The sequence below is a fragment of the Oryx dammah genome, unplaced genomic scaffold (genome assembly GCF_014754425.2).
Source record: "Oryx dammah isolate SB20612 unplaced genomic scaffold, SCBI_Odam_1.1 HiC_scaffold_18, whole genome shotgun sequence".
NCBI lineage: Eukaryota > Metazoa > Chordata > Mammalia > Artiodactyla > Bovidae > Oryx > Oryx dammah.
The window spans coordinates 37,259,168-37,403,346 of NW_024070202.1; positions in this window are offsets into that span (position 1 = coordinate 37,259,168).

Sequence of the window (144,179 nt, forward strand, 5' to 3'; positions counted from 1 at the left end):
CAGACCATTTGAACTTAAATCGAGGCTCCACCATGCAAAGGGTCTTGTCCCATGTTCTCTTCTTTCTGCTCATTAGCACATGGATGACATTTAAAATTATCAGACTATATTAGATTATCTAAAAGGCGGAAAAGATACAAAGGGAAAAGAGCCAAAGACTGAGTCCAAGTACAAGAATGTTAAAGAATCAGTGAACTGGCCAAGGAATGACCAACAAAAAGAGAATAAACTATCAGTGGGGTGGTAGGAAGACCAACAAAATGTTGCTGTCTTGGAAGCAATGTGAGGATATTATAATTAAAAAAAGGTAACAACACTGTGTTAAGGAATTCACAGCCACAGAGGTCATGACAACCCACTCCAGTATTCTTGCCCGGAGAATCCCATGGACAGAGTTCTGCAGTCCATGTGATTGCAAAGGAGTTGGACAGGACTGAGCGAATGAGCACACCAACTATCTGCAGAAGGCAGAAGAATCACTGGCAGGGTACAGTCCATGGGGTCGTAAAGAGTCAGACATGACTGAGTGACTAACATTTTCTCTTTCAAAGAGACTCAATGTTAATTATGGCTGCCAGACAGATAATATGAAGACTGAGAATTGACAGTTGGATTAATAACATGAAGATCACTGGTTTCCTTTATAAGAGAAGTTTCAGTGTCATGATGATGATGAAAACTTGATTAGAGTAGGTTTAAAACAGAATAGGAAAGCAAGATGTTATACATAGGTTCCCTCCTGACCTAGGGTGATAAACTTGAGCGATTCTAATAGCAATATTGCAACTTAAATCACTCTGAATACTTTCCTAATGCAAGAAAGTTAAGTCTTTTAGATTAATAACTACTGATCTGCAGCACCTCCCCCCAATAATTACCTTTAGGTATTTTTTTTTAATTCTTTTTTACCTGCCTTGTTGAAGTGGCAATGTTGAAACTATGGTAATAAGAAATTTTCTCATAAGTTAACCATAGACTTTGTGTGGTTTTTCACATTCTCAGCATCCTCTACCTAAAATCAGACTTTAGGGAGTAAAAATGTAAAAATCTAAACCATCCTTTTCTAGTCTAAAGTAAAACACAGATATTTGATATTTTGTTTTATTACTATTTATCTTAATTTTGTCATTTTAAAATATAGGTTTTTATAATTAACAGTTTTGGAATAAGTTCATTTTCTGAAGAAATTTAGGAAAAAATAGGAACTGGGAAAGACTAGCAGTGAGTAGTGAGTAATGAGTAAGCCGTTTTGTAAAAGTCAAAAAAGTTTGTATGATCTGAAGAGAAATGTGATTATTAATTAAACGTCTTGGAATAAAAACACATGATTTCACAACCATGGTGTTTTAAATCTAAGATTCCTTTTGAGTATTTTTGAGTATTTCAATTTGTTTAAACATTGTTGTTCAATCAAATACTTCAGTAAGAAACAAATGTGTCATATATTGTTCATCTAATATTGTTTCAACTTTTGTACAATAAATGTTTAATACTAGTATGAATATTTAATAAGTTAAATTTCCAATGACAACATTGCAAGTATAATAGATTTTAGTTGAAAAGACATTTTAGTTGTTTGGGTTATTTCTTATAAATATTTAAACATATAAACTAATTTTGATACAGTGTAAAATCTGAATGATACATGATAACTAAATAAGGTGTTTCCAAGGGCCAAAGAAATATGTTCCATAAATTTCAGGTACTGTAGTTAATTTAGATGATGAAGAATGGAAAGATACTGTTAATTGTAGGTACACACACATTTTCCTTGATTAGTATTTTCTTTAGCTCTTTATTTATGTTACTTTTATTTAAATTATTATGTCTTTAAATGATCACCACATGAGTTGGTGCTGCTGCACAATTCAGTTATTACTAAGTAGTGAAATATCATAAGAGAGTCCAAAAAAACCATATACTTGCTTTAAAAATAATTTTATAAATGCATGTTTTATAATTAAAGATTTTTATAGAAATATGTGTGCTTAAAAAATTATCTGAGAGCTACACAAAGCTGGTAAAGAAGCACAAATAACTTCCATTAACCTATATGAGGTTAATTATCCTCATTCAGTTCAGTTCAGTTCAGTCGCTCAGTCGTGTCCAACTCTTTGTGACCCCATGAATCGCAGCACGCCAGGCCTCCCTGTCCATCACCAACTCCCAGAGTTCACTCAGAGTCGCGTCCACTGAGTCAGTGATGCCATCCAGCCATCTCATCCTCGGTCGTCCCCTTCTGCTCCTGCCCCCAATCCCTCCCAGCATCAAAGTCTTCTCCAATGTGTCAACTCTTTGCATGAGGTGGCCAAAGTACAGGAGTTTCAGCTTTAGCATCATTCCTTCCAAAGAAATCCCAGGGCTGATCTCCTTCAGAATGGACTGGTTGGATCTCCTTGCAGTCCAAGGGACTCTCAAGAGTCTTCTCCAACACCACAGTTCAAACGCAACAATTCTTAGGCGCTCAGCCTTCTTCACAGTCCAACTCTCACATCCATACATGACCAGAGGAAAAACCATAGCCTTGACTAGACGGACCTTAGTCGGCAAAGTAATGTCTCTGCTTTTGAATATGCTATCTAGGTTGGTCATAACTTTTCTTCCAAGGAGTAAGCGTCTTTTAATTTCATGGCTGCAGTCACCATCCGCAGTGATTTTGGAGCCCCCAAAAATAGAGTCTGACACTGTTTCCACTGTTTCCCTATCTATTTGCCATGGAGTGATGGGACGAGATGCCATGATCTTCATTTTCTGAATGTTGAGCTTTAAGCCAACTTTTCACTCTCCTATTTCCCTTTCATCAAGAGGCTTTTTAGCTCCTCTTCACTTTCTGCCATAAGGGTGGTGTCATCTGCATATCTGAGGTTATTGATATTTCTCCCAGCAATCTTGATTCCAGCTTGTGTTTCTTCCAGTCCAGCATTTCTCATGATGTACTCTGCATATAAGTTAAATAAGCAGGCTGACAATATACAGCCTTGACATACTCCTTTTCCTATTAGAATAACATAGAATTCATGTTCAAAAGATTTATGAATTGTTATTAATATTTACTTTCGGACTGACATTGACAAAAATGTTGAAACAAATTAAATTATTCATGTCTTCTTTAGCTATTCCTCTTGTCATCTTTACTCTCTATCAACCTTTTTCCTACTACCAACACTTATAGCTACTGCAAAATACTTTTGCCTTCTACACTCGTTTCAGTTCATCTGTTCTTAATATTTCCCTAAATCTGTAGAACCTTCCTTCATGTAAAACGTCTAATAGTCTGTTTGATTTTTCACATGTCCTCCTTTTAGATGGTAATAATTGAAAAGGGATAGGTAATCTTATTTACACCAAAATGTTAGTTGCTTGGTGAATATTTATAGCTTAATAGCTACCATCAGTATTAACAACTATATATTGTAGCTTGAAAATGATGATGCTGTACAACATGAGAAGCAAATATTTGTTTCTTTTGTTTTGTGTATACCTTATTATTCGGAGAAGGCAATGGCACCCCACTCCAGTACTCTTGCCTGGAAAATCCCATGGTCGGAGGAGCCTGGAAGGCTGCAGTCCATGGGGTCGCTGAGGGTCGGACACAACTGAGCGACTTCACTTTCACTTTTCACTTTCACGCATTGGAGAAGGAAATGGCAACCCACTCCAGTGTTCTTGCCTGGAGAATCCCAGGGACGGGGGAGCCTGGTGGGCTGCCATCTATGGGATCGCACAGAGTCAGACACGACTGAAGCGACTTAACAGCAGCAGCAGCAGCATACCTTATTATTAGTGTTCAGGGAACAGAGAGATGTCCATGGAAAAGCTACTGTTTTCAGGGAATGGGAAATCTTTATGGTCTAAGCAGACTGTTTTAGTCAGGGTCCTCTGGAGAATCAAAACCAAAATTATATATACTGCTACTGCTAAGTCACCAGCCCACCAGGCTCCCCCGTCCCGGGGAATCTCCAGGCAAGAGCACTGGAGTGGGTTGCCATTTATATATATATACACACACACACACACACACATATATACAGAAATGTGTATATGGGCTTCCTAAGTGGCATTAGTGGTAAAGAACCTGTCTGCCAATGCAGAAGACAGACACAAGTTTGATCCCTGGGTCAGGAAGATGACCTAGTGGAGAGCACAGCAAACCGCTCCAGTATTCTTGCCTGGAGAATCCCATGGACAGAGGAGTTTGGTGGGCTATGGTCAAACAGTCACAAAGAGTCAGACACAACTGAAGCGATGAGAAGATTTATTGTGGAAATTGGCTCATAAGAGTTTAAAGTCCTCGAGGTCTGACAGTACACTTTCTGCAAGCTGGTGAAAGTGTAACAGAGTCCAGGTCCAGAGGCTAGGAGCTCTATGTCAAAGGACAGGAGATGATAGACAACCCAGTTTAAGAAGAGATATTAAATGCATGCTTCCTCCATCCTTTTGCTCTATTTGGGCCTTCAACAGATTGTATGATGCCTGACCACATTGGTAAGGTTAGATCTTCTCCACTCACTCTACTGATTCAAGTGCTGATCTTTTCCAGAAATACCCTCACCGATACCCCCAGAGATAATGTTTTACCAGTTATCTGAACTCTCCTAAGTCCAATCAAGTTGACACATAAAATAGCCATCATGCACACATATGTTTTTGAAACTAATATCATTTGTAGTCATGAGTTTTCCCCTATCAGCAAATCATATATACTATTGTTTAGTTACCTTTTAATTTTAAGCCAACTCATTATTTGACTTTAATAAATTTATTTAGTATAGGAAACATATATCACAGAGGTAATGAAAATCAGTCACTTGCCAAGTAGTAGATAAATATTAAAATTCATTAAAATAAGGTAGTAAATATGAAAATTGAAAATATTATCCATGCACTACCTAAAATATGACAGACACTGAAAAAATGAAATAGGAATTCATCTACCATCTCTCATTTAAAATATAAGCAGTCTTATGACAATCTAAAATAGCAAATTAAAAGATCCTTTGATTTGAATGCTTTTTAAAAACTTGTCGTATCTCTCTCTCTGTAAATCTTACAGAAAAAATGATAGTAAATTAAAAATTAACCAGAAGAGTAATTGGAGAGAGGGATAATGACAGATACCAATGAAGTTTGTAATATTAAAACAAATCATTGAGTGAAAATCCTTATAAATCTGCTAAAGAAGGAACTCAAATATGAACAAAAGTCTACAAAAAAGCAAATAGTTTGTATTGATTTGTACTTTAGAAATTTCATGAGTTGAAAGCCTTGAATGAATTATTCTTGCTCCTGTCTAAAGCTAATCCTTCCCCACATGGATTGGGTATTATCACTACTCTGCTCAAGAATAGCAATCCAGGATTTTTCTCCTAAATCATCAATGCCTTCTAATCTACTGAACCCTTTTCATCAACATTCCAATATATTGTGATCAATACTATCTGAAAATGTAATAAAACAAAATTTTAAATCTTGTCTTGTTCCAATTCTTTATTACCATCTATCATTCAATTTCTTTGTTTTTAGAAGAGTTGTCCAATCTTCCCATTCTGTTAAACTCACTTCAGTGAGAGTTTTGTTCTCCTTAATCCATAGAAACTAGTTAAAATCACCAATGACTTCCATTCTGCAAAGTCCAGTAGCCAATTCTCAGCACTTACCACACTTAACACAAAACCTTGTGCACACCAGGACCCTGGAGAACAGAGCAGTGACCCCACAAGAGACTGACCCAGACTTGCCTGTGAGTTTCCAAGAGTGTCCACAGGGGCATGGGTCAGCAGTGGCCTGCTGCAGGGTCAGCAGCAATGGCTGCAACAGTGCATGCACAGGACCTTTAGAAGGAGGTTGTCATTATCTTCATTACCTCCATAACCAAACCAGTTTGGTCTCAGGTCAAACAACAGGGAGGGAACACAGCCCAGCCCACTGACAGAAAATTGGATTAAAGAGTTATGAGCATGGCCCCAAGTTTCACCTTCAGTCAGTCTCTCCCATCAGGAAGCTTCCATAAGCCTCTTATCCTTCTCCATCAGAGGGCAGACAGACTGAAAACCACAGTCATAGAAAACTAACCAATCTAATCACATGGACCACAGCCTTGTCTAACTCAATGAAACAATGAGCCATGCAGTGTAGGGCCACCCAAGAGGGATGGGTCATGGTGGAGAGTTCTGACAAAACGTGGTCCACTGGAGAAGGGAATGGCAAACCACTTCAGTATTCTTGCCTTGAGAACCCCCATGAACAGTATGAAAAGGCAAAAAGATATGACACTGAAAGATGAACTCCCCAGGTCTGTAGGTGCCCAATATGCTACTGGAGATCAGTGGAGAAATAACTCCAGAAAGAATAAAGAAATAGAGCCAAAGCAAAAACAGCGCCCACTTGTGGATGTGACTGGAGATGGAAGTAAAGTCCAATGCAGTAAAGAACGATATTGCATAGTAACCTGAAATGTTAGGTCCATGAATCAAGGTAAATGGGAAGTGGTCAAACAGGAGATGGCAAGAGTGAACATCAACATTTTAGGAATCAGTGAACTAAAATGGACTGGAATGGGCGAATTCAACTCAGATGACCATTATATCTACTACTGTGGGCAAGAATTCTTTAGAAGAAATGGAGTAGCCCTCATGGTCAACCAGAGTCTGAAATGCAGTACTTGGGTGCAATCTCAAAAACAAACAAAAAAAATTATCTCTGTTTGTTTCCAAGGGAAACCATTCAATATCACAGTAATCCAAGTCAACAAGTAATGCTGAAGGACCTGAAGTTGAACAATTCTATGAAGACATACAAGATCTTATAGAATGAACACCTAAAAAAAGATGTCCTTTTCATTATAGGGGACTAGAATGCAAAAGTAGGAAGTCAAGAGATACCTGGAGTAATAGGCAAATTTGGCCTTGAAGTACAGAATGAAGCAGGGCAGAGGCTAACAGAGTTTTGCAAAGAGAATGACTGTCATAGCAAACACTCTCTTCCAACAACACAAGAGAAGACTCTACACATGGACACACCAGATGGTCAATATCAAAATCAGACTGATTATATTCTTTGCAGCCAAAGATGGAGAAGCTCTATACAATCAGCAAAAACAAGACCGGGAGCTGACTGTGGCTCAGATTATGAGCTCCTTATTGCCAAATTCAGACTTAAATTGAAGAAAGTAGGGAAAACAACTACACCATTGAGGTATGACCTAAATCAAATCCCTTATGACTATACAGTGGAAGTGAGAAATAGATTCAAGGGATTAGGTCTGATAGACAGAGTGCCTAAAGAACTATGGACAGAGGTTCGTGACATTGCACAGGAAGCAGGGATCAAGACCATCCCCAAGAAAAAGAAATGCAAAAAGGAAAAATGGCTGTCTGAGGAGGCCTTAAAAATATCTGAGAAAAGAAGAAAAGCTAAAGGCAAAGGAGAAAAGAAAAGATATACCCATTTGAAAGCAGAGTTCCAAAGAATAGCAAGGAGAGGGAAGAAAGCCTTCCTCAGTGATCAATGAAAAGAAATAGAGGAAGACAATAGAATGGGAAAAACTAGAAATCTCTTCAAGAAAATTAATGATACCAAGGGAACATTTCATGCAAAGATGGGGACAATAAAGGAAAGAAATGGCATTGACCTAACAGAAGCAGAATATATTAAGAAAAGGTTGCCACATACACAGAAGAACTATACAAAAAAAAGATCTTCATGACCCAGATAACCACGATAGTGTGATCACTCACCTCGAACCAGACATCCTGGAATGTGAAGTCAAGGATATGATGCTGTCAAAGTGCTGCACTCAATGTGCCATCAAATTTGGAAAACTCAGCAGTGGCCACAGGACCAGAAAAGGTCAGTTTTCATTCCAATATCAAAGAAAGGCAATGCCAAAGAAGTTCAAACTACCACACAATTGAACTCATCTCACACACTAGTAAAGTAATGCTCAGAATTCTCCAAGCCAGGCTTCAACCGTATGTGAACTGTGAACTTCCAGATGTTCAAGCTGGTTTTAGAGAAAGCAGAGAAACCAGAGATCAAATTGCCAACATCCTTTGGATCATTGCAAGAGGAAGAGAGTTCCCAAAAAACATCTACTTCTGCTTTATCAAGTACACCAAAGTCTTCGACTGCATGAATCACAATAAACTGTGGGAAATTCTTAAAGAGATGGGAATACCAGACCTCCTGACCTGCCTCTTTAGAAATCTGTATAAAGGTCAAGAAGAAACAGTTAGAACAGGGCATGGAACAACAGACTGGTTCCAAATCATGATAGGAGAATGTCAAGGCTGTATATTGTCACTCTACTTATTCAACTTATATGCAGAGTACATCACGTGAAATGCAGAGCTGGATGAAGCACAAACTGGAATCAAGATTGCTGGGAGAAATATCAATAACCTCAGACAAACAGATGACACTAATCTTATGGCAGAAAGCAAAGAACTATAGAGCCTCTTGATGAAAGTGAAAGAGGAGAGTGAAAAAGTTGGCTTAAAACTCAATATTCAGAAAACTAAGATCATGCCATCTGGTCCCATCACTTCATGGCAAATAGATGGGGAAACAATGGAAACAGTGAGAGACTTTATAATTTTGGGCTCCAAAATCACTGCAGATAGTGACTGCAGCCATGAAATTAAAAGATGCTTGCTCCTTGGAAGAAACATTCTGACCAACCTAGACAGTATATTAAAAAGCAGAGACATTACTTTCCCAACAATGTCCTTCTAGTCAAGACTATGGTTTTTCCAGTAGTCATGTATGGATGTGAGAGTTGAACTATAAAAAAAGCTGAGTGCTGAAGAATTGATGCTTTTGAACTGTGGTATTGAAGAAGACTCTTGAGAGTCCCTTGGTCTGCAAGGAGATCCAACCCATCAGTCCTAAAGGAAATCAATCCTGAATATTCATTAGAAGGACTGATGTTGAAGCTGAAATTCCAATACTTTGACCACCTGATGTGAAGAACTGACTCACTGAAAAAGACCCTGATGTTGGGAAAGATCTAAGGCAGGAGAAGAAGGAGATAACAGAAGATGAGATGGTTGGATGGCATCACCATTTTGATGGACATGTTTGAGTAAACTCCAGCAGTTGGTTATCGACAGGGAAGCCTGGTATGCTGCAGTCCATGGAGTTGAAAATAGTTGGACACTACTAAGGGACTGAACTGAACTGAGCCACATTTAATATATGAGAAGTCTTTGACACTGTTGCACAATGTTTCCTTTGGAACTCTTTTTTCATTTGGTTTACAAAACACCTCTCTTTTTTTCCAGTTTCCCTTAACAGCCTGGTCAATTCCTCCTCTCCTCAATCCTAATCTCTTAATGTTAGTGTGGACCGGTCTAAGGCATGCTCTTCCTTTCTTTTCTGGGTATGTTCCTTTAGTGATACTATCAAATCTCCTGGTTTAAATACCATATTTACTCTAGAAACTTTCTAATTTGTATCCCTACCCATATATGTTTTTCTCCCTCTCTCAAACTCCAAATTCATATATTTAAATGTTTATTTGACATCTCTATATGGATATCTAATTGCAACATCTCAAACATCCTGTCCAAAACTAAATACATTATCTGCCCCCAAGTTTCATACTTCTGTTTACTAAAAATTATAGGATTTTCTTGATTTGCTTTTTCTCAGATTCTACAAATAATTAGGAACTCTTTCAAAATATATCTTATTTCTAAAGAAACTGAGTTCTGGATTACCATTGTCTCTTTCCAGGATTACTACAATCTCTTTGGTAGTTTTCTCACTGGTCAACCTGTGTTGATTAAGTTCTGTTTTTACAAGGAAAAAAAAAATTTAATTACACAAAAATGGAGCTTTGCTTTCAATTCATGTGCTTCATTTAATTTGACTCTGTAGTGTACTCAAGAGTTTCAAGGTCAACATGCTGCTAAGTCACTTCAGTCATGTCCGACTCTGTGCAACCCCATGGATGGCAGCTGACCAGGCTCCCTCGTCCCTGGGATTTTCCAGGCAAGAACGCTGGAATGGGTTGCCATTTCCTTCTCCAGTGAATGAAAGTGAAAAGTGAAAGTGAAGTCGCTCAGTCGTGTCCGACCCTTAGCGACCCCATGGGCTGCAGCCTACCAGGCTCCTCTATCCATGGGATTTTCCAGGCAAGAGTACTGGAGTAGGGTGCCATTGCCTTCTCTGAGGTCAGCATAATATTAGCCTTTTCTAATTTAGGTAGAATGAGACCACAGTAGTCTTGCTATTTTTTGTATATCTCTTTGTCCTCAGTCTGGGAAATATTAAAAATGTATTTCTAAACAATACATTTATAGTGGTTTTCCATAAGACACGCTTATCTAAAGAAAACTATTTGTCCTATATAGTTCATACCTTCTTGTGCATCTAAGAACCTTAAGGTATAGGTCATGTTGCAACAAGATGTAAGTTTAATATTTCAGAATATAAGCTAATTTGTGAAAGATACATGTAGCATTTGGTGATCTATGGGACAAATTGGGAAGCCCTATTGTTCTAGCACTATTAATAATATACAAATGCAATATAAATAAGCTCTTTAATTATGTAACACTTAATCTCTCCAGACTTATTTTTTGTCTCCTCCACTTAGGTCTGGGAAAATTGAAGAAAATGTTTAGACCTGTTTCTTGGTTTCTGAATGTAGCTGGCCAAAGCACATAAAATATTCAAAATACAGCTTTATTTAAAAGTAAGGATGTATTAGGGATGTGATTTATCATTTTATTTCTCTCGCCAAATGTTTCACATTGAATTACAGTTCTTTTACAAAGAGTCTCAATTTAGTTCCTTCCTTCCTTCCTCCTTCTAATGAACAGAGTACTATAACTTCAAGTCCTTCCATAGCCTCCAAAATGGAAAGAAAAAATTTACATTGTGGATATAAAAATACTTTATGATCAAGTGTGAAACATTTTAGCCAATTTAAATATTGTGTCATTTTCCTGAAAGGAACTGCTGATGAGGAAGCATAGCAAAGTGGTTGAGAACTTGGGCTCTGAACCCTGTCCTCATGCAGAACCAAAACATACTGCTCTGTGCTCCACCTCAAGGTCAGTCCACTTTAGTCTCTCCACTGAATAAGATAAATATTACTTTATAGCAAACTAATTATGCCCTTAACATTTAACTTTAGGTGAACAGAGATAAAAGAAATAAAAATGTATATTTCAGAAATCTCACTATGGTGGCTTAGATGATAAAGAATCTGCCCACAATGAAGGAGACATCGGTTCAATACCTGGGTCAGGAAGATTCCTCTGGAGAAGAGAATGGCAACTCATTCCAGTATTCTTGCCTGGAGAATTCCGCAGACAGAGGAGCCTGGTGGACTATGGTCCATGGGGCTGCATAAAGTCGGACAGGACTGAGTGACTAACACTATGAATATACCTACAGTCCAAAAGAAATGCAAAATGCTTGTTTTTTTCTTTTGCCTTTCAGTAACTTTACAGCCCAGTCCATGCAGAGATTTTTGCATAATTCCTATCCTATTCTTTCTCCACTTGTGTTTATTTCCATCATTTTTATCTCTCAGTCTTCCCAGCCATATGCAGATTCTTGATCATTTGGTTCCATGCAGTTTTCTGTGAACATAGAGAGGGGGATACCAGATCATTTCAGACTGAAAACAAAATCTCTGAAATCCTCCTATCTGAGTAGAACTAGTAGTTTACTTGGTTAATTAACGTATTTCAAGTGTGGAATTTTAAAACAAGTGTATAAAAAATATATGCATCTTATTTATATGTATTCATTTACCAATTTTGTGATGTATAACCAGATCTATTTTTTGAAAATGTGTTCATTAAATGAAGTTTTTCATAGTATTTAACATAAAGTACACAAATAATCATCTATGATTTTCACTTCTGCTGCTGCTGCTGCTGCTGCTAAGTCGCTTCAGTCGTGTCCGACTCTGTGCGACCCCAGAGACAGCAGCCCACCAGGCTCCCCCGTCCCTGGGATTCTGCAGGCAAGAACACTGGAGTGGGTTGCCATTTCCTTCAAAATTTGTTAAAGAGACTAAGAACTTAAAAATACTTACATAGATGTTTGAGTGAATAGTATTTCTAGATTTTGAAACTTTTTCTCCCAATTTTTAATAGTCGTTTCAACAGTACTAAATTTGACAGCAATTTTTTGATTGGCTTGTCTTTATCAAGATTTTCCAAAGCGTTCCATTAGTGGAAACTATATCTTTTATTTCTATTCTATTTGCATTCATATTTCATTGCTCTGCATATTAATTGAATTCTGTTATGTTCAGTTCAGTTCAGTTCAGTCACTCAGTCGTGTCCGACTCTTTGCAACCCCATGAATCGCAGCACGCCAGGCCTCCCTGTCCATCACCAACTCCCGGAGTTCACTTAGACTCGAGTTCATCGAGTCAGTGATGCCATCCAGCCATCTCATCCTCGGTCGTCCCCTTTTCCTCCTGCCCCCAATCCCTCCCAGCATCAAAGTCTTTTCCAATGAGTCAACTCTTCACATGATGTGGCTGTTATGTTAACAAGTAAAATTAGCATAAACAACCTTGAGAAGTTAACACCTGACTTTCAGTATGAATATAGCTCTACAAATGAGAAGAAATGGTCAGATTCTTTAATGAACAGCCTAATACCCTAGACCATTCAGCATATTGTAAACCTCAGTGAAAAAAATAGACCCTGCAGACTGTCAATCAATTTCATGAGTTGAATAAGATGAGGTAAATTACAGTAGCTTTTTTGGAATTTAACTGGATCATGATATCACTAGTCTCCTTCTCCATTCTCATCTTACCTAAAGACCCCTTCTTCCAGTAAATTGTTGGAACGAAAAGAAGGGACCGTGTGAAGAAACTCCATCCTGCAAAGCTCATTTGTACACTAAAGTTAGACATGAGTCTTTTGTTTCAGCTAGTTTTATTGAGATGGAGTTGACATACAGTGATATTTCCATAAACCTCCAGTGAGACAAATGTTATTCTCTGTTCTGCAAATTTTTATCTCTATATTAATAGACTCTTAAAAGTCAGAGTCCTGAGAAAAGCTATTCTGTATCTGTCAGGCTGCAGGCATTTTTTTACAAAACATGACTGAGCACAGGCAGCAGAACATATGTAATATGGAGTCAGATCTGTCCTTCCTATTATGCAGGAAGAAAGAATTCTTAACCACAGCATTGGTCCTTATTCATGTCATTAATTTATGTTTTGGTTTATATCCACTTGAATTGTTTAATTTGTACTCTTCTTCTTCTTGGCACTATAACTCATACTTTCTCTGCTCTAAACTTATTGATTTACTCTGTACTATGTGTTTCTATTGGTTTTAACGGTATTATAGAAAAAATGGGATTAAAGGATGCTTATTTATATTAGTTTGCTAGGGCTGCTATAGCAAAGTACCACAAATTGCATGGCTTAAACATCAGAACCATATTATCTTGCAGTTCTGGAGGCTAAGATCAAGATGTTGACAGGCTTGGTTCCTTCAGAGGGCTATGAAAAGGAGTAAGTCGCATGCTTCTTCACCCAGCTTCTGGTGGTTTGATGAAAATCGTTATGGCTCTTGGCTTGTAGAAGCATCACACAAATCTCCACCTTCATCTCCCTGTGTGTATATCTGTCTCTTTACATGCATTCTTTTATAAGGATACCAGTCACATTGGATTCAGGGCACACCCTATTCCAATATAACCTCATCCTAGTTTAAATGATTATATCTATAAAAACCTATTTCCAAATAAGGTCACATTTGGCAATAGTTCTGAGGATTTCAGTATCTAAATTTTTGCAGTACATAACTCAACCCATATTTTCATTATCTTTGCATTCAAAACTATGTAGAGAAATTAAATAAATGTATAATTTAAACTAGGAGAAATTGTCATACATTTGTCTAACACCTTCACTGTAAATCCCATAAATGAGGTTAGGGCTTACATTGCTAGGACACAAGAATGAAATTCAAAACAACATCATGACCTAACAGATTTATAGTTGGCAGATTTTTTAAAAATCTAAATTCCTCATTTATAGGAAAAACTGCAAGTCTTCCTTCTGGTTTGTTTCATTTAGGATGTTTCATTTAGAAATATATTCCAGAGTTATAAACTTGGATGAAAATGTACTATTATCAGTACCTTTAAATTACACATTCATAATATGAATTATCCAGTTTTCATAGTTTATACTTTCATCCTATGTAGAGCTATACAAATAATTATAAAATTCTTTTTAAAGTTCAATATTGTATATTTATAAAGTTTCCTTTCCGCTCTTCAACAATGTTTGTATAAAACTGACATTATCCTTTTAAAGCACAAAGTACTTTAGTGATCATTTTTGTTGTTTCTATTTACCATGCTAGAATTTACTATGTTTCTTTTTCATGTCTCAGCTTATTTTTCATATTTGCTTCCTTTCTCTTCTATTTGCATTTGAAATGTTGTTTTTTAAGAGCTTTATATGTCAGTTACTCATTTTCATTACTTCAATAGGCTTTCTTATTATTCATTTTATAGTGTGTTATCTAACTACATTTTCCCAAATTATGGTACATATAATTTTTATCTCTTGAAATTAAGATACACTATATTTTTTAGACTTCTTGTATAAATTTTAAAAGTAAAGAGGCAATGATGAAAAGCAATGTAGAAACAAATATTGTATCAAATAATATAATGTGGACTTCTTTGAAAATCAATTACAGTTTTTCAAATCACATAAACATAAATTACAACTTTATTATTTTAAATGTCTCCTTTTAGTATTAACAGAATTACAGCTAATAAAATAGAGTCCCAATGAGCACTGATTTGCATTTTTACCCCCTTTAAAGATCAGCTCTTGTCATTATAAGTCAATCAAAAATCAACTTAAGCCTCTTGACATAATTGGAAGTTTCAAAGTGATCTGAAGAACACAATTTTCTGTTACATATGTCAGAGCTGGATGGAAAAAATGCCATGGGAACAGAAAGGTCAAGGGCTAATCCACTCCAAAGTCATTAAAGATCATATTTAAATTGCTTCGGAAGCTTCAAGGTTTTTAGAGCCATCATCAAATTCCCTACCAGGACAAGGTGCCTCTGACATGACAGCTGCTCTGTACAGGAAAGGAGCAAGTTCCTTTCTCTGTCAAGCTGAAATGGATCTTTTGGCTTTCCAAGTTTATTTTGTTATGCATACTTGTATATCACACAACTTTAGTTAAATTTTAAAGCAGAAGTGTATTCTGTGTTATAAGAGGATTTTTTTTTTAGCTAAATGAGCCTACTTCAAATTCCATTTGACAAAACTGTATTTGAAAAAATTAACTGTGGCAGTGTGGCAGTTTACACCATGCCATCATGTAAAATATTGAAGTAAAGGTTTTCTTATCTTGAGTATAACACCAGCTTTTGAAGACCTAGGACAACAAAGTCATTACCTAGAGAATTAAGGCTGCAATATGAAAATGCTTTTCATAAATCATACAGATAAGATAATTATTTCATTTTCACTTAATTTTGGCAATGGAAACCTATTTTATTATAAGCATTGAATCATAATCATTTAAACCTGCTACATGACTACTATAATCAAAACCATATTGAACAAACATGTATACATATCCACAATACCCCTCATAAATTGGTGGAAAATTCACAATGTATAGAGAAGTCCAATCACTATAGTATACACCTAAAATTTATATATTGTATGTCAGTTATACCTCAATTTAAGTAATAAATGTACTTCTATTGGATATTCTTTTTATATGTGTAATATGTCTCAAATTTTAAAAATTTGCAAAGTGATAAAAATGAATGAAACTATTGATAATATCAGGTGTTGATTAATGCAGGAAACTGAGAATCTTAAAAACCAGTGGTGTAAATTTGTATAAAGTTTGCTAATATATATTTTTATAAAGATATTTGGTAGCTCTGGTAAAATGTGGAATATGCACACATTTGACAAAGCAATCCTACTTGAAAGATTGTCCCCTTCTGAAAGAAATGCAATAGTAAATAAGAATATATTATAACAGTATTTATTACATCATTATTTAGAGTGAAACAGTAATGACCATTATTATACAAACTGAATAAATTATTTAATAAATTATTTATTATGGAGCTATTGTACTTTTAAAAACGTGAGTTAGATCTGTATACTGACCTAAAGAGCAAGTAATTACAAGATATTTAGAGGAGAAAAGTGCAAATTGTGTTTTCATGTGTCTAGTGAGATGTCATTTTCTAAGAACAAGGTGGGGTTGTGGCAGGCAGTGGCAATATGTAATGGTGTGTATAGCTACAGTTTAAGAACAAATTTATGCTAAGTTTTAAGTCAAATCACATATAAAATACCTAAACATCTGGCTTGGTTTAACACTCTATATTGCTGTCATGCAGACATTTTGTTTAAGTATTTAATGTTTCAGACAGAAGAAACACAGGAGTAAATTATTCACTTTGAGTTTACTGATTTTAAAAAGGTAAGTTCTAGTTCTAAAATAAGTAATAAGTGACTAGAAGTACTTCCTAAATTTCAACTCCCCTGCTAATATCCAGAAAAAATAATATACTTCCCTTCACCAATATCTCTGATCAGAAAGGAAGGAGTGAAATAAAAGAGAATTTGATGCACAGTCCAGATACAAATTGATAGTATGATTACTGTTTGTGAAGTTATCATTTTATCATTTCTAGAGTCATTAAATGGAATATATTCATAAGCAAATTCATGGTAACTAGATACGCTATTTTTCAAATAAATAAAATGGACTGAATGTTCCCCTCAAAATCCATGTATTGAAGGCCTAAACCCCTAATATGACTGTATATGGAGACAGAGCCTTTAAGGAAGTAATTAAGGTTAAATGAGGTCATAAGGTTAGGCTGAAATCCAGTATAACTGACAACTTTATAAGATGAGAAAGAAAGAGACAGCAGGATGTACATACACAGAACAAAGGCTATATGAGGACAAAAGGAGAAGCCAAGGAGAGAGACCTCCAGAGAAATTAAACCTTCTAACACCTGGATCTTGGACTTTTAGCCTTCAAAACAGTGACAAAATTAGTATCTGTTATTTAAACCACCCACTCTGTGGGATTTTGTTATGGCAGCCTTAGCAGACATGTATACTATATAACATACTATATAATAAAACCTGTTATATATGTTATTATACAATAAACAATTGTTATACACACACACACACATATACACCTGCTAGGATTGCCTTAATGAAATACCAAGGTAGCCTAAAGAAATTTATTTTGTCACCATTCTGGAGACTGCAAAGTATAAGATCAAGCTAATATGTTTTATATTTATATAAAAACTCAAAAATGTGTAAGGTTACATAAAACTATCTAACCATATTTGTTAAAAGGTACAGTGTGATAGTCAGGTGGAAATTTGTACCCTAACCCATAACATCAAGAAAATGTTAAGATACATTGTACATAGAATTTGGATGTTCATGCCATGAAAGAGGCCAACATTATACAATTATTTTCCTTATCTTCCTTCATCCACATCATGTTCTTCCAGCCACATCTGTTGTGAATGGAGAGAATGTTTACTACAAATGATCACAGATTTATGGTCCTAGAAAAAATGAGAGGTCTACCAGGAGGCCAAGTCATTTAACCAGCTGTTCCTGGATCATGTTTTATTACTTAGGATTAGACCATGATGATACAAAGCCATTTAACAAGTCGCTGGATCCTCAAGGAAAGTGGAAACTAGCTTAAATGATCATGAATCAACCACTCTAACAAGGAACTAAATTGCTTTGGAAAATCTACTTGGAAATCCAATTTATAAGGAAAAAAACCATATGGCAGAATGGCATTTTTGACAAGGACACATCACAGATCATTTTTCCTGAAGAAATATTTTAGAAAGCAGTAAGTTTACCTAGAGCAAAACAAGATTATAGTAAAAAGAACACTAGACAGAGAAATTCAGCCTCTGACAACTTGTATCTCTAGATCAATGAAAGCTCCGTAAGGGTGATATCACCCTTGGTGTAGGAGTGGGAGCAGTTGATTCTTGGGGAAAGTGAAAAAAATCTAGAAACTGTAGTGGTTTGTGGCCCTCCAAAGGACTGTAGTATATAAACAGTCTTATACTGTATATCTGTAGTATTATAATTTCATGGTGGTGGGGGAAGGGCAATTAAGAAAAAGTAGGCTACAAATGTTCCTTAGAAAAGTGATTGTTAAAAAAAAAAAAATCAGTTAAGAAATGTTGCTCTAAGTGAATTGTACCATGTATGTAAGAAGATAAAGACTGAAAGAGCTGGACCTGTCAGCTCCTAGCCCTTGAAAAGGAAACTTGACTACCCTGAACTCACAGCTCACCAAATTCCCAACCTGATATCTCCAAACACTCCCGAATCTTTCAGAGTTATAGAAGGCATATATTCTCTTGGTTTCCTCTACCTCCTTAGTTCTTGCTTCTCTTTAGTCACTGTTCTCTCCTATATCATCCAACGTGTGGATAAAGCTGCCTCACAAGATTCTTCAAAATAATATGAACATATTTTTAATATGCACAAGCATTTGTGAGTCTGGTAGATTTTAGCCCAAAGCTGGTCATGATAGACAACAGAGTTTAGTGTACAGCAAACCACATTAATATGTATATCCTATTAGTTTGTTTCTTTAGAGAACTCTAATACATCGTCACTTATTCCAAAATTACATCTGTAACATTTCTAAGTGACTTCAATATCCCTATAGGTTATGCTTTTATTTCTCCAGATTTTGAGTCCCTTCATCTTTTTCTTTCCAGATCATCTTCTTCATGCAACTTCAGTCACTTACTTCAAAAGTCATAAACTAGGCTTGTAATTAACAGTAGTTGTATCCTTTCTGTAGTTTTAATTCCAAGTATTTTCAGTTTCTGACCATCTCCTTTTTCCATTTCTCTTCTAATACCCTGACTGCAAAAATACTGAGATCTCCACCTCACTGATACTCTTACCATTTCACTCTCCCTCACCCCTCTTCATGCCTTCTCTGGCCTCATAATCCAATTTATATTCCAATGCAATCATTGTCACGTTTTCCTGGCAGAAAAATTTTAACTCCTCATCTCATGTTTGTAAAAGACAAATAAACAGAAACCTCATTAAAATAGAGTTGGGAGACCAGAAGGGGGAGCTCTCATGCCCTGTGAGATAGCAGAGCCCAAAAGGAAGGGGAAAGTTCTTTCTTAGCAAGAACTTAGTGGAAAGCCATGAACTCTTTGTTTGCTTTCTTGTTCATAAAAGTATTCTCCTTCCCTTGCTGTGGGCGGGCTTACCGTGCCTCACTGTGGCTGCAGACCCTGTACTGCAGTTTCCTATTGATTCTAAAAAAATTATCTTCATTGGAAAAATAACTGGAAGTCTGTTTTTTTCAGATCAATAGGTCCTACCATCCCTACTAATCAAGGAAAAGTACAAGCCTTATTAAATATAACTTTATTATTTCTCTATGCTTGTACTACCACAGCTAAATATGATTTTTAAAAAAACACAACTAATGTTAAATCATCTCATTTTAAATTGATGACCATTATCCTGGAGAAGGCCTTTTTCCTGCCTGTTAATTCTACTTTTTTTTTTTTTTCCATTTCGTTATATTATCTGTTCTATTACAACTTACACTTCCTTTCCATCTACTATCCTCTGATGATGATTTTGCTTTCTACTGAGAATGTTGAAATTCAAGAGGGAAATTTCTTTGTTTTTTACCCCTAAATCTAGCCCTTTACATGTGTATCCTTGTATTATGCCTTTCTTCGATTACCATGGATAGTTTATCTTCATCTTTGAGGATGAATTTTCTTCATTTCTATACTCTTATTGCTTTCCATCCACAAAGGATGTGACCCAAAGTGAAGGACTGTAATTTTCACGAGTATTTCTTTTCTTATGAATATATTAGTATGTAAATATATATACAAATATTAAGCAAATATGTTTGTTTCCTTTCCTCTTTTACTCCTAAATCATGTATATTGACTTTATAACATCTTTTAGTATTGTTAATCTTACATCAGACTTCAAACTATGCAATATCAACATATGAGTAAACTTTATTCAAGGACTTTACGTCCCTTTCTAGGGAAGGGATTAGTGCATTTTCAGCTGTAAGCATGATAGTTGTATCATGTTAGATGGAATTGTGACTTTGTTAATGTCTTTATTTCAGGACCATGTATGGTTTAAGGAGACGCATATAGGCAAAATGTTAACAGGGATGGACTTGTGATTTTATGTGTTGACTGAGGGATGACCAGATGGCCCATAAAATATTATTTATCTGTGTGTCTGTATTTCTGAAAGAGAGCATTTGAATCAGTGAACAAGTAAAGGATTTCCACTCACTGACGTGGGCAGGCATTATTCAATCCACTGAAGGCCTAAAAGAAAATAAAAAGGCGGAGGAAGGGTAAATTATCCTTCTTGAGCTGTGATGTCCATTTCCTTCTGCCCTTGGACATCAGAGTTCCTGGTTCTTGTATTAAATACTTCTGGACTCCAGAACTTATACCAGCTGTCCTTACTTTGTTCTTAGAATATTGAACTGGAACTAAGTTTTATCACTATCTTTCTTGGTTCTCCAGCTTGCAGATGATAGAGTCTGGAACTTCTTAGCTTCCATAACTGTGTGAATCAATTTCTAAAATAAATCTTTATCTGTCCTTATCTCTTTCTCCTTCTCTCAGATAGACAGATAAACCTGTATATGGAGAAGGAAGGTTTTTTATATATACTGTAAATATACTATACTATATATACATATTTTATATAAATAGTTTACATTTAGATTGTTGTTGTTGCATATACATTGTTGCCCAGTCCTGTCCAACTCTTTGCAACCCTATGGACTGCAGCATGCCAGGCCTCTCTGTCCCTCACCATCCCCCAGAGTCTGCTCAAGTTCATATTCATTACCTCAGTGATGGCATCCATCCTCTGATGCCCTCTTCTCTCTGCACTCGATCTTTCCCAGCATCAGGGACTTTTCCAATGAGTCATCTCTTCATATCAGATGACCTAAATATTGGAGCCTCAGCATCAGTCCTTCCAGTGAAATATTCAGAGTTGGTCTCCCTTAACATTGAGTGGTTTGCTCTCTTTGCCATCCAATGGACTTACAGGAGTCTTCTCCAGTACCATCGCTCAAAGGCATCAGTTCTTTGGTGTTCTGCCTTCTTTACGGTCCAGCCCTCACAACCACTGGGAAGACCATAGCCTAGACTATATGGATCTTTGTCGACAGAGTAATGTCGCTGCTTTTCAACACACTGCCTAGGCTCATCACTGCTTTTCTGCCAAGAAGCAATCATCTTCTGATTTCATGGCTGCTGTCACCATCCACAGTGATTTTGGAGCCCAAGAAGAGAAAATCTGTCACTACTTCGACCTTTCCCCCTTCTATTTGCCATGCAGTAATGGGGCCAGATGCCATGATTTTAGTTTTCTAAATATTTGGTCTTAAGCTGGCTTTTTCACTCTCCTCCTTCACCCTCATCAAGAGGCTCTTAAGTTCCTCTTTGCTTTCTGTCATTAGAGTGGTATCATCTGCATATCTGAGGTTGTTGCTGTTTCTCCCACCTATCTTGAGTCCGGCTTGAAACTCATCCAGGCCTGCATTTCTCATGGTGTGCTCAGCATATAGGCTAAACACACAGGTGACAGCAGACGACCTTGTCATACTCCTTTCTCGATCTTGACCGAATCAGTTGTTCCATAGAGGGTTCATGTATATCCTGTTTCTCTTGAGAATCCTGACTAATACATATAATTAGATTTAAAAATTGTCCCCAAGATTATTATTGTAAAATAACCATTTATTACACCTAATGACTCTATGAATTAGAAATTTAGACAATGCATAGCAAAGATGACTTTTCTGTACTCCAAAATGTCTGAGGCTTCAAATGAAGTCCTGAAGGTTATATACTAGAAATATTTGCAAATTTATTGATGCTAATCAACAAATGGGGAGACTTAGGTCCTCAATATATGGCTCTCTTCTTGTGGTTTTCCCAGAAAGGATAGGTTGAGCTTCCTCACAGTGCAATGGCTGGCTGCCCCAGATGATGTATGCCAAAAAGAGCAAGGAAGGTAGAATCCATATCCTTTTTATGACCTAACCTCAAAACTCACACAATGTCACTTCCACTAACTCTCTTGGTTGAACAGTTTTAAAACTCCCACCACACTTAGAAGGAGCGAATGCAAATACACTTCTTCATGGAAGAAGTATCAAAGTCGCATTGGAAGAAAAGCAGATGAGATGAAAATCACAGTTGTATCAGTTAGAAAATACAGTCAACACATTTGCCTGTGTGGGTATTATCAAGAATTGCCTTGTTCTCTGCCTATATACTGATGAATCCAGCTTGGTGTTCTTATCTTCTGTAGTTCAAGGTGAGAGCCAGTCACATGCATAATATTACACATGTGGTTAGACCTGTTCTAACAACTACAACATATATATTTGTTTAACAATGTGTGTGTGTGCATGAGCGCACATGCGTGCACTCAGTCACATAGTTGTGTCCAACTCTGTGTGACACGTGGATTGTAGCCCACCAGGCTCCTCTATCCATGGAAATTTTCCCAGCAAGGATACTGGAGTGGGTTGCCATTTCCTCCTTCAGGGGATCTTTCCAGCCCAAGGGTCAAACCCACGTCTCCTGCATTGCAGGCAGAGTCTTCACTGCTGAGCCATCCGGGAAGCCCATGTTTGTGTAGGTATGGCATATATATAGGGTGTATATATATATATATGTATATATATATGTATATATATATATGTATATATATATATGTACATATATATATATATATATATATATAGGGTCTGTATCTCTAGTTCCTGACACAGAACTTCTAGTCCCATGTAATTTCCTGAGTGAGAAGAGCATCTTCTGTTCTAACGAGGAGACTCTTAGCAGGCTTCTAAACAGACAGCTTCAAGAAGAAGCTTGGTCACTAGAAAGACCAAACCTTGATTAGAAGTCTAGAATTTTTAGCCCCATCTTCCCAAGAGGGCAAAAGATTGAGTTAATAATTAATCATGCCTGCATAATGAAACCTCTGTAAAACAAAAAACAAAAACCCGAACAATGGAGTTTGGAGACCCTCTGGGTTGGTGAACTTGCTGAGATGCTGAGAGTAGAATGCTAGGAAGAGCATGAAGAACCACACCCCTTACCCATACCTTGCTCTATGAATCTCTTCATTCACTGTTCTGAGTTGTATCCTTTATAATAAACCAATAATAATATCTAAAGTGACTTCCTAAGCTCTGTAAGCCATTCTAGAAAATTTTTACACCTGAGAAGGGGTCATAGAATTATCCATTTGTCTATGGGGTCGCACAGAGTCAGACACGACTGAAGCGACTTAGTAGCAGCAGCAGCAGCAGCCAGTTGATTAGAAGTACAGAAGTTCCAGATTTTATGAATGGTGGCTGAAGTCAGTAGCAGCCTTGCTGGACTGAGCCCTTAATTATGGGGTCTGTACAAATTCTGGGTAGTTAGTGTCAGAATTGAATCAAATTGTTGGACACTCAGTTCTTGCGTGAAGAATTGGAGAATTGGTTGTTGATGATGAAAAGCACTGCAGTGTGTGTGTGTGTCTATATGTGTATACATATATACATACATATATAACACATATAAAATCGTACTTGAAAAATATTTAAGAATCATTTTTGAACATTCTCTTTCTACAGTATCAACAATAGATAAATTTCCCTGTCAGATGGTAAAGAATCTGCCTGCAATGTGGGAGATCCCTGGGTTGGGAAGATCCCCTGGAGGAGGGCATGGCAACCCACTCTGGTATTCTTGCCTGGAGAATGGCATAGACAGAGGAGCCTGGTGGGCTATGGTCCATGGGGTCACAGAGTTGGACCCAACTGACTAAGCACACAACCACCGAGCTTTATGTGGACATTTCTCAATTATTATAAAGGTATTTCTCAACATGAATGACTTCTTTACCAGAAAGGTATTCCACACTAGCTTCCAAAATTGGAAACTAGCCACGTGACAGCTACCATATCCTTTTACTCAATTTATTTTGACAAGATTAACATTTCCAGTTCTCTAATCTATAGGTCTTCTGCTATGGTTACCCTCTTCAACTGCCCCCTCTGGACCTCTCCAGATTTAACCCAAAACTTACTACAATGGTACAGACACGGTTTGACCAGAGTCTGTGTGTAACTGAACATCAGTAAATGGGTTGAATGACTGCTATCTGATTTAATACTTAGAGCAATTTTTGAGGTATATTTTATTATCTTCATTTTATAGATGAAAAGGAGCACGTATTTAATCTTATTATACTTTAGTTAGTGAGAGACAAACTAGACCCCAGTGCTCTCTAAATTTTCTATAAAACCATGATGGCTCTCCCTCAGGCTAATTCTGCAGCTGTCCTCCGCTCTTATGACTGAGGGGCAACCTGTTACTGATCTGTGAAGCATCAAGATTCTGCTGCCTTCTTGAGTCTGTGGTATTTTCCTTGCTTTGTCCAATGACACATTGCCATGGTTATCAAAAAACTTAAAAGTGTGGATAATCAATAGCCAAATCCATTTCACCTGCCTTTACTAATCAAGATTGTTTTCTTTGCTGCTGCAAAAGACTTGCATATCCTTCAAGCAGCTTGTTGTTACAATAAGACAAGATGTTTGCCCAAGTTGTTTTCCAGGAGCTTGGAGTCAGTTGTGTGTAGTTTAAGCTGAGTTAGGACAGCACAGGAACACATTTATAATTTAAAGGATAGTGCAGCACACCCAGTGGGGGTGTGCAGGTGTTCACTCAGTGACCTTTTAACATACAGGGCCAAGAACTCCATGCTCAGGTGCTGCTAAATGTCTCCAAGTTTTAATGTGCAGAGACCTGTAGTTTAATAATGCCTGCAATCACTGTACCTTTGTCCAAACAGTTTTCCCCACATTCCTCATGCCTCAGACCACCCTGATCCTTTATTCTTTATCCCATAAATGCCCTGAGCCCCTTGTCTTTAGAATGGCTGACCTGAGCCTTATCTTCCCATCTCCTTTTTGCCTAAAATTTTGGCATCTCAGAATTTTGGTTTGCTGTTGATCAAGTAAAAAACAAACAAACAAACCTGTTTGGGTAACAAACTATTGGGATGAACATTAGAACAACCTACAGTAGGGACAAAATGATAGATCACCACCATGTTTGGGAATAGAAAGTCGTAGTTGGTATGTAAACTTTGGGGTGTACTTGGATCAAGGTGCTTAACAATGTTTTAGGCTTAAAATTATTACAGAATTAGGTAATTATATAGCAAAAGAAAAGAAACTATCCACTTAGAACTGAAAAAAAAAAAAAATGGAGGAGAGGGGTGAATTAGCAAAACTGAAGTTCCCCAAATTAGGCTCATCACCAGAGCAAGAGTTAATTGAAAGTGACAGACATTTAGTTCATACTGCGGAAGAGTTATAGAGAAGAAAAGGTGCTGTGTTCCTTCTATAATCATAATACTTAATGATAAAATAAGTAAAAATATAGCTATAACTGAAGGCAAAATAAGGTAAGTGCTGTAATAGAGGCATATGTAAAGTGCTGTGGGGAGTTGAAAGAAAGGTCAATCCCAAATAAGACACCAGAATAGAAACTAGATTGACAAAATAATATAGCAAATTTTGTTAACCAAAGAGCAGACATTTCTTCCTGACTCTGGGGGAACTGTTCATTTGTAGGGCAGCCCTCAAGAGCAGCTTAACACTAAACAGAAGCAAGGCCAATATTAAATGAATTTGAGGGATGAAACAGTTTTCTGCTCCCAGGCTTATAATTTAAAGTCATTATTGGGCCTTTGAGGCTAATCCTGGTAGAACAGGTTCAGGAGCTATAAGCAGAAGACACATGGAAAGGGGGTATAGTAGCAGCAGCAATTTCTGGTAAACAAATGCTGAAACTTAGTATTTAGGTAATGTCTTGTGACCAAATTCCAACCATCAGAGGTATTTTATGACTGTAATATATTAAATTTAATTACATGAGAAGCAGCACAGGTGTGTCTTGAACTATAAAAAGGAGAACAACCTCCTTATAGTCATAAGGGGGTGGAAGAACGTGTTTTTGTTCTTTTTTTTTTTTCCTCTCAAATAACGGAAATGTGCCTAAGGCCTGGAAACCCTTAGAATAAGAATAAGGTAGCAAAATTGACAAACTGGACTGTGTTATTTATTTGCTAAGTAGAGCTTAAGTTTTATGGGTATATGTTGTTTTCTTCTTTATTACATGTCTTTAGTTTAGCAACTAATCTGATATTTTAAGATATTTCATTCTGTAAATCTTAGTTATTTAAATATTATTTTGAATAAGAGACAGATATGTAACAAGTTTTTATGGAACATAGGATCTTTTAATCATAAAGCTTTAATAAGGGCAGCCTCAGTTGATTTTCCAAGTTGAGAAATAAAGTAGCCCCTTCAACCTATTAATCATTTTAAGGTTGATCCTTGTTTTGTTTTTCTAGGAAAAGATGAAAGCCTGGTCATTCCAGGCATGTGACATTGTCGACAGACTTTTCAGCACTTCTCCTAATTTATGGCTATTCAGTGGGAACTGCGAAATACTCAGGTGGCTGATGGTAGACTTCCCAGTGATTTACTCACAACATCTGCCATCTGCTCACATAGGCTCCATTCAGCAGCCAACATCTCATAAACGATGTCCTCTGGATTTCCTTCTCTTGGGCAAGTCAGTATTAACTGACATTGCCCCTCAGATAAGTACTCAAAGAGTCTGTCTCCCAACATAATTATAATGAATAAATTCACTTTTCTAAATCATATTTAGCCAAGTAGCTAATAGAAAAGGGAGCAACATGGGGGTAAGAGAGTGATAAAAGAGAGAGGAAAAAAAGAAAAACACAAAAACCCTACTGCAGAATCTTAACACTTTGGATTTCATATCCACTTGTGAAATACAATAGTGTTTGTTTTTTTTTTTTTTAAAGAGGGCAATCTTCCAGCAAAATATCTGTGAGCATGAACTTGAAGTTCTGATATTTATTTGTAAGAGAAGATTTCAGGGAACTGAATGTAATTTCTTTCATTGTATTACCTCTAGAGAAAGTAAAAAGGTAAGTGTGAGCGCATACAAATTTGTGTGCCAGACTCAATGAGTTAATTATGGTTTCATAAAAGAAAAGAAATAAGCTCAGATGTTCATCTATTGTAAGGATTAAAATCAGTAAAGCCACAATTTATAAATAAATATTGTAGCAACTGGCCTGCACTAAATACAACTAGTTCCCAATTCATTTATAACCAACTATAAGCTTGTTTAATAATACAATAGAATACAATAAGAATGATCAGTTGCCAACTTTACATCAAGTTGGCAGTCTTAAAAGTTGTGTATGCTCAGATATATGCATATTTCAGATACCCTATGAGTTTTTCAAAGGCATACCATAATGAAACCTAAAGCAAGTTTATAGCTGTTTAGAAGAAACAATGCTTTGATTGTTTTAGAGGTTTCAGCAAACATTTTGGCACAGAATTAACCTTCTTAAACAAGTGAAACACAAAGAACTCATCTATAAATCTTTCCTTTACATTATTATATATTTAACCCCAAGATATTCTTGGGACGGGAGACCGGCCTCTAATTCTATCTTGTGCCAACCTTGTAGCAGCACGATTTTCCTCTTTCCCATAAGGAAAATGCAGTACAGCATCAAGGTCAGAACCTGGGTTGGAATCCTAGCTTTGCAATTTACTTGATGAAAGACATCAGGCAAATCATTTAACCTCTTGATCCTCAGTTTCCTCACCTGTAAAACAAAAATAATTTACCTATTTCATAGGTTTATTGTGACAAATAACTAAATAGATGTGAAGTCTCTGGACAGAGCTTGGCACATAATTAATGCTGCACAAGCTATTATTACCCTTATGTCTGACATGAGGGAAAACTCACATCACACAATCTTTGTATCATGTATACACATCGTACAGACATCTCCTTCAAACACCTCTCTTACTTCTTTTTTGGGCTCTTCTCTTGCAGCTTCTTTTGAGCGTCCCTAAAACCACTGACCTCAGATGCGGACTCTAACCCATGGGGCTGGGACTCAAACCCAGCCAAAACACACGGTCTTCCAACTGAGATCTCAGACCTGGTTTCAGGACCTAATGAACCTCAGAATCTTGATGTTTCATTGCAAAAAGAATTGAGTGAGAGATAAAGTGATAGGTAAGAAGTGGATTTATTTACATAGGAACACACTCCATAGACAGAGTATAAGCCATTGCAGAGGGTGAGTGCGGCAGTCGTGAAATGTGACGTGGTTAGTTTTTATGGGCTGGGTAATTTCATAGACCTAATAACCTCAGATATGCAGATGACACCACCCTTATGGTGGAAAGTGAAGAGGACCTAAAAAGCCTCTTGATGAAAGTGAAAGAGGAGAGTGAAAAACTTGGCTTAAAGCTCAACATTCAGAAAATGAAGATCATGGCATCCAGTTCCATCACTTCATGAGAAATAGTTGGGGAAACAGTGGAAACAGTGTCAGACTTTATTTCTTTGGGCTCCAAAATCACTGCAGATGGTGATTGCAGCCATAAAATTAAAAGACGCTTACTCCTTGGAAGAAAAGTTATGACCAACCTAGATAGCATATTCAAAAGCAGAGACATTCCTTTGCCGACTAAGGTCCGTCTAGTCAAGGCTATGGTTTTTCCTGTGGCCATGTATGGATGTGAGAGTTGGACTGTGAAGAAAGCTGAGCGCCGAAGAATTGATGCCTTTGAACTGTGGTGTTGGAGAAGACTCTTGAGAGTCCTTTGGACTGCAAGGAGATCCAACCAGTCCATTCTAAAGGAGATCAGCCCTGGGATTTCTTTGGAAGGAATGATGCTAAAGCTGAAACTCCTGTACTTTGGCCACCTCATGCTAAGAGTTGACTCGTTGGAAAAGACTCTGATGCTGGGAGGGATTGGGGGCAGTAGGAGAAGGGGACGACAGAGGATGAGATGGCTGGATGGCATCACTGACTCGATGGATGTGAATCTGAGTGACTTCCGGGAGTTGGTGATAGACAGGGAGGCCTGGCGTGCTGCGATTCATGGGGTCGCAAAGAGTCGGACACGACTGAGAGACTGAACTGAACTGAATGTGTGGGAGGATTATTCCAACTATATTGGAGAAAGGGTGGAGCCACCATCCACTTTTTGGTCTTTTGACAGTGCATTGGAACTGTCATGGCACCTCTGGGTGTTTCATTTAGCTTGTGATTGAGGATCAAGGTCTAGTGGAAGTTAACGTGTCTGCCATCTTGGACCCATTTGATTCTAATCAGTTCATGTTGTATCCTTGGGCTATGTCATTCTTTCATAAGTTGTTCTCTGCCCCCTTCCTTCCTGTTTCACCCCCACTGTTTGGTCCTGTTTGGTCCTTACTAGGCTCACTCGCTTTAGCCCCCTTTGTCCAAAATTGTGTCCCACACCGATGACCTCTTTCCATCACTCCTCTTCTCACACAGACCTTAGCTTTGTCTCAGCTTCTCCAAACTTGGATCCTCTCACTTTTACTTAATATTGTACCTGAAAGTATGTTTACTCTAAACACCAAATTTGCTTCCTCTCTGTAAATATAAGACCTTCTATAAGTCAGTATCCAATATTCCATAAATGTGAGTTAGGAATTATAAATAAGATTTTTTTTTGATAATTCAGGCAATATGTACTACCATTAATGTGGTATATGATTTATTTTCATAAATATATTTCACCATCCAGTAATTTGATACCATTGAAAAGACATTAAATATATGAATACATTAGCAAGTGTGTGTTCAATATATACAGTCTAGTGACTTAGTGTAGAATACTCAAAGTGCTCTTATACACCTGTTCAGGCTACTTAGTGCATAAAAGTCATGACTATAATCTGCAGGTAACTTCAGTATTTGGGTATAATAGGTAAAAATACATGAACTTTACAAAAATGAAAACAAGATTATAGGTATATGTATATTTGTACAAATTTATTCAGACAATTGTATTTGGTGGGGTTTTCATGTAGATAGAGATATAGATAATGTGTCTGTGTGCTCAGTCACTTCAGTCGCATCAGACTCTTGGTGACTATATGAACTGTAGCCTGGAGCCCTCTGCCCATGGGATCCTCCAGGCAAGAACACTACAGTGGGTAGCCATACCTCCTTCAGGGGATCTTCCCAGCCCAGGAATTAAACTTGCGTCTCCTGCATTGCAGGTGGATTCCTTACCCACTGAGCCATCCAGGGAGCTCATAGATAAGATAAACTAGAAAAAAATAATAAAGTCATTCTCACATGAGTTTTCAATGCTTCCCAATTCAGGAAATAGTGAAAATTCCAAATACTTAGCTAGGTGAATATAAAGAAAATAATTATCTTTTTTAATTTTGCCTTTTTTTTTTTTTTTTGGTCTGAATGAAATGGTAAGCTATTTAGTATTGAACCATTTAAAACCAGCTGTAAAAAAAAAATCCTCAGTCATTCCCTACACACACCACTCCATACCCCCACATCCTCCCACCCAGCCACAAACACAATCAGTTCAGATTTAATTTGTAAGTTTCCATCACCTGGATTTTTATTATTCTACTAATCTTTGCATTTGCTTACACAGATCTGAGGTTGTCTGTTTCCAATATACTCTGAAAAATGTCAATGCTAGTAACCAGTTTCTAAAACCAAACTGTCTCTGTCTAGAGCTATATGAAGCTGTCTTGCATTTTTCTCTTTTCTGAAGGCTTGTTCAACTGCTGCTGCTAAGTTGCTTCAGTCATGTCCGACTCTGTGCGAACCCATAAACAGCAGCCCACCAGGCTCCCCCGTCCCTGGGATTCTCCAGGCAAGAACACTGGAGTGGGTTGCCATTTCCTCTCCGTCTACTACTTGTGTACTTACTGAAATATGAACCAGAGGTAGGAAGAGGATATCATTTTACAAGGAGAGGGTAGTTGGCAAAATTGAGACAAACTCTCATTAATTCTATGATTATTTATATCATATTCAAACATCTTGGTCCTTCAGCTACAGAGGTTTAATTATTTAATTTGTAGTAGGAGTCCAGGCTTGAAAGACAAAACTAAATGATCACAGGTGCCAGAGATCACCGTGTGCCTCAAAAGGATTATCTTGAGGTCTGCTAGAATTCAGCTGGCATGAAGGAATGTGGGACTTCCTATGAAGCAGAGGAGGGAAGATCCCTACCCTCAGTGAAGAGTCATGGACATGGGGCTGGTGTGGGTGAGAGAATTATGTCTGTTGCTCAAAATTTCTTCTTGTCTCATCTTCATGGTATATTCCTGAAGGATGGCTAAACATATGTAAGATAACAGAACAGAGAAAAACAACTGGCAGCATTTTTATACTTTATTCTCTGAGTGACTCTCCTGGGATGAGGTGGTGGTATAAATCCCTGATGGTTTCACTGCTGGTGGAATGTGGCATTGACAGTCTGAGGTGTGTCCCTGCAGTCCAAGCATGATTGGTGGGGACAACTGCAGTCTCTGAGGACAGTATCACCACAGGAAGCCAGACAGGTGGAGTGGAAACTGTCAGATGCTGCATTGTTCACGAGTATGAAAGAAAAGGTCGGTGGAGGGAGAGAGGAAAGAAAGGAAGAAGAAGAGGAAGAAAGAAAATACAGACATAACAGAAAATGCTGTACAAGAATCAATATTGCTACTTACAGAAAGATATAACACTATTGCTTTTTAAAGGGTTTTAGCGGTAATTTACTGTTACTGCTTTCCCTTCTGTGCAAGATGTTGCCCTAAAAAGTTAAATTTGAAGGTCACCAAATAAGGAAAAAAAATGTAAATTAGAAACTTGAAAATTACCTCAGCGTATGCCCCCCTTTTTCCTTCTAAAAATTAACTCATTTTCTTGAACTCACTTACTCTTTTATAGCTATGTCTTAAAAAGGGATGAAAAGCTTTGAAAAAGACAGGGAAAAATGTACCCCCTCCCCTTCATTTTCATTCTTTCCAGAAGGGAATCACTATTTTCAGGAACATTTTCCTATGAGGGTCATGAATCATTCTGGCCTACTTTGAAGAGGGTTCTCACAATATTCTTTATGCCCTGCTGCTGCTGCTGCTGCTGCTAAGTCGCTTCAGTCGTGTCCGACTCTGTGCGACCCCATAGACGGCAGCCCACCAGGCTCCCCCGTCCCTGGGATTCTCCAGGCAAGAACACTGGAGTGGGTTGCCATTTCCTTCTCCAACGCATGAACGTGAAAAGGGAAAGTGAAGTCGCTCAGTCGTGTCCAGCTCTTAGCAACCCCATGGACTGTAGCCCACCAGGCTCCTCCATGCATGGGATTTTCCAGGCAAGGGTACTGGAGTAGGGTGCCATTGTCTTTATGCCGTAGCAATGATATTATAAATATTTGTTGCATATTTTATAACACATACAAATATTTGTAACAAACATTTGATATTATAAATATGCAAATAATTTAGTATTCTAAAGTCTTCTAGTTTAATCCATCCATACCTTGATGTATTTCATGGACTTATTTGAATATAATCTAAGCATATCATATTTGCTAAAAATTGAAGTTAAAAAAGTAGCAAAAATATTGTATGTTTTAAAATACACTAGATTTAAAATTAAAACACCAAAAGTATCAGTTTCTTCTAGTGATAACAATGTGAGTTTTAGGATTTTTTAAAAATCCAAGTTTTATGACATGTTACAAATTTAAAATATTTATAAAATTGACAAAGTAAGCATTTAGCAAATAATGAAAGCTCTTTAAATATAAACTGTAGTCTTTATCAAAACTCTGTTTTTCTACTAATATAAAATAAATCATATAACATAATTTCAAGTCTGACTTAACTGTCACTTCAATTTAAAAATGACATAGATCATAATGTATTTTAATATTAATCACTCAAAGAAAACAGTGTTGTACTTTTTATATTATCTAGAAAGAACACAACCAAGTAGCCTTCTACTTACGTTCCTTTGTTAAATATAAGGTAAAATCCCCCCAGATATTTGGTTCCCATTTTTAAGTTAAACCAGCACTCTGTGGAGTTGGTTCTTTTTTACCAGCAGGCATTATTCCTTGATTAAAGGTATGAATTGGGGAGTCCCATTCTATTTCTCTCACAATATGAGAAACAGAAAATTGTGAATGTCACAATTTCAAGCTTGTAATGTCATAAACCAAGTTCAGTAAAAATACTTATTGAGAAGCATCTGTCTGCTGAGGACAGTGACACATAACACAAATGTCTAAGAATAAATACAGCAGACCCCCAGCTTCTAAAGAAGAGTCAGACAGATACTAAATTAACTATAATAAAAAAAATAACCATTCAAAAGTTGTAATAGAATTACTAAAGCCAGGTCAGGGACTTGGAGTATGAATACAGTTGCATCAGTTTTTAATCTGACTCAGTAGGTTTTTTTCCTTTTCCCTCTATTCTTCTATTTTGTTCTCATCCTCTTTTTTTCAAAGATAAAAATGCAATATCCAGTTTTCATTTCAATTGATGAAAGTTTGGGCAAGATCTTTAAAGGAAATATAAGGAAAACTGAAAACTTGGGTCTATTATTGTGGTATGTGTAATACACTGTGTTCTTTAGTTTCTTAATAATGTGATATTGACAAATCAAAAAGACAATGCTTATTGTTTTACATGTTCAGCTTCTAAGTGGAAATGGCTCTACATTTAGCAATAATCTTAAAGCCTAGTTTTCTTGCCCAAGTGCTTTAAAACGTGCATGCTATACTAACATGATTATTCAGCATGGAATGCACTTACCTACTCCATGAATTTTTTAAAAGCCCCTTTTTTTTTCAGAATGCACTTATGCACAGTTTGTAGAGACGTACGGATCTCAAGGGATAAACACTATATGCTCAAGAGAAGAATCTTGGATGGCTGTGGCATAGAATCCCTGATCATTTGTCTTCAGTTACTCAAAGAGAAAAGATAGTTTTAGCAATTCTTGATGAAAAAAAACAGATGATTTTTGTTAAATTTATTTTACAATATGTGAAAAAAATATGTATCACCCCAGATTTCCAAAAAGCACAAAATTCTTTGAAAAGTGAACATGTTCTTCGCTCAGTTGTGTTTGACTCTTTGTGACCCCATGGACTCTAGCCCACTAGTCTCCTTTGTCCAATGTACATTTCAGGCAAGAAATTCCCAAACAAATTCAGTTGGGAATTTGTTACAAGATAATTATTATCTACTTTATAAGCAGGAGAGCCTTGGTATGGTGTGTTTTTGTATGTGTGAGGGTTTATTGTGCTCAAAGACTTTCTTCCCTGTGTCTAAATTAGAAAATCCAAATATCCTTTTCACATCCACGTGTGGTCTGGAAAATTATAGAGACTGGATTGTGCAAATATTGCTATAGCTATTAAGTTCTTGACCTATTTACCCCATCTGATTTTTATGAAGATCTAATTTTTGAAAGAATGTGAAAATTGAAAAAAAAAAATAAATTATAAAGCTTAAATTTTTGATGAATAGCAATTTAAAAATCTTTATTAAGTATCATTATATAGCAACACCTCTAGGATTCAGAAAGCAAGAATACTGGAGTGGGTTGTCATTTCCTACTCCAGGGGAGCTTCCTGACTCAGGGGTCGAACACTCGTCTCTTGCAGCTCGTGCATTAGCAGGCAGATTCTTTCCTGCTGCGCCACCTGGGAAGCCAGAATTAAGAAAACAGTATATCAAAAAAGTTAGCAAAGGTTGAACTGAAATCTTTTCTAAATCTCTGCTTTTCAGTGTGAATACATATTCCATCCAATTGTATTTAATGTGGATAATGAATAATAGTGTACACACCATAACCTAAAACTACCATCTTTACCTCAAAAAAATTTCTTTTTTTCCAATAAATTCTGTAAGGAAATATGTAAGCCAAAAACAGAAAATAACTTAACTCAATGGCCTTACATGGCTGAAGGGAAGGGAGAAGAGGTGAAAGGAAAACCTTACAAAAGATAAGGAAAAAACAGAGATACATGGTAAAAAGGGTATTTTGTATCCTTTTCTCCTGAAAAATTTATGTTCCTGAGGAAAATATCAGAAAGAGAAAAGAAACTGAGATTGCAAAATAAGTATGAGTTAAAAATATTTGGATTGAGCAGAAAGAGAAATGGATTCCGATGTGACTCAGCCTTTACCCTCTATAAGACCCTCTATTCCTAGTGGTTCTTTCCTTTTGTCATCAGGTATTTCACTCTGGTCTTTTCCCTGAACTCCTAAATCTGTAACACTTGTCATTTCATTTTGCTTCTATATAGAGCACATCATAGCCTTTCAATTATAACTCACTAATTAATAAATACTAAAAACTTACTGTGGGCAAGGCATCAAAACATATAAAACAGACATAGTCTCTGACCTGTGACTTGTGATTTTACAACTTGTGAGGAGGAGAACACAGCCCTAAAATAATATCAAAGATAATAGATAGCCTCACAAAAGTAGCATAGAAGTTTTGGTATGCTTCACAGAGCAGCCTGATTTAGTCTGATGGATCAAAATAAGACTTCTCTAAGTATTGATAGTTAATCTGCATCCTAAATGAGAAGTGCCTGTTAATTGAGTTATTCATGACAGGGAAGAAGAGAGGAGATTGTATCCAAAGGTTTGGAAGGGGAGAAAACAGTATGTTCAACAAATTAAACAAAACTGTAAATAAGAGAATAAGCAAGTAGATAGCTTGAAATAAGTAAGGGGTGAGAAGGAGACAGGAAAGGGAGGACCTTGTAAGTTTTGCCAAGAATCCAGCTGAAAAGCATCAGCAAGCAATCATCCCGGTGTTTTGAGATGGGGAACAATATAATCAGATATGCATATTTAACAAAAAATTCTGGAAACAATGTGAGAACCAAGTGGAAGTAAATTCAGAGAAACCTGTTAGGTGACTAATATAGCCATTTATGAAGATGTTAGAGCTTTCAGCAAGGATTATGATAGTATGGTTGCAAACCAGAGAAGAGATGAGATATATTTAGGATCTGATTAGATGAGATCAGAAGAGGGAAGTCCAGGGTTATTTAGAGACAGGAATATTCCATTTGACATGCCTGTGAAATGTCTAACTGAATATGTTCAATGGGCAGTGGATTGATGGGCTGAAGCTCAGGAGAGAGATATGGGTCAGAGAGATATTCCTTTGAGAGAAGCATGACAGTGACAGTAATGGAAGCCACCAGAATGAGTAAGATTGTCGGAGCAAAGCATGTGGAAAAAGAGAAAAGAGAATAGGTAGAGTCCCTATGAGCTCTTCTATACAAGGATTACATGTAAGAGGAGATGCCAGGAAATGAGAATTTTATTTTGCAATGGTCAAAATCTTTTGCAGCTGAGTAGTATATGAGAAGAGTATTTGACAAGGTGGTTATTTTGGTTTATAAAGATCAGTAGGGAAATGAGAATTTTTAAAAGTAGGACAAATGCTGCAGTTGTAGTGTCATGAATGTCCAAGAAAGAGGCAGTTTAGAGAAAAAAAAAAAAAGGCAGAAAAAACATAATAATATTGACAATCAATCAGTTCAGTTCAGTTCAGTTCAGTCACTGAGTCGTGTCTGACTCTTTGCAACCCCATGAATCACAGCGCACCAGGCCTCCCTGTCCATCACCAACTACCGGAGTTCACTCAAACTCACGTCCATCGAGTCCGTGATGCCATCCAGCCATCCCATCCTCTGTCATCCCCTTCTCCTCCTGCCCCCAATCCCTCCCAGCATCAGGGTCTTTTCCAATGAGTCAACTCTTCGCATGAGGTGGCCAAAGTACTGGAGTTTCAGCTTCAGCAATGTCCTTCCAAAGAACACCCAGGACTGATCTCCTTTAGAATGGACTGGTTGGATCTCCTTAGCTAACATTTTAAAATGTTGCTCATTTTAATCGGGACTACCCCAAATTTTCTTGTCAAGGCACACACTGCAAATGATAATATCAGTGTGGCACACTTTGATCAAGGAAGCTGGACCGGGAGCAAGGAGATTTGAGAGAGAGGAGCAGAAGTGTTTTGTTCCTTACGTGCCACCCAGAAATTCAGCTAAATAAAAAATATTAGTGTCTCTAATTTTAACCCACTCTGCCACCAAGTCTACCCTGATGTACTTTTGTTACCTGAAAAACTAGATTTGCCTCTTGGTAAATGTAGAGCAAAAAGACACAACCAAGCCAAAGAAAGGGAGAAGGGAGGATTTATTGCTTGCAGCAAGTAAGGAGAACACCAAGAATCCTCCCCAAAGCTATGTTGCCCCACAACAGCGCAATTTGGGAGGTTTTAAACTAAGGGTATGTGCATATTCATAAGGTGGCTTGAGTGGTATATGCATATTCATGAAGGGGCTTGAGTAGAGGAGAAATCAGCACAGAACTGGGGCAAAGGTCTACAGAGTCCAAACTGTGATTGATTGAAGTCACAAGGGTGAGAAAAAATCAACATCATTATCCCTTAGGTTCCAGTTGAATTAGTGGTTGAGTGCTTCAGGCTAATCTTTACCCTTGAAACAAAACTGGGAGTCTTGACAACTGATCTAATTTTCTTTGCTATTATTACTTCTTTTGACTAATAAAAGTCCTTTATCCATGTGTTTTTTCATTCCCCAAGATCATTAATTATGGAGACTTGTTCAAAGACAAGCATGGCTTAGGCCAAAAATGACTTCTCATATGTCAATAAAGTCAGGCCTGGTTCTCTGGGGACCCTATCTGCTTACACTTTTGTTCATTCTTTGTACAGGGACAACTGTCCAAAGCCCTGAATGGAAAAAGAGCAGAAACTTGTATTCCTGTAAATCCCCAGACATATTTAAAATAGTTCCCTATTTTAATTGTCTCCTCTTCATCCTGTTGGTAAGGAAGGGATTCTCTTCCTGAGGCCGTGGGGATGACTGAACACAGGGCACCCACCACTGGGCAGATGAGATGGGCAACAGTTGATTAGTCCCATGTACTCATAGCCTGGGAAAGACAGTGTCACACACTCAGGGCCAAGTGGATTTGTACCCTGTACCGTAGGAGGTAGGTTTATATTAATAGTATTAGGATCAGTTTAGTTTAGTCGCTCAGTCATGTCCAACTATTTGCAACCCCATTGACTGCTACAAATCAGGCTTCCCTGTCCTTCACCAACTCCCTGAGCTTGCTCAGACTCACGTCCATCAAGTTGGTGATGCCATCTAACCATCTCTTCTTCCTTTATTCCCCTTCTCTTCCTGCCTTCAATCTTTCCCAGCATCAGGGTCTTTTCCAAGGAGTAAGCTCTTCACATCAGCTGGCTAAATTATTGGAATTTCAGCTTCAGCATCAGTCCTTCCAATGAATATTCAGGACTGATTTCTGTTAGGATTGGTTGGTTTGATCTCCTTTCAGTCCAAGGGACTCTTAAGAGTCTTCTCCAGCACCACAGTTCAAAAGCATCAATTCCTTGGCACTCAGCTTTCTGTATAGTCAAACCCTCACATCCATGCATGACTACTGGAAAAACGATAGCTTTGAATAGACGGACCTTTGTTGGCAAAGTAATGTCTCTGCTTTTTAATATGCTGTCTAGGTTGGTCACAGCTTTTCTTCTGTCAGGGAAGTTTGAAATTTCCTCAGTTCTGTCTCGCCACAGCCATGTTATAGCTCAGTTTTATAGGCAAGCAGAAGAAAATACATTCTCGAGGTGTGGGGACAGGCTGACCCAAAAGACACAAACAGAAGAGAAGCCCCAATCCTGCTAGGCTTCCTCCGTTTATACATTTGTCTCCTCCCCTCTGAGCCTGCCGTATGTAAATCGGGGTATCCAGGAGGGCTGTTTGTTTTACCTGAGGTCCTCACTCCGGTCCTTGGACCTTCCTTTGTTCTATTTCTGTGGGTTTTTCCCTTCTTTGTCTTTTAGCCACCTCCATTTTGAACTCCTTTTTCCTATTCTAACTACCTAACACTTCCAAGGAGCAAGCGTCTTTTAATTTCATGGCTGCAGTTACCATCTGCCATGACCAAAAGAAGTCTGTCACTGTTTCCATTGTTTCCCCATCTATTGGCCATGAAGTGATGGGACCAGATGCCCTGATCTTCGTTTTTAAGTACTAGGGTATGGTATTCCATTCCCCATGGAAGAATGGTTGGTTGGTTTGAATAAGTCCAGCAGTTTATAAGAAATTGAAGCCCACTACTTAGAGGTAAGTATAAACTTGATCTGGTCACTCTGATAAGGAGGTTGTTTGGCTAGTGGATCTTATTCACAGGAGCAGAATGGGGAGGGGAACTTGTGGTTAGGCCATCTAAGTCCCTCTCAGCTTTCCCCAGATGTCAAGGCAAACATAATATTGTGCCTAAATTTTAGGCTTTATGCCACATTCTCCTGAAAGTCCAGAGAATAAAATTTGGCTACATGGATTTGAACACTGAATATCTCTGAGTATTCTGAACTCTGAACACTGAGTAGGGAACTCCCTATGTCTCTTTTACTCCTATTTTCCTCCCCAATCTCCAGGACTATTTTTCAGCATAGAACAGGACACCTTAGACTCAATTGTTTCTTTTCCATAATGTTTTGAGTTGAGCCCTCCAGGCGTAGTTCTGAAAATGCTAAAAGAGAAGAAGGATTTAGAAAATTCTCTCCGAAGATAGAAGCCTTGCTTAAAAGCCTTTTGTTGAGCCCAAAAGGTCAAGTGCCCATCAGACCCTGCCCTCCAAAGGCAAATATTAGAGTATTTATTGCAGTGAGGATTTGCAAAAACAGGTTTTGGGTGGAAATTAAAATGTATTTGCTTGATATTTCTCAACTTCAGAATTATTTGCCGCTTAGAATTACTATCTTAGTAAAGAATCTGCCTGCCAGCACAAGAGACAAAGTTTCAATCCCTTGTTTGGGAAGATCCCCTGGAGAAGGAAATGGCAATCCACTTCAGTATTCTTGCCTGAAGAATGTCATGGTGAGGGGAACCTGGGGGGCTACAGTCCACAGGGTTGCAAAGTGGCAGACACAGCTTAGCAACTAAAAAACAACAGCAATACTTTGTTATATGTTTAGAATATCTGCTCTATCCATAAGTTTTAAACACTTTTCATATAAATACATCTCTACTATGCATACCAATAATCACTTTTTTTTTTGTCTATAGCCTTGGACTTTTTTCCCTGCTGAATGAGTTCCAGGTCTTAAGTGACTTGTGTAGATGGCTCTGCTGCCCTCAGGGCTGGAGCTTATAGGAGGAGCAGGAACGTGAATGGTGTGATGTATTAGGTTTGGTGAGAAGCAGAGGTGGGCATAAAAAATTCAGTTTGGGGCATATTAATGTTGAAGTGTGATGAGACACCAAAGAAAAGGCCTCGCTTGAAGTTCAAGAAATGGTCAATCTTGGAAGAAAGGATCAAAAGTCATCAATTTGCAAACAATCGAGAAAACCACAAGGGAATCATAGTTCTCACCAGAGTGCATACAAAAGAGAAAGATGCTGCAACCCTCGGGACATGGGATGCAGACTGCCTGCATCTGTTTTACTGAGAGAGAATAGACTGATCACTTTGCACACTTTGCAGAATAATCCTGAGTGAATACCCTGTCTCAGAAATGAAGTTGCTTATATTCATTTCCCCTTGCTACTTTGATGTTACATTTTGGTCACCATCTGTCTGGAGTTTACCAAAGGAAATTATTTTTTTGTATGTGCCTCTGAACAAGTGTTAGAAAATGATAACAAACTCTCGTAGTGTTCTACTCTTCAATCACAACCCAAAGCTCCCAGCCTCTCACCCAACTCATATCTCTATTTTGATATTGGATAATCAGTGATAGTTATTCTCACAATATTCATTACAAAAACAATTCATACTCAGTATGATACACAATCATTCATTCCAATCCCAAAGAAAGGCTATGCCAAAGAATGTTCAAACTACCGCACAATTGCACTCATCTCACATGCTAGCAAAGTAATGCTCCAAATTCCCCAAGCCAGGCTTCAACAGTATGTGATCTGCGAACTTCCAAGATGGTCAAGCTGGATATAGAAAAGGCAGAGGAACCGGAAATCAAATTGCCAAAATTCACTGGATCATTGAAATAGCAAGAGAGTTCCAGAAAAACATCTATTTCTGCTTTATTGACTACACCAAAGCCTTTGACTGTGTGGATCACAACAAACTGTGGAAAATTCTTCAAGAGATGGGAATACCAGATCACCTGACCTGCCTTCTGAGAAATCTGTATGCAGGTCAGGAAGCAACAGTTAGAACTGGACATGGAACAACAGACTGCGTCCAAATCAGGAAAAGAGTAGGTCTAGGCTGAATATTGTCACCCTGCTCATTTAACTTATATGCAGAGTACATCATGAGAAATGCTGGGCAGGATGAAACACAAGCTGGAATCAAGTTTGCCGGGAGAAATATCAATAACCTCAGATATGCAGATGACACCACCCTTATGGCAGAAAGTGAAGAAAAACTAAAGAGCCTCTTGATGAAAGTGAAAGAGGAGAGTGAGAATGTTGACTTAAAGCTCAACATTCAGAAAACCAAGATCATGGCATCTGGTCCCATCACTTCATCACAAATAGATGGAGAAACAGTAGAAACAGTGGCAGATTTTATTTTGGGGGTCTCCAACATCACTGCAGATGGTGGCTGTGGCCATGAAATTAAAAGATGCTTGCTCCTTGGAAGTGGACATGAAAAAGCCTGGTGTCCTGCAGTTCATGGGGGGGGCAGGGGGTGGGGCAGAGTCAGACACGTCTGAGCAACTGAACTGAACTGATAGCAGGAATCTTCATATAATGCCAATTAATGAATTAAGATAGACTAAGTTATGCCATGGTTAAAAATGAAGCATGAAATCTTAGGATTTTAGTAATAGCAAATGTTTATGCTTTTGTCACAGTCTGTTGTGTATTGAGATTGACTCTATTTGGTAGTTTACTTTCAAGCAAGTACCTAGGGATTCAGTCTTTTCATCTTTGAGCTAATAATTTAAACTCATGGCCCCTAAGGAGCATTAAAAAGAGGTGCTAGAGATAAGTCAGGAAATATACACATCAATTTCACCCTCTTCCTTCATCTTGCTTCTCGCCAGACACAAAAAATCTGGAATCAATCCAGCTCTAAGAATATAAAATCATTCTGTGCTTTCAGGAAGAATTTGATAAGCATATACTAGCTAGTATATGCAATGTATTTCCTACTATTTTTTTTTTCAAACATAGGAAGAAGAATCTCAATATGTAGTATGGAAATTAGTTATTAAGGATTGCTTCATTAGTTTGAAAGCCCAGCCCTCTTTTGCCCTCATACATTCTCATTAAAATAATGTCATTCTCTTCCAGTTTCCTAAAAAATAAAACTTTTCCCCTGTTTTTACCAGTAACATCAGTTTTCGTTTCAGCTTCTCTCTTTCAGTATATAATTTGAGCATTTACTTGGCCTTATAGTTTAATTTTTTGGAGAAGGTAATGGCAACCAACTCAAGTACTCTTGCCTGGAAAATCCCATGGACGGGGGAGCCTGGTAGGCTGCAGTCCATGGGGTTGCGAAGAGTTAGACACGACTGAGCAACTTCATTTTCCTTTTTCACTTTCATGCATTGGAGAAGGAAATGGTGACCCACTCGAGTTTTTTCGCTTGGAGAATCTCAGGGACAGGGGAGCCTGGTGGGCTGTCATCTATAGGGTCGCATACAGTCGGACACAACCGAAGTGAATTATCAGTAGCAGCATAGTTTAATTTATTCCCTTACATTTGAGGACAGAAGACTCTATTAGTCTCCCTTCTTTGGAATTTCACAGTTTACAAGTGGGAACTTTCCTATGGAGACTTGCCAAAGAGTCGATTCCTTAACCTCTTGGTCGTTTCTCTTCGTTAAAGAGAATAAATCATTTAATGGTAGCAGTAATCTCTGTTGCAGTTTGCCAAAACCAAAGCAAGTGCTGGACCACATTCACTCCCCATGGTTTTGAGGAAAAGAGAAAGACACTTAGAAGATGTTGTTAGGGTTTATCTCACTCCCACTAGACTTTGCTATCTGGGAATTGTCAGAAAATGAGCTACCAAACCAACTGTACTACAAATTTGAGATCCGAATTCCTGTCAGTTCCATAAGATGGCAAGAGTCACCTATACAGAGTGTGATTTCTCATAACTGAAAGTCTGTAAATTTTGAGTAAGGCCGTAGAGATGTTTGCAGAAATATGAGCATTATTCTGACTTCAAAAATAAGTAAACTTTCTTGGTTCTGCTGCATATCCTAGCCACTCTTCAAAGTTCCAAATTTTGATTCCTGGAGTGCTATTTTCAAGAATTTCTCAATTTTATATTAGCAATTATTCTGCACCTGCAGTTGCAAATTCTGTTTACTTGCAAGATTCCAGGCACAGTCCCAGACCCAGGGAGTTGATTTCTTCTGGTGGCACAGTGCAGAGATTTGAACCTGCCGATGTGTAGTTGCCCTTAAAGTCCTCCCCTTGGCCCCACCCCAAAGGACTTGATTTTGTAAGAAACTGAATTTCTGGAGATGTATACAAAAAAATTCAAAGTTTGGTTTTACAAAGGTGTTTTTAGAAAACTTTGAACTAATGGACACTTAATTTTGAAGTGCTTTGATACATAAACTGTTCTCAAACATGTCATTTTCACCAGATTAGAAACTTCAGTTTAGGTGTCATCCACACAGTCTCTTTGGGTTTCTAGTGCGAGTCTAAGAGTTGTGATGACTTATTATTTGTTAATGAGTCAAATATTTTTTTCCAACAGATTCCCTACCTTACCAAAAGATTAGAAACTGTAGGAAAAGTATACTCTCAGTTTAAGTCTAAAATTATGATTTTAATCCCAGGCCTTAAATTCTAAATGGTAACTCCCAAAATATAAGTTATAAACCAAAGATCTCCGAGATCAAGTTCTTCAATATGACAAAGAAATATTCTAACAAATAAGTAATTTGAAACAGTAAAATTTTTTACTAATTTTTTTTAAAATAAATAAAAGAAAAGGCCATACTACCTGGGTCTTAGAGAATACATTGAATATTTGGGTATATGATTAGGTGTTCATCAAAAATGAAAAGTCATAAGGTTTTTATTTTTTAATTTTAAAGTAGAAGGTTTTGATTTTCTTTTATGTTTTCACTTCTGACCTTTACAACTCAACTCATGTGACATATTTCATTACATCATTTTATAGTATAGGTAACTGACAAGTGTATTCTGAGACTATGAAAACTTTTAAACCAAGTTTTATTAGCAATCACAATGTCCTTAGAGATCTCAAATCTTACATAGGAAAGAAGAATCCATAATCTTTTATAATAGCAAAGTCCATAGTGACTTTTTCAAATTCCACCACATGTATTAATGTGTCTGTTAAAACCGGAGTGAAAAAAAATAGTGAGAAACCTCCTCTTGTTAATATCCACTTTTGCTAAAACCAACAGTGCTAAAATAGCACATTAGTCATACAATTCTGAGTCTTTCTGCATCTGTGAATTGAATGGCCGTAATCAATGACATGGCATTAAACAAGACTTCCTTCCATACCAATGAACTTAATACTGAGTTCTCTAAATTACTACAGAGAAAAGTAAATTGAAATTATTTAAATTGAAAAGTAAGTGAAAAGATACTGAAAATTATTTTCAGTGGTCACATGGCTGTACATTTAGAATAATATTGATGCTGAAAGCAGCTTATTTCTTACAGAAATACCTTTCACCGGGCAAGTGTAGGCATGGCCTAAGAGTCAATGATAATATTATTCTTTCAAGTGTTTTTAACGTATATAAACATGACCTTTTATTGACTCATTTAAGACTCTTAGTGGAAATCTTATAGTTCATGTTACAATAACTGATCTTTAGGGATTCAAGTGGGCAATTACTCAACTAAATAAAGGGAATGCTTTTCTAATCTGCTCTTGTAATGTTTAGTTAACATGTTCAAAACAAAGCACGTGGTGGCACTACTTCTTGTTTCCTTTTTCCTATGAGTCATATGGGATTATCGATGAACTCCATTATAAACTAGATTCTAGAAGCACATTATGTTAAAAAGTTTTATACAAATCTCACAAATGTGAAGCAGACAAAAAAATGTGGAAAATGTTATTTTACGATTTCAATTGGCAGAGCAAATTTTTCAAGACTCTGGGAGAGAACATATTATATTTCCCCCATGACTTTAAGCTTATAATTAAAAGCCATGCTTCCACTTTTAGTCCAAAAAAACCATCAAATGCTCAATTTGAGAACAAAAGCACTTTAGATGTTCTTCATGTATATCTGAGAGATACATTCTGGGCACTTTATGTATCATAAGTTTAGTTCAGTCAGTCGTGTCCGACTCTTTGAGACCCCATGGAGGTAGTTCCTGATTTGGAACCAGATTCCTGCCATAATAAAGATTAACATATTTTTAAAAATATTTAGAGATCAGGGAAAATGACATTGAAATTTAGAAACATGATGATCCCTGTTATGTAGAGGCAAACCTTTGGTAAAACTGTTGTGTGCAGTAACTTGAAAGCAGACTAGACTATGTGCCTACTCAGTCAGAAACTCTAGAGGATATGATTAGAGGGGGAAAAAATTACAGAAACGAGTATATTTTGAACATAATTGACTACTTTCAACAAGATATTAACAGTAAAGAGAGGAACCCAGAATTATATTGACTATTTTGCAGGCAGAAATAAAAGTGAATACAGAGTCCTGAAATTCTATGCCTAGCTACTTATGGACTGTGAGCAGTTGAGGATAGTATTTTTAAAGGATTGAACAAAAAATATCCAGTAAAATGTGTCAAATGAATAAAATAAACCAACGTTAAAATCAATAAATTGTATGTACAGGCTTCCCACCCTAAATAGGTGGTCCCAATTAAGAAAGAAACAAGTTGGTAAAAGGCAATAAAATAAAGATATTTGAGAACTACATCTGGAAACAAACTTTGAGTATATGATATGTGTGAAATTATTTTTTAAAAAAACAAACACATCAGTAGTCTAATGGTTTGAGAGAATTTCCTTGCCAAAAATCACAAATTTGAACTAAGGAAGCCTTTGACTGTTTCTGATTTAAACAAATAAGTAACAAAAATAAAACCATGAACTCCCAATTTTCCAACAGAATGAGGCAAACTTTGAAGGTTGTATAGCCCCAAAGGTATTCTATCACTCACTTCCAACATAGTCATGGAGAGTAATGGATTGAGAGGAGTTTCCAAATGGGAGGACCAAGGGGCCATGGGGCAAATAGATGAAAAATTCCTTCTAGAGAGATGAATTAGAAATTAATCCAGGTACTTCCTCAACCTCAGGGGCTTCCCTGATATCTCAGTTGGTAAAGAATCCACCTGCAGTGCAAGAGACATTGGTTCAATTCCTGGGTCAGGAAGAGCCATTGGAGAAGGGATAAGAAGGGATAAGAAGCCCACTCCAGTATTCTTGGGCTTCCCTTGTGGCTCAGCTTGTCAAGAATCTGCCTGCAATGTGAGAGACTTGGGTTTGATCCCTGGGTTGGGGAGATCCCCTGGAGAAGGGAAAGGCTACCCACTCCAGTAGTCTGGCCTGGAGAATTCCATGGACTGTATAGCCCATGGGGTCACAGAGTCAGACACGACTGAGTGACTTTCACTTTTATATTCTTTTCTCAACCTCATGCTCAAGGTAGGGACCTTCACAAAATATTCCCAGCAGGATTTCAGAATGGCAATTGGCAAGCCCACTGTCTTCTATTCTTCTTTCTAACTAAGAAATTCCATTCTATGTTCCACCATTGGGTATAGTGAGTGTGTGTATAAGAGAGAGAAGGAGAGACAGGCAGACAGAAAGAGAGAGAGAAAAGTAGCTAAAGAACCTTTCTTTGATTCCTAGGTTCTGATACAAAACAAGCCATCTATGGACTACTGGAGAGGACTACATCTCACTCAAAGGTACAGCACTTTTAGTTTAATGCAGCCACTGGGAAGAACTTAATTTTTCCCCTATGTGGAAGATTTCATATGAAAAGAGACAAGTATATTTGGTGGTATTCAATGATCAAAAGACTAGGCTGTGTTAGAAAATGGTTAGATGTTCATCAAACCTGTTTTGTCTTCCTTGGCACAGAGGACAGTTGTATCTGCAAGCCTTTGCAATAAATTTTTGAATGGACAGCTTTCTTAGATGGAAAGTGGGAGAAAATGAGAAAATGATGAACACGACTATTAATATTTCTTCTGAGAGTGTCATGTAGTTCTCCTTTGTCTTTTGGCTGTGATCTGTGGTGATAATTTCAAAATTCAGTGCGGTTCAGTTCAGTCACTCAGTCATGGCCGACTCTTTGGGACCCCATGGACTGCAGCACACCAGGCCTCACTGTCCATCACAAACTCCTGGAGTTTACTCAAATTCATGTTCATAAAGTTGGTGATGCCATCCAACCATCTCATCCTCTGTCATACCCTTATCCTCCCGCCTTCAACCTTTCCCAGAATAGAGGTCTTTTCCAATGAGTCAGTTCTTCACATCAGGTGGCCAAAGTATTGGAGTTTCAGCTTCAACATCAGTCCTTCCAATGAATATTCAGGACTGATTTCATTTAGCATGGACTGATTGGAACTCCTTGCAGTCCAAATGATTTTAAGACTCTTCTCCAACACCACAGTTCAAACACATCATTACTTCAGCACTCAGCTTTCTTTGTAATCCAACTCTTACACCCATACATGACTACTGGAAAAACCATAGCCTTGATTAGACAGACCTTTGTTGGCAAAGTAACGTCTCAGCTTTTTAATAAGCTGTCTAGGTAGGTCATAGCTATAGTTCTTCTTTACTTTCTGCCGTAAGGGTGGTGTCATCTGCGTATCTGAGGTTATTGATATTTCTCCTGGCAATCTTGATTCCAGCTTGTGCTTCATCCAGCCTGGCATTTCTCATGATTTACTATGCATATGAGTTAAATAAGCAGGGTGACAATATACAGCCTTAACATACTCCTTTTCCTATTTGGAACCAGTCTGTTGTTCCATGTCCAGTTCTAACTGTTGCTTCCTGACCTGCATACAGATTTCTCAGGAGGCAGGTCAGGTGATCTGGTATTCCCATCTCTTGAAGAATTTTCCACTGTTTGTGGTGATCCACATAGTCAAAGGCTTTAATGTAGTCAATAAAGCAGAAATAGATGTTTTTCTAGAACTCTCTTGCTTTTTCAATGATCTAACGAATTTTGGCAATTTGATCTTTGGTTCCTCTGCCTTTTCTAAAACCAGCTTGAACACCTGGAGGTTCACAGCTCATGTACTGTTGAAGGCTGGCTTGGAGAATTTTGAGCATTACTTTACCAGAGTGTTAGATGAGTGCAACTGTGCCCTAGTTTGAGCATTCTTTGGCAATGCCTTTCTTTAGGATTGGAATGAAAACTGACCTTTTCCAGTGCTGTGGCCACTGCTGAGTATTCCAAATTTGATGGCATGTTGAGTGCAGCACTTTCACAACATCATCTTTTAGGATTTGAAATAGCTTAACTGGAATTCCATCACCCCCACTAGCTTTGTTCATAGTGATGCTTCCTAAGGACCACTTGACTTCGCATTCCATGATGTCTGGCTCTAGGTGAGTGATCACACCATTGTGATTATCTGGGTCATGAAGATCTTTTTTTTTGTATAGCTCTTTTGTGTATTCTTGCCACCTCTTCTTAATATCTTCTGCTTCTATTAGGTCCGCACCATTTCTGTCCTTTATTGAGCTCATCTTTGCATGAAATGTTCCCTTGGTATCTCTAATTTTCTTGAAGAGATCTCTAGTTTTTCCCAGTCTGTTGCTTTTCCTCTATTTCTTTGCACTGATCACTGAGGAAAGCTTTCTTATCTTTCCTTGCTATTCTTTGGAACTCTGCATTCAAATGGGTATATATTTCCTTTTCTCCTTTGCTTTTTGTTCTCTTCTTTTCACGGCTATTCATAAGGCCTCATCAGAGAATCATTTTGCTTTTTTTCATTTCTTTTTGGGGCTGGTCTTCATCCCTGTCTCCTGTACAATGTCACAAACCTCCATCCATAGTTCATCAGGCACTCTATCAGATCTAGTCCTTTAAATCTATTTCTCACTTCCACTGTATAAACATAAGGGGGTTGATTTACGTCATACCTAAATGGTCTAGTGGTTTTCCCTATTTTGTTCAATTTAAGTCTGAATTTGGCAATAAGGATTTCATGATTTGAGCCACAGTCAGATCCTGATCTTGTTTTTGCTGACTGTATAGAGCTTCTCCATCTTTGGCTACAAGAATATAATCAATATGATTACATTCAAGATAGAGGTAGCAGAAATGGAAGCATCTCCTTATCCCCTCTTATAGGGAAGCCACAAGAGGAAGCCATGAGGAATCTAGCATCATTGAATATATGGGTCATAGTACCTAGCATTATAAGAAATATACCACTGATCCAAATTTCCTCCATCATTACTATTCCATTCAGTCCACATAGTCTCTTCATTCTAAAACATTATCCAGACAAATCACAGAGTAATATTATAGGTACAATTGGATTTCTTTGTTTATAAATATTCTGTAAATTTTCACTGACTGTGGCATCATCTTCAAATTAGTTACATAGAATATAAGAATTCAAACTGCCTTTTATTGACTCATGTTTTTCTAATGTCTTTGAATCACTCACTAATTTCATTTTGTGGAAATTTTCTATTCATTTCTCAAGGCTTCTCATAAGTGAAAATTTGCCAGTCATGTTGGGGTGTTGGTTATTTTTTCTGCCCTGCCTCCATTCCTCAGTGCATGTTACATATAACTTTTATCATAAATACTTGCTATGTCTGTCTTTAATTGTGGGTATCTCCTGAAAAAAAGTCAATTTACCTTCATATTACCCTTTTGCAGTATAATTCATAGCTTATATTAAAGTCTTACTTAAATATAATACATGTAGAATTACCAAAAGAAATGTTATTCATGCAAGCCAGTTTATTCAGCCAATTCACTGACAAAGGTAGATTTTAGTTGAAGAACATATTTAGGGAATTTCTTCTATCATGTATTTACCTATCTGATAGTTTCCTTATTCATTATTATTGCACTTCCCACCTAAAACCTATTCAGCACAAAACTTCTGTATGCTATTTTATTATACTTTCTTTATGGTAGTTTTATTAATTGTATTTAAAACAGTGTGAGAAACTATCACTCTGAAAGGGAAAAATACCGGTTATTTCATCCTTCTCCGTCAGACAAAACTAGAATGAGTCTTTAATGTAGACTACTAATACAAAGCTAATTTGGTAGTCTGAACTGCACTCAACATCAATCAAATCACATAGTTAATTTTATAGAAGACATTGGGCTTAGAATTATAAACCTATGTCTATTTTTAATTTTTCTTACTGAAATTTGACTTCTGATTACATTATTAAATGCCTTGAATTACACTATAAAAATTAAGGCATTTACACTTTATAATTATTCTATAAAAATTAATTTGATAAAAATTAACTTCCAAATAATTGTCATTATGCAATGAGATGAAATCAAATCATTTATAAACTACTACTTTGCCAGCAAGTGATTTCTCTTAGACATTATCAAGAAAAAAAATTAAAACAGGCTCACTTTCTTAGAACTCAAGTTTTTTAACCCTCCCCATCCTCACTCTAGTACACTCAGAACTGAATTTTATAAGGTGTCATTCTTCAGAAACCACAGTAATTTTATGCTAACACTATATTTATTTCCTTGTCAGTGTCAGAGACTTACCTTGAACATTTTTGTGTGTGAGTCAGTATTCATAGCAGCGACAGTTGAAGTCAAAGTTTTCTTTCACATTTCCTCTTTTTATTTACGGTCCAATATATTTTGCCACCAAATACATTTACAGCTTCCTGTGATAAGTCAGCAAATGAAAGCTATGGACCTATAATATAAGGCACTATGCTAAAGCTCACAGAAGGCAAAGAGCTACAGTGCAGCACAATTCACAAACCAACTACCGACTTGGGACTTTTGTGTTTAGTTAGAGCAAAAGTAACAAAATAAGCCAATGCATTTGAGGTGATGAATGAATAGTAAAAACAACAACAAAAAATGTGTTTCTATAATTATTTAAAGAATCTTTTTAAAAATTGAATTATAGTTGACTGACAGTGTTGCATTAGTTTCTGTGTATACAGCAAAGGGATTCAGTTATACACATATATATATACATATTACTTTTCATATTATTTTCCAATATGGTTTATTATAGGATATTGAGCATAGTTTCCTGTGCTATACAGTGAGGACCTATTGTTTATCTAGTTTATTTATAGTAGTTTGTATCTGCTAATTCAAAACTCCTTATTTATCCCCCTCCACTCATAATTTCTTTTCTATGTCAGTGAGTCTGTTTCTGTTTCATAAATAAGTTTTACTGTACATATAAATGATACCATATGGTATGTGTCTTTCAATTTCTGATTTACTTCACTTATTACAGTAAAGTATGTATTTCTATATGTATTATATCAATTGGTTGTCATTGAATCTATACAAGATAGAATATAGGAACATAGATTAGAAATATACCTTTCTCTCTTTACAGATCCATTACTGTTTCAGTTCAATACAGGAGTGCCTCTCCATTTTCTTGGTTCAAGGAGAAATATTGAACACATTTTTCTAGTATCACTTGAGTGGGGAAGTTGACAATAGGCTTTTCTTTCCATCTACTTAGGGGTCCCGGGTCTACTTTCAAATTTTCCAGTGCCTATGACTATATTGAAATGATAGAAGTATTATCTGTAAGAGACTAAATCTTGTGAGGACTGAGCAAAATCTTGGGAAATGTAGCAGGCAACACATATCAACTTTGTTAAGACTGTTTTCTAGAAAAAAATGATTTTATTTGTTGTTCAGGCACCAAGTCATGTCCAACTCTTTGTGGCCTCATGGACTGCAGCATTTCAGGCTTTCCTGTCCCCCACCATTTCCTGGAGTTTGCCCAGGTCCATGTCCGTTGGGTCAGTGATGCCATCCATCCATCTCATCCTCTGTTGCCCTCTTCTCCTTCTGCCTTCAATCTTTCCCAGCATCAAGGTCTTTTTCAGTGAATCAGCTGTTCACAACAGGTGGCCAGCGTACTGGAGCTTCAGCTTCAGTCTCAGTCCCTCCGGCGAATATTCAGGGTTGATTTCATTTAGGACTGGTTTGATCCCTTGCTGTCCAAGGGGCTCTCAAAAGTCTTTTTCAGCACCACAATTCGAAAGTATAAATTCTTTGGCACTCTGTCTTCTTTATGGTCCAACTCTCACAACTGTACGTGACTACTATAAACATTATAGCCTTGGCTATACTGACCTTTGTTGACAAAATGATGTCTTTGCTTTTTAGCACACGGTCTATGTTAATGCTTTCCTGCCAAGAACCAATGGCACCCCACTCCAGTACTCTTGCCTGGAAAATCCCATGGACGGAGGAGCCTGGAAGGCTGCAGTCCATGAGGTTGCTGGGGGTCGGACATGACTGAGCGACTTCACTTTCACTTTTCACTTTCATGCATTGGAGAAGGAAATGGCAACCCACTCCAGTGTTCTTGCCTGGAGAATCCCAGGGACAGGGGAGCCTGGTGGGCTGCCGTCTGTGGGGTCGCACAGAGTTGGACTCGACTGAAGTGACTTAGCAGCAGCAGCCAAGAAGCAATTATTTTCTAATTTCTTGGTGGCAGTCACCATCCGCAGTGATTTTAGAGCCCAAGAAGAGGAAGTCTGTCACTGCTTCCACCTTTTCCCCTTCTATTTACCATGAAGTGATGGGACCAGATGCCATGATTTTACTGTTTTTTTTTTTTTTTTTTTTTTAAATATTGAGTTTTAAGCCAGTTTTTTCACTCTTCTCCTTCACCCTTATCAAGAGGTTCTTTAGTTCTTCACTTTCTGCCATTAGAGTGATATCATCTGTACATCTGATAAGTTAAAAAGCTGATTTTCCTTTAATATCTAAATTCAGAGATTATTTTGTGTGTGTTGTGCTTTTTAAAAGACACAATCGTTACAAAATACTTAACAAATACCAGAGAATGATAAGTATTCAATGATACAATGATAAATGTTATAATTGTTAGATGGTTTGTGCCTCTTTCAAATGGGAAAATTGGTAGAAAAGCAGATATGTCTATTTCATTCCTCCAGTAACCCTGGCAATTTTGAAATGCCCTTGTCACACGGGCATGGCTGCCTTGGTAAGCATGGATGTCTATCACATACTGAGGGAACATTGAAGCAATAGTGTTACCTGGTCCAAACTCATTCCCACCACAGGACGTCCAGTGAATTGGGAGATGCTTTGTCAGGGCAAGGAATAATGAATTTATTCCAAAAGTCAGCAGACCCAGAAAAATGCAGACAAATGTCCTAGAGAACCATCTTACCTGATTTAGAATTCAGGCTTCTTTTACACTAAAAGCTGAGGGACTGGACTGTGGTTGGTTGTTGCAAATTTATTGTTGTCAGAATTCTTTGTTCTTGCATCTGCCCACATAGGTTAGGTCATGATGTTTCAGTAAACCTCCAATAAGACAAATGTGATTCTTCATTCTGCAACATTTTAACTCTATTTGTATTAAAGAGTGTTATATCTATAAAGGTCAGAGTTCTGAGAATGGGTTGTCCTATCTATTTCAGATTATAGGCAACATTCTTTTACAGAAAGTACAGAGCCAGCATGACTAAGCACAGGCAGCACAGCACAAAGGTAAACAGATCCAACCTGGGAGTCAGATTTATTCTTCACTATTACACTAACAGTGGTTGAGAACCACAGTTCTAGATATATGGTATCTTGAAGTCAAGAACACTGTTTTAATTATTTTGAATCTTCGTAAGTGTGGATAATTTTTTGTGTAAAACAGATGGCTCAAAATTTTTTGTGGACCTAAACTGAAGTTTAAATAAAATTGTTCACCTCAAACTTGCAAATTTTCCATTTTAAATATCTGCTAGAAGTGTACTTTATGACTATTAATTTTCCAGTCCTTTGTTTCAGTTAATTGATTACCCTGTGATTAAACTGTCATCTGTATTTAATCATCATTTTTTTATGTGAAACAAACTGTTAGGTTAGTATTTATGTAATTTTATGGGTTCATGAGTTAGTATTTCCATAATAGCTATTACTATAATTTATATTTACCTTTTAATATATTGAAAAAAAATATTGGTGACTTGGGCTTACTATGCAGTGACCAAATGATATATATTGGACTACATTACATAATATATGTGTTTCATTAAAATACATGTGATTTCAGTATTTTGTGGGCCAGAACATGAATTATATTTTCAATATCACCTCATAAATTTATAAACAAGAGCATAGTATATACCCAGATGCTCTCTTTTTCAGAATGTAGAAATTCACTAACAATACACTTCTTTTAATATATATATTTAAAATTTTGACAATATAGTGGTCCTCAAAGTACATTGAGGATAATTGATTAATAATGTGCATATTCTGTAGTTTAACAAAATTAGGGCCCTTTTAGAATACATTTTTGAGAAAATACATATATGATTATGGATAAAACTCATTCTCTAAGATGAATTCTACATATTCATGATCAAAATTTAAAATACTCAGGTTCAATAATAATAAAAAAAATAGCATCTCTGCCAAGGAACTACAATGTAGCTCAACCAAGTATTTTTTATACTTGTATTTAATTTTCCTATTAATTATTGATTATTGATATAGTACATGCATGCATGTGTATTAGTTGCTCAGTCATGACTGACTCTTTGCGACCCCATGGACTGTAGCTCTCTGGGCTTCTCTGTGCATGGAATTCTCCAGCCAAGAATGCTGGAGTGGGTTGACATTCCCTTTTCTGGGGCATCTTCCTAACCCAAAGATCAAACCCAGGTCTCCCACGTTGCAGGCAGATTCTTTACTGTCTGAGCCACCATGGTATGTTTATATTTAAAGCATATGTATGTTCATATACGTATATATTTCTTTAACTCTTTCTGAAAGCAAAGAATAGTGAAATAAGTATTAATATTTTAAGAAAAAAATTTCTTTCAAATGTTGAAAAATTGATGCCAGATTGCCTGTTAGAAATATTACCAACTTAAAATATATTGAGCAATGTATTAAAGTACCAATTTCTTCATGTTCTCTTCCAATAATAATAGTATAGATTTTTTAAATCATTGCTGATAGTTCCCTGGTATTCTAGTGGTTAGGATTTGGGTCTTTCACTGCCATGGCCTAGGTTCAATCCCTGGCCAGGAACTGAGATCCTGCAAGCAGAGTGGTGCAGCAAATAAATAAGTAAAAACAAACAAACCAAGAAACACATTGCTGATTTGGTAGATAGAGGACACCTTCAATAGTTCATTAGTTTACAATGACTTCATTACTAGTGCGTATTATTGTCTTTTATCTATTTATGGTTATTTTTCTCTTTCTCTTTTGTGACTTCTCTCTTTGAATGTATATTAAATGATATACATCTAAAGGCCCAACATCCTGTCCACTTTTAGAGTAAACCAAGGACACAAGCCCTGGAACACAGAGTGTTCAACCTAGTGCAGCAGTAATTGCCTTACACGGTAGTAGGTAAACCTAAGAGTGTTGACGTGTCTCCTGCACCAGGATAATAATATAATTTTGGCAATGCACTTGAAACTCACAGTCACTCTGGCAGGTTGCCACACTGTAGCATTATAGACAGGCATGCCTTCAGTCATGCCTGTGCAAGGAACTCAGGAGGCATTAGGGAGTTTCTTTCATCCTTTGAGAATTTTTATCCTAGTTCTGTTATAAATCAAAGTGAAGAAAATTTCAACTCAGTTGTCATTCTTGTCCATATTCGAACTTGAATCAGTTCTTTGTAGGCTGGCCTACTCATCACTTTTCAGGAACAAAACTTATTTTCTGTGAGAAATTATCTCCCTGCTAAATTCTACTTAGCTTAGGTGAGCTGATCCCATATAAAATGAATTGTGTGACCAAAGCTGATCAATCACAGACCTTATCTCTGACTTCCTGATTGGTCCAGAATGAGGACATGTCCCAATAAGAGCAAATTTGAGTTTATCTTAAATTCTGCTGGAGGGAAGCCGTTCTTGTTTGGGGTAGCTGGAAAAGTAGGATGTAACACTGAAATTGCTCAGAGTCTCCTTGCCATCAGAGGAAGAAGGGCTTATGTGAAGCTGAAGCCAACAGGTAGAACAAAACTCAGTTGGAGAAAGTTCAGATACCATAGCTTAAACAGTTGAATCTAGCTTTACATACGTTTTCCAGCTAAATGAACAGATACACACTGTTTTCTTTTCAAGCCAATTGTGTTGGGCTTTAATATCAATACTGAAAGATTCTTGACGGATACAAATTCATGTTATTTGTCCCTTTTTCTCTTAGAGTATACTTTTTTATTGATTGGTAGAATTCTCTTTACTTTTAATCATGTTTATGGTGCTTTTTGACAGAGTTGTGATGATCTTACTTTCTTACATTTTTACTCAGTTAAGTTTAACCTTTACTTTCTTCATGGCATGACTGCATGTTTATAAAATCATAATACACCTACTTATTTCACCTATTTTTTAAAATTTTAATTATTACCTGCAATATACATTGAATTCCCATATTTTTGCTGGTCTATGTTTGTTTCATTGTTTTCTTTATCTTTTAAAATAGTACCATACTCATTTTGATCACATTATCTTTCAACACGTCTTAAACATTTTGTCCCTCAATAATTTTTCATACTGTTCTCATGGTGTCTGAATAAAATTTAAGAATCGTTTTACCATGGTCCTTTTATTAATATTTGTATTTTGATTTTAATTGTATTAAATATACAAATTAATTGATAGTAATTTCCATTTTTATAACATTAAACTTTTCTACTTAAGAGTATAGCATTTCTCAGGTGTTATTTAAATTTATTCAGTTATATTTTGCAGTATTTCCCAAAGAGACATATTTTCTTTTAAGTTTTCCCCAAGGAACTCTATAGAGTTTTATCTTATAAATTAATTTTTTCCTTTATAATATATTACTATGTATTATGAATATATTAGAAAACTATGGGTTCTGGCATATCTTTTTATAAGGTATATTAATAATCTCATATTAGTCTTAATAATTAACTAAATTGTTTGGGATAAATTGATAGTGAGTTGTACATGTGTAAGCCTTAATGACTTGCCTCATCTTTTCCAGTATAGATAACTTTTTTCCCTTAGTGAATTGGCTAATATTTCTGATAAGATGTTATGTATTGCTGGTAATTAATATACCTGTTTTACTTCTGAAATTAATGGAAATACTTCAAGACTCTCCGATATGTTGTGATGACTGTAGGTGTATATGTACACATATGATTTATATATTGTTAAAAGTTAAATCCATGCATATTACAATTTTTAAAAGTTTATATGAACAAACATTAATTCCAGTCAGGCAATGCCAAAGAGAAAGTGGTTAGGAATATTCCAGGGACAAGAGCTAGGAGCAAGGTGTTTATAGGGAAGACATGAAAGCAAAGCAAAGAAATTAGTTCATTGGCTGTAACTTAAGCAATTGGATTATTTGAGAAGGCCTAAGTCGGTGTTTGCTCTTCCTAACCTTGAGGCATTTGCAGGAATTGACTTTGGCTTAGGTTTCAGTTTGCTTGCGTGGGCTACCAAGATATTAGAGAAACTTCAGTCTAATGGCCTCCTTGTTTGATTACTTTAACAATATATGCATCCATTTTAAATTCACATCATATGTAGCATGGTTGGACTGACAGGAAAAGTTTTACTTAAGTCAGAGCAGCAAACATGATTTTCTACAGGGGATAGATATCTAACCAAAAGTTATGTGGATACTTAAGTAAACTGTATCACACCCTGTTTACCTAAAGAAGCCACAGCTATTTAGTATTGAAATTGTCAGATATTCTGGCTAAATCAGGAATCCCACTTTTTGTGTATAAAAGTTGGCAAATGTTTAAGGATAGGCAAGATTATGTTGTGGTAATGAACAACTGAAAATTCTAATGACTTAAAACCACAAAGTTTATTTCCTGTCCATTCAACATGGCATCACAGGTTCATTGCAGCTATGCTACATGTCTGCTACAGTTCCTATTCACTTGAGGCTGATTGAGTTGCAGCAGAGATCAAGAATATGGCAAAGCATCTAGTAGTCCTAAAAGCCAAAATTAGTAATGTTTCACATACTATCTCATACAGTCGCACAACCAAGACTAATATCTCTGAAGTCAGGAAGTATAATTCTTCCCACAATGGGTCAGAGAATAGCACCTAATTCAGTCTATAGTAACTACTTCATAAAGTATGTACAAACAAAACTTGTCAACAGATGACATTTGACTTTGTGGCCATCTTGTAAACTTTATTTCACACTCCTCAGTTTTAAACTCTGGTTCTAAATCTGTGTGACTGATTGTCTTCAATTCCCTGATCCCCAAAATACAGTTGATTCAGTGAATTAGAGCTATAAGCCTTCCAATATTCACTGAAAAACTGGAGAAGCAGAACTCCACAATAGCTCTTGGTGGTCTTGTGTAAGAATCATTGAATGATAAATCTTGAGTAATCATTTAACAAAAACTAGAATTAAAATTATTTTCTGAATGTCAAGACAAACACACAATCTCATGTTTTATCCTACAAATTCTTAAACTTGCCTAAAAATCTAAACAGTTAGTCTTCTAAGGTATATTTATATCTAGCTATTATATAAGCTAGCCTCATAAACTTAAAAATCCATTTCTTTAATCAAACAATAACCTGCAAAAATAACAAACACATTTCAAAAAAATTCCATTAATTTCATCACTAGTCAGTGTCTCTTATTAAATGTTCAATAAGGTATTCCACTTTGTCTGAAAATGTTTCTTGAATTAATATAGTTTTTCCAAAAAATTATTTAAACCACTATGATGGACAAAGAAATTCTCTATCTATATGAAAGTGAAAGTTTCTCAGTCGTGTCTGACTCTTTGTGATGCCATGGACTGTAGAGTCCATGGGATTCTTCAGGCCAGAATACTGGAGTGGGTAGCCTCTCCCTTCTCCAGGAGATGTTCCCAACCTAAGGATTGAACCCAGGTCTCCTGCATTGCAGGTGGATTCTTTACCAATTGAGCTATGAGGGAAGCCCGCTCTATCCATATATCCCTTTTCAAAGAAAGACTTCTCAGAGCTGCAGGAGTGCTGTCAGTGGACTGCATTCAGCGGCAAGCTTCTTCGGGGTTGCTTCAACTGCAATGGACCACTTGCCCAAGGTTATGTTTCTTCCACAGCTATCTATCTCCAATGACTGATTGATCTGGGAATATGTCAATCAGCCTGGATGCGGAAGACAGAAGAAACTCACATCTTGGCCCAACTGAGTACAACTCTAGTGTGTTAGTTCCAGAGTTCCCTCTGGGATTAGCTAAGACACATTACTGGATGCACAGCCTCTGCTTTTGTCAAATTCAACTGGTGTCCCTCCCTTCTTCCTTTTCAAAGCTCTAAATACAGAAAGAATTCCCTAGTAAGCCTCCTATAGGCTAAAATCTGCTTCGGAGTTTGCCATCAAGACAACCCAACCAAAGACTGTCTTTGAATATCCTTTCATTGCCTGTTGTTATAGGACAGAAAATAGGAGAAAAAGTCAGAAATTTTAAATATCTGGAATGTAAGATTGACATATGTAAGACTGACATATTCCCATATTCACAGAATAAAAATTCTAATGAAATTTTAAATTAAAGTACAATCTTTCTAGAGAATGAAAGAAAAATAATCTTAAAGTACTATGATAGTATTAGTAAATATTTTAATCATATATGTCTATTATATTAACTTTATTTTTATATATTTTATTTTTAAGTATTACTTACAATGCAATTATTATTTTGTGATTAAGTCTGGCATTAATGAATAATTCCTATATTGTTCCATGAGCAAATATTCTTTGTAATATTGGCCACATCTCCCTAATATATGCCATTGATCATTAGAATAGTCAAGTGATTGCATTTGAGGAGAGGAATGAGCAGGCTGAATTAGAATGCAGACAGGGTAGGGTCATTTTGTTCTAAAACTGTCATAAATCTTTCCATTTTTAAAAAAATCATTGCATTAAATATTTGGATAAAAACAGAAAAAAAAAAAAACAGACAATGGAAATAATGGGGTTAGGGTGGAGGGGGGAGTTTTCTGTTTCCTGAGCCTTTTTTTAATGTCATAGGCATTTCGTTGTATATCTATTCATCTAGTTCTCCCTATGTGCATGCATGCTGTGCATGCTAAGTCTCATCAATCATGTCTGACTCTGTGCAACCTCATGGCCTATAGCCCTCCAGGTTCTCTGTCCACAGGATTCTTCAGGCAAGAATACTGGAGTGGACTGGCATGCCCTTTTCCAGGGCATCTTCCAGACCTGGGAATCAAACTCACATCTGCCTGCATCTCCTGCGCTGCAGGCAGATTCTTTACCCACTGAGCCAATGGGAAACATTTCAGTCATTTGTTCGACTTGTGTCTTATTTAGCAAAATAAAACTCAATTTTGAACCCAAGCAGTCCGTCTCCAGAGAGTTTAACCTGGATCACAGCATAGTGTACTTAAGGCTATCTGTAACTCAAATGAATGGTACAGAGAACAATTGCTACAGAAATTCAGGTGTGAGATGGATTGGGAGCAGTGGCAAGAGGGATTAAGGATTTGACCTCTGTCTTAAAGTACTGATATGAATTTGAAATGAGAAGGGATGTTGAGGGGTTTTCAAAACTGCATGTAAGTGGATGTGTGTGTCTACAGACATCAGAAGAGTGAATAAAGCCGTGGTGATGAAATAATACAAGGCAAACATTTTCCCTTAAATTATTGATTTATTTTAATATGCATCATTAATTTATTAAAAACATAGAATTCTCCCTGGAAAATGCATGGACAAAACTATCAATAGTAAGATACCACAAATTTGACATATCAAAAGCAAATTATACTTGCCTTGTAGAGCTCAAAGCTTAATAGGAAAATTCATGGTTCCCTGGCAACACTCTTAAGTCACTGAGAGTATCATACACTGATTCATCTAACCACTGATATTTTATGTCAGTTTCAGTTCAGTTGCTCAGTCGTGTCCAACTCATTGCAACCCCATAGACTGCAGCATGCCAGTCTTCTCTGTCTTTCACCAACTGCCCGAGCTTGCTCAGACTCATGTCCATTGAGTCGGTGTTATCATCCAACCATCTCATCTTCTGTCGTCCCCTTCTCCTCCTGCCTTCAATCTTTCCCAGCATCAAGGTATTCTCCAACGAGTCCACTCTTCACATCAGGTGGCCAAAATTGGAATTTCCACTTCAACATCAGTCCTTCCAATGGATATTCAGGACTGATTTCCTTTGGGATGGATTGGTTGGATCTCCTTGCTGTCCAAAGGATTCTCAAGAGTCTTCTCCAACATCACAGTTCAAAAGCATCAATTATTTGGTGCTCAGCTTTGTTTATAGTCCAACTCTCGCATCCATATGTGACTACTGGAAAAACCATAGCTTTCACTAGATGGACCTTTGTTGACAAAGTAATGTCTCTGCTTTTTAATATTCTGTTTAGGTTGGTCATAACTTTTCTTCCAAGGAGTAAACGTCTTTTAATTTCATGACTGCAATCACCATCTTCAGTGATTCTGGAGCCCCCCAAAATAGTCTGTCACTGTTTCCACTGTTTCCCCATATATTTGCCATGAAGAGATGGGACCACGTGCCATGATCTTTGTACTTTGCATGTGGAGTTTTAAGCCAGTTTTTTCACTCTCCTCTTTCACTTTCATCAAGAGACTCTAGTTCTTCTTCACTTTCTGCCATGTGTCATCTGCATATCTGAGATTATTGATATTTCTCCCAGCAATCTTTATTCCAGCTTGGGCTTCATTCAGTCCAGCATTTCTCCTGATATACTCTGCATATAAGTTAAATAAGCAGGGTGACAATATACAGCCTTGATGTACTGCTTTTCCAATTTAGAACTAGTCTGTTGTTCCATGTCCAGTTCTAACTGTTGCTTCTTGACTTGCATACAGATTTCTCAGGAGGCAGGTCAGGTGATCTGGTATTCCCATCTCTTGAAGAATTTTCCACAGCTTGTGGTGACCCACACAGTCAAAGGCTTTGGCGTAGTCAATAAAGCAGAAGTAGATGTTTTTCTGGAACTCTCTTGATTTCTTGATGATCCAACAAATGTTGGCAATTTGATCTCTGGTTCCTCTGCCTTTTCTAAATCCAGCTTGAACATCTGGAGGTTCATGGTTCATGCACTGTTGAAGGCTGGCTTGGAGAATTTTGAGCTTCACTTTGCTAGCCTGTGAGAGGAGTGCAGTTGTGCAGTAGTTTGAGCATTTTTTGGCATTGCCTTTCTTTGGCACTGGAATGAAAACTGACTTTTCCAGTCCTTTGGCCACTGCTGAGTTTTCCAAATTTGCTGGCATATTGAATGCAGCACTTTCACAGCATCATCTTTTAGGATTTGAAATAGCTCAACTGGAATTCTATCACTTCCACTAGCTTTGTTCATAGTGATGCTTCCTAAGGCCCACCTGACTTTGCATTCTAGGATTTTTGGCTCTAGATGGGTGATCAGAACATTGTGGTTATCTGAGTCATGAAGATCTTTTCTGTACAGTTCTTCTGTGTATTCTTGCCACCTCTTCTTAATATCTTCTGCTTCTCTTAGGTCCATATGATTCCTGTTCTTTATTGTGCCTATCTTTGCATGAAATGTTCCCTTGGTATCTCCAATTTTTTGGAAGTGATCTCTAGTCTTTCCCATTCTATTGTTTTCCACTATTTCTTTGTATTGAACACTGATTTTTCTATTTAGGTTATTGAAAATATACTTGGATTAATCTTACATAAGGACACACATTTATAAATTTGAAGACCCTGATGCTGGGAAAAAGTGAAGGTACAAAGAGAAGGGGAAAACAAGATGAGATGGTTGGATGGCATCACCAACTCAATAGACATGAGTCTGAACAAACTCAAGGAGATAGTGATGGACAGAGAAGCCTGGCATGCTGCTGTTCATGGGGTTGCAAAGATTTGGACACCACTTAGCAACTGAACAGCAACATTAGTTCAAATGCCATCTGTTCCTTAACTAATCATTGCTAATCTCGCTCAATAGAGGGGGGGGTGGTGGAGTAAGAGCTGATACTTGGTCATTGATAAGCATATTCACTCTACCTTTCTCAAAAGGAAAAAAAAGAATAAAAACCTTCACTGCAAAACAACCCTATGTGGCAGGTGTCAAGTCAAATACCAAGTGTTCTTTGACATATTCCTGAATTATTGATCTAACTCTTCTTTGTTTATGTTATCCTTAGTGAACAAAAATGTTTGGATACCACTCCATATGTTTTCAACCTGTGTGATCCTGTGCCCACTATCAGGCAAAGACTGTCTCCCTTTTTCCCCCTAAACAATGAGCCTCCACTGTGTAACCAATACAAACTATCACAAATAGGTGCTTAGTAGGTATTCACTGAATTAATAAATGGTTATTTGATGTCATACTTAGAAATTTTTTCTCCATTACGTATTTGCTGATAGACTCTATTGGGGAATATTACCAATATAGTTTAGAAGCAGTTTCAGAGATGGCAAATGAGAGTTAAAACGGCATATGCCAATGAAGAATTGTAATTACGTCAGAACCTTCTTCGTGAACAAACTATTGTGTATACAGAAATTCTCCTGAAAATCCTAAGTGATTTCATTATTTCTATGAATGGCCTTGGTTTTTAATATTATTGACTGTAATATTATTTGCATTTCATTTGAATTTCAAACTGAATTTATAGTAAAGTTCATTTTTTGTTCTGGATATAATATAAACTGGTACTCTTTTATAAATGTTCAATTTAAAGTAGAAACTATAAATATGTTGTCCTATTTTGTTTTCTTTCAACTTCTAAAAATTATTTTTATTTATTCCTTTTTATAAGTGATTGGCATGATTCTTTAGGACTTTTTCAACCAAATTCGAGGCTATTTTTTCCAAGTTAATTGCATGGTTTCTATTAATATACCATTCTCCACAAAATGTATAAAATGGCTTTCAAGCCAAGAATACAAAGATAGAATGATATGCTTTTTGGTAAAAGTGCCAGTTGGATATAAAATACATGGTAAAACAAAAACTTATCACATTGATTTTAAGACTAGGACATTTTGTTTAAAAAAAAATTATGAGGTACAGAGATTAAAAGAAAATACTGCTGAATATTTTTTTTAATTGCCAGTGTCCTCTGATAAAAATCTCATTATAAAAGGTCTGATTTTAGCCTCCCATGATTTCCATTTGGTTTCTAAAATAGTCAGTCTGGAAATATCAGTGAGTACTTACAACCAAATGTAAGTTTTGGAGAATTAAACTATAGAAATTGGCCCAATAGCATATTCATTTTGGTACTGATGTAAAATTAAATGATTACTTTAAAGCTTTATAATCTATGCCTTCATATCTCCATGCCTGGGAAATTTATATATATATAAATTTATATATATATATATATATATACACTCTCATATATTCAAATGAGATATGTATTTATTTTCTAAACCCATTTGGTTCTACTAATTTTATATTTCTTCACTATCTATAAAATATTCACCATTCTTTCCTGCATATGTACCTTGGTATTACATCCACAGTATTTCTATTAAAAAAAAAAGAAAAAAGAAAACCACTTGCTGAGCAAACACACTTGAAGAATATGACTAAACTTTAATAGGTGAGGTGAGGTGAAGTGAGGTGAAGTCGCTCAGTCGTGTCCGACTCTTTGCGACCCCATGGACTGTAACCTACTAGGTTTCTCCGTCCATGGAATTCTCCAGGCAAGAATACTGGAGTGGATTGCCATTTCCTTCTTCAAGAGATCTTCCCGACCCAGGGATTGAACCCGGGTCTCCCGCATTGGAGGCAGACGCTTTAACCTCTGAGCCACCAGGGAAGCCCTACTTTAATAAATAATAATAAACTTTAAATAAATGGAGGAGAAATGAAATCTATCCCTTTAATAATTCCACAGCACATTACCCTTAGAAATTTGGAAGTTAATTTATCTGGAATATACACACTATTTCTGAGAAAGGAGTTGAAATCTATTATCCCTAGAACGTAGATGGCAACATACATGTCAAACAGAGTGAGTTTTAAAGCAGCCACAGCTATGGAACTTTGCACAACTTCCTAGCCCTTAACTATAATCTTTTTATCGAGAAAATGGGCTCTAATGATGAAACCTACCAGAATGGGCTACAATAAAGTTTAAACTTACTAGCACATGCACGTGGGCATATTAGCCCTGCAAAATTGTTGGTTTATATGCTTTTCATTTCTTTCCCTTCCTCTTTTTTCCTTGATAATATGTTGGTACTGCAGAATGTGATCTCTTTAGAAATGTAGCTCTGTCATTTAATAGCTCTAATAACTGAGAAAAGATATTCAGCTCCTCTTTTTTTTCAGTTTTCTCATTTGTAAATTGGGGATAACAATATCAGTACTTACTTCATAAGGCTTTCCTGCATATTAAAGGAGTTAAAATATGAATGAGTAATGTCTGGCTCGTAGTAAAGTTTCTGCAGTTATAAATATCCTTTACTGTGGCTCAGAAAATGAACTCCTTATTGCCAAATTCAGACTTAAATTGAAGAAAGTAGGGAAAACCACTAGACCACTCAGGTATGACCTAAATCAAATCCCTTAGGATTATACAGTGGATGTGAGAAATAGATTCAGGGGATTAGATATGATGGGCAGAGTGCCTGAAGAACTATGGACAAAAATTCATGACATTGTACAGGAGACAGGAATCAAGACCACTCAAAAGAGAAAGAAATGGCAAAAAGGCAAAATGGTTGTCTGAGGAGGCTTTACAAATAGATGAGAAAAGAGAAGTGAAATGCAAAGGAGAAAAGGAAAAATATACCCATTTGAATGCAGAGTTCCAAAGAATAGCAAGGAGAGATAAGAAAGCCTTCCTCAGTAATCAATGCAAAAAAATAGAGGAAAACAATAAAATGGGAAAGACTAGAGATCTCTTCAAGAAAATTAGATACCAATGGAACATTTCATGCAAAGATGGGCACAATAAAAGACAGAGATGGTATGGACCTAACAGAAGCAGAAGATATTTAGAAGAGGTGGCAAGAATACACAGAAGAAATATACAAAAAAGACATTCATGACCCAGATAATCACAATGGCATCGTCACTCACCTAGAGCCAGACATCCTGGAATGCAAAGTCAAGTGGGCCGTAGGAAGCATCACTACGAACATCACTACAAACAAAGCTAGTGAAGGGGATGGAATTCCAATTGAGCTATTTCAAATCCTAAAAGACGATGCTGTGAAAGTGCTGCACTCAATATGCCAGCAAATTTGGAAAACTCAGCAGTGGCCAAAGGACTGGAAAAGTCAGTTTTCATTCCAGTGCCAAAGAAAGGCAATGCCAAAAAATATTCAAACTACCGCACAATTGCACTCCTCTCACAGGCTAGCAAAGTGATGCTCAAAATTCTCCAAGCCAGCCTTCAACAGTGCATGAACCATGAACCTCCAGATGTTCAAGCTGGATTTAGAAAAGGCAGAGGAACCAGAGATCAAATTGCCAACATTTGTTGGATCATCAAGAAATCAAGAGAGTTCCAGAAAAACATCTACTTCTGCTTTATTGACTACGCCAAAGCCTTTGACTGTGTGGGTCACCACAAGCTGTGGAAAATTCTTCAAGAGATGGGAATACCAGATCACCTGACCTGCCTCCTGAGAAATCTGTATGCAAGTCAAGAAGCAACAGATAGAACTGGACATGGTACAACAGACTGATTCCAAATTGGAAAAGGAGTACATCAAGGCTGTATATTGTCACCCTGCTTATTTAACTTATATGCAGAGTATATATCATGAGAAATGCTGGGTGAATGAAGCACAAGCTGGAATAAAGATTGCTGGGAGAAATATCAATAATCTCAGATATGCAGATGACACCACCCTTATGGCAGAAAGTGAAGAAGAACTAAAGAGCCTCAATGAAAGTGAAAGAGGAGAGTGAAAAAGTTGACTTAAAACTCAACATTCAGAAAATTAAGATCATTGCATCTGGTCCCATCACTTCATGGCAAATAGATGGGGAAACAGTGACAGAGTTTATTTTGGGGGACTCCAAAGTCACTGAAGATGGTGGCTGCAGCCATGAAATTAAAAGACACTTGCTCCTTGAAAGAAAAGTTATGACCAACCTAGACAGCATATTAAAAAACAGAGACATTACTTTGTCAACAAAGGTCCATCTAGTCAAAGCTATGGTTTTTCCAGTAGTCATGTATGGATGTGAGAGTTCGACTATAAAGAAAGCTGAGCACTAAAGAATTGATGCTTTTGAACTGTGATGTTGGAGAAGACTCTTAAGAGTCGCTTGGACAGCAAGGAGATACAAACAGTCCATCCCAAAGGAGATCAGTCCTGAGTATTCATTGGAAGGACTGATGCTGAAGCTGAAACGCTAATACTTTGGCCACCTGATGTGAAGAACTGACTCATTGGAAAAGACCCTGATGCTTGGAATGATTGACTGTGGGAGGAGAAGGGAACTACAGAGGATGAGATGGTTGGAAGGCATCACTGACTTTATGGACCTGAGTTTGAGTAAACTCTAGGAGTTGGTGATGAACAGGGAGGCCTGGTGTGCTGCAGTCCATTAGGGTTGCAAAGAGTTGGACAGGACTGAGTGACTGAATTGAACTGAACTGAATACCTAGAAATAAAAAATGTGATTTTCAATACTATTTACCAATGGCCTCATTTTTTTTCATACCTGTAGTTTGTTAAAGAGTGTTATCAAAAAAATTTGTGTCAAATTAGAACCTCATAATGTGATCTTATTTGGAAAGAGGGTCTTTACTAATGTAACTAAATTATTGTTCAAGGTCAGATCACACTGGATTAGGAAGTGCCCAAAATCCAAGGAGAATGTTCTTAAAGAAGACAAAAAGGATACACATGAACAGGGTGAAGAAGGTGATACTAACAGAGAAACAAGGTTTGTAGTGACGTGTCTACAAGTCAAGGAATGCTAAAGATCACTGGCAACTTCCAGGAACTAGAAGAGAGACATGGAATCAATTTCAAAGCATTAATCATCTCCCTTGGAATACTCAGATTATCATTTATGGAGAAGTGTAAATATTGCTGCTGGATGCAATGAGTCAAGACGACTGACTACTCTATTTAGAAGATTATATTTCCTACATCTGGAAATGTGTCTATCTAGAAGAATTTGAATAATTCTAATCTGAATCCCACTGATTTTTGTCACATTATTAGAAATAAGCGGAAACAACACTCAGTTGTGGATGTGTATGGTGATGAAAGTAAAATCCGATGCTGTTAAGGAACAGTATTGCATAGGAACCTGGAATGTTAGGTCCATGAATCAAGGTAAATTGGACGTGGTCAAGCAAGAAATGGCAAGAGATGACAAACTGATTCCACTGACATCTTAGGAATCAGTGAACAGGAATGGGTGAATTTAATTTAGGTCACCATTATATCCAATATTGTGGGCAAGAACCTCTTGGAAGAAATGGAATAGCCCTCATAATCAACAAAACAGTCTGAAATGCAGTACTTGGGTACCACCTCAAAAATGACAGCATGATCTTAATTCATTTCCAAGGCAAACCATTCAACATCACAATAATTCAAGTCTGTACCCCAACCACTGATGCCAAAGAAGCTGAAGTTGATCAGTTCTGTGAAGACCTACAAAACCTACAAGACCTACTAGATCTAACACCACAAAAGATATCCTATTCATCATAGGGGACTGAAATCTAAAAGTAGTAAGTCAAGAGGTACCTGGAGTAAGAGGCAAGTTTGGCTCTGGAGTACAAAATGAAGAAGTCTTACTATATAAGACTGCAAGAAAAAGAAAAAGCTCTGAAACTTCATCATAAAGTAGGTGGAAACTAGTGTTAGAATCAGCTTCAAAGCAGTTGGCTAGATTTCTCAGTGGTTATTACATTTAGTGGGAAATTAGTGTTGTAGGATTGGAACTTGTTAAAATTATGTCAATTAGTTTTCTCAGTTGTAGCATGGCTAGGGGAAGAAATTCAGAAATCATTTGATGACAGCCGAATCTTTATAATAGAGATTTGGATTTGTTTTAGAGGTCATTTGATGCCTTTGTTTCTGTTACATCTGCTCAATTGAATTTGGTTGCTTATTTGAAAAATCAACAAATTGCTTGCATGACTGCAGTATTCTTCAAAACAATGTGAAAAATACATCACCAAATTATAGCACTAATAACTGTCAGCAATAACTGGCATAAACTTGTTAGTCATTGTAACTATTTCAGAACATAATTCTGAATGTAGGTGATTAACAGTGAAATGAACTATGTGAAAAATAGTCTTCTGCTCATTAAACAAAATAAATTGTGTCATAAGTAAACCTTGAAATATGAAATATACCATATCAAAACTTTAAAGGAAATGAGAATTTAAAATGACTTAAGTAAATTGTGATCTCTTTATCATCTAATTCTAGATTGAATTGGTTACATGCATGAATCTTCCTAATGTGCAAAATTCTAATTAAACAGATCATTTAGAAATCACAGGTCATTTATGCAAGGAGTACAACCCAAGAAGAGTTTGTATTGTTAATAAATATCTATGGGGATAAGATTCAAGTTGTCTTGGGTAATTCTAGTGATATACACACAAAATCAGACTTTGTGAAAGAAATACATTGTGAAAGAGCTAGTATATCCTCCATGTGATAGTGAAACAACTCCAAAACACTCTTCTGAATGATACAATAACATCAATAAATTGTGGATCCAGACTAAGGAATTCTGCAAAAGCAGGAGTTTATGTCTAATCTGTTTAATGTAATTTTGCCTTTGTTAGCTGCAAATAATAACTTATCCACAGTTCAAGATTAATACATTATGAAAAAGGAAATATGTATATTAGTATCTGTTTCTGAGAAGTATCTAATGACTTTAATTTGAACATATACATACATTCTTCATAATCTTAACTTATTTTAGTGTGCTATACCAAGAAAATAAAGAATCATGCAATACATTTCTTTGCATTAAATATAACAATCTGATAGTTAATGTTTCCCAGAGAAGTGAGTTGCTTTATCATTTTAAACTTTAATATATTTTAATATACTATTCTAAAAATTAGATGAAATAGTTAAAATTTTCTGATATTTACATGAAGATGGTATTGAATAACTCGTATGACATCTGGACACTTAGCTAGCAGGAAACTCACAGATTACAGGCCAGTATTTGCACTCAAATGACAGAACACCTGGCTAAGAGACTTGTCAGCACCCCTGAGGTCAGTCATCTGATCTAGCACAGCTCCTGGGCTCTAGCCCCTGTCACCATAAATGGCACTACTCTCAGAAAAAGACTCAGAAATCCATGGACAGAGGAGCTTGGCTGGCTACAACCCATGGAGTCCCAAAGAGTCCGACAAGACTGAGCAAGATGATGACGACGAACTCTTCATATTCTCTAGATCTCATGTCCTTTATTTTTCCTCACCTCAACCCATTGTCTATTCTGAAAATGAAACAACTTTCATTTTACAAAAAAAATTTTAGTATCATTCTCATTAAATTCTAGAACTGAACACCTATGCTAATGTTTGGTGTGATATTAGAATTTCTCATTAATATTATAAGACAACAAATGGTAGATTTATGAATTGGAAGAGAGAGATGATACTGCCATTATTTCATATAGTCACCTACACAAAAACACCCCCTCATAAATAGTTAAAAAGAGTATCCAAAAATGACAACCAGTACCAGACCAACTTACAAAAATTAATAACTCTCCTCTAGATTAGCAACAACATATGTGAGATTATGAAATAGAAAAGTTCACAATGGCAGTGGAAAACTTTTAAGTATTTAGGAATCAACCTAACAAGAGGCAGGAAATCATTATATTCTATACGTGAAAAAATGGCAAAAATTAGAAAAAGGTTAATATCAAGTGTTAGCAAGGATTTATGCAATATTGTTGTCAGTGTTTAGCAAAATTATGAGTGCAATTACCAAATGATTCTGTGATCTTATTTAGGTATATATGGTTTTATCAGTTTTAGGTTAGAACGCTGGGCTGGAAGAAGCACAAGCTGGAATCAAGATTGCCAGGAGAAACATCAATCACCTCAGATATGCAGATGACACCACCATTATGGCAGAAAGTGAAAAAGAACTAAAGAGCCTCTTGCTGAAAGTGAAAGAGGAGAGTGAAAAAGTTGGCTTAAAGCTCAGCATTCAGAAAAATAAGATCATGGCATCTGGTCCCATCACTTCATGGGAAATAGATGGGAAAAAGTGGAAACAGTGTCAGACTTTATTTTTGGGGGCTCCAAAATCACTGCAGATGGTGATTGCAGCCATGAAATTAAAAGATGCTTACTCCTTGGAAGGAACATTATGACCAACCTAGATACCATAATAAAAAAGCAGAGATATTACTTTACCAACAAAGTCTGTCTAGTCAAAGCTATGGTTTTTCCAGTAGTCATGTATGGATGTGAGAGGTGGATTGTGAAGAAAGCTGAGCACCAGAGACTTGATGCTTTTGAACTGGGATGTTGGAGAAAACTCTTGAGAGTCCCATGGACTGCAAGGGGATCCAACCAGTCCATCCTAAAGGAGATCAGTCCTGGGTGCTCATTGGAAGGACTGATGCTGAGGCTGAAACTCCAATATTTTGGCCACCTCATGCCAAAGTATTTCCAATGAGTTGACTCATTGGAAAGGACCATGATGCTGGGAGGGATTGGGGGTAGGAGAAGGGGACGACAGAGAATGAGATAGCTGGATGGCATCACCGACTCAATGCATAGGAGTTTAGGTGAACTCCGGGAGTTGGTGATGGACAGGGAGGCCTGGCATGCTGTGATTCATGGGGTCACAAAAAGTCGGACACGACTGAGCGACTGAACTGAACTGAATGCTCTGGTAACAAATACTTTCAAAATATCAAACCAACATTAATTTATTCTTATATTATGTGTCCATTATAGATCTTGTGGAGGGTTTTCTAGATATTATCTTCATGTCTAGATACAGACTGACCAAGAAATAAAATCTGCAATATTACTGGTTGATGTAGCAGATGAATAAGTGTCTGGGAGGGATTCAATGGTTGGGCCAGAATTGACATGTCACTCTGTCACATTGTCCCACTCCATTATTTGCCCTGAGGGTAGAGAGCCAGAAATATTTCATGAGCAGTATTATAGTAAGCACAATTTGCCCTTCTGGTCATTTGGCCCACTCTCCTTCTTACTGGCAAGCTACATTCAGTCCAAATTTGCATCTACTCATGGGCATCAAGCTCAAAGTCCAGGATCTCTGGGTGATGTGTGACCAAGCCCACATGTGTCTCTTCTCAACTGGGAGACATAAAAATATTTTCTGCCTTCCCCACTGCCAATATACTCAGGTAGAACAAATAGTCACACGAAATGCTCTTATTCACAAAGGAGGAGGCGGGTGGAGGGTGGGGAATGAAACAGACGTAGTAGCTTTTATTGGTCCATTGCAGTTCTGAAATATATAAGGTGAGCAAGTTAAAGGTGAATGTGCTCTTATTAAAATGGTAGTAAAATTCTCACATGGTATCACATGGGCGCTTTGTTCAGTAAGCTTATTGTGGCATTATTTGTGGTTGTGGCAGCTGGAATAACCTAGAGGAAATTGTTGGGGAAATGAAAAAGTAACATAATGATTGATGTTCACTATAGAATACAACAGTGCAGTAGAAGTAAGAAACTAAATACTGGACAATAGCGCAGACATGGCTCAAAAAGTGCTGCATGAATAAAGTAGATAAATACTTATGTAGCTTTAAGGAACCAGAAAATTTTAAATTATTTTCCAATAATTTGTTAATTTTAGGGACATATAGCAAACATATCAAAGAAAATGCCTAAGTAGAAAGCAGAATAAGAGTGGGGATCAGAGAGAAGGAGAAAAATGAAATGAGAGCAAATGAAAGCAGCGCAGCCTTGCACTAATTGCTAATAGCAGTGGTCAGTGTTCTGTCATGCTGGCTCACCTCTACTCTTAGCAACAAAAGGTAAAATTAACAAAGACTATGTGAACAACACAGTTGTACATAATACAAGATTGCAGTGTACTCATAGCAAAGAGCTAAACAATTTAAATAGATATAATGGATTGCATATACCAACCACGCTACGACACAACTACAGCTACTACACTGAGAGGAAACGTTATACAGAAAAATTGTCTTTAATTTTGTGGAAATTTGATGCAAGAGTAAAGATTGTTTTTTGGTCAAATAGTTTTCATTACACTTCATATTCAATATTGAGTGATAATATCTCGGATTTCCTTTCCTGAAACTGAGTCCTATAATTCAACACACTAATTGCTTTAAGACCACAGCCTATATTGGGTTGTCCGTATTTGTCAGTTTGGGGCTTTGTTTTGTTTTCCTCAAAAAAGCAATGAAGCCTCCATGGCTTGGCCAGGCTGCTGGATGGTTTTGGAAATACGCTCGCTTCTGTAATGAAAGTCTAACTTTACTGACCAGGTCTAGTCCCACAACACAAGAGGCATTTATTTAAAGAAGATAGAACATAATTATACACAGGAGAACTTCGGTTTCAGTGCTATGGTTAGAAATGTCTGCTGGAAAATTTGACACTAATGTGAGAGTAGAAAGCATGCAAAGATGGGGAAATGGTCTAAAAATTATGATTATTTATATTTATGATTTTTCTGCCTCCCTTCCCCTTCCCCTCTCCCTCTCCACTCTTTCCACTCTCCTTTTTACTTGCAATTGTGTGATAATGTTCTGTAGGAGTCAGTAGTCTAAGGAGCACTCAGTTATTTGGCTATATGCCTATGAGTAGAGTTACTGAATCAAATGGCAAATTTCATGCTTGAATTTTGAGAAGAACGATTTTTTAGCACTCTGACCTCATAACCACTCTGTGTGTGAGGGTGAATAGAGATGTAACAAAAAGTAGCATGTAAGAAACTATCTGATCATTTAGGGCAAATAATCTTTACCCTTTCTCTATTACTCAAAAACTTTTCTGGTATATTTAAAAGTGGAGTCAGGGAAAACAAGTTATTTTAAATCCTAATTTAGTTTTCATTAAGTAGCTTGAAAATGGTTTCTATTTTCCAATTTGAAAATGTTGACATCTAATTTTTACTTTTAGCTTCATTTGATATTCTGAAACGTATCTTTATGCACTCAATGATAGGCTTATTTACTCTTTTAGAATGGTTTTAAAGCAATTTATAAAATAATAGGTTTATTTAAGCATAAACCACTACACCATACAGGTATGACCTAAATCAAATCCCTTATGACTATACCGGAGAAGGCAATGGCACCTCACTCCAGTACTCTTGCCTGGAAAATCCCATGGGCGGATGAGCCTGGTGGGCTGCAGTCCATGGGGTCGCTAAGAGTCGGACATGACTGAGCAACTTCACTTTCCCTTTTCACTTTCATGCATTGGAGAAGGAAATGGCAAGCCACTCCAGTGTTCTTGCCTGGAGAATCCCAGAGACAGGGGAGCCTGGTGGGCTGCCGTCCATGGGGTCGCACAGACTCAGATATGACTGAAGTGACTTAGCAGCATTAGCAGTATGACTATACAGTGGAAGTGAGAAATAGATTTAAGGGCCTAGATCTGACAGACAGAGTGCCTGATGAACTATGGACAGAGGTTCGTGACATTGTACAGGAGACAGGGATCAAGACCATCCCCAAGAAAAAGAAATGTCAAAAAGCAAAATGGCTGTCTGAGGAGGCCTTACAAAAAGCTGTGAAAAGAAGGGAAGTGAAAAGCAAAGGAGAAAAGGAAAGATAAAAGCATCTGATTGCAGAGTTCCAAAGAATAGCAATGAGAGATAAGAAAGCCTTCCTCAGTGATCAATGCAAAGAAATAGAGGAAAACAACAGAATGGGAAAGACTAGAGATCTCTTCAAGAAAATTAGAGATACCAAGGGAACATTTCATGCAAAGATGGGCTCAATAAAGGACAGAAATGGTATGGACCTAACAGAAGCAGAAGATATTAAGAAGAGGTGGCAAGAATATACAGAAGAACTGTACAAAAAGATCTTCACGACCCAGATAATCATGATAGTGTGATCACTCACCTAGAGCCAGACATCCTGGAATGTGAAGTCAAGTGGGCCTTAGGAAGCATCACTACGAACAAAGCTAGTGGAGGGGATAGAATTCAAATTGAGCTATTTCAAGTCTTGAAAGATGATGCTGTGAAAGTTTTGCACTCAATATGCCAGCAAATTTGGAATACTCAGCAGTGGCCACAGCACTGGAAAAGGTGAGTTTTCATTCCACTCCCAAAGAAAGGCAATGCCAAAGAATGCTCTAACTACCACACAATTGCACTCATCTCACACGCTAGTAAAGTAATGCTCAAAATTCTCCAAGCCAGCCATCAGCAATACATGAACCATGAACTTCCAGATGTTCAAGCTCATTTTAGAAAAGGCACAGGAACCAGAGATCAAATTGCCAACATCTGCTGGATCATGGAAAAACCAACAGAGTTCCAGAATAACATCTATTTCTGCTTTATTGACTATGCCAAAGCCTTTGACTGTGTGGATCACAATAAACAATGGAAAATTCTTCAAGAGATAGGAATATCAGACCACCTGACCTGCTTCTTGAAAAATCTGTATGCAGGTCAAGAAGCAAGAATTAGAACTGGACATGGAACAACAGACTGGTTCCAAATAGGGAAAGGAGTATGTCAAGGCTGTATATTGTCACCCTGCTTATTTAACTTCTATGCAGAGTACATCATAAGAAACGCTGGGCTGGAAGAAGCACAAGCTGGAATCAAGATTGCCGGGAGAAATATCAGTAACCTCAGATATGCAGATGACACCACCCTTATGGCAGAAAGTGAAGAGGAACTAAAGAACCTCTTGATGAAAGTGAAAGAGGAGAGTGAAAAAGTTGGCTTAAAGCTCTACATTCAGAAAACTAAGATCATGGTATTCGGTCCCATCATTTCATGGCAAATAGATGTGGAAACAGTGGCTTACTATATATTTCTGGGCTCCAGAATCACTGCAGATGGTGACTGCAGCCATGAAATTAAAAGACACTTACTCCTTGGAAGGAAAGTTATGACCACCCTAGATAGCATATTAAAAAACAGAGACTTTTCTTTGTGAACAAAGGTCCATCTAGTCAAGGCTATGGTTTTTCCAGTGGTCATGTATGGATGTGAGAGTTGGACTATAAAGAAAACTGATCACCAAAGAGTTGATGCTTTTGAACTATGGTGTTGGAGGAGTGTCCCTTGGACTGCAAGGAGATCCAACCAGTCCATCCTAAAGGAGATCAGTCCTGGGTGTTCATTGGAAGGACTGATGTTGAAGCTGAAACTCCAGTACTTTGGCCACCTGGTGCAAAGAGCTGACTCATTTGAAAAGACCCTGATGCTGGGAACGATTGAGGGCAGGAGGAGAAGGGGACAACAGAGGATTAGATGGTTGGATGGCATCACCGACTCAGTGGGCATGGGTTTTGGTGGACTCTGGGAGTTGGTGATGGACAGGGAGGCCTGGCGTGCTGCAGTTCATGGGGTCACAAAGAGTCAGAAACGACTGAGCGACTGAACTGAACTGAAACAGCAAAACTTTGGAGGTATATTCTTTAAGAATAAACATATAACCGCTTTCTTATATTCTACTTCTTTTCATTAAAGATTTTAAAAATACACATGGTAAAAATAAAACACAACATTTTAAGCATTAGTTCAAAATAATGAATTATTTAAATAATGATTATCTTTTAATGAGTTTTATTAGGAAGAACTTGATTCCCTTTATTTTTAGGTCTAGTTGTTCAGAGATTCCTATTCTGCATGATATATCTATGAAAAGCCTTCCCATTCTCTTACTTTATATGATAATTACCTTAAAAAAATAGACAATATTAACTATCTAAAAACTAAGTTTATGATACAATTAAATTGCTTCAAAACACAATTTTTTATTAATTAGCATTATTATTAATTTATGATTAAATTTTTTATGATAGCACTACAGAATAGAGAGAAATCTATGTTTATATTACACTTTGTTAAATCTAAATATAACAGACAATTCTATTTGCCTGGGGGTTATAATTTAAGTGTCACATCTATATGGCCCAGAATTTATCCTAATTTCTCTCTAGTCACAGTGCTACTTTTTGTATTTAATGAGTTTGCATTAAGGTCCACAAGTAAGGTACAGCATGATGACTATAGTTAATAATACTAATAATAATATTAATGTAATTTCCATATTTGAAATTTGCTAAGGAATAGATCTTAAAAGTCCTCATCACAAGAAAAAAACATTCTGTAACTATGTGGTGTCTATGCTGCTGCTGCTAAGTCACTTCAGTCATGTCTGACTCTGTGCAACCCCATAGATGGCAGCCCACCAGGCTCCTCCGTCCATGGGATTTTCCAGGGAAGAGTACCGGAGTGGGTTGCCATTGCCTTCTCTGTGTGGTGTCTATATGTGTGTTCAATTGTGTCCAGCTCTTTGTGACCCCATGGATTATAACTGCCAGGCTCCTCTGTCCATGGAAATTTCCAGGCAAGAATACTGGAGTGGGTTGCCATTTCCTTCTCTAGGCTATCTTCCCAACTCAGGGATTAAATCCATGTCTCCTATATTGGCAGGGAGATTCTTTACTACTGAGTCACCTGAGAAGCCCCATATGTGGTGACAGATCTTAACATTACGGTGATCATCTTATAATATATACAAATACTGAAGCATTATTCTGTACACCTGAAACTAATATAGTGCTATATTGCAATTATACCCCAATTGTTTAAAAAGTTCCATGAATAGACTGATGATAAAAGTCTCCAATATATTAAAGGAAAAATTAGTGCTTAAAATAATATGTATACTAAACTTTCTGTAAAAAATGGGACAAATAATATATGTACATAAAGAAATAGGAAGGATATACGTATGAATTATACAAAAGTTACTAGGAGCAGTTATGTGTAGGAGTTGGGTAGATAGTGTTTAGATGGAGGGAGGACATGGATGAATGGAAAAATTTTCACTGTTCATCTTTTTATAGTTTATTGATTTTGAACCCTGTGAATATATTGCCTAGTCAAAATTATCTTTCATTTGTTGTAAGCTGTTCAAAAAGCCCACATTTTCAAAGTCAAATCTTTATACCAGATAATGCAATTATGAAAAGGTCATTCTTAAAGAGAGTATCTATTAAAAATATATATAGGAATTATATAGGAAAACTTGTCATAAACCTTACATTTTCATTGTTTTTTTTCTCCCCAAAATTCCCTAATAAAAGCTCATTTTATTCACTTCATGATTGTGTCTTGTGTAATTTTAGCATAAGCTGGGTTTTCCATATGACATTAACATAAACTTTTAGGTTGACTAGGAAACCCAAACACAGATCTGAATTACAAACCTCAGGCATTTTCTAAGCAGGAAAGACAAGGTGTGCCACATTCTAGAAACAGAAAGGCTGAGTTAACTATAAATGAAATGACTCATTCTTCCCTGTTGCTTTTGTCCTTTTGAGTAATTTGGATGACTCACTAAAAGCAGATCAAAGTAGGATTTTGTAGGCTTACCACAAAGTATTGTCACTTTACTATATTGGGACAATGGCTATCAATAGGTAAGCAAGGGAACTCCCTCTCTGCCATACACATGCACACGCATATACATACACAGAATAGCATTCAGGCTTTCTACCTTTCAGCATGCTTTGCTTCATTGCACTTCACAAATACTAAGTATTTTACAAATTGAAGGTTTGGAGCAACCCTGTGCAGAGAAAGTCTATTGGGGCTATTTTTTCCAACTGCATCTGCTCCTTTGGTGTCTCTATTTCACATTCTGGTAATTCTCATCATATTTCAAGCTTTTAAAAAAAAATTCATTCATTTTCATCCGTGTTGGGTCTTCATTGCTGGGTGGACTGTTCTCAAGTTGCAACAGGCAGGGGCTACCATTCATTGCAGTACACGAGCTCTCATTGCAGTGGCTTCTCTTGTACAGCCCAGGCTCTAGGGAACACGGGCTATAGTAGTTGTAGTACATGAGCTCGGTAGATACACTTCCTGGGTCTAGAGCTCAGGCTTAATTGTTGTGGCGCACGGACTTAGTTATTCCGTGGCATGTGGGATCTTCCCAGACCAGGAATAAAACCCATGTCCCTTGCATTGGCAGGCGGATTCTTTACCACTGAGTCTAGGGAAGCCTTCAGACTCTTTCATTATTATTATATTTGTTACGGTGACCTGTGACCAGTGATCTTTGATGTTACAACTGCAAAAAGATTACAACTAGTTTAAGGCTCAAATGATGGTTAAAACACTTCTAAGATATATATACTTTTCTTCAGACATAATGCTATCATACTTACTGAAAGTGAAAGTGAAGTCACTCAGTCGTGTTAGACTCTTTGCGACCCCTTTGGACTGTAGCCTACCAGGCTCCTCCGTCCACAGGATTTTCAAGGCAAGAATACTGGAGTGGCTTGCCATTTCCTTCTCCAGGGAATCTTCCTGACTCAGGGATCAAACCCTGAGTTGTAGGCAGACATTTTTACCATCTGAGCCACCAGGGAAATCACTAGTGGTGATCACACACTTACTAGACTACGGCATAATGGAACCATAATTTATATGTACTGAGAAATGTAAAAATTCATGTGTGACTCACTTTACTACAGTGGTCTGGAAACAAACTTGTAACAGCTCCCAGGTCTGCCTTTATACACTTACTTTGAATTGCATAGGAAGGAACCTTTTTTTTTTTTTTTTCTCTAGATAGGTGCCAGATCAAATCTCAGAGATAGAGTTTTGGATGAAGATGTTGTTGTTGTTCAGTTGCTAAGTCATGTCTGATTCTTTGTGACCCAATGGACTGCAGAGCTCAAGACTTCCCTGTCCTTCACTGTCAACCAGAGTTTGTCCAAATTTACAACCATTGAGTTAGTGATGCCATCCAAATCTCATCATCTGTCGTCCCCTTCTCCTGCTCTCAATCTTTCCCAGCATCAGGGCCTTTTTCCAGTGAGTCAGCTCTTCACATCAGGTGGCCAAAGTATTGGAGCTTCAGCTTCAGCATCAGTCCTTCTGATGAATATTTAGTGTTGATTTCCTTTAGGATTGACTGGTTTGATATCCTTGCTGTTCAAGAGACTCTCAAGAGTCTTCTCCAGCACCACAATTCAAAAGCATCAGTTCTTCAGTGCTCAGCCTTCCTTATAGTCCAACACTTAACATCTGTACATGACTCCTGGAAAAACCATAGCTATGATTATGCAGACATCTGTCGGCAAAGTGATTATCTCTGCTTTTTAAAATGATGTCTAGGTTTGCCATAGCTTTCCTCCCAAGGAACAAGCATCTTTTCATATCATGGTTGCAGTTACAGTCTGCAGTGATTTGGGAGACCAAGAAAAAACATCTGCCACTGTTTCCATTTTTTTCCTCATTTATTTGCCATGAAGTGATGGGACCAGATTCCATGATCCTGGTTTTTTGAATGTTGAGTTTTAAGCCAGCTTTTTTACTCTCCTTTTTAATGTTCATCAAGAAGCTCTTTAATTCCTCTTCTCTTTCTGCCATGAAGGTGGTATCATTTGCACATTTGAGGTTATTGATATTTTTCTCAGCAATCTTGATTCCATCTTGTGCTTCACCCAGTCTGGCATTTTGCACCACTCCAGTACTCTTGCCTGGAAAATCCCATAGATGGAGGAGCCTGGTGGGCTGCAGTCCATGGGGTCCCTAAGAGTCAGACACGACTGAGAGACGTCACTTTCACTTTTCACTTTCATGCATTGGAGAAGGAAATGGCAACCCACTCCAGTGTTCTTGCCTGGAGAGTCCCAGGGATGGGGGAGCCTGGTGGGCTGCCGTCTATGGGGTCACACAGAGTGGGACACAACTGAAGCGACTTAGCAGCAGCACTCTGCATATAAGTTAAATAAGCAGTGTGACAATATATAGCCTTGATGTACTCCTTTCCCAGTTTGGAACCAGTCTGTTGTTCCATGTCCGGTTCCAACAGTTGCTTCTTGACCTGCATATAGATTTCTCAGGAGATAGGTAAGGTGGTCTGCTATTCTCATCTCTTGAAGAATTTTCCAGTTTGTTGTGATCCACACAAAGTCTTCACTATAGTCAACAAAGTAGAGGTAGATGTATTTCTGGAATTCTCTTGCTTTTTCTATGATCCAATGGATGTTGGCAATTTGATTTCTTGTTTGTCTGCCTTTCCTAAATCCAGCTTGCACATCTGGAAGTTCTCAGTTCACGTACTGTTGAAGCCTAGTTTGAAGAATTTTGAACATTACCCTGCTAGCATGTGAAATGAGTGCAGTTGTATTATAGTTTGTACATTCTTTGGCATTGCCCTTCTTTGTGACTGGGATGAAAATAACTCTTCCAGTCTTGTGGCTACTGCTGAGTTTTCCAGATTCACTGGCATATCTGTTGGCATATCTGGCATATTTGTGTAGCATTTTTACAGCATCATCTTTTAGGATTTGAAAAAGCTCAGTTGGAATTCCATCACCTCAACTAGCTTTATTTGTAGTAATGCTTCTTAAGGCCCTCTTGACTTCACACTCAAGGATGTTTGGCTCTCAGTGAATGACCACACCATCATGGTTATCCAGGTCATTAAGACCTTTTTTTATGTTTTGTGTGTGTGTGTGTGTGTTCTTGCTACCTCTTCTCAATCTCTTCTGCTTTTGCTAGATCCTTTCTGGTTCTGTCCTTTATTGTGCCCATATTGGAGAAGACTCTTGAGAGTCCCTTGGATTGCAAGGAGATCCAACCAGTCCATCCTAAAGGAGATCAGTCTTGGGTGTTCTTTGGAAGGAATGATGCTGAAGCTGAAACTCCAATACTTTGGCCATGTGAAGAGTTGACTCATTGGAAAAGACTCTGATGCTGGAAAGGATTAAGGGCAGGAGGAGAAGGGGACGACAGAGGATGAGATGGCTGGAAGGCATCACCGACTCGATGGACGTGAGTTTGAGTGAACTCTGGGAGATGGTGATGGACAGGGAGGCCTGGCATGCTGCAATTCATGGGGTCGCAAAGAGTAAGACACGACTGAGCAACTGAACTGAACTGAACTTGCATGAAATGTTTCCTTGGTATCTCCAATTTTCTTGAAGAGATCTTCATTCTTTCCTATTCTGTTGATTTCCTCTATTTCTTTGCATTGTTCAGTTAAGAAGGCTTCCTTACCTCTCTTTGTTATTCTTTGGAACTCTGCTTTCAGATGGGTATATCTTTCCCTTCCTCTTTGCCTTTTGCTTTCTTTTTTCTTAGCTATTTGTAAGGCCTCCTTAGACAACCGTTTTGTCTTCTTGTATTTCTTTCTCTTTGAAATGGTTTTGGTCACTGCCTCCTGTACAGTATCATGAACTTCCATCCATATTTCTTCAGGCATCCTATTAACACTAATCCTTTGAATCTATTCATCACCTCTACTGTATAATCATAAGATTTAGGTCATACCTGAATGGCCTAGTGGTTTTTCCCTAGTTTTTTCAATTTAAATCTGTATTTTGCAATACAGAGCTCATGATCTGAGCCACAGTTAGCTCCAAGTCTTGTTTTTGCTGACAGTACAGGGCTTCTCCTTCTTTGACTGCAAAGAATATAATCAATCTGATGTCAATATAGACCATCTGGTGATCTCCATGTGTAGAGTCATTTCTTGTGCTGTGGGAAGAGAGTGTTTGCTATGACCAGTGTGTTCTCTTGGTAAAACTCTGTTAGCCTTTGCCTTGTTTCATTTTGTACTCTAAGGCCAGACTTGCCTGTTACTCCTGGTATCTCTTGACTTCTTACTTTTGCATTCCAATCCCCTATGATGAGAAGGACATCTTTTTGTGGTGTTAGTCTAGAACATCTTCTAGGTCTTCATAGAATCATTCAACTTCTTTGACATCTGTGGTTGGGTCATAAACTTGGATTGCTGTGATGCTGAATGGCTCACCTGGGAAACAAACTGAGATCATTCTGTTGTTTTTGAGATTGCACCCAAGTACTGCATTTTGGACTCTTTTTTCGAATACAAGGGCTATTCCATTTCTTCTAAGGGTTTCTTGCCCACAATAGTAGATTTAATGGTCATGTGAATTCACCCATTCTTGTCCATTTGAGTTTACTGAATGCTAAAATGTTGATGTTCACCCCTGCCATCTCCTAATTGACCATGTCCAATTTATCTTGATTCATGGACCCAACATTCCAGGATCCTATGCAATGTTATTCTTTGGAGGATTGGACTTGATTGCTTTGCCAGGCAAAGGGAGAGAGAGTGGACTCCTTTCAAGAAAAATTGTGTCCCAACTGTGGAGGAATTGATGAGGGTTTTTCATAGTGTCTCTGACAAGATTAGACCTAATCTCCATGAGATTCTCCAGTCCCTCTAATCTTGCCTCAGGTGATTTCCTGGCTGTTCCTCCCTTGACTAGGATCTGTTCAAATCTTCCCTTTGTAACTCAGGAAAGGTCATGGAGACTGGAGTCTCACCTACAAAAAATGGGAGACAAAAGTATTTCCCTCCCCACAGGACCCCACTTGGTTTCAGAATTAAATAAATTATGTATAATTATTGCTACAATAGAGCACAAACATCTACACCAAACTACTTTAATGTGAAGATCCCACTACAATGAGTTAGGTTATCTAACTGTGAATTGTGGTTTTCAAAACAAAAATGGAGTTTAAGCACTTTCAGATGTCAGTCATGAAACTCAGAAAATTAAAACAATCAATAGTTTTCTTTGTCTAGTTTTAGTTATAGATACAGTTATGAAACATATTGAAAACTTGAGGATTGATCTGATTCTGTATTTCAGCCACAAAATTTTAAATGTTATGTGAACTTAAACTGTTCACCAAATTTTGAAGATGAATGTGTCTCTACTTCAAATCTGAATACAAAATAGTAAATAGTAACTTAAATATTTAGCCCTAGTTCTTCAATATTGAGAGTTGCTTCACTGTAAAATTAGTACTGCATATTTTATTACTTACACAAGTGCTTTACTGGTGACACCTTTTATATAATCTGGACATAAATTGTAAGACAGAAAATGTTGCTAAGGATTGTGTCTTTACTACAGCAGAGTGTTCTAATCTACTTTTTAAGCAAGCTTTGCAGCAACTATAGAAAACTACTGAAATCAATGAAACTTCAAGTTTAAAAACATTACTTCTAATCAGAATATAAGTTGTATAATAAAGCAGTATGTATCTATACACCATTCAAAAGAAATAGAGTTCATATTTTAACTAAAACCTTTGATTATTAATAAACCAGGAAAAGGGTTTACTAAAACTTTCCTCTTTAATTACAAAGATTGAATTTTGCTTAAGAATATGCAAAAATAGAACGATCCTCAGACAATTACCATTAACAGATGTTGTGCGAACATTTTTTTTTAATTTTGTGTATTACTTTCCATTTTTCTTTTTTTAATTTTATTTTTACTTTATTTTGCTTTGTTTTTAACAAGCATCAGCAGGAAAGAGAAACTACTAATTCTACCAAAACTAACACTTATTTCACTCCAGAACACACACAACTGGATTTTTAAGCCTCATCTATGTACAGAATATTAAACACCTGCTGCTGCTGCTACTGCTGCTAAGTTGCTTCAGTCGTGTCCGACTCTGTGCGACCCCATAGACGGCAGCCCGCCAGGCTCCCCCGTCCCTGGGATACTCCAGGCAAGAATACTGGAGTGGGTTGCCATTTCCTTCTTCAATGCACGAAAGTGAAAAGTGAAAGTGAAAGTGAAGTTGCTCAGTCACGTCCAACTCTTAGTGACCCCATGGACTGCAGCCCACCAGGCTCCTCCATCCATGGGATTTTCCAGGCAAGAATACTGGAAAAATACCTGCTAGTTATCCTAAATAGGAAAAAAAAAATCATATATTTTTCTGGAAAAACATTAAAAAAAAGAAAATGATTTGTAAAGAAAAAAAAGTGGATTAACTATGTTGAAAATAATAATGTATAAACTTTCTTTGCTAACATCCATCATTCCCCAATCCTTTTCTTTCTCTTTTTCCCTATTCAAACTACTGAACTTGAAAATTAAGGTCCTCTTAATTTTTGCTACAATTCTACAGAACCCCAGTCTTGTTTGTGGCAGCAGTGGACCCAGATAAAAATGATCAATTTCCCAAACACTCTTGTATCTAACAGTCTACATAGTTCTTGTCAATGAGATATAAGAAGTCTATTGAATGGCAACTCTGAGAGAAGTATCTCGTGTAAGTTTGTGATGAAAAGATTAAAAATGTGGGTTTTTTTCCTCTGAATGAAATGTTAGAGTCCAACAGTTCTTTAAAAGCAAACTTTAAGATGATAAAGCAGTGAGTTGAAAAGAGATAGGCAGTCCTCCTGTTAACCCTGTAATTCCTAGCTCTAGCCTTCTCTTATCTCATGTAATGTTGTGTTGTTTTCTGTTGGGTGTGGCTAAATCTAACATTAATGCAGAGTTCCTGTGCTTATCCATAATGCCTGTGCCTTTTCATGGCACATTTGTCAGTGTTATAATTACCAAATCATTCCATTATACCAGATTTACAATTTCATGGTGCAGCATTTTTTCTGTAATAAGTCGGGCGGTAAAAATATTCTAACATCAGGTTTACTCCTAAGCATCATTTCATGAATGAAATATATGGTATTTTGACACCAAAAAGGTAGAAATGCCTACATGTATAAACATATACATATATATGTGCATATATATATATATATATATATATGTATACATTTAGCTCTAAAAAACATTCTCATCTTTGTCTTCCCAGACTGTTTAAAATATTTTCATAAAAAAAGCATGCACCTGTCCACATAACATTTTGGGGGACATCACTGTACTGAGCTATACATTTCTTAGTGAAGGCCCACTGTATCCTTGTCTTTAACAAAGTATCTGTGCTTAAGTTTATTTGCTGAATGATTGAATCACCCAAACAAAAAATCCACACCCAAAGAGAAAAAAAAAAAAAGAGAGAGAAAGAAAGAAAATGTCATCTCTTTTCCTTTACTGGGCCCATGTGAAAATAATTTAAAATGTTCTCTGCTGATTAGCGCAACAGTGAAAATAATAATTTTTCTGTTGGATTGTTTGTAAAATCTTGTCATTCTGAGAAGGAAAGCCCTTTGTCTGTTGGTAATCCTTTCCCAAATCTATCCTCCTTCACTGACAGAAGGCTGAGTCCTTGAGGACCACAGGTTTTAGCCTGCTGCTGACAATATAACTTTACACATTGAGCCTCTCTCTGTGGGCTTTAGTTTCCTCCTCTCTGAAAGAGAGAGGACTCACCAGATGAACTGATAGTTTTTTTCACTTTGGCCTACTATGATTATATATCCAACTTAATCCTCCTAGGCTGTGGTTTAAGTCTCCTCTTTCCTTTTCTAACCTCTGGGGAGATGGAGATCACAGTCTCTGTGTGCTTGAAAATCATTGCTAAATTTATCCTTCAATATTTCTAGGCAACCTGAATTACCTCATTTCCTCTATTTTTTTTTTTCATGTTCCCTTAATTTTAAAACTAAGCTGAATATAGTGACTTAAGAGTTTATGGATAACACAGTGGAAGGTGGGTAAGGGTGACTCCTATATTTTACATGTCCTGGTGCTATGATTGTGGATAGTATGGATAGCAGAGACAGTTAGTAGTCACTATAAAAAAAAATAGTCCTGCATATGAAAAAAAATGCTGAAAATATGGTCTTAAGAAGTTCAGTTCATTCAGTTCAGTTACTCAGTCGTGTCTGACTCTTTGCGACCCCATGAATCGCAGCACGCCAGGCCTCCCTGTTCATCACCATCTCCTGGAGTTCACTCAGACTCATGTCCATCGACTCTGTGATGCCATCCAGCCATCTCATCCTCGGTCGTCCCTTTCTCCTCCTGCCCCCAATCCCTCTTAGCATCAGAGTCTTTTCCAATGAATCAACTCTTCGCATGAGGTGGCCAAAGTACTGGAGTTTCACCTTCAGCATCATTCCTTCCAAAGAAATCCCAGGGTTGATCTCCTTCAGAATAGACTGGTTGGATCTCCTTGCAGTCCAAGGGACTCTCAAGAGTCTTCTCCAATACCACAGTTCAAAAGCATCAGTTCTTTGGTGCTCAGCTTTCTTCACAGTCCAACTCTCACATCCCACATGACCACTGGAAAAACCATAGCCTTGACTAGATGGACAAAGTAATGTCTCTGCTTTTGAATATGCTATCTAGGTTGGTCATAAGTTTTCTTCCAAGGAGTAAGCGTCTTTTAATTTCATGGCTGCAGTCACCATCTGCAGTAATTTTGGAGCCCCCCAAAATAAAGTCAGCCCCTGTTTCCACTGTTTCCCCATCTATTTCCCATGAAGTGATGGGACCGGATGCCATGATCTTCATTTTCTGAATGTTGAGCTTTAAGCCAACTTTTTCACTCTCCTCTTTCACTTTCATCAAGAGGATTTTTAGCTCCTCTTCACTTTCTGCCATAAGGGTGGTGTCATCTGCATAGCTGAGGTTATTGATATTTCTCCCGGCAATCTTGATTCCAGCTCGTGTTTCTTCCAGTCCAGCGTTTCTCATGATGTACTCTGCATAGAAGTTAAATAAGCAGGGTGACAATATACAGCCTTGACATACTCCTTTTCCTATTTGGAACCAGTCTATTGTTCTATATCCAGTTCTAACTGTTGCTTGCTGACCTGCATACAGATTTCTCAAGAGGCAGGTTAGGTGGTCTGGTATTCCCATCTCTTTCAGAATTTTCCACAGTTTCTTGTAATCCACACAGTCAAAGGCTTTGGCATAGTCAATAAAGCAGAAATAGATGTTTTTCTGGAACTCTCTTGCTTTTGCCATGATCCAGCAGATGTTGGCAATTTGATCTCTGGTTCCTGTGCCTTTTCTAAAACCAGCTTGAACATCAGGGAGTTCACAGTTCATGTATTGCTGAAGCCTGACTTGGAGAATTTTGAGCATTACTAGCGTGTGAGATGAGTGCAATTGTGCAGTAGTTTGAGCATTCTTTGGCATTGCCTTTCTTTGGGATTGGAATGAAAACTGACCTTTTCCAGTCCTGTGGCCACTGCTGAGTTTTCCAAATTTGCTGGCATATTGAGTGCAGCACTTTCACAGCATCATCTTTCAGGATTTGAAACAGCTCAACTGGAATTCCATCACCTCCACTAGGCTTCTTCGTAGTGATGCTTTCTAAGGCCCACTTGACTTCACATTCCAAGATGTCTGGTTCTAGATTAGTGATCGCATCATCATGATTATCCAGGTCGTGAAGATCTTTTTTGTATAGTTCTTCCATGTATTCTTGCCACCTCTTCTTAATATCTTCTGCTTCTGTTAGGTCCATACCATTTCTGTCCTTTATCGAGCCCATCTTTGCATGAAATGTTCCCTTGAAATCTCTAATTTTCTTGAAGAGATCTCTAGTCTTTCCCATTCTATTCTTTTCCTCTATTTCCTTTGCATTGATTGCTGAAGAAGGTTCTTAAGAAGATTCTTAAGAAGAATCTTAACCATTTACTTTTCTGCTCTCCATTAAAACTTTAAAATACTGCATTAGATTATGGATTTGTGTATTCCTCTCACTTATTTTGAAAAGAGAGTGAGAAATATGAGGATGACTGCAATGTTGTTCTCTAATTCTGCTTTAGAAAAATAGTATATTCTAAAATTATTAGGGGATAATATTTGTGGAAGTTTGTAATAACATATAAAGACACAGAGAGAGAACAAGAAAAGCTCAAGAACAAAGTTTATCTTACTGTTCCCTTAGACTATTTCCCATCTCTACTGAACAATTGAAGAAACTTTATTTCTAAGCTTTTGGACAAAGGCTCTCAGTATTCAACAATAAAGCTCTCAAAGTATGAAGATAGTTAGTCCAACTAAAACTCATTTAGAAATATCAGCAACATCAGAGAACAAGAGCAAATTACTTGGAGTGAAGAGAGGCTTTGCAGATGAAGGGCTCTGGGCTTTGTCATATCTCAAATCTGCGGAGGCAGAACATTCATATTAATGAATCCAAAATAGATCAAATATGCCTGAGAATACATATTTCTCTGGGGCTGTTTTTCTTGGTTGGTTGTGTGTCTTTCTTCTGTGTGTTTATACAAATACAGATGCTGAAGGTGCTAAGTTCCACACTTGTGCCTCTTTTCCCTCAGGCTCCTTCCCTAGATCAAAGGACAACATTGTAGTTAAAGGGAACTAAATTATTTTCAAGGCAGAGAAAAAGGTAGTGCTGGTGTGCAACTGTGAAACTGTTGCTCAACAGTCCATGTCATTCCTTCACTCCTAACCCATTATAAATAGTCTCCCAACAGATATTGTGACTTCAGATTGCCAGCATCTAGCCTGATGCCAGGACCAATATGGTTCTATTACTTTGTTTACATTGTGATCTTCAGTATTTCTATTTATGTAAATCAGAGCAGGTCAGAAATAGAAGGGATTTGAAAGTCATTAATATAAAATTCCCTTTCCACGTGTATAAAATGGGAATAATATTTTAGATAGCTGCTGAGGAAAACAACTGAGCCTACAGAAAAGTACCTATCCCATATTTCAAAGGAATGGCATTCTATTTGTAAAGGGCATTTTAAAATGACCTTCTATTTCTAAATAAAATAAAACATTAGTCAGCACTCAAAAATATTGCCTAATATTTTCATGATGATGCTACCACTGATGTTTTTCCTAATGTTGATGGCAGCCTGTACTTTTAAGGCATTTTTAAGACTACACACACACACCTAGAGTATTTTAGAATAATGATGTAGTTTAAGGACTTGAGATATGCATGGAGCATTAGGAATCCCTACACAGGTCCACTCATACTTTTGGCTTGCTCTGGGCTATTTTAAAAAGAGAAGTCAGTTAAGAGCTAAATTGTTGGATCATGTAATCATTGTCTTCTTGCGTGTTTCGGCATCTTTTTGTCTTCAAAAGACAAAACTGGTAAAGTAACTAGAGTTTATGATAGGAGCACAGTATTAGCTGTGTTGCTACTAAATATGAAGAAGCAGTGGTAATAATGAAACTGTCAAGAGATTATAGGCATGAGAAACACAAGGCTTGGTAACAAAAATGCATGCAGGTGTATTGCCTTAGGCAAAGGAAGAAGGCATATTTAACCCCTTCCTAAAGGAGAAACATAGGTGCAACACAGAGAAACAAGATTAATGTTTAAGAAGACAAGTGGTGTCATCCTTGATACTACAAACTTTCAAGCCAGACTTACTTCTTAGAAGTTGTTCTTGTTCAGCAATGGCTGGGAGTTTGTTGGTCCCAAAGTCAGCAAAAGTGAAGCTTTCATATGGCCTCAGCAATTGGAAAATAGTACTGTGAGTCCTTGGTGTCAGTCAGGGCATCCTTGAAACATTTGTCATTTTTTTCAAACATTTGTTCCTAACGTTCCCTAAGTTTTCTCTATAAGAAAAGATCAATTTCAAGTGAAAACATGAAACTTTGGAATGAAAATCACACTGTTGGGTCCTTCCTTAGACATAGGGATTAGAATTGTTAAGAATTAGAGATGTGATATGTAAATCTATATTTTTAACAAGTTCTCCCAGGAAATCTTGATGCTTTGCCAAATGTAGCCATGGTTGCAAATTCATACTATGTAGTTACTACCTCTCTGATGCATTAAAAAGACATAAATCGGAAGGACAGTCAGAAAGTGACAATAACTTATTTACCTAAATTTTTAGAGAAAAAAAAATGATTAAATTTAAAAATCACTTAAAAATTACTTTGAAACCACAATTAAAATTCTTCCAACTAAAAAGAAATCAGTAGATATACAAATTGTATTCAACTTCATTATAAAAAGCTTTAGGTATGACAATAATATCAAGAAAGATCTACATAAGTGAGTTCTTTATAGCAAATTAATCTTTAGTTGTAGAGTATCCATTTAATACGGTAAGCACATTAAGCAAAGTCAAATGTAAGATAATCTCTTTGGGCTTAATTTCCCTTAATGGATTTTGATGAAAAGCCTTAGATTAATTCTGATTCATATTTAATTCTCAAAGGACACAGATAGCCCAGAGAGTTATCAAGTTAAATGCAAGTAATCCTAAAATACTTTTAGTATTAGAAACTGATGTGATATTGAAATTGATATTGAAATTTGGATCTCAGTTTAAAGGACATGTTTAAATTTCTTATCAAATATCCATTTACTATTAATTTCCTAAATGTCAAATACCACTTTAATTTTGAAGGCTAATATATTTTTATAAATATATGTGTGTATGTGTAAGTATAAATGTATGTATATATATATGTATATACATATGTTACCTTGTATTTTAGAATGCTTTTTGAAATTATAATGACATAAAATTCTGTTGGTGATGTTTCACATCAAGAGTTAAGTAGTTGGTTTAATTTTCAGTATCAACACTGTTCAACATACTAAGTGAATTCTGATTCTAATATTCAAAATATATAGTATTTAAGGCAAAAACCACATGTTTTTCTACCCTTATTTAAGTTAATCTTTTACAATGGTACCATAAAAAATAATATCTTCATTAATTTAGAAAGCAGTGATATATTCTCATAGAGTCCACTCAATATATTTCACTCACTCTTGCAAAGGATTTTAAAAATGTCATCTTTAACCTACACCAGTGATTCTCAAAGCATGGTTCCCAGACCAGTAATATCAATATCATCAAAGACCTTGTTGGAAATGTACATTCTTGAAGTCCTCTCAGAATTAGTTAGAAAGTCTGGGTTCTATTAGTCCACGTTTCAGTGTCATTTAATATAGATACAAAATTAAAGAAATAGAAGAATTTTTTCCTTGTAATAATTTAAAATTTGCTCTCTTAACAACTTTCATATATGACATGCTGCTGCTGCTAAGTTGCTTCAGTCGTGTCCAACTCTGTGCGACCCCAGAGACGGCAGCCCACCAGGCCCCCCCGTCCCTGGGATTCTCCAGGCAAGAACACTGGAGTGGGTTGCCATTTCCTTCTCCAATGGACTTCATGGTGGCTCAGCGGGTAAAGCGTCTGTCTACAATGCGGGAGACCCGGGTTCGAGCCCTGGATTGGGAAGATCCCCTGGGGAAGGAAATGGCAATCCACTCCAGTGTTCTAAGTGAAAAGTGAAAGTGAAGTCGCTCAGTCGTGTCCGACTCTCCGTGACCCCATGGACTGCAGCCTACCAGGCTCCTCCACCCATGGGATTTTCCAGGCAAGAGTACTGGGGTGCCTTCTCCGTGCCGTTGCCTTCTCTGATGACATACAGCCGGGTTAATTGCATTTATCAAGCTATGCATCACATCCCTGGTAGTTAATATCTTATAACTGGAAGTTTGTACCTTTAATTGCCTTCATCCAGTTTCCCCTCCCTGATTCCTGCCTCTGATAACCACAAACCTGATTTTCTGAGTATTTTTTGAAGTGTAACTGACCTGTGTTTTCCTTTTTTGTACATTCAAATTTCACATGCACTTCAAAGGACACCGTTGATGCAAAAGTAGGAGAGTGCTTATATATGTAGTCCTGAAAAACTAGTTTAACATAAAGGAACACATTAATCTGTTTTTCTAGTGATGGAACTTAGAACTTATCCTGAAAAAAATAAGAGGAAACAATTGGAAGTCAGTAAAGATGTTGACAAATAAGTTATCACTACTAGGGCAGCAAACTTCTGTACTTTTCATGACCAACCAATAGGCAAAATTTAACTTTTGGTAGGGGGGTGGGAGAGATGGGGACAAACTGCAGCAAGTTCCCCAACCAGGGATTGAATCTGTGTCCCCTGCAGTGGAAGCATGAAGTCTTCTGGATGAACCAGTAAGTCCCAAGCCAAAATTTTACTTTAGGGCAGTTCCATATTAGTTGATTAGGTGATATGATGTCCGTGGTTGTTTCAAAATACTGGGGGGAGTGGGGAAGATGACAGAGGAGTCGATCAGACAAGATTGGTTATGAATTGATAATTGAAGTTGAATGAGACGAGGTACACTCATCCTTCTACTTTGATATAGATTTTAAATGTTCCATTATATAAAATTTAAATAGAAATGATGGTAAGAAAAAGAAAAGAAAGATCTCTCTGCCTGCTGTCTGGAGAGCAACAGCAGAAAAGGGAATGAATTTGGAGACTGTCTCAGTGGCTCAGTCATGAAACTGTGGCAGTGCAGTTAGAGTGCAGAGTTGGAAGCCAAAGGACTCACAAGGAGACTGGATGGGGTGCAGTGAGGGTGGAGGAAAGAGAATCATCAGAGATGACTAAGGTTTACCCTCCCCCATGAAGAACTATCACTTTTTTCTGTGTTAAATATTTTAAATAGTCTATAAAAATTATAAATATAAAATCTGTTTGAAGCATACATGAAGTGCTGCCACAAATGCAACTCTAGAAGTCACAAATTTATATTTCCTTTATATAAACATCAACCCTTAAAGCTGGGTACTCCACATCCTAGCCACCTGTGGCAATCTCACTAGACACTGCTAAGTGTTCATATTAAACTTGTTATCTAAAATAGTGTCCTTCACCGTTATACTTTTCATTAAAAGTATTTTAGCTAATTTTGGACCTTTCATATTCCATACAAATATTCCAGACTTAAAAATGACTTGACGTTTTATTAGAATGCTTATAGATTTTTATACTGTTTAGATCAATATGGGGAGTATTGTTATGTTTATTACACTGCATATATCCCTACATTTATTCATCTATTTAGGTCTTTGCGCTTTACAATAAAGTTCCACCCCCGCGCCCCCGCCCCCCCCCCGCCATCAGCCTGCATGGTATTAATTGGATGTCATTGTAGCATGGTTTCTGAGTTGGCTTACCAGTGTATTATGAAGATGTGTAGTTGACTGAATCCTAGAGGCAGCTTTTTGCAAAACTGAGGTAGGTGAGAAAGCCATACAAATCACATGTCCTTTCAGCCTTTTTATTTATCTATTTATCTTGGTCTTTGTCTTTGTCTATCTATGTCAGGATGCTCTGACATAACCAGGGATATTATATAAAGAAATTTTATCAGGACCCACCTAAGCATGAATAGTCTTTGCTTCAGATGCACGTGCAAGTGCACACACACACACATATACACATTTTTTTTAAACTACAAATCACCTCATTGTCTTACCATCAAGGTGAACTTTCTTCATGACTTCCTTTTGTAGGAAAAGTTAAATTGAAAACTGGGCTGAATTTGAAGAAAGTTTAGCTATGCGGTGATAATGCCATGTAGATCACCACTTTCTATTACCTACAGAATAAGAAATTTTGAATTTAGACCTAAAAGAAACCATATGCTATAAGTCGACACCTTCTACAGTTTAAAAGCAAGGCAAAGAAATAAATGAAACCCACCCCCCACCAACCCCTGGGGCTTCCCCAGTGGCTCAGTGGTAAAGACTCCACCTGCAATGCAGGAACCACAGGAGACGTGGGTTCGATTCCTGGGTTGGGATGATCCCCTGGAGAAGGGCATGGCAACTCATTCCAGTATGCCTACCTAGAGAATCCCATGGACAGAGGAGCCTGGGATACTGGGCTACGGTTCATAGGGTCCCAAAGAGTTGATCATGACTGGAGCGACTTAGCCTGCATGCGTGCCCCTGACCTCTAGTCATAAATACTGTAATACTTATAAAGGACATGAGTTGGTAATAAAGAAGCCTTCTGCAAAAACTCAAAGAGGGTGGGATATTGATGGGTATGGAATAGTTTGGTTTTAGTTCTCTATTTTCACCCAGCAGCTTCTGGCTTCAAAGCTAGCTATATTAATAATATTCTCTTAGGAAGCTCAAGGTAGAGTAAAATCAAGTTCTAGGACTTTACTGTTTGTGCTACTTCACTCACAAGTAGGGCAAAAGTTTCTTCCTAAGAGCCCTAAAATACTGCATTTGTACAAAGTACTTTTCTCAGCTAAGTTCTTTAAGTTTACAGGATTTTTTTTTTTTTCTCAACTTACATATTGGTGATTAACTGCTCATATAGTTCTAGTCTGGATGGGGAAAGTATAAAAATTCTCCTCCTTTTTTTTTTCTCACACTCGGATTATTAATACGAATGCAGATGTTAAATTAAGGAAAGATAGGATAACTATTTGTTTGACAATTAACTCAAAAATGCTCATATTCCAAAATATTTACTTGGATGGAGTCTTTAAAATTTTAGTTACATTAGCAACTACATGAATGCAATGAAATAGAGGAAAGATGTATTCCTATTTCCCCCATATAGTCTCCTGGAGTCTGATTCAAGTATAAACTTAAGATGAAATTGAAAACAATTCCCTCTTTAAATAACATTTTATTCTATTTATCAATTCCTTATTACATGAATCATAAATAATTTATTTAATTTAAAATAAAGAGAAAAATGTTGATGGAAGATGTTAGAAGTGCGATACATCAAAACAATATTTCAAGAAGCTTTGAAATCACTGATCTAAAAGTTTTGAAATTATTGACCTCATTAGTCATAATAATCACATACTTAAGGAAATGGCTACATTTTCGTTTTCACTCTAGACAAGCTTTATTCAACACAAAGGTAAGGATTTTGTTTTCTAAATGGAACATATTACATCCTTAGTCTCTTCACTGGAACAGGATATGTTAATTTTCTCTTGCCTGTTTTAGTCATCACTATATTTATATAAACAAATTCCAACTTAATATTTTTCCAAGTAGTCTTCCTTAGAGTTCAGACAATATTTGGAAAGTAAAAGTAGAAATTTACTTTTACAAATGTTGGAGAAAACAAAGACATAAACATGAAAGGAGCTATTCCCACAAAAGTATTTAAGTGATTATTTTAAATAGTCACAGAAGAACAAAACCAAAAAGTTTTGCATACAATTAAAGCAGTAAGTTTAATTGAATCCATGACCTTTGATATACACAACCCAGAGTTTATCTGTGGTGTGCATATTGAAGATGGGAGAGGACAAAAAGAGAGGTATATAAACTAAAGAAACACAAAATAAATATATAGTGGTTTAGAAATATGTCCCCAAGTTCTTTGACATTCCTTCCATCAAGAAACGGGGCTTATGTTCCCTCCCCTTGAAACTTTTAACAAATAGAGCATAACACACGTGATATGGCAGTGCTGTGGCTCCTGAGGCTTAGAAAGGCCATATGGCTGCAGCTGGCATCTCTGGAGACACACGCTCTGAGAACCTTCACATAACATGTAGAAAGACCATGTTCAAAGTCCATCATGGGAGAGAAAGAGATGCCCACAAAGCTTTTTGAATCTTCGTAGCTCAGGTATCAGACACTTGAAGAACACAAAGATGACCCCACCACTATCTGACTGTAAGCCAGTGAGAGACCCTGAGCAAACTACCTACCTGAGCCCAAACCCTAGATCTGCAAATCAAATGAATGGTGGTTATTCTTGTATGCCACTGTTTAGGATGGCTTGTTACATGGAAATATAATGATGAATATGTATAGCCATACTCCAATACTCCAATACTTTGGCCACCTGATGCGAAGAACTGACTCATTGGAAAAGACCCTGATGCTGGGAAATATCGAGGGCGGGAGGAGAAGGGGACAACAGAGGATGACATGGCTGGATGGCATCACCGACGCAATGGACATGAGTTTGAGTAAACTCCAGGAGTTGGTGATGGACAGGGAAGCCTGGCGTGCTGCAATCCATGGGGTTGCAAAGAGTCAGACATGACTGAGCGACTGAACTGATGTATAGCCATTGTGTGGGCAAACTGAGTTGTTTCAGTTGTGTCCGACTCTTTGTGATCCCATGGATTGAGCTCACCAGGCTCCTCTGTCTATGGGATTCTCCAGGCAAGAACACTGGAGTCGTTGCTATGCCCTCCTCCAGGGAATCTTCCCAACCCAGGGATCAAACCCACATTCTCTTCCATCTCCTGCACTGGGAGGTGGATTCTTCACCACTAGTGCCACCTGGGAAGACCATAACCATTGTAGGTAAATGTAAAACAATGACTTTTTCACATTCTTAATCAGAATTACCATATAACATCATATAAATTAGATGTCAACCTAACAATAAAAACATTCAAGGTAGATGCTGACATAATTTATTTTCCAATAGTGGAAAAATTATCAATTGTTTCCTTATGTTATTAATATGACTAATCGCTATGATTTCAAGGTTACTATTTCTCTATTTTTATGCCATATTTTTTGAATAGCACTACTACTTGAGATCAGAATGTAAGAATATGATTTATTTTATATTTTTCTCGCTGAAAATAAGTAGCTCTTCATTAACCTGTCAAAGTTCTTCCCTAAGAAAATTGTGTTGTTTCCTTATTATAATTTCCATTAACCTATTCTATGTAATGTTTTTTCTTGATTGAATTATTGGTACAAAAGTGCCTCCATCTTCTTTTAATAACTGCTGCCTTCCATGCTCATAGTTCTGTTTTTCTAAATCAGATGCAATGTAAAACTAGGACTTGATTTTGTAACATTTCAGTACAGGTTCCCTGTCATCCTCCTTTAGGTTTTTATGCGTGTGATAGTCAACCCTTATTTCTAATTCCAATAAAATGCAAAATTAAAAATCCAGATGCTCTCTCATTATTCTTTTGTTTAGATTACACTTGTTCTGTCATTTATTTCTTTTTTAAAACTTTCCATGGGATTGTAATTGATTAACAATGTTGTGTTAGTCTTAGATGTACAGCAGTGAATCAGTTATACATACACATATTATTGTTGTTCAGTTGCTCAGTTGTGTTAGACTCTTTGCCACCCCATGGGCTACAGCATTGCAGCCCTCCTTGTCTTTCACTATCTTCTGGAGTTTTCTCAAACTCATGTCCCTTGAGTTGATGATGCCATCCAACCATCTCATCTTCTGTTGCCTACTTCTCCTGCCCTCAGTCTTTTCCAGAATTCAGGGTCTTTTCCAATGAGCAGGCTCTTTGCAACAGGTGGTCAAAGTATTGGAGCTTTAGCATCAGTCCTTCCAACGAATATTCAGAGTTGATTTACTTTAGGACTGACTGGTTTGATCTCCTTGCTGTCCAAGGGACTCTCAAGAGTCTTCTCTTAGAAAAGATCAATTCTTTGGCTCTCAGCTTTCTTTATGGTTCAACTTTCACATCCATACATGACTACTGGAAAAACTATGGCTTTGACTATACAGACTTTTGTCAGCAAAGTGATGTCTCTGCTTTTTAACATGCTAAGATTGTCACAGCTTTCCTTTCAAAGAGTAAGCATCTTTTAATTTCATAGTCTGCAATGATTTTGGAACCCAAGAAAATAAAATCAGTCACCATTTCCACTTTTCCTCCATATATTTGCTGTGATAGCACCAGATGCTACAATCTTAGTTGGTGGAATGTTGAGCTTTAAGCCAACTTTTTCACTCTCCTCTTTCACCTTCATCAAGAGGTTCTTTAGTTCCTCTTCACTTTCTGACCTTACAGTATATCATCTGTATATCTGAGATTGTTTATATTTCTCCTGGCAATCTTGATTTTGCCTTGTTATTCGTCCAGCCTGGCCTTTTGCATGAGGTACTCTGCATATAAGTTAAACAAGCTGGATGACAATATACAGCCTTGATACTCCTTTCCCTAGTTTGAACCATTCCTTTGTTCCATGACTGGTTCTAATTGCTACTTCTTGATCTGTATACAGGTTTCTCAGGAGACAAGTAAGGTGGTCTGGTATTCCCTTCTCTTTATAAATTTTCCAGTTTGTTGTGATTCACACAATCAAAGGCTTTAGTGTAGTCAGTGAGGCAGTAGATTCCTGGAATCCACATTATCCACTATCTTTTGTGGTTTTTTTCTCTTATAGGTCATTACAGAGTATTGGGTATAGTTCCCTGTGCTATACAGTAGGTCCTGATCATCTGTTTTATATTTTATACGCCAATCCCAAATTCCCCATTTATCCCCCCTCCTTCCTTTCCCCTTGGTAACCACATTTGTTGTCTATATCATTGGCTCTATTTCTGTTTTGTAAATAAGATCATTTGTACCATTTTTTAAAGATTCCACATTTGTCTTTCTCTATACAACTTACTTCACTCAGTATGACGATCTTTAGACCCATCCATGTTGCTGTAAATGGAATTATTTCATTCTTTTTAATGGCTGGGTAATATTCCATTGTGTGTATATACCACACCTTCTTTATGCATTCCTTTGACAATGGATATTAGGGTTGCTTTTGTGTCCTGGCTATTGTAAATAGTGCTGCAGCGAACATTGGAATGCATGTATCTTTTTGAATTACAGTTTTCTCTGGATACACGCCCAGGAATGATATTCCTAGATCATATGGTTGCTTTATTTTTAGATTTTAAGGAACCTCCATAGTATTCTCCAAAGTGTCTCTACCAATTTACATTCCCACCAACAGGGTAGGAGGGTTCCTTTTTCTCCACACACTCTTCAACATCAGTTGTAATTTTTTGATGATGGCCATTCTGACCAGTGTGGGGTGATATCTCATTATAGTTTCATATGGATTTCTCTAATAATTAGTGATTTTTAGCATCTTTTCATGTTTTTTGACCATCTATATGTCTTCTTTGGAGAAATATCTATTTAGATTTTCCACCCATATTTTGTGGATTTCTTTTTTTATATATTGAGCTGCATGAGCTGTTTGTATATTTTGGAAATTAATATAAATGTCACCCTTGTTGGTTGCTTTGTTTGCAAATATTTTATCCCTTTCTGTGGGTTGTGTTTTAATTTTGCTTATGGTTTCCTTTGTTGTGCAAAAACCTCTAAGTTTACTTCAGTTCAGTTCAGTTCAGTCACTCAGTCGTGTCTGACTCTGCGACCCCATGAATAGCAGCACACCAGGCCTCCCTATCAATCACCAACTCCCAGAGTTCACTCAAACTCATGTGCATTGAGTCAGTGATACCACCCAACCATCTCATCCTCTGTTGTCCCCTTCTCCTGCCCCGAATCCCTCCCAGCATCAGAGTCTTTTCCAATGAGTCAACTCTTCGCATGAGGTGGCCAAAGTATTGGAGTTTCAGCTTTAGCATCAGTCCTTCCAATGAACACCCAGGATTGATCTCCTTTAGGATGGACTGGTTGGATCTCCTTGCAGTCCAAGGGACTCTCAAGAGTCTTCTTTAACACCACAATTCAAAAGCATCAATTCTTTTGTGCTCAGCTTTCTTCACAGTCCAACTCTCACATCCATACATGACCACTGGAAAAACCATAGCCTTGACTAGACGGACCTTTGCTGGCAAGGTAATATCTCCGCTTTTCAATAGGCTATATAGGTTGGTCATAACTTTCCTTCCAAGGAGTAAGTGTCTTTTAATTTCATGGGTGCAATCACCATCTGCAGTGATTCTGGAGCCCCCCCAAATAAAGTCTGACACTGTTTCCACTGTTTCCCTATCTATTTCCCATGAAGTGATGGGACCAGATGCTGTGATCTTCGTTTTCTGAGTGTTGAGCTTTAAGCCAACTTTTTCACTCTCCTCTTTCACTTTCATCAAGAGGCTTTTTAGTCCCTGTTCACTTTCTGCCATAAGGGTGTTGTCATCAGCATATCTGAGGTTATTGATATTTCTCCCGGCAATCTTGATTCTAGCTTGTGCTTCCTCCAGACCGGCATTTCTCATGATGTACTCTGCATAGAAGTTAAATAAGCAGGGTGACAATATACAGCCTTGACGTACTCCTTTTCATATTTGGAACCAGTCTGTTGTTCCATGTCTAGTTCTAACTGTTGCTCCTGACCTGCCTATAGGTTTCTCAAGAGGCAGGTCAGATGGTCTGATATTCCCATCTCTTTCAGAATTTTCCATAGTTTATTGTGATCCACACAGTCAAAGGCTTTGGTGTAGTCAATAAAGCAGAAATAGATGTTTTTGTAGGTCTGACTTATTTATTTTTGCTTTTATATCCATTAATCTAGGAGATGGAACCAAAAACATATTGCTGCAATTTATGTCAGTGTTCTGCCTATGTTTTCCTATAGAGTTTTGTATTATCTTGCCTTACATTTATGTCGTTAGTCGATTTTCAGTTTATGTTTGTGTTTGGTGTTAGAGTGTTCAAATGTCCAGTACCACTTGCTGAAGACACTGTCTTCTTCATTGTGTCATTGTATTCTTGCCTCCTTTGTCATAGATTAGTTGACTATGGGTGCGTTTATCTCTGAACTTTCTATCCCGTACCATTGACCTATATTTATGTTTTTGTGCCACTATCAAACTGTTTTGGTTACTATATCTTTGTAGTATAGTCTGAGGTCAGGGAGTCTAATTCCTCCAGCTTTCCTTTTCTTTCTCAAGATTGCTTCAGCTAATTTAGAGTCTTTTGTGTCCCAAGATAATTGTAAAAGTTTTTATTCTAATTCTGTGAAAAATGCTTTTGGTAATTTGATAGGTATTGCTTTGACTCTATATATCAGTTTGGGTAGTATAGTCATTTTCACAATTTTGAATTTTCCAGTTCAAGAACATGGTATATCTCTCCATCTGTTTATGTCATCTTTCAGTCCTTTCATCAGGACCTCATAGTTTTCTGAGTACTGGTCTTTTGCCCCCTTATGTAGGTTTATTCCTAGATATTTTATTCTTTTTGATGCAGTGATAAATGGGATTTTTTTGTGTGTGTGCTTAATCTCTCTTTCTGATCTTTTGTTGTTAGTGTATAGAAATGCAAGTGATTGCTGTGTATTAATTTTATAGCCTATGTTTAGTATCATGTCATCTGCAAACTGTGACGATTTTATTTCTTTTCCTATTTGGATTCCTTTTATATCTCTTTCTTCTCTAATTGCCATGGCTAGAACTTCCAAAATTATGTTGAATAAAAGGAGTGAAAGTGAACATCCTTGTCTTGTTTCTGATTTTAGAGGAGATGCTTTTAGTTTGTCACCATTGAGAATGATAGCTGTGGGTCTGTCATATATGGCCTATACTGTATTGAGGTAGGTTTCCTCTATGCCCACTTTCTGGAGAATTTTTACTGTGATAGGTATTGTTTGTTTCTTACTTATATAAGTTAAAATATTGTAAGGATTTCACTTGCTTCCAGGCATTTGAGCAGATGAGACATTTAATTGACTCTCTGGGTCTGAAATCAACAAAGTTAAGTTTAAGTCTTGTAGTTGTTAGCTTCTACAGAGTAACTAACAAATCAGGGACTTAAAACAACTATTGTTTAGCTCCTGATTGTGTGGTTGGTTAATTTGGGTTGCCTGAGCTAGACAGTTTTTTGGTCTGGGTTGATTTCTCAGACATGCAAGCTAGTAGAATTACATGTCTTATACAAAATTGGTGTTTTACCAAACACCTAATTCCTTTCATTTTCAGCTTTTGAATTCCACTTATTTGCAAAGATGAGGAAAAGCAATTTTCACAATTATTATAAATGTGAATTGAAAACTTGAGACAGTTATCTGAGCAAACACAATATTCCTTCAAAACACCGTAGTTGTTAATAAAGGAGAAATGTTCATTGATAAACCATCCCTAGTCTGGATAAATTAAACAGACACAAGAAAAATAAATCACTGCCTTAAGACTCATTAAATTCTTAAGAGTTTCTTCTTTTAGAAGCTTCTTTCTATCCTCTAAATCTTTTCCGTAGAATGTTTTTTTCTTTGATGCTTAACTAACTTATGCTGTACAGAAAGATTCTACTATGATTTGGCCATAGAGAGAGAACTTTCTATTAGTCAGAATATATTCTGTGTTGTGAATTTCTAAGACAGCAATACTCATTGGAAAAAAGATCTGTGTAAAAATTGAATAAGCTGGAATGATGTTCCCCCATAGAAAATAAAAAATTATTTTGCTCCAATCATTCACTGCTTTGAAGGGAAAAATAATAATTTCTATCTCACATGTAGATTATAATTAAAAGAAGAGAACTATCATGCTGAATTTCACTTATTCATATGTTACCTTATAAGAAGATCAACTGTACTAACACAACATTTTTCTATAAAATGATTCACTTCTTAAAATCAGTTCTACATTAATCTCATTCTAAATAATAATGTTATGAAATCACAAATGAACTGCATTACTTTATTTTCTAATATACATGATCATTAAGACATGATATTAATAGAAAATCATTCTATAAATCATCTCAGATCACATTACAAAACACCCTTAGGATATTATATCTTGGAAAACAGTAATCAAAATGTTAGCAACTGAGATTTAAGAACAAGATTTTCCTTTACTTGGTGTTATATTCAGTAAGAAAAGTTGTGGTAATGACAGTGAATATTGATGGCAAATTCATAGTATTGAAAGTGATGTGGAATAATTAGTTCAGTTCTCAGAATTATATATTTAAAGCATTATGAATAAACTAAGCATATTTCTAATCAAAGTGTTAAAAATTAGACCAGGTTTGGAGCAACAGATTTTCCTGAAACTGAAAGTATTCATGCAAAGGTAGAATGAGTAACTGCCAAAGAAGTGTGCATGGACTACAAGCATTAGTACACAAGTTCTAGGACTCCTTGTAAGATTCATATTCTATCATTTTCTCATTGCTTTGAGCCGCTGGAAAATACCTTTGATTTTTAACATAGGTATTAAAATTCATTTTTGATGTTTTTCATAGGAAAGAAAATTTCAGATATCTATTGTGGTTGTTTCTTAGAATGTTTAATAATAATATAACAATTTCATAAATACAGACTTTCAATGATACAAATATTTGTTTTTCATCCTGTAAATATGAATTTTTTAGTTAAGTACATTACATCAATACAATTATTTGCAGTATATGCTTTTTGTTTTTTGGTTAATCCATCTGACAAGCCAGATGCTAGAAAACAGATAGATTATAAAACCATTTTGGCATTCCATAGTAGTTGAAATTTTATGAATCACTTGATGATTAACTTGACAATCTATGCAAGCAATATAGCCATATCTGTATTTCAACAAAATTTGATTCAAATGAAGAATGATGCATCATATGAGAAGGATACACCCAAAGAGAATCTCAGATCTCAAAAGTTTGTTTTCAAATTCACATTATTTATTATTCCAATTTTAGCTAAAGTACAATTCAGTTGCTCTCTTCCTCCAAACTTTAATCCTGTACTTCAATTCTCAACAGAAGGGAGGGGTGTGGGGTAAGATTTCTATCAATATATTAAGTTTGTTGTGACCTAGGTATAATTCCCCAAATTTGTATTGGACTATAGAAGTAAAATATATCTATACTGTGCTTATAGCACTTACTTTTTACATCAAATAATGAGAGCACTGTTAAAAATAAAAAAGTAAATTGATTGAATATTGTGTGTGTTTGTGTGAAATCTGTGCTCCAAATCAGTAGAATTTAAATTTAACTCTTATATAACTAGCATAGAAACATCTAATTTAAGTCAGAATAACATACAAAAGAAAACGTCTTTGAATTTTGAACGTTAACAGTCTAATAAAATATTTTAACTAGTAAATAACTGATCATTAAGTTAGGTGCACTTTTAGCTTTTAAGTGAATTTGATATTATGTTGCATATCTCATAATAAATACCTCATTTTTCTTCTAAAAATGAATTCACAAAATATAGGCCTGTAAAAATTTATTATATTTTAATTATTGTTACCTCACTTTATTCCATTTTTATCAGAAGTGACACTGCATGTTACTAAAGCTGGAAAACTGTTCTTTTTAAGTCAATCTATCTGGTCAGTATTAATCCAAAGGAGAATAAATTTCATGTATCATTTATAGTTGTTTTTAAAACATGCCAAGTAATTCATAATAGTGATGTTAGGCAGTCACCCAAACTGTAATTTAAGTGTTTGTTCTAAATTGCAAATTATTTAAATTTCAAATATTTATAATATATGTTGTAATGTCTTTCATTAAGTATATCTTTCAGTGTTTTAAAATTAGAATAAGATGATGGCTGTATAATGCTATACATACACTAAAAAAAAAATCCAATTTTACACTTTAAATGGGTAAATTGTAACGTGTATGAATTATGTCTCAATAAAGTTGTTTACTTCGGAAATGTAATATCTATTAGAAAGTAATATGTATGGAAAGTAATATCTATTGGAAAAGACCCTGATGCTGGGAAAGATTGAGGGCAGGAGGAGAAGGGGACGACAGAGGATGAGATGGTTGGATGGCATCACCGACCCAATGGACATGAGTTTGAGTCAACCCCAGGAGTTGGTGATGAACAAGGAGGCTTGGAGAGCTGCAGTCCATGGGGTTGCGAAGAGTCGGACACGAGTGAGCGACTGAACTGAACTGAAAGTTGTTTATACATTTTTTTCTTGCATCTGATGTATGATACCAAACTGTAGTTTCCTATGTTCCCTTGCTATTTCTCATGGCTATGATTTTATTCTCTCCCACTCAGGCACTATGCTTTGTACATATCTTTATTATGAATAGCCATATAGATTTTTTGACTTATTTATTTTTAATTGAAGGATAATTGCTTTACAATATTGTTTTGGCTTCTGCCATACAACAACATGAGTCAGCCATAGGTGTACACATGTACCCTCCCTCTTGAACCTCCTCTCACCCTATCCTACCCCTTAGGTTGTCACAGAGCCCTGGTTTGCATTCTCAGATCATTCAGGAAGTTCCCACTGGCTCTCTCTTTTGCTTCTGATAGTGTATACATTTCCATTCTACTCTCTCCATTTGTCCCACCCTCACCTTCTCTACCCTGTGTCCTGAGGTCTTTCCTCTTTCTCTGCATCTCCACTGCTGCCCTGCAAATAAGTTCATCAGTACCATCTTTCTAGATAGATTTTTAAATAATTATTTAATATCTATTTTCTTTACTAAAGTGTATGTGATCATCTGACAATAGAACATGTGGTTTCTTTTTATATCATTAATACTTAACATGGTAAATAATACATGATAATGAATGTTTGTTATAAAAATTAATTAGCTCATATTAAGGAGTTAATCGGGCTTCCTCCCCAGCACTAGTAGTAAAGAATCCACCTGTCAGTGCAGGAGACACATGAGATGTGAATTTGATCCCTGGGTCAGGAATATCCCCTGGAAGAGGAAATGGCAACCTATTCCATTATTCTTGCTGGGAGAATCTCAGTCCATTGAGGTCGCAAACAGCTGGACATGGCTGAACATCTGAGCAATAACAAGGAGTTAATTATTATTAATAGCCTCAGTATTTAATAACACTAAAAGTGAAAATACACAGTTTTTACATATACTATGAAAAAAACAGAAGCCAAATGTTGAAAATATGGATAGGTTTCAAGTTACATGGATATAAACATACACATTCCACACTAAAATGATTCAAAGTTTCAGCATCTTCTCTGTATCAAGCTTACTCCAAAATATGCCTGATCAATTTTCTGGAAGCCTGCTCTTGTTGCAATGAAAACCTGCTCAAAAACAAAAAAAAAAAAGCAATCAAAATTACATTTGGAGCCCTGCAGCTTGCTTTTGGTTTCTGCCATGAGAAACTCTTGAGTATATTTGATGATTTCTCTATATCACCACCCAAAGTTTGGCAGATTTCCTAGACAGGCAGTAACATACCTGAACATACAAATCAAAGAAAAAGAATTAGTGAAGCTATAAAGCAAATAAATGGGATACTATTCTGTTAATAGGCTAACAGTTGAATAAAATTTCCCTTTTTCTTTATAATATGACCTAAGTATTTAACATACAGTATGGATTATGAGGCAGTTCCCTGGTGGCTCAGACAGTAAAGAATCTGCCTGCAATGCAGCACACTGTGGTTCTATCCCTATGTCGGGAAGATCCCCTGGAGAAGGGAATACCCACTGCAGTTTTCTTGCCTGGAGAAACTCATGGACAGAGGAGCCTGATGGGCTACAATCCATGGGGTTGCAAAGAGTTGGATATGACTAAGCAACTAACATTTTCACTTTCACATGGATTATGAGATATTTGATGTGCTGTTGTTATATTCATGAAAAGGTTTTACTGAAAGGCACCAGTGTAACTGACAAACAATAATTTTTTTTGAAATAAAATACATTTAATTTTAAATTTAGTTATTTTAAAGAAATCATTACTTTGGACTACTGCAGTTTCAGAAATTTCCAACTTTGTTGATTCCATCTGGTAGATTTATATATCTCTTTTTTAAAAAATCACCTAAATGTCACTCTCTTTCATTTGAAATCCAGCCATCTCCCAAGCAAGAAATGGAAATTGAAACCTAATGCAAAGTGGCTATAAAACAGTAGAACCCAGTTATATAAGTAGTTATTAAACAAATTTTATTATTCCATAAATTAAAATGTAAAAACATGATTATGTGCATTTAAATCTACTCATATAATTATGATTCATGATTTTCTGTTGTATAGCACAGCTATTCTATATCTATGGAATTATACATATTGCCTACTCTAATTATGATCATGATGAATTCAGTCCTCCCAAAGAAAAAAGACTTAACCAAATAAAAGAAAATTTTATTTTGCTAGAGAGCAAGTGTAAAATTTTTAAGACTCAGATAAAAGAAAATCTCATTGCAGGGCTTCCTTAGTGGCTCGGTGGTGAAAAATCCTCCTGTCAATGCAAGAGGGTTCGACCCCTGGTCTAGGAAGATCCCACATGCTTCAGGGCTAAGCCCCTGTGCCACAATTACTGAGCCTGTCTCTGGAGTCTGAGAACCACAACTATTGAGCCCACGTGCCACAACTACTGAAGCCCGAAGGCTCTCGAGTCTGTGTTCCAGAACAAGAGAAGCCACTGCAATGAGAAGCCTGTAGATGGCAGCTAGAGAGTAGCATGTGCTTGCTCGCCACAATTTTAAAAAACCTGTGCAGCCATGAAGACTCGGAACAGAGAAAGAAAGAAAAGGAAATCTCAGTGTAGACACTTGGAATATTAATTGCTTGACATTGAATTGATAATTGAAGTGAAAGTCTCTCAGTCCTGTCTGACTCTTTGCAATCCCATGGACTGTAGCCTGCCAGGCTCCTCTGTCCATGGAACTCTTCAGGCAAGAATACGTGAGTTGGTAGCTATTTTCTTCTCCAGGGGATCTTCCCAACTCAGGGATCAAACTCAGGTCTCCCACATTGCAGGCAGCCCAAATGAAATGATAATTAGGTACAACTAAAACATTTTTACTGATATCATTATAAAAACCAACGCATTCATAAATATTTTTGTGAAAAAAAATCACATGTTCCTAAAATACCTGCTTACATTATAGCTTATCAATGATTTTTAAATTAATGAAAAAAAATTAAGAGGAACTCATTTCTTTTTAAACAATTTGTAGTCTATATTAAATACTATTACTTAAAATGTCACGTTGGATCTGTTTCAATAAACACGTTATACAAAATTTGTGTAACCTTTTCCATTTTATCAACAAGAAAGAAATTCTCAGCAAACACTTTGCTTAGGGTGGCAGGGAGGTTGTGACTCTGAATCATTGGCAAGTGCTAATTAGCAAAAGAGAAGGCAGTTTGCAGTAAACATCTTTTTCCATAGAGATAGTTTTGGGCAGCAAAACCCAAGTTCTTTGAACTTCATTGGCTGTTCAACAAATAGTCTTTTCATGGTAACACATACTTGGCTTTACATTAGCATTAAACAAATTATTTGTAACTCTGAGTATGTGATAAATTTCACAGGCTTAGTTCACAATTAGTCTTATTGCTTATACAAAAAATAATCTAAACAATTCCATAGTTTAAGCTGTTAAAGTTTTTTTTTTTTTTTTTTAATTGGGACAATTATTCCTCTCACTGAAGTGCAGAGGGATCCAAGTTACTGATATGATGTTATATTTATATTTATTATACAGTGAAAAAAATGCACCCTGTGTAGAATTACAAGGCTCTAACTTCATTGAAAGTTTCTGTGATGTCATAAACCAAAAGACTAGAAAACAAAATCTTTAAAATTCTAATATGAAATGTTAAGAATATGTGTTCCCTGAATATGCTCTGTAACATTATATAGTACTTGTTCCTTAATGGCCCATTTTCAACTTGCATATCAAAATTTGTAAATTATAAAATATTCAGAAAATGTTTAGTATTCCACTTAACAATCAGTAAAAACAACTGAAAACATTCCAGTAGGAAATTATTTTATTGCCCTAGAAATAGGCAAAATCATATTAAAATTTATGACATCAATGAAAGCATCTATTAAAATGCATGTATAGTTTAGAACAATTTAATCAGGACCTACCTTTTGCAAAACGTTAGTCAATCATGATGGCAATAAATCCCAAAGTTACCCCAAAGTAATAAGAATGTCTCTGTTTAGAGCTATAAACCCTGGTAGTTTAATATATTTTATAGGGAACAGTCACTTACAAAGAAATATTACTACCATTCCTTATTAGTTGGGGTGAAGCTTGTGTTTAACTGTATAAGTTGTCTCAGTGAATTTAATTTTCCCCAGATAGAGAGGACCTCTGGCTCCAGGAGACTTGATCAATGGAGTACAGTATCCTAGGAAGCAGTCATAACTCTGCATATAAGGTACTAATATTCACAGTAGTTTGTATCCTATTCCAAGCCTCCTATAGATTTGCATGTTGTATTTTAAGGTCAGATGAGCTATAAATAAAAAGATTTAAGACTTATTTTCAAACAAAACTCAGCGTGAGTTATCTGGAAACTTCACAGAAGGCATTGAGAGTTGTAGCCTCCTGTGATGAATAATGCAGTGTGTCTTTTACACGTGGTATCACAGCACAGCATTATTACCGCACACACTCCAGAATATTTCCCCAGCCTGTGGTGGTAACCTCAGTCTCTTCTTCAGCACCCAGTCTGAAGCGATAGCACAGAAGTGGCACTTAGGCAACTGTGTCTAAAGCAGTGGGAGACTGGCACCGCGGCGGTAACCACAAGCACAAACGTCAGTCCTCATCCACAGCGAGTGAATGCTAGGAGCACAGTTGATGGAGAACAATTTTAAATGTGCCTGCATGAAATGCCCCACAAGGATGCTTAGAAAAGAAGTGAAGGGATCTTAAGGGACCAGAGATTCCCAAAATAGGAGAGAAGAGGAAATGTGCTTATTACTTATAATATGCAACCCCATAATGTAAGCAGTGGACTTTGGTGCTTATGATGAGTCAGTGTAATTTCATCTGTTGCAACAAATGTACTGCCCTGACGGGGGATGTTGATAATGCAGGAGGCTATGCATGTGTAGGACAGAGGGTATGGGACATCTCTATATCTTTCCCTCAATTTTGCTATAAACCTAAAATTGCTCTAAAAAAATAAAGTCTTAATTTAAAAAAAAAGTAAATAAATGAAAAAAAAATACAACCACACTTTCAAAATCATAGATTCCTTACATGTTTTTTTTTTTTAAAGTACATATACTGATATTACTCAGGGGAATATTGAGGGAAAAGAAAATGAAAATATACTTCCAAAACTAACCTAACAGTCCAGTAAAGATTCTGGGCTTCTGCTGCAGAGGGGCATGGGTTTGATCCCTGGTCAGGGAATTAAGATCCTGAATGTTGTGAAGTATGGCCAAAAAAAGAAAATATACTTCCACCTGTAAAATTAATTACTCTCATTATCCCTAAACATTTAGGAAATATCTGTTGTTTGCTCTTGAACACTTTCAGTGTTTATTCAGTTTATTGAATAAAATAGCCTAGGTAAAACTTGCTTTAGTTTCTTGTTGACAATAGGCAGAATTCATCGGCACAAATGAAAGAGTAAATATTCTGACTGTGTGAGTCTTGGAAAACTTTTTTAAATGGTATTATGCACCAAAAAGATACTTTCAGCTGCAGTAATAAAATAATTTTTCTGTAATTGTTTTCAACTAGTTAAAATCAGCTATATTAAAGAATTATATAAGATAGTCTTGTCCTGGGTAATATAAAACATTAAGTTCATAGGAACTTCATAGCTTTTTTCCAAAATACTAATGCAGACACATGAATGTATGCAATATAATTTTACAGAAATGTGATCATAGCATGCTAACTCTTTTATGGTATTGTAGTCTTCTATTTTTCTTTTACTTGACTCTATTCTTTCCTTTCTTTTCTTTTTCTACTTGATTCTATTCTTTCCTTTCTTTTCATTTTTTACTTGACTCTATTCTTTTCTTTCTCAGATAACCTGTCTCCTTTGTTCAATAGTAACACCCCATAAGAATAGCATGTGCCTATATTTTTAAATAACAATGCTTTCATTTTTATAGAAGACATGCCTAGAAGTTAGATAATATATAAGATGTCTGGATTAAAAATTTTAAATAGGTGCTTAGATTGATAGATAATTGATATATTTTGAATATATTAGTTTGATAGATATTGCCAGATAATTCTTATGAGTGTAATTTACATCTTTTTCTTCATCTTCCTCTTTAAAAGCATCCTGACTCATTTAAATACGTGCAAGTCTTATGAGCAGTTTCATTATTATCAGTGAGTTTGAAATTTATTTTCATATTTATCAGCCCTTCAGGTTTACATTTCTTTCTCCTTGTATTCCTATTTTATAGCCTTTGCCTATTCTCTTTTCGAGTTGCATTCATGTTTGTATAATATAGATGATATTCATGTGGAATTGTGGAGAAGGCAATGGCAACCCATTTCAGTACTCTTGCCTGGGAAATCCCATGGATGGAGGAGCCTGGTGGGCTACAGTCCATGGGGTCGCGAAGAGTCGGACACGACTGAGCGACTTCACTTTCACTTTTCACTTTCCTGCACTGGAGAAGGAAATGACAACTCACTCCAGTGTTCTTGCCTGGAGAATCCCAGGGACAGGGGAGCCTGGTGGGCTGCCGTCTATGGGGTCATACAGAGTCAGACACAACTGACGTGACTTAGCAGCAGCAGCAGCAGCAGCAGCAGCAGCATGTGGAATTGTAGGAATATCCATGACATATTATTAAAAATGGAAATAAAATTAAGAAAGTACAGAGTAAGATGTATAGTATAATTATTAATTTTAAAACTCAAATAAACATCTCTCTGTATATGCATATATGCCTATAAACACTGAGTGAACAAGGAGAAGGGTGTTGAAGAGGGTCACAGCAGTCTTCTCACATTGGTTATGTGGGGGGAGTGTGTAATTTCCTTGGTCCTGTCTCACGGGATCAAAACTTTGAAGCAATGGACGGACCAGTGTTACAGCTCGGTTACTGTAGACCAGTGTTACAGCTCATTGCAGCTCAGTTTTATTTGGCAAGCAAAAGAAGATATATCCTTGAGGCATGAGAGTGGGCCGACTCAAAAGAAGTTAAGAAAAGTAAATAGACGGGCTCAATTTTGGATCCTCTTTTTATATGTGTTTTCTCCTCCCCCTGAGCCTGCCCTATGCAAATTGGACTAGCCAGTAAAGCTGGTTGTTTCACCTGAAGTTCTCACTCTAGTCCTCAGACCTTCCTTTGTTCTATTTTCGTGGGCTTTTCCCTTCTTTGTCTTTTAGCCATCGCTATTCTGGACTCCTGTTTCCTATTCTAACTACGTGACAGCTGTACCTGGGGTGTGAAGCTGGCGGTGTGTGGGATGACCATCTTGCATATATACATTTTTTACACTACATTGATTCACTTATGTCACAAAGCACATTATGAGGTTTGTACTTTAAAATCCTAAGAAATTTTTAAAATAATAAAAGTTCTCTAATTTCAGTGATAAATATTTCTTGGACGATAAAAAGCATGTAATCTATTTCTCATAAAAATAATCATTGTAATAATTCTAAACACAAATTTCGGAGAGAGAGCAAGACAGAGAGATTAATCTCTCACAATGCTCTTAGATTTGTATATTAATATCTTTATAACATTTTGAAATTGTCCTTTTAGTACCAAAACATTATGGGCATGTATTTATATTTTGGTCAGTGAATTTAATGGGAAAATATCATACTGTTGAAAAAGTCTTCTAGGTGTAAATTAAATAATTTTCTCATGTGTTTGAGTTCTCATATAAAATGGATTTTCAGCTATGAATTGCTATACTGAGATTAAAAAAAATAAGAAAATCGCACCACAAATTATAAAAATCAAGTTGTAACATCTTGGTATTAGCAAAGACCTTGATTCAAAATACATTTATTGAGAAATCTCTCCATTGTAAAGACAGCAAAAGATTATATGATTTTTTAAATTCAGTTATACACATACACATATATTATTTTTGAGATTATTTTCCACTATAGCTTTTTACAAGATATTAACTATAGTTCCCTGTGATAAGATTATATGAAATTTGAACAGAATATGGTGAATTGTAAGGAAGGTTCAAGAAGGAGGGGACATATGTATACCTATGGCTGATTCATTTGATATATGGCAGAAACCAACACAATATTGTAAAACAATTATACTCCAATTAAAAATAATTATTTTTTATTAAAAATTAAATAACTCATCATTTATTTGATCCAATTTGAGAGAGGTCATGATATGCCCTCCTGACAAGGGAACTGCTAAGGGGTATGAATTCTGACATTCTTCTCCTTAGAGAACGTGTAGTCATTACAGTAAAAGTATTACCTGTTTTATCTTTAACCCAGTAGTTCAAACTTTTTGAAAAGAGTAATCACTCAACCAGCAGTGTGATTGGGTTGCTTTACATCACTTACTTGCTCATGCTTAGTCACTTCAGTCACGTCCAACTCTTTCCAACCCTTTGTACCATAACCCTATAGGTTCCTCTGTCCATGGAATTTTCCAAGCAAGAATACTGGAGTGGGTTGCCATGCCCTCTTCCAGGGGATCTTCCCAACCCAGGAAGAGAACCTGCATCTCCTGTATCTCTGACATTGCAGGTGGATTTTCTTACCTACTGAGCCACATGGGAAGTCCCTTTACATCACTAGGGGACTGGAAAGACTATGGAGAAACATGTATTGACCTGAAGGATTAGGCATGCTTGAAGCAATGTGGCCATTTCCTGAGGTGGAAACGCAGTGATTTCCAGTGACCTAGAGACTGGGCTAGGGTGGAACTAACTGAAACTCTCCTCCCTGGCTTCCTGGGCTTTTCAGTTTCTCATGCTTGTCCCCATAAACATAATCATTCAGTGTCATTGCTCCCTAGGGTTTTACCCACTACGTTCTCCTGTTTCCTCTTCTAAGTTATCTCTTTGAGTTATGTCCATAATATTTGGTTTTTGATAGGTGACTGATGGTTCATATGTGTTGAATTAATGTAAGAATATAAAAACAAGTAAGATGTAGGTAGGTATAGCTTAAACTTCTAAAGGTTGAAGGCTCCTCCAAACTGTGTATTTGAACTTATTATTTTTAGAAACTTTTAAAAGATTATATATAGATAGATATATAAATTATTTCCTATATATTCTGTATTTTGGGGAAATAAAAATTATTTTCTTCCTCTCCAATTATAAAGTATATGTCAGTATATTCCCACTGAGGAAAAAAAAGTAGAAAATTAGGCAATAAATAGTTTAATAAAGAAAAATACAGGATAAAAATACAAAGGGATTAGATAGTGATAGATCTGAATGGAAGATGAATATATAAAAACCACTGAAAAATATTTGTAGACCATCTGGACCAAATAAATGGACTCATGGTATTATATTGAAATCCCAGTGAACCTATTTAATGACACAACCTTGAATTAGAATATATTACAACCATTATAAGGAACAAAGTAGAAATAATAAAGAATAATTCTAGATAAGTTCATGGAAAAAGCAAAACATACTTACCACAAATGTTTTTCTCATTTCTAAAAAGCCTGCAACTGTCCCTGTGTCGTATACAATTTTAAAAATAGTCAAACCTGCTATCCTATTTGCAATTACTTTTATGGTGTCCAAGAATAGCAAATCTTGCCCTCTCCATGTCTGAAAATAAACATTTGTGTGTGTGTGTTAAAAAAAAAAAAAAATCCATGGCTCAGTATAGACCGAAGAGTATGCTGCCATTGATATCAACTGTTTTTAAGGAGTTAACTTGTGACTGAAGTGACTTAGCAGCAGCAGAGCCTTATGAGACTGAAACTTTTTGGAAAGCAAGAAATTAGAAGAGAATTTTTATAAGGAGGACAACTGAGGAGTTGCTGGTCAGGAATATAAAGAGAATTATTTGGACTCTAGAATGTATGCTATTTTTTAAACCAAATATAGGCATTTCTTCAAAATCAATTTTAGTTTTTAAAAATTATTTTACTGTATTGTTTATATTTCTTTACCATTTTATCAGCCTATATTACTCTTTTAAAATTAATATCAAAAGTTTAGAAATCATAATAAATAAAACAGTACAATGGAGAACTGATCATTGATTCAGTTCATAAATATTACCATGGGTAGCACAAAATGTGGAGTACAATGCAAGAGTGAGTGTTTATAAAAATAAAGAGAGTCTTTTATCCTTGCCAACCCTTATAATGTTTCCTTTTTAATTATGACCATCTTAGTTTATGTGAAGTGGCATTTTATTTTGTTTTTAATTTCCATTCCTCTAGTGAATTATCATGTTGAATCATTTTCACGTGCTTATTGGCAATTTGTATTTCCTCCTTTGATAAATGTCTCTTCAGACCCTTTCATACAATGGTGTAGCTCTTTGGCAAACAGTCTTGCATTCTTCAAAAAGTTAAATATAGAATTACCACAGAAACCAGCAATCCACTTCCAGGTTCCCAGGAAACATAAAATCACTTGAATATTCATAGCATCATCATTCATAATAGCCAAAGGTAGAGACAATCCAAATGTCCATCAACTGATGAATGAATAAATAAAATATGGTATATGCTTATAATAGAAAAAGATTCAGGCATAAAAAGAATGATTACTAATGCATTCTATAAACATGCATAAACCTTGGAAACATTATGTCATGTGGAAGTAACCAGTCACAAAATATCAAGTATTTTATTATTCCTCTTATATGAAAGTTCCAAAATTGCTAAGTTCATAAAGACTGAAGGAACATTGGTGTTTTTTTAGGTCTATGAGAATGAAAGGAAATGAGAAGTGATGGCTAAAGAGAACAGGGTTTCTTTAGAAGATGATGAAAATGTTATAAAATTGTGGTGATGGTGGTACAACTCTGAACTTACAAAAATCATTGAATTATAACCTTTAAAGGGCTTTTAAAGCATCTACCTGCAATGCAGGATACCCAGGCTTGATCCCTGGGTCGGGAAGATCCCCTGGCAAAAGGAATGGCAGCCCACTCCAGTATTCTTGCCTGGGAAATCCTATAAACAGTAGTCTGGAGGGCTACAGCCCATGGCGTGACAAAGAGTTGGACACAACTGAACGGCTAACATTTTCAATTCAATTTTCATACCCTTTGAAAGAGTAAATTATGTTATGTACAAATTGTTTATCAATTGTTGTTGTTCAGTTGCCCAATTGTGTCTGACTCTTTGCAACCCCATGGACTGCAGCACATCAGGCCTCCCTATCCTTCACCACCTCCTGGAGCTTGCTCAAACTCTTGTCCATTGAGTGGGTGATGCCCTCCAACCATCTCATCCTCTATAATCCCCTTACCCTCCTGCCTTCAATCTTTCCTAGGTCTTTTCTAATGAGTCTTCAGGGTCTTTTCTAATGAGTCAGCTCTTCGCACGAGGTGGCTGAAATACCACAGCTTCAGCTTCAGCATCAGTCCTTGCAATAAATATTCAGGATGGATTTCCTTTAGGATCGACTGGTTTGATCTCCTTGTAGTCCTAGAGACTCTCAAGAGTCCTCTCCAACACCACAGTTCAAAAGCATCAAGTCTTCAGTGCTCAACCTTCTTTATGGTCCAACCCTCAAATCCATACATGACGACTATATCTCAGTAAAGTTGTCTTTTGAAACAAGAGAGAGGATAGAATCCAATGTCTTTAAAAACCTTTGACACTATACATTTCCAAATCATTTATGTTTCTTATGAAACTGCTGTGGGTTCTGGGAATGCAAGCTAGTAACTGTTTTCCAGTGTGAATCTTTATTTGATATATTTATATGTATATATGTACAAATATATTTATATATCTTTATTTGATATATTTATATGTATATATATATATGTATATGTATATTTATATGTATATATGATGTATTTATTCAACAGACCATTCAAGGTGTTTACCATGGAATAATTAATACAAAGCAGGATTAGAGATATGAAATTTAAAAACAAAGTGTCTGTACAGAGGGTGAGAGGGACAAGACGACAGCTGTGTAAGTATTAATAGCGCTAAATACTATGAATGCATTTCCCGATGTGGAGGCAATAAGCGGGGAGGGGTAGAAGAATTTTATCAGAAAAGAGACACAAGAATTAGGCCTTGATGGTTGCATTAGAAGTTAGCCAAGTAAAAGTTACCATATATTCTGAGAACTGCCCTCCCCTTCCTCACACTCTTCACCAGGGATTTGCCCTTGACAGTCATATTGTTATTATTAGATCCTTTTTGTAGGCCGCAATTGACTAGACCATAAACAACCCCCTGATCCAAACTGTTCCAGATCTTCTCTCCTAGGAATTAGGAATTTGGACTTAATCAGTGTAGATAGGTATAACTGGAACTGAAGGATATAAATTCAGGAATTATGAGCCTGCCATTCTCTCTTATCTATACGTAGGGAATGAGAAAACCAGACTGGGAAGATGGATAAAAAGAAAATGATACCCAGAGAAAAGCAAAGATAAGAAATGAGAAGCATATGCTACTGGATTACTGATGACTTTTTCATGCCTGCCACCAGGCCTAGCAGTCCTGCATTTTGTAAGATACTCTAGTATCCTTCCAATAAAATTTCCCTTTTGGCTTTAGTGAAAACATCAAACAAAAGGGATAGAGGGATGTAAGAGAGATGGGAATGGATAGTCCAGTCAGGAGCTGCCATGTGCAAGAGTAGAGAAGTTTGAGATTTAGGTAGTGCTTTATTTATTTTACTATAAATTGATGATTTTTATATTATATTATTTATTTACTATCGTATTGGAGTCATGTGGATTCATTATCAAGTGTATATTGGATTCATTATCAAATGCATATTGGATGCATTATCAAGTATATATTCTCTTTAGATAAATCTGATGAAATCACTTGAAATGTAGTAACAATACAGCAACCTCCAAGCATCAATGGGTAAAATGAGAAATCAGCAGGAAGAAATGAGAGGTCCCACTGGTAATTCATTTTCCTTTTTCTTTCCTAAAAATTCAAGCTTTCATGGAATACTGGCTACTTTCCAATTTGTTTCTGTAATAGCTTTGACATAGGAGACACATTTGTAATTAGAAGATAATCAATAGCAGAACTTAATCCGTTGAACTACAAATGTGAACCAAAAGCACATTTAAAATTGAAATTCAGAATTTTTTCAAAATCCAGAGGAAAGAACACACTAAATACTTAACTCATATACATATATTTAAAAATTTAATTGAAAAAATTCAAAGAACAGATATACAGTTCAAGTAAAATACTGAACTAAAACGAGAGTTAAAAATTTATTTTACATGGAGATATAAAAAATTATAAAGATTTTCATATTTTGAATTGCATTATGTAAATGAAAAGAAACAGAAAATCACTAACTTCCTTAGAATTTGTTGACTGTTCTCTATAGACTTTTAGCCAAGGATGAAAATTCCTCAGTTTATTTTGTTCATTTGACACTTTTCTAACATTTCTTTGCCTGGATTGATCCATATGCATTTCAAGATTAAGCAGTATCCTCCTATTATCATGATAAAAGAATTTAGTAAAAGACATTACTGTTTTCATTGTCACATACAGATATGGTTCTCTCAAATCCTTATTATAAGGCAGCCTCACTTCGGCATACACAATGCCATTAAAGCTAGGGTAGTTCCCACAGTTCGCATATTGCACTTAAAAAAAAATAAGGATGGCATTTTAAATACTTAAGCCAAGTCATTTATGCTTTACATATATAATTCACACATAATTTTGAGTAATGTGTTAGAAGAAAGATTAAATGTGTTAACCTAGTTATGTTTCCAGATAGGATCATTTCATTATCTTGGGCTAGGCTGGTTAATGCTGAAGGTTTAGTGCCTCATTTTCTGCTTCAAATAGCTGCTTTATATCATTATAATTCTAAATGAAATAGTACTAATGTCAGTTCACTCTTCTATACTACTACTACTACTAAGTCGCTTCAGTCGTGTCCGACTCTGTGCGACCCCATAGACGGCAGCCCACCAGGCTCCCCCATCCCTGGGATTCTCCAGGCAAGAACCCTGGAATGGGTTGCCATTTCCTTCTCCAATGCATGAAAGTGAAAAGGGAAAGTGAAGTCGCTCAGTCGTGTTCGACTCTTAGCGACCCCATGGACTGCAGCCTACCAGGCTCCTCCACCCATGGGATTTCCCAGGCAAGAATACTGGAGTGGGGTGCCATTGCCTTCAATGTGATTCTATATATCAGACACTGTTGTGTTAGAGATACGATTATGGAGTTCTTTACCATAAAAATATTATGTCAAACTGGATGTCATTTAAGAAAGTATATATAAGTATTAATGGGAAATTTTGAATAAAAAAATGTCACATAAAGTAAACCAATTTTATCTAATTATATTCCTACAGTATACCCTATATCCCCTAAACATTTCCTCATTCTACTGGCGATTCAGTTAGATTCTATGTCCTATTCATTGTTTGGTCTCCAGAATCTGGCACAGGGCCTATATAGAATAGACTCTATTCATGGATGTTTATTCACTTCACCCAATTCCTGAGTTCCATTCATTGCCTGGCCCTACTCTAGGTAATGTGTTATAGCAATGATTGAAAATAAAAAATCTTTAGCCTCATGAAATTTGCATTCTAGAATGGTGAAACTTACAATAAAAATTAAAACAGATGATATAGTATCCTGCTGCTGCTGAGTTGCTTCAGTCGTGTCCAACTCTGTGCGACCCCATAGACGGCAGCCCACCAGGCTCCCCTGTCCCTGGGATTCTCCACACAAGAATACTGGAGTGGGTCGCCATTTCCTTCTAGATGTTAGTAAATTCTAAGGGAAAAAAATACATCTGTGAACAGGAATAGTAAATGATGCGATAGAGACAGCTACAGTTTTAAAAAGAGTAGTCACATATGTTCCCACTGAGGTTCTATCTGAGTGAAGTCCTGAAAGAGTGAGAGAACAGCTGTGTGGAAATAGGCAGGCGGAGCATTTCAAGAGAGGGTGGAGAACAGACAAAGATCTTGAAGCAAAAGCCTAAGTATTCAAAAACCAAGGATTTCAGTGCATTTGCTGTATGAGGGCAAAGGGGAGTCCAACAGGAGATGAAATCAGAAAGGTAACAGGGAGGCACATCCTGTGTGTGTAACATCTAGGTCACGGTAAATACTTGATCTCTTAGAGTAATCAGCTTGGGAAACACTGAAGGATTAAAGCAGAGCATGACATAATTTAACTTGTATATTTTACAAAATCACTCTGGTCTTTGTGTTGAGTCTATCAAGAGAAAGCCCAAAGCAGGGACACATGGCCATGAAAAAGCAAGCAGAGGTACCTGCACCAACAGATACAGATTTTTTTTTAAGAGGCAAACATAAACTAGATCAAGAAGAGAGAACTCCCTGCAAGAAAATGGTGACTACAACTTGCTGGGCTCTCAGTTATGTCACAGAGAGAAGAGTGGATTTGTCTGGCTTCCCACAGGTATGTGATTAGAAAGGGAGAAGTTACTTTTCAAGATAACTAATGGCAGATAGGTGCTTCTTTGTCACTACACCAGAGGTCAATTAACTCCAGTCTTTTTAACATTGGTTGTAGTAAGGAATATGAAGCCGTATCAACCAACATTTTATGCTCGGTTATGTTAAGTCCATTGGTTGACCTTGCACTTTGATTGGATGTTATATTCATGGAAGATCTTATAATGCCATGTTTTGGTCATTTGGAAAATACCAGTTCATTGTGCTATGCAAATATTCCAAATGTTGATAAATTTTAAAATAGGACTTTTGTTTGTATCATGTCCATTTTATCAAAAACAAAAATACCTTAAGTATCAGGAAGCACAAGATGATAAATACAAATCCTTTATAATCATAATTTTCACTTGAAAGCTCAAAATTTATCACTGGCAACAAATTGTCCATTGTTTTTCTTGAAATGACTCACTTTCTTCATTTGGGAGAAAATGTCTGCCAGACACTCAGTTAAGGATCACAACAATTTGTCAGTTGTTCTTTCAAATAAAAAGTGTATTCCATGAAAAAAGCATGAATGCTTTTTCTGGGGACAACTATCATATTTTAGTAAGCAATAGTAATACTTTGTGTCACACAGAATATTAAAAATGACACACAAGAGTTGAGATTTAATATTACATGTAATTATGATATTTTTACTGTTTCTTGTAGGACATACTTAAATGTCATTTAAGAAACTGACTTTTTCTTTTAACTGAAAGTGCTTGTTGACGACTTCTACAATAGTTTGGTGCCAGTACCTTAGCTATGCAAAGACACCAACAATTTTACCCTCTATTGCTTTTGTATCTTTGGAGCTAATGTCCAGAACATGGTAAAACAGACAAACAACATGTCAATATTGAGAAGAGTTTTGATTTCTCAACCCTCCTGAAAAGGTCATGGAGGCTTCTAGGAGACTGTGGACCAAACTTTGTAAACCACTGATCCAGGAGACTGGTAGAGTGAATGTACTGGAGAAATAAAACATGATCATCAGGTAGCTTCCATGTTCTTGGCATGAGCTTCAAGTGAAAACTCAAAGTCTGATTGTGTGTTCTTCCCTAGCCTTGTTCAACTTATTGCATATTGGCTAAGCTTAGACAAATGGTGGAATTAACCATTATTGTAGTTTGGTTGAACAAACACTTGGAAGGGAGAAGTTCAACAGAATTGAGTGTGCATACCAAAAACTGATAAGGATCGAGTCTAAAATTTAAGCTGTAATAGGAGGAAAGTAAAGAAATAATGGAAGAAGAAATTTAAAAGGTGGCAGGATTAATAAAAGCTATGTCTGAAGGAGGGCCTAACGATTGTTTAATTTGGTTCTAATTTGGAGCTAGAAAGTTGGGAGGAATCAGTTGGACATGAAATATTTGCAAATGAGGTTGAAGATATTTAAACTTATAAAGGATTTTAAAGGTATGACCAGAAGAGGGGTCCTCTGTATAAACCCAGTGAACTGTGAATTCCTATCACTGTTGAAATTAATGATTATATAATTATGCCATTCAGGATGATTGTTCTCTTCCTTTCTGTACCTGTCCTGCTCAACCAGTCACTTACATGACTATTCAGTCCTGTGTGTTATAGGGCTTAATCCATAACTGTCTACTGCTTGCCCCTGCCCAGCTACCGCTTTCACTGGCAACTGATGGGCCAACCTGATGTTAATTCTCCCTATAAATGGTAGCCTCCCTCTCCCATGAGTAGTAACAATGGCTTTCATGTCCTGCCCTTCATATCACTCCAGGACCTTTTGCTTCAGACATGTAAGGTACCCTATCCTATAAACCACTGGTGTCTCTGTCACTGTGTTTGGGCTCTTTCTTCAGTCTCCTGGTTGGACAACTACAAGGCTTGCAGGCCTACAGGGGCAGCCCAACAAGGACTAAAAAAGAGTTACTACCATGATGCTGCTCCCTGATCAAGGCTGAACAGTGGAGCTAAGACCTGCCTTCCTGGTAGTCTGGGCAGTGATAATAGATGCTTCAATAATAGTTCTATAAGCAAGGTCCTGGGGACTGGAGTTAAATATATTCTGCATCATGTTCAAGAGAACTCTCTTCCTGCCTCTTCCCATCCCTCTCTAAGAAAGTCAAGAGCTAAAGTGGGAGGCTCTTCCCACTCATTTAGTTACAATGTGATGAAGAGTATAACAGGTGGGGTTCTCTTAGCAATTGTGCTCTCATCTTCTGGCACTTTATAAATAATTAGTGTAGGCCAAATCCAGTGTTTATCCTTAGAGAGCTGAAAGCTCTGAGTGGGCTTAGCATTTCCTTATTTGTGACCTCAAGGGATATCTTATGTTAATTTCACTTTATGAGGAAAAGAATTCAGAGTATACATTATTTTTCTCATTCTGCTAAGATAGGCATTGAAGGAAAAAGAAAATGATATTTGAACTCTAACATTAGTATTAGTTGCTCAGTCATATACAACTCTTCGCGATCTCATGGACGGTAGCCCGCCAGACTCCTCTGTCCATGGGACTTTCCAGGGAGGAATACTGGAGTGGGTTGCCATTCCCTTCTCCAGGGGATCTTTCTGACACATGGATCAAACTCAAGTCTCCTGCATTGCAGGCAGATTCTTTGCTATCTGAGCCACAAAGGAAGGTACTGAACTCTAACACGGGGATGTTTATTTTCCAGGAAGCCCTGAATGGGAAGAAAAATAACTTTAGCTCTATACTTCTAGTTTCTTGACTAAGACCCACATGTCGTAAAAGAGATTGATAAGAAAAAGTGAACTAGTTTAATGATGTGTATACCTCTTGCATACATGGAGAGACCAGAAAAATTGAGTAACTCTGAATGGTCCAAGCCACCACCTTAAACAACATCTTCAGCTAAAAACAAAAGAAAGATGTTAGAGGGAGGAAAGGCCAGTTGTGGGAGGTTACCAGGAAAAGCATAGTAAACAAGTGTATAATTGTCATGCAGATTTAAGTCCAAGCTTTCTTTATTGATAAGTTTCTAGAGATTTGATTTTCTTCCTCTTCCTGAAATAGAGGGGGAGACATTCTCACAAAGGAAGATTTATCTTACAAATGTAAATAGATCTTACAAATAAAATTTTTCATACTTTTAACCCAATTTTCAGCACTTCTCCCGTGTCTGCAGTTTCTTAAAAATAACTAGTCTAAAATAAACCTTATGCTGAATAGACATAATCTGGGGGTAGCAAATTCTGTTCCCCTTGCCCCCACATTTCTCTCCAATTAGATTTGTAAGAAAGAAATTTTTAGACCAAATAAAAACCTCCAGAGGCATCACATTAAACACGAAAAAATAGAATGGGATTAGACCATAAATAGAGTACCTAGACAGAGTAAACTGAAATTGGAGGCCTCTTATGGAGGTTCATGAGATGGGAGAATCTATAACTGAAATAGGATCTATTTAACATGTACATAAGACCTGTATTTCACTCACTTCCACACTAACATGACTATGATTTCTGCTTATCATGATTCTGCTATGATTCTTCTGTCTTCAATGGCTTTGCCAAGCAATTCCAGGAGTTTCTGTAATTCAGAATGTGGAGAGTAGTTGAGATAGACCACTCAACTAGTTCAGAGAAAGTAGGGAAGGATTTAGCATGAAAGATTAAAGGGAAGAAAGCTGGGAGCATTGTGGGGGCAAAGGGTGGGGAGAAGGTTCAGAGAAGTACTGCTGTAAGTAATGAATTGAATCTGTTGTTCTTTCTTTAGAAGATGGAATTAAATACAGTAATGCACCCTTATCTGAGGGAAATACATTGCATGACCCCTCAGTGGATGCCTCAAATTGAGGATAGTACTGAATTCTATATATACTAATAGGTAGACACATAAACAGTGTGGATATGATGGAGAAAGATGATTCAGGTCCTGAGTAGGATGAGCAGTATAGGGAGATATTTCATTCACCCAACTCAGAATGGTGCATAATTTAGAATTTATGAATTATTTATCTCTAAAACATCTCATTTAATATTTTTGGACAATGGTTGACCATGTAGAACTAAAACCATAGCAAGTGAAACCTAGGATAAAGGAGGACAATGTACTGGAAATTTTTTAATTCTATTTTTAGATTTGTTTACATGGTAGTCCATAAATAGACTGGACCACATAGCCCTGCTTCTATTAAGATTTCACAGTGTTTACATACAGTTCACACTGTAAAAAACTCTTCTGCCATTTCCTGTGTACACTATAACCAAATACACTATAACTGGAGTAAATTCTCAGAGACACTGTAAGCTCTTTTACATATCCAAAAGAAATACAATGATATTTGCTGCATAATGTATGAACTACTACTGTAATTTGTTTGGACTTAAACTACCTAATTTCTTGAACTACAGTAATCTATGCCCCAACCACTGATGCTGATGAAGCTGAAGGTGAACAGTTCTAGGAAGATCTACAGGATCTTTTAGAACTAACACCAAAAAAAGATGACCTTTCTATCATAGGGGATTGGAACACAAAAGTAGGAAGTCAAGAGATACCTAGAGTAACAGGCAAATTTGGCCTTGGAGTACAAAATGAAGCAGGGCAAAGGCTAACAGGGTTTTGTCAAGAGAATACACTGGTCATAGTAAACACCCTTTTCCAAAACACAACAGATGATTCTACACATGGACATCACCAAAATGGTCAATATTGAAATCAGACTAATTATACTTTCTGAAGCTGAAGATGGAGAAACTCTACACAGTCAGCAAAAATAAGACCTGGAGTTGACTATACCCAAGATCATCAGCTCCTTATTGCAAGATTCAGGCTTAAATTGAAGATAGTAAGGAAAAAACTAGGCCACTGAGGTATGACCTAAATCAAGTCCTTTATGATTATACAGTGGAGGTGGTGAATAGATTCAAGAGATTAAATCTGGTAGACAGAGTGCCTGAAGAACTATGGACAGAGGTTTGTAACACTGTACAGGAGGCAATGACCAAAACTATCCCTAAGAAAAAGAAATGCAAAAGGCAAAGTGGTTGTCTGAGAAGGATTTACCGATAGCTGAGGAAAGAAGAGAAGCAAAAAGCAAGGAAGAAAGAGAAAGATATACCCAACTGAATGCAGAGTTCCAGAGAATAGCAAGGAGAAATAAGAAGACCTTCTTAAAGGAACAGTGCAAAGAAGTAGAGGGAAACAACAGAATGGGAAATACTAGAGGTCTTTTCAAGAAAATTGGAGATATCAAGGGAACATTTCATGCAAGGATGGGCATGATAAAGGACAGAAACAGTAAGGACCTAAGTGAAGTTGAAGAGATTTTAAGATACACAGAAGAACTATACAAAATACACAGAATGCACGGAAGAACTATACAAAAAATCTTAATGACCCAGATAACCATGATGGTGTGGTGGCTCACCTAGAGCCTGACATCCTGGAGTCTGAACTTAAGTGGACCTTAGGAGGCATTACCACACACACGGCTAGTGGAGGTGATGGAATTCCAGTGGAGCTATTTCAAATCTTAAAAGATGATGCTGTTAAAGGGCTTCACTCAATATGTTCAGCAAATTTGGAAAACTCAGCAGTAACTACAGGACTAGAAAAAATCAGTTTTCATTCCAATCACAAAGAAGGGCAGTGCCAAAGAATGTACAAATTATTCTACAAGTGTGCTTATTTGGTAATGCTCAAAATCCTTCAAGTTAGGCTTGAACAGTAGGTGAACTGAGAAATTCCAGATGTACAAACTGGGTTTAGAAGTCAGAGGAATCAGAGATCAAATTGCCAACATTTGTTGGATCAGAGAGAAAGCAAGGGTATTTTTTTAAAAAATCTACTTCTGCTCATTGATTACACTAAAGCCTTTGACTGTGTGGATCACAACAAACCGGAAAATTCTTAAAAAGATGGGAATACCAGATCGTATTACCTGTCTCCTGAGAAAATGGTATGTGGGTCAAGAAGCAACACTTAGAACCTTACATGGAACAACTGACTGATTTGAAGTTGGGAAGGAGAACAACAAGGCTGTAAATTGTCACCCTGCTTATATAACTTAGTACATCATGTGAAATGCCAGGCTGGATGAATCACAAGCTGGAATCAAGATCACTGAGAGGAATATCAATAACTCAGATATGCAGATGACAGCACTCAATGGCAGAAATTAAAGATGGACTAAAGAGTCTCTTGAGGGTAAAAGAGGAGAGTGAGAAAGCTGGCTAAAAACTCAGTATTAAAAAAAAACAAAGATCATAGCATCCAGTCCCATCACTTCACGGCAAATAGATGGGGAAAAAGTGGAAACAGTGACAGATTTTATTTTCTTGGGCTCCAAAATCACTGCAGATGTTGACTGCAGCCATGAAATGAAAAGACACTTGCTCCTTGGAAGAATCTCTGACCAGCCTACACAGCATATACTGACAAAGATCAGTTTAGTCAAAGCTATGATTTTTCTAGTAGTCATGTGTGGATGTGAGAGTTGGATCAATAGAAAGCTGAACACTGAAGAACTGATCCCTTCAGACTGTGGTGCTGGAGAAAACTCTTGAGAATCTCTTGGACAGCAAGGAGATCAAACCAGTCAATTCTAAAGAAAATAAACCCTGAATATTTATTGGAAAGACTGATGCTAAAGTTGAAGGTCCGATACTTTGGCCACTTGATATATAAGCTGACTCATTAGAAAAGACCCTTATGCTGGGAAAAACTGTGGGCAAAAGGAGAAGAAGGCAACAGAGGATGAGATGGTTAAATAGCATCACCAACTTTATGGACATGAATCTGAACAAACTCTGGGAGATAATGAAGGACAGGAAATCCTGGTGAGCTACAGTCCTGGAGTTGCAAACAGTGGGACACGACTTAATAACTGAAAAACAACAACAACAAACTGGCTAACAAATGGATCCATCGTATCTTTTGACCTGCAGCTTATGTGAAAAAAATTACTGAGACACTAAGGGTCATGAAACCAAAAGTTGTAAAAGCTTTCCAAATTTTATTCCTTCTTCCATTGCTTTCAGTTCACCTAAAATAATTTATTCCTGTGTCTTTGTTTAAAATATTATTTCCTATTACTTTTCAGATTCAGTTTTATATGCTTTCTCCTCCAGTTTCCTGGGAAAGGGTAAAGAACCCACCTGCCAGTGCGGAAGACCTGGATTTGATCCTGGGTCAGGAAGATCCCCTGGAGAAGGAAATGGCAACCCCTCCAGTATTCTTTCCTGGAAAGTCCCATGGACAGAGCAGCCTGGCAGGCTATAGCCCATTGGGTTGCAAAGAGTGGAACATTACTTAATGACTAAAGAGACAGCAGATCTCTCCTATGTATACAGGAGCTATGTATGTTATTAATCTTGTTTGTTTTTCTCCCATTAACCTCTTTTTGATTATGGGGTGTGGTATCTTAATCAAGAACCTAGAAGGATAAAAGGAAAAGATTTTTCTCCTTCCTATGATTAGAACTCTAGAAACATTCTACTACTCTGTGTTCTCCTACAATACTATAAACTCCTTAAAAGTAGAAACCACATCTCATTTGTAGACAGTTTTTAGAGGTAGCTGGAACTTGAGAAATTACTTACTCCAATCTATCTTTTACACAAATGAAAGCATTGAAGTAGAGAAAGAGTAGAGGTAGCATAATAACTAAGTGGCAGAACTAAGGCTGAAACCCACACCTTCTGACTCTTTGTAACATTCATTTGTACAGAGAGCTTCAAGTAATAGATGTCTAAAAATACTTGATGGATATAATATTAAACTAATGATGGAATTAAATTATCTTTTATAATCAGGATAATTGAAATTTTCAAGATATAGTCTCCTAAGAAAAAATTAGGTCTAAAATACCATTTATTTTACATTGAGATTAGCATTAAGATAATTGAGTAATTTCTATTCACATGTATTTGCTGAGTGAAAATCTGGGCATTAAGAATTCCCCATTTATTTCTATCTTAATAGTGTCAGAAGCCTGGCAATAAATAGTCAATTCAAAAAAAAAAAATAGTCAATTCATTATAGTCACATATATATATATATATATATATTCCATACATATATATATGGAACATGTGATGGAGTGAAATTTTGTAGCCATATGGGAATTGGTAATTTTATGCTATAGTTAGAAATCATCATATTATTACCAGAAATGTTATTTTTTGCTGTCTGTAATTTTAACTTATAATCAATGAGGTTTTGGATTTTTATAAAGTAATAGAGTTAATATTTTTATACTAACTACTATTAATCTTTCATAGAAATCATATATTTGCCTTTATTTCCTTTGGAAAAGAATATACTGAAAGTTGTTGCTATGGTAAGTGATAATAATATAGATCAAAATTTACTTTTACCTGACATTTATGAAGCCTAACACTAATTTCCAACTTACAAATGTTAAGATCCAAAATTACATATTTATAATTTTTTTAATATGAATGCCATATCCTCTGCATATAAAGGACTTTTTTTAAAGCAGCTATTTTCTTTAGATTCAATAGACCCTAAAGTTACCAGATCTAATCATAAGCTATAGAAGTGTTCGTATATAAACTTAATAATGTACAAGTGAATTCTCTCTAAATGTGCATACACACCTGTCAATATATATTATATAAATTTTGATCTCTAAAATTATGGAGCTACCAGATTTCTTGAGAAACTCCATTGTATAAAACTGACTTTTAACATGTTCTTTTTTGTTTCCAGAATTTCATAGTGATCACTGCTATGAAATGAGGGTCAAGAAAGTATGAGTTTTAGGACAAGTTTCTCTAAAATGAATTAATGCTTAAGATGATTACATCAACCTTTGTACTAATATGTATATATATTTTTTCTTTGTATGTGTACACACACACATATATATGTACATACATAGAGATCTTTTTTAAAAAACATTGTTTAAATTAATTTGGTTCTTGATCTCAAGTATCTGAATGTATGACATATTTCTTTTCCAGTCTTTACTCAAAAGACTTCTCAAATATTAATGTGTCACATTAAAGAATCAGGTTTTCTCATTTGTCTGTTTTTTGGCCATGCAACCACCTGGCATGTGGGATCTTAGTTTCCCAACCAAGGATCAGAAATTGAACCTGTGCCCCTTCCAGTGGAAGCAGAGTCTTAACCACTGAACTGCCAGAGAAATCCCAGGGATCAGGTTTTAATGGAAGAATCAGTTACATGTGTTAATTTCTCAGAATGAGACTGATTTCTCTTCTATACTAAATAAATTTCGTAAATATTTTTTAGTATTATATCAACTTGTAAATATTTCAACTTATGACCAATTTTGTTTTATTTTTGTATTTTATTTATTTTGTATTTAATTTTGTTTTGCAATTTACCTGCCAGCTAACACTCTAGCACCAAAAAGTATGGGAATTCAAGTAACAAATACCACACATAGCTCAGCTCTTGAATTTCTGTTTGGATAATATGTGTATCTTAGACTTTCAGGCAACCAAATTATTTGCTTTAATGAAAAGGAATTGAGACTATTTTTTACAATAGTAGCAAAGATTTCACCCTGTGAGCCACAGTTATGCTTAACACAAAACACACCACTCATCATCTCTCTAACTCCTTAGTGTTTCTTCAAAATGTTTACTTTAGGTAAAGAAAGCTTCTTAAATATTTCTGGCACTAACCATTTAAACAAAGAGTATACACAGTACACTGTGGAATGAATATTACAGACACAGAATCATCATTTCAACAAGCAGACGAGCACAAAGTAAAGGTTAACCAACTTTTTTAACCCTACACTAAAACTGAGAAGTAAACTACCAGGAGATAAAGAGCAATCAAGATAAAAAGATCAAAATGGCTTACTCAAGATTTCTCAAAGTCTTTCTCTGTTATACTTTCTTTATTGTACTTGCTCCATAACACTGAACAGGACTAAATAGATGTAATCCCTTGTGTGAATCTTATTTACCTAAAAACTCAAAATGCTTTTAGATATCTACCTGCCCTTGGTTGAAAATAAAACAGCCTCATTGGTTGTTTAGCATATATTTCGCAGTTTTAAGCTGTTCCGCTGGTTTTCTTTAAAGCTTCTGCAGCTTCATTTTTTAAAAAGTACTCCCTTGTTTTAATTGAAGCTGATTTGAACAAAACTCTGCAATTTTGCAGCTGGTGTTCTAAATAACCTTGGGGCAGTCATATAATATACTTCTGTGATTCCATTTCTCTTAACTACTTAAAGAGGGAAAATTAATCCATATGTCATAGAGAGGTTATACAGGCTCCATAAATATTACTAAGATTTACATGATGGAAGATATTTTTTTATATGTGCCTCTTTTATAAAACAAAAGTAAAATCTTATTTAATAGTTCCTCAAATCTCCAATCAGCTTTAAGAAAAATGTTACTGATCACTAACAATGTTGAGATATACTTTGTGTTCTTAGGAGAAAGGGCTTATTGGTTACATAAATAGTAAGAAAAAACTTTTTATAAATTTTAATATATAAAATAAAATAGTAAATAAAATAAAGTTATTTAATTTATAAAATAAAATAGTAAAGAAAAAAAAATTCCACTCCCCCCCCAAAAAAAACTCCCCAAACTCCACATAACTGAATAAGAGTGAGATAGATAATGTTACTTTATTTGAGAAAGCAGGGAACTGGGGAAGGGGAAAAATAACAAGTTAGAGCAACTTATCCATCCTAGTTTGCTAGAAGGGTAGGAAACAGAATTTACACCAAAACTTGTTTTTTAGCAAGGGCAAGTGGAAGACAGAAACAAACATGTGAAGTGCAAGAATGTAACTATTTTCTCTCCTGTGGCAAAATGATGAGCTTCAGTGTTTGTGTTGAGATGAATTTATGATGCTCAGTAAATCTGCTAAAAATAAAACATGATCTAAGAAAAATAATGGGATAAAGAATGGAAGTGCTTCAAACCTAGTTTCAGTTCTCTATGTACTACTTTTTGACCTGGGAATGTTATTTAACAATCCTGTGCCAAAGAATTGATGCTTTTGAACTGTGGTGTTGGAGAAGACTCTTGAGAGTCCCTTGCACTGCAAGGAGATCCAACCAGTCCATCCTAAAGGAGAGCAGTCCTGAGTGTTCATTGGAAGGACTGATGCTGAAGCTGAAACTCCAATACTCTGGCCATCTGATGCAAAGAGCTGACTCATTTGAAAAGACCCTGATGCTGGGGAAAGATTGAAGACAGGAGGAGAAGGAGACGACAGAGGATGAGATGGTTGGATGACATCACCGACTCAATGGACTTGAGTTTGTGTAAACTCTAGGTATTGGTGATGGAGAGGGAGGCCTGGCGTGCTGAGAGGTTGAAAGGAGTGGGACACGGCTGAGTGACTGAACTGAACTGATGCTTTAATTGCCTCACCTTTACACAGGTATGATAGACCTAAATTACAGCACTCATTTTTTTCTTCCTGTGGATTAATGAAAATGCATTTAAGGTACAGAGCATTATGTCTCATAAAAGTTTGTTTAAAAATAGTACTTTTGACTCATTTGTAGCTAAGTAGACATTTCTAGGTTGGTACAAATCAGAATTATAAAATAATTAGATGGATTCTACAACTTTAGGCTATTAAAGTGGTCTAGAGTCACTTACACCTTGTGAAAAGAAAGAGAAGCAAATTCACATGGGCTCAGACGGGCAGCAGGAGCTTCTCTGGTACAGGAGCCCAAGTTTGATCCCTGGGTCAGGAAGATCCCTTGGAGAAGGGAATGGCAACTCCAATATTCTTGCCTGGAGAATTCCATGGACAGAGGAGTCTAGCTGTCTACAGTCCATGGAGTTGCAAACAGTTGAACACAACTGAGCAACTATCACACACACACATACTCACACACACACACACACACACACACACACACACACACACAGAGGCAGCAACCCAGAGCTCTTCATGGCCAACTGCAACTAGTGTCCAGAATGAAGGGCCTGCTCAGTGCATGTCTCTCTGCTAATTTAACTGTGAGAAGCCCAGGGCCAGAGAATTTATAGCTTGGGTTTTGGTAGTTATTCCATTCTCCAAACCTCTGTAGAGGTGAAAACATACTGTTACTTTCAGAATGTATTCTTGTCAAGTATTTAAATTCAGCCATATTATAAAATATATTCATAGAAAAATCACTTAATGAAAGTTCAAGACGTTAACCAAAATCATGACTAATTATGATTTTTATATATTGTACAATTTTTTTTCAAAGAGGTCTTTAAAAAATAACTATCAAATATAGCACATTTTATAGAACAAATTATAGCACACTCTCACTGATATAACAGTTCTACTTGAAATTTATCATAGGGAAATATTCAAAGTGTATATATACCTATTGACACATAAAAATAAATAGCAGAAAGAAGCAGTTGTTCAATAGATGATGTTGACTGCTATCAGTATATAAATGATTAGCATGAAGATGATTTCTTAAATGAATGATGGTACATATATAGAAAATGTACACACAATAGAATATGCAACTATTAAAAATAAAGAGAACTAATATAGTCATTGAAAACATACACAATATATTTTAAGACAAAAAGGAATAGTAGAAAAGCACATTTTGTGTGCTGTATAATCCCAATTTATTATAATTTTATATATATCTTTTATAAGAAGTTTGTACTTAGAAACACAAAAACATGTATTTTAGATTTCTCAGGGTGATGAGTTTATAGGTTTTCTTAATTTTTAAATAGCTCTCTGATTTTTGTTTTTCATTAAGCACAAATGATTTTCTACTTGGAAAAAATTAAAATTAAAAAGACAATTTATGAATCAAGCAATATTTAAAACAGACCAATTTTTAAAATTTTAAAATCAAGAACTTGAGATAACAGGATTTTAGATAGCTAGTCAAAACTCTTTATTTTTCAGATAAACTGAAGCCTAAAGATGTAAAATTATCATCTTTATGCAGCTCATTAAGTACCCAACGCATGCCAATCCTGTGATTCTGTAATGCTTTTAAGTCTGTTTTCTTCATTCCAAATAATTAGGTATATGTACACATGCTTCGGAGAAGGCACTGGCAACCCACTCCAGCACTCTTGCCTGGAAACTCCCATGGACGGAGGAGCCTGGTGGGCTGCAGTCTGTGGGGTCGGTAAGAGTCGGACACGACTGAGCGACTTCCCTTTCACTTTAAACTTTCATGCATTGGAGAAGAAAATGGCAATCCACTCCAGTGGTCCTGCCTGGAGAATCCGACGGACGGAGGAGCCTGGTGGGCTGCCGTTTATGGGGTCGCACAGAGTCGGACACGACTGAAGCGACTTAGCAGCAGCAGCAGCACACACGCTTATATTATTTATATGCTGAAGGATTACACCACAATTTTGTGCAACACCATATCTGATTCAAAGACCTGGCTATGCCAAGTCTGTAATATGGAGTTTTAGATAATGTACTCTTTTACCTCCTCTCCATTTCTCAACTTGTTTGCTTTCATTTTAAAGTATATATTGAAATAATGCCAAGATTATGTGATCACTGAGGTTATGAAAGTGCAGTCTTCACTATGATTTGTGGAGGAATCCTGGACCCTCTCCCCATGAGTCCCGAATGCCTTCAGCAGGCTGAGGTCTTCAAAATGGTGAAGAGCTCCCTGCAGCTTCACAGCCTAAGGTAAAGTGGAGAATCCACATTCCATCCATTCCGCCCAAGGAGGAAGCTTTTCAGGCCTGTAGTACAGCACAGAGGCGATTCCCACAGCCCTAGACCTTATCAGTCCAGGAGCTCTGCCCCAGGATTCCACCCAAGATCTCACCTCTGCACCTGCTCCTTTTCCACCACCCTTCTTCCTGTGAATCAGATAAAAACTCAGAGAGCTTAGTGAGCATGTTTCTCACAGCCATTGAAGCAAATGAATATTCCTCACCCTATTTCTTATTTCAGGTATGTCTTGTCCCCAAATTTGAAATCAAGTAGTAGTAAAGTCAGAATCCTGGCATAAGGTCTAATTTCCTATTTTCTTAAAGAACTCCTTGAAATTTTTGTATAAAAATAGGCACTAATTCACACTACGGCTAAAAATAAAATTTTTAAATAATTCAACACCTAAAGCCAATTTAATTTTTCTTTGAGAAAATATACAAATGGGCACTTATTCCTAACAAATCTATTTAAAATGCACAGATGAGCCCATCCTAACACTCTATTGACTGAAAAAATAGAAAACTTCTTGAAATATAATTCTTTAGTTTAGTGACACGTTGCAATATTACATAATCTTGTAGTATCAGTAGGTCCTCTACTGTTCTTAAGGATGATCTTCAAAATGTTTGTAAATTTTAAAGCCATGATACAATTATTTATAATTTCTAAATGTTTTCATCAAATAGGAAATTCTAGCTAAAATAACGACCTTGGTTTTATATTTTTCCTCTTTTCTTGAAGATGTATGTCCTTGCATTGAGTTTACTAATTATTAAAAATGATGGCAGGGACTAAACATTCTTCAGGGCCTTCTTGAAAAAGGAAATTGATGTTATATAACACAGAGCTCTTACTAGGTAAGACATTCTAATGACTTTGTACCCCTGGACTTTCAGTCTCTAAAGATCCAAGAAGACTGGATTTTGAACTGGAAATTTTCCTAATAGGAACCATGAAAATCATCCTTGAAAGATTTTTATTTCTCCTTTAGATGTTCATAATGCTTATCAGAGTATGCAAATAATCACATTCACAGATTATAAAATAAAGGTGGACAGTTATTGAATGAAATAATGACAATTGCACAGATTTGGTTTTCTAAGACAATAAAAATTGTAGAGCCTGGCATAATCACCTCCTTTAAATTGTAAAGAAGTAAAAAAAAATTATAAGCCTGCCTTTTTTAAACAGTAGAAATTATTTTATAATATCTTTATATATTGGATGGACTTCCCTGGTGGCTCAGACGGTTAAGTGTCTGCCTACAATGTGGGAGACCCGGGTTCAATCCCTGGGTTGGGAAGATCTCCTGGAGAAGGAAATGGCAACCCACTCCAGTATTCCTGCCTGGAGAATCCCATGGATGGAGGAGCCTGATAGGCTACAGTCCATGGGGTCGCAAAGAGTCGGACACGACTGAGTGACTTCACTTTCACTTTATATATTGTATATTAATAAACAGCCCAACAATTAAGTATAAGGTCTAACTTTTTTTCCTCCTAGTGGTAGAAATTATAGAGCAAGATTCTATGCACAATTTTGTATTAAAGTATAACTATTTCTAAGAATATCATAATTTACTACCAACTGATAAATTACCACATTACATTTATAATATAATGTTATGTTTCTTGTGCTGTGCTATACTTAGTCACTCAGTCATGTCTAACTCTTTGCAACCTCAGGGACTGTAGTCGACCAGGCTCCTCTGTCCAAGGGGATTCTCCAGGCGGGAATACTGGAGTGGGTTGCCATGTCCTCCTCCAAGCAATCTTCCCAACCCAGGGATGGAATCCAGGTCTCCCACATTGCCAGCGGATTCTTTACCATCCAAGCCACCAGGGAAGGCCTAAGTTATAAAGCTTTGGTTGTGAAACTGCTACGAATAATGATACAAATCATGAACCTCTGTTCCACCATGAAACCAGAGACAGTCATCTGCCTGGTAGGATGAAGGTGAGAAACATTGAGGGAAATGTGGAATTCTGAAATGTGGGGTTCTTGCATCCCAAGGGTTCCATGCCCTCTTCAGGCAGCTATGATCTGGCTTCTGTGTCTACACAGAGTAACTGCACCAGGAAGCAAACCATTAACCAGACTCAACAGTCTCATTGCTGAAGCCAGTTTCTTATCTTACTTAGAGTTTGTATTTCAAATGAGTTTCCCCTTCCTTATTAAAATTCTTCCCTTGGATCTTCTATACCTTACCTTTGGTTTATAGTTTATTTCCCCTGGACTTTTCTTTCTCTTTCTGAAGGTTAAATGTTACTGTTCTCTTGAGTTATCCCTAAGCTGACTTCTGTTTTGAATCATCTCTTGCTGAGTATTCATATCCATTCTCACAACTCTGAAATTCTAATCTGCTGTTCTACCTGGAATCCATAGACTGTTTACAGCCAAACAAGTCTTTTCAGCCCATCCTTCCTGGCCTATTCCAATGCATCCTATTTTCTGCCTCATATCTTTACCATATGTCCCACAGGAACCTCAAATTCAACTTGCCTAGAATTCATTGCATCATATTGCACTTCCCGTTGTGCTTTCTATCTTATTTTTTATGCCAATGTGCACCCACAATCCAGGCAAAAAAACCTGGAGATGATTCCTCCTTTACTCTTCTCCAAATAATAACCAAGACTTACTGTTTTCACCTTTTACATGTTTGTACTTATGTCTGCTTTTCCCAAAAACCCCTTAAAATCATATATTCTTTTTCCTAGATCATTGTAGCCATCTTCTAATACCAATTCTCCCCTTCTCAAATACATTCTCCTCTAAGCTGCCAAAGTGATTTATGTAAAACTTGAAACCAAACATATTGTACCTCTGCTTCAAATCAAGAAAAGCCTCCTATTATATAGAGGATAAAGATAAAGCTTTTTGGCAGACTATCCAAGGCCTCCCTAATCTTAGCCTTTCCTGGATCTCCACCCTCATCCTTCCCTTCTTCCCCTTCCACCCTAAACCCGTCTGCTCATCCCACTCCCTTGGCCTAGACTGGCCCCAGCCTCCAGCCTTTCATCTTTTAGAAAAGTTCCTACTTGCCTTTTAAGTTCAAAAAGGTCTTATTTCCACTTGAAAACTTCTGATCCAGCCCCCACTTCCTTTCCAGGCAGGGACTGATATCCTTAGCAATCAATAAATTTTATTATTATCTGTCACTTTACTAAAATAAATGTATTCACATTCTTATTTCATTCCCTAACCCATCCAAATCTGGCTTTAACTACTTCATCCCACTGAAGCTAATAGGAAAAGCCAACTGACAATTTTTAGACTTGTTAAAAATGGACTATCTGAAGCATCTGACCGTGTTGGCACCTTCACAATATATTCCTATTACATGTGAATGCCAGCCGAGTTTCTTGCTTATTGTACAATTTTCAGCAAGTTATTTGATAGTTCTTTTATATTCCTCATCTATAAATTGAATAATAATGGAATCTATGTGAAGGTTTGTATAATGTATTAATACATAGAAACTGCTTATAACAGTTTCTGGCCCGTTAGTATTATCACTAAAAGTTGATATACTTGGTAAATGTGTCTGTACAGGTTTACAAGTTTATTTTTTCAGAATAAACACGCTATCTTGAAGAATTGGCCCTGATGGAGATACAAAGCCAGATATACATTTGTCATTTATTAAGCCAGGATGCCTAAAGAATGACAATATAATAATAATTTTGAAATATAATACAATAATAGAGATAAACATATATGTCCCTAGTTTCTTCTCTAGATACAAGGAAATTCTTCCATTTAATATATATATTTTCTTGCCTGTCTTAAATCATTTTATAGATAGATAACACAATAACTATGAAATAACATTTTTACACATAATAGCAAGTTTTCTTGGCCTTTACACTGCATTCCCAATTCATAAAATTTGCATGTTGTTCTCCCTAAAAAAGTATTTCTTTTAAGTATTATTTTTTTAATTTATAAAAAAAAATCACTTACATTGTCACAGAAATAGAAATCACTGAACTTCTACCTCTACATATTGTTATAGGTATTATATAATAAGTAAAAAACAAAAGATCTTAATCATATAATGAAAAGGCTATCTGCTGTGTTTTAATCAAAAGCAATACTCCAGTATCAGTGTTTGGTTAATTAAATTTTTTTTAGTCTTTTTGTTGTTGCTGTTTTGTACTTAATTGTTGAAGTGGAAAAGTTGCCTTCCTTTCCTTCTTATAAACGAGTACTTCAGCTGATAAGATGCAAAGCACCAGCCCTTTGTCACCTCACCTGGACCTATGTCCCTTAGGTCCAACCCCTTTCTTGAAATCATTTCCTTTCCATATTGTCCAGGAAAGCATACCTGATCATTGTTTATTCTCACCATGACTTTCTGCTTTTATGATTGAATATTGACAATGTAAAGTAACTTCTGAGTCAGTACCTTAAACCTCAAAAGTAATGTATATTGTTAGTGTAGGGATCTTCAGACACACAATAGAAATGGACATAATGGCAAGTCTTTCAATGGGTAGCAAAGGTCATATTTTGGGAATGTAAGCTATGTGGTATCTCAGATTTGAACATGTATAGAGGTAGACAAATCAATTTCTCTGTCTCCCCAACATGATAGTAATTTTGTTAATACAAAATGTTCTATTATCTTTCATAGTAACAAGGAAAATATTAAAATTATTTCATATTTGATTGAAAAATCATAAACAGTATAGTTTTTATGAGTAACCTCTACCTTTATGGAGAGATATTTCTAGAAACTGTTTAATGGGATAGATGTTCACAACATAGAGGACACATTCTGCTATTCAAACGTGCTCCATCATCGGTAAGCTGGTAGGGTGGTAAAAGTGAAATCATTTTGATAGTAAGAGAATAATAAAAGTAAAATATTAGCCAATAATAAATAGCAATAATTGTCCTAAAAATTCTTACTGGCCATACAAATTCTATTTTATGATTAATTAGCACTGTAAAAAGTGTTTTGGGGTGCACTCACTCTTTTTTGCAATGAAGACCTATTTATATTATAAGTAGGTCTTATAAGACCACTCAAAAGTGCAGGAATGAAGCATGCAAATGTTTACAGAAAATGAAATCACCTCCCTGAAGAATGCACTCCCAGGTATTTTCCAAACTCCACAAATTGAAAAATCTCAAACATGGGACTCTATCATGTAGAATTTTTATTTAAACAGGGAATGTCACATTTACTTATAAGATATCAAGTAATGAAATAATTTGTATGACCAAAATTGCAGCTAGTAACATTCTTCTACTTTTAAAAAAATTCTAAAAATATATAATTTTATTATAGCTTATATTTTAAGGATTAAATATTATTTATAAAATGACTGCATAAAATTTTGCCAGTCATTTGATTAATATTAAAACTTTAAATATTGAAAATCAGTTCAATTCATTTTAAATGAATGGGATTCATACTGAAATTTTAAATCTCTATACTAATATATTTTATTTAATTCTTTTTATGATGCAATGACTTATGGCCCAGAGGTGTTTTAACTGCTAATGAAGAACAATCTCTTTTATTCCAGGAATTTTAAAATATATCCTAAACAGCCAAATCTTATAAGTACTCAAATACTGAGTGTTGAGAGACCTTGATTTATAGATATAGACCTTGATTTTCAGATTCAGTTCTTCAATGTTTTAAAGAATCTAGGTTTTCTGAAGTTAATATGGAAATGGAATATAGAAGAATCCCAGGAACTGGCCTCCACTAAGGACTCTGGCTGGGCTTCCCTGGTTGCTCAGCTGGAGAAGAATCTGCCTGCAATGCAAGGCACCCTGGTTCAATTCCTAGGTCAGGAAGATCCCCTGGAGAAGGGATAAGCTACCCAGTCCAGTATTCATGGGCTTCCCTGGTGGCTCAGACAGTAAAGAATCCACCTGCAATGTGAGAGACCTAGGTTCAGTTCCTGGGTTGGGAAGATCCCCTGGAGGAGGGCATGGCAAACCACTCCAGTATTCTTGCCTGGAGAATCCACGTGGACAGAGGAGCCTGGTGGGCTACAGTCCACGGGATCACAAAGAATCAGACACAACTAAGCAGTCTGGCTAGGGCACATTCTAATAAATTTTTTATTTGGGGGAGCCATGATTTATGCTGATTAATCACCTGTCCAGTATAGACTCCAACAATTCTACAGCCTCACTAGGGTCTACAGTCCTTGATCCTATCATCCCTACAATGTCCTTCCCAACCCACTTTCATTTTATCATTCTTCCTTGTCCTAATTACAGCCTGTGGTTAGTTGTTATGATCATTCTGCATACTGTTTCAGCTCCCTGGTCTCTTTCTCTCTTCATTGTATTTGCCTCAGGGCCTTTGAACTTGTTCCTAAGGATGGAAAAGGGCTTGTTTCCTCACCTCCTTCAAGTCTTTAATTATCTTTAATTATCACCTCAGGAGATCATCACTGAGCACAGGATTTAAATTTTAATGTCACCATAATCCATTCTTCTTTCCTGTTTTTTTTTTTTTCTTTATTGCATTTATTATCCTCCCCAATACAATCTGCTTGTTTATTTAGGTCATTTGTCTTTTATTCACTGTTTATGTTTTTAGTAACTGGAACAGTGCTTGCATATTTTTTCTTAATATATGATTGTTATCTAGATTATGACTTTTCCATAGTGATTATGCTTCTTTCTTAAAATTTCAATTATTTATCCAGAAAAGAAAGTACAATTGGTTTTTAACTCTCATAATTAATAAGAGCTTATGCTTTGGATCAAAGATCTTGTGTTCACTTTTGGCCCCGCAATTACCCCAAGTGTAGTTAATAATGTTACTGAGTCCAAGCTTGCTCTGCTCCCTGCATGGCAGGCCAATGAACCCTAGAGACAAGGGGTTGAGGCAAGGAAAAGTCTGTATTCAGGGAGCCAGCTGACTGAGAAGATGGCAGGCTAGTGCCTCAAAATAATCATCTAATTGAGATCTCAATGTTGAGTTCTTTTATAGATCAGAGGTGAGGGGAAGTGAGGAAGCAAAGTAAAAAGGCCATTAGTTTTGCCAACATCTCCTAGAATGGCTAGCCTCAGACAGGCAGTATCTTAATTTCTTCCTTTCTGCCATCCACAGGTGGACAGAGTTCTGAACAAAGGCACTTCAGTTTAATAGTCATGCAGAGGGGCAGAATTCGCTGAGGCAAAACATTCTGTATGATTATAATAACAAAATTATAATAACAAAAGCATCAAAAAGCAAGTCAAAGAAACAGTTCCAACATGGAGTCAGAATTGACCTCTTCTCTGCAACAGTTTCCAGCTGTCCATTCCATAATTTTCTGGAAAAAAGGGTGTGATGATCTCAGAGTTTCCTCAAGGTTCACCATAGGGAGTGGTTGCAGTCTGTTGACTGCTAGGTAGCAGGTTATTTCCCTTCCTTGGGTCTCACGTTGAAGGGTTGTAGTCACTGATTCCATTTCTAGGGACTTTCCCTCCTGGTCATGAATTTGACCATTATCCGGGAAACATTTCATGATTAACTTTTATCCCAAGGTGCTGGGAAGCTCATCCTAGCCTGGTCAAAAATTCTTGGTATGCCACTCCGGTTTTTAAGTTTGGGACCATGCCCCATTAATAATTAAAAATTATCTGGATTCTGTCTAACTATAATCCAGAAGGCATTTTCCCTTATTGATTTTTCCCATACCTAGAAGTGGTGCTGGAGCAACTATGAGGAGATACCCCACATCCAGGAGCAGAGAAGCCCCAGCAAGATGATAGGTCCTGGAGTGGTGGCTGCACAGCACTGGAGCAAATTTGAAGAGATACCCCACATCCAAGGCCAAAGGAGAAGCCCCAGCAAGATGGCAGGAGGGGCAAAATCGTGTTTAGAATCAAACCCCATACCCGCCTGAGATGTTCAGAGGGCTCAAACAAACCTTGTGCACACCAGGACCCAGAGACCCCACTAAGTCTGAGACAGAACTGTGTTTGAGTGTCTACTACGGAAGTATGGGTCAGCAGTGGCCTGCCGCAGGGGCAGGGGCTCTGGGTGCAACAGACTTGGGTATGGCATAAGCCCTCTTAGAGAAGGCTGCCATTAACCCCTCCATAGAGCTGCCAGAACTCACACAGGACTGGGGAAATAGACTCTTGGAGGGCACAAAAAATCTTGTGCACACCAGGACCCAGGAGATAGGAGCAGTGATCCCATAAGAGACTAACCTAGACTTGCCCGTGAGTGCCCAGGAGTCTCCAGAAGAAGTGTGGGTTGGCGGTGGCCTGCTGCAGGGTTAGGGGCACTGAGTGCAGCAGTGCATGCATGGGACCTTTCGAAGGAGGTCGCCCTTATCTTCATTACCTCCACCATAGTTTGGTCACAGGTAAATAACAGGGAGGGAACACAGCTCCACCCAGCAACAGAAAATTGCATTAAATATTTACTGAGCATGGCCTTGCCCATCAGAACAAGACCCAGTTTCCCCCGCAGTGAGTCTCTCCCATCATGAAGCTCCCATAAGCCTCTTATCCTTCTCCATCAGAGGGAAGACTGATTAAAAGCCACAATCACAGAAAACTAACCAATCTGATCACATGGACCACAGCCCTGTGTAACTCGATGAAACTACGAGCCATGCTGTGTAGGGCCACCCAAGACAGAGGGGTCATGGTGGACAGTTCTGATGAAATGTGGTCCACTGGAGAAAGGAATGGAAAACTACTTCAGTATTCTTGCCTTGAGAACCCCATGAACAGTACGAAAAGTCAAACGGATAGGACACTGAAAGATGAACTCTCCAGGTCAGTAGGTGCCCAATATGTTACTGGAGATCAGTGGAGAAAACTCCATAAAGAATGAAGAGTCAGAGCCAAAGCAAAAACAACACCCAATTGTGGCTGTGACTGGTAATAGAAGTAAAGTCCAATGCTGTAAAAAGCAATATTGCATAGGAACCTGGAATGTTAGGTCCATGAATCAAGACAAATTGGGAGTGGTCAAACAGGAGATGGCAAGAGTGAACATCAACATTTTAGGAATCAGCAAACTAAAATGGACTGGAGTGGGTGAATTTAACTCAGCTGACCACTATATATACTACTGTGGGCAAGAATCCCTTAGAGGAAGTAGAGTAGCCATCATAGTTAACAAAAGAGCCAAAATGCAGTACTTGAATGCAATCTCAAAAACAACAAAAGGATCTCTTTTCATTTCCAAGGCAAGCCATTCAATATCACAGATATCCAAGTCTATGCCCCAACCAGTAATGCTGAAGAAGCTGAAGTTGAACGATTCTATGAAGACCCACAAGACCTTCCAGAACTAACACCCAAAAAAGATGTCCTTTTCATTATAGGGGACTGGAATGCAAAGGTAGGAAGTCAAGAAACACCTGGAGTAACAGGCAGATTTGGCCTTGGTGTACAGAAGGACGCAGGGGAAAGGCTAATAGATATTTTCCTAGAGAATGCACTGGTCATGGCAAAAACCCTCTTTCAACAACACAACAGAAGACGTCACCAGATGGTCAACACTGAAATCAGATTGATTATATTCCTTGCAGACAAAAATGGAGAAATTCTATACAGTCGGCAAAAACAAGACCGGGAGCTGACTGTGGCTCAGATCATGAACTCCTTATGGCCAAATTCAGACTTAAATTGAAGAAAGTAAGGAAAACCACTACACCATTCAGGT